The following is a 144,179-nucleotide window of genomic DNA, read 5'->3' as shown; positions in this document are numbered from 1 at the left end:
ATGCAACAATGATAATGGCTCTCGTTTGTGGGTCCCTTTACAACTTCAAACGCAGCCATGTTGGCATCATCGTCTGTGATACTCGTGTGTCTTGTACACGTAACATGGTTTTTTAGTCCTGTAAAATCTACGAAGAGGAATGTCTTGTGTAGCACTTGCTGTACATTCCACCAGTTATGTAATGTGTTTCAGCAAAGTGCAAATCAGGGCTGCATCGGGCCTACAAGTATACACAACATGCCAAACCTGTGATTACTAGCATTCAAGCTAGCAGTCAAGATGAAGCTTTTTTTTAAGGGCAAACAGCGCGTAAGACTTAGACGGAAAGCAAAGAAACCTTAGGACGAGCGCTCATCCTGTGTTTCCTCTGCTTTCCGGCTATGTCTTTCGCACTGTTCGCCATAAACATGTACAGCCAACTCGTCCGTTTGGCCACAGTGTAAGATACAACTGTTCTAGTGCAATCTCTGCGCAGCACTCGACAAGGCATATGTAAATCACTGTTGATGCTGCATACTTTTGTTTCTCTGCTGTGTGTTACAGTTGGGAAACTAGTATGAACAGCTGTGGCGAAAAAAATTATTGTGACCAATGAATAAACGTGGTGCAAAAACAAACTCTTTACTGGTGCCTAGCAGTCTCCACACCACACTTTTTCCTCGGGCACATTCATCAAACACATAGTGACACAAGCAACTGTTTGCCTAAATGGGCACGTCGACGTAAGCAACGGCAAAAGACGGTGTACAAGGATGCATTTCACTTGTTGGACGAGCTGTTTCGGCGTGTAATTCGACTTGAGAAGGAGAAAGTGCAGTAGCTGTGCGGCAAGCTTGCTGATGCACTGAAAGGCATACTGGCGACCACTGCTGGTGGAGGAGCAGTTGGTGTGCGCACTTCATATCTTGCCACTGGAGGCTTTCAAGCACATGTAAGAAAAAGTAATTTACAAATGCTGGAATGTGGCTACCAGTGGCCAAGGGCATCATATCACACAGGGGCTCACGCACGAACACAGGGCAATGGCACTGCCCGTAGCAAGAGTGGCTGCGACAACTCGCCACGCCAACACGGCGAGTCATTGCAGCCACAGCTGCCAGGTGGTCTGGGGCTTACTGCCGGTGGTGCTGCTGTTGCCGCTGCTGCTGCCGCTGCTGCTGTCGCCGCACCATCTGCAGGTGTGCTTGCCTCAGCGGACGGGTTGTGCCAAAGAGGCCAATGATACGGTCTCGCATGGCTCTACCACGCAGGTAGGTCATGCGGGATCCTGTCCCCGCCAAGTACCCGGCAAGCAGAGGTGGTCCATTGTTGTCAGGGTTATCAGTAGTGTTGTCTTCGTCTGCAGCCAGGTCTTCTTGAATACAGATGTTGTGCAACGCAGCACACGCTGCAATGATGACCACCGCCCGCTCCGGCTCGTAGTGGGGTGTCCGGTACCTTTGAAGGCACCGGAAGCGGCTTTTGAGAACACCAATGCAGCGTACCACAACACATCGCATTGAGGCGTGTGCTGCGTTGTACTGCCCTTCTGCAGTGTTTGCACCAGGATGCCCTGACACTGGTGTGAGCAGCCACGGCTCCAGTGGATATCCACTGTCTCCTGCACGACCAAAATTTGCAGTGAAGTGTGTTGTTGCCTATGTAATAAATGATTCATATCAAGCAGCTCAAAGCCAGTATGCTGAACCAGAATTCATAGGCATGCAGAAGATTCATGACTAAGGGGTACCTCTGTAAGCACAGTTCTAGGTTAATGATGTACTGTGATATCCTACACGACAATAACGATGTGCACACCTCTTCTGCCTTGGTGTTTTACGCTTGAAATACGATTCACTTTATAACAATGTTTCTTGTGCCTCTGCACCAGCAGTAACAGTAAGTACACAAAACTAAATACGATACATCATACTGTTGCATGTCATCCATGTTATAAACCGCCTCATTTAGGTATGAGCCACTGCTGTAGCTTAATACGTGCTGTCGAAGTGGCCCGATGATCAACAGGCTGCTTACCCAGAAGAAACTCTCCATCCTCCAGCAGCCCGTGCTCCACCTTCCGACGCAGCCGTGAGTAGCGCCAAGAAAAGGCATCGTGACAAGACCCCGGGCAGCGAGGGTCCACCGCAAGGATCTTCATGTCTGCGTCGCAGATCTGCGAGAAACACAGGCAGACAATCTTGGACGTGAACTTCCACTGTAGAGGTCGCGGCTTTCGAACCCATGCGGTCAGAAAACCAGTCTACTCACGATCATGGTGTTCATCGCGTAGTATCCTTTGCGGCTCCAGAATGCTGCCCGGTTTGCTGGGTCTCCCCGCGGCGCTTTTATGGCAATCAGCGTGCCGTCGACGCAGCCGACGACGCCGGGGATGGTGCCGCGGGGAAGGAAGGTCGCCTTCGCTGCCGCTTTTTCCTCGGGGTGCGCCGGGAAACGCACTCAGCCCTTCTGTGCGCCGACTTTGCAGATGGCCTCAGCCACACGCCGCACGCACTTGCTCACCGTCGGTTGTGCGAGGCCGACGGTCTGCTCATTGTCGACGCACACTTGAAAGCCCCCGGAGGCAAAAAACGGAGAGCGCACAGCACCTGCTGCCGCACCGACAAAGCGCTCGTCCGTACGCCTCGCAGTTCGTCTGCAAGTTCGCCGCACAACCACTCCACTTTCTCCTTATCGAGTCGAAATAACCGACGGAACAGCTCGTCCGGCAAGTCATACGCGTCCTCGTACACCGTCCTTCGTCGTTGCTGGCGCCGACGTTGCCGCCTCCGCCACCAATAAACAACAGACGACGCCGCTGCCATTTTCCCTCTAAAACTCTGTAGACCGACTCTTCGCGGTCGCAAAAAACAGTCTAAAACCGCGGGCATAATTAGGTGTTCAACGTCATGCGTTTTTTCTTGTCCGTGACGCCATTGCAGCTTCACGTGACGCAACTTTTCAAAATGGCGCCGGCGACCAATAGGAGCGGGCATTTTAGAGCGCTCTCAATTGTAGAGCGGTCGGAGCGAGTTCCGTAATCCGGGCCCAGGCAAAGCCGCCGCGGTGGCTCAGTGGTTATGGTACTCTGCTGCTGACCAGTAAGACGTCGGTTCAATTTCCGACCCGGCTGTCGCATTCCGATTGAGGCTGGGCTATTGATCCTGAGTACCTGGGGTCGAACCGAACCTCGGCGGTCGCATTTCAATGGAGGCGAAGCGCGAAGGCAACCGTGTGCTGTGCGATAACAGTGCACTTTAAAGATCACCAGGTGGTTTAAATTATTCCGGAGTCTACCACTACGACACCTCTTTCTTCCTTTCTTCTCTCAGTCCCTCCTTTATACCTTTGCTTACGGCGCCGCTCAGGTGTCTGCCGATATGTGAGACAGACATTGCGCCATTTCCTTTTCCCAAAAACCAATTAATTTATTTAAATGCTAGAGGCCCATGTTCTGCGCGGTATCAGTGCACGTTAAAGAACCGCAAATGGTAGAAAAATATACACAGCCCTCCCCCACGCAGTCCTCATAGCCTGAGTCGATTTAGGACATTAAATACCTTAAAACCAAACCAAACATGTCCAGGCGAGCATGCACCAAAGAAGTTTTAAAAAGCGAGATTCGATGAAGGCAAGTCCGCTAGCCCGAAATGCTTTTGAGCACCAAGCACACTTTACGCATGATCACTATTAGTACGCTTTTGGACCCGGCTGGGCTTCGCAGGTATACCGCAACAACCTACCCATCAGAGCCATCAGGCTAATAGGCCACGACTACCGTCCAAGGGCTCGGAAAGAGCCACCACGGGAGCATGTGCAACGATCATCGCGGGAAGTACCAAACTACAACAAAAAAGGCTAGTTTTAAAGCGAAAGCCTTCATAGGACCATGACTCGCCAGCGCGGATGCTCGCAGAAAAGTGTCACACTTTAGTTGTCAATCAAACGTGGTTGAGGTGTCCACCGAGATTTCGAAATTTGAGAGCTACTGCGTCCTTTCCTCAAAAACATTTCCTTTCCTCAAAACACATGCTTTCGCATTCCCTTACGTAAGCACAAGGTGACCTCACAGTTCAACAGTAATTAGTAAATAATTAGTAATCAATAGAATTGTTAATTAGCATAGGTTGAGGAGTTAACAACGTGATTAGGTGATCATTTATTAGTGATTAGTTGATTGGTAAACAGTACATAGGTATTTGGTTAATTGGCGTTAGACTAATTAGTTAATTTGTTAATTTGTAATGCTAGTGGTTGGTGTAGATTGCCGTAACTGGGAAATCAGTATACGATAATGCACTGTGCATGCGCAAGGCACCAACCGAAAATGCACCTGTGCTTCAGCCTACTGCGCATGCCTGTGATGTCATTGAGTGGCGCCACCATCTTTAGAGAGGAACGCTCCCCAGGCAAACTTGCTACACGCTTCCTAAACGCCGATCTGGATGGATGGATGGATGGATGGATGGATGGATGGATGGATGGATGGATGGATGGATGGATGGATGGATGGATGGATGGATGGATGGATGGATGGATGAATGAATGAATGAATGAATGAATGAATGAATGGACGGACGGACGGACGGACGGACGGACGGATGGATGGATGGATGGATGGATGGATGGATGGATGGATGGATGGACGAAATACTTTAATGTCCAACGAATAAGCTGATCTACCCACCCCCCACATGCAGGTCAGGGGGCGGGTGCTACCGCTTCAGAGGCAGGCTGGGAGGTCTTGGGTCCCAGCAGCCTCCTCAGCCAGTTGGACGAGCAGGAGCTGGAGCTCAGGGTTCGAGTTGCGCAGCAGGATCTTCCAGGTGTCTCTATTGTCTGTTTTGTGCGACCCCTCGAGAGAGTACGGGCATTCCCATATTATGTGGAGAAGTGTGCCTCTCAAGCCACAAAGAATACATTAAACGCTCCTGGCCTCGGGGAACATGAGGTTCCCCATAACCGCATGCTGAAACGCATAAGTTTGCAGTCACCACCACGCGACTGCTTCTCTGCTGTCTAATTTCGGGTCTGGCGGGGGTACCAGTCTACGCTCCGATCTATAATGCTGCGGGATCTGCCCATACTTTTGCATGCGCTCTCCGCTCCTTCGGTCATCGAGGGGCCCTGTAGGGGCTCGGCGGTAGAGATATCGAGCCAGCTCGCGGGCCGCCTCATTGCAGGGTATGGCTTCTTGCGCCAGAGTCCAAATTATCTGGGTTTTCCTGTCCAACTTTCTCTGACACAGGATTCTGGCCGATAAGGGTGAGATCCTTCTCTTGCTAAAATTTTGTATGGCAGTTTTGCTGTCCCTGATGACGAACTTCGCTTCCGTTCCAACGCAAGCTAACGCGATCGCGAATTCCTCGGTAACTTCTAAGTACCGCCCACGCAAAGTGGCAGCTGTCACGGGATTGCCCTGCCGCTGATGACCTTTGTCACCGTAAAACCGCCACCACCTACCGCCGTGTCTGCATGGGCCACCTCATGTTCCGAAATTTTGGCGAATTCAATTTATATGCCACGGCTCGTTTTTGCCTCCTGTGTTTCTTTTATTCCGGGGCAATGTTTTTTGGCAGGGAAGGAATCATCAGATTTTGTCTTACTTCCCTATCTACCTCCACCTTTTGCACGGGACCCCTATCCGGCTTTATTCCAACTTTGGTAAGAATGGATTTGCCTGTCCTCGTGTTGCTAAGTCTCTCAATTTGAGAGGTTCGCACCGACTCCGCCAATCTGCCCATGCGCTGTGTGCTCCAAGAGCCATCAGTCTGTCTGCGGATGTGCGCATGGGCAGACCCAGCGTTCTTTTTGCGCATATTCTCATTAGAGACTCAATCTTTTCTTATTCCACCGCTTTCAAATCTATATATGGCGTTGCGTAGCTCACCCGGCTGAAGATGTACGCGTGTACGAGTTTACACAAGTTTTTTTAACTTTAACCCTCGGCCCCTGCTGGCCATCCGACTTATTAGACTGAGGGTCTACATTGCGTGATTCTCCAACCTTCTGATAGTCTCGCCATTACGTCCGTGCGACTGGAGAATCAGGCGCAAGGTTCTGATTTTCTCGATTATTGGTACCTCCTTACCCGCTATATTAATTTCGGTCTTTGACTGTGGATTGCACCTTAAGTGCTTCGGATTATATATAAATAATTCTGATTTCTGCGGCGAGCACGGTAGGCCTCTTTCGGCCGCGTACTCGACTGTGATGTCGGTGGCGCATGGAGCAGGTTTTCGATGGCCGAATCACTTCCCCGGTTTACCCAAAGGGTGATATCATCCGCATATATACTAAATTTTAATCTATCGAGTTTTGCCAATTGCTCGGGGAGCTCTCTCATAGCCACGTTGAAGAGTAGGGGAGACAGCACTGGTCTCTGGGGCGTACCTTTACTCCCTAGCTCAATTGCGGGGGATTGCAGCGCTTGGAACTTCGTGCAGGCAGTTCCGCCCGTCAGGAAGTCCCTGGCGTACCGATATGTCCTGGTACCTACATTAACCTTGTTCAGCCCTTCCAGGACCGCCTCATGTTTCACGTTTTTGAAAGTCTTCGTGAGGTCCAACCCCAAAATGGCTTTCGCATCTTTATACCTTGAGTATTATGTCATGTTTCATTTGGATCATGACGTCCTGCGTACCCAAGTGAAGGTCGGAACCCGACCATCTCATGTGGCCACAGATCGCCCTGCTCAATGAAGCTCATCAGTCTGGTATTGACGACGTGCTCCATCAATTTCTCAACGTTTGAAGTTACAAAAATTGGTCGAAAATTCGGCGATTGAGGAGGCTTCCCTGGTTTCGGTATGAAAAAAAATGCTTTCCGTCTTCCACTGTTGTGGGAGCTCACCTTTTTCCCAACATTCCTGCATGTACTCCGTTAGGTACCTAATGGAGTCATCGTCTAGGTTTCCGAGCATTTTGGTCGTTACCCTATAAGGGCCAGGAGCCGACCTCGTTTTAAGTCTTACATCTCTGCCCTTACTTCCCCTTCTGTGATGGGGGTGTCCAGCGCCTCGTTAGGCGCTCCACCATAGTCAGGAAGTGGAGTTCGCTAAGTTTCCCCCACGTACGTCACAATTAACTTGTTTATGAAAGCATCATCATTCCCCTCGAATGCGTGTCTCGCTTTGGCCAGTCTTATGCCGGATCGCGTCTTCGAGTTTTTAGGGTTAAGCAAGTGCCGGAGGAAGTTCCAAGTCTTGGAGAGGTTCATACTCCCCTCCATTTCGTCACACTTGTTATCCCAATTTTGTGCGCGTAATTTTAAAGTGTAATCTTCGATTTCCTTTTATGTTTTGCAATCCTCCTTCTGAGGTTGCGGTTCCATTTCTGCTTTTTGAGACGATGCTTCATGCATTGCTTAGCTTCCCACATAAGTAGAAGACGGCTGTCCGCAATCTCCGGAGAGTTATCTCCTTCTAGCGTTTTTGTCGCCTCTCTAACGTCCGATTTGAACACCGTCACCATTCCTTGATGTTTCTGATGGGCTCTAGCTTCTGAGCCCTCCTCATATCTCTAAATTGATCCCACTCAATGACGGCCGGTGGGCGATACCTGCGCGCTTTAAGGCCTTCTTTTTATATGGAAACAATTATGTAGTGGTTGCTGTCAAAGTTTTGATCTGAATTATGCCATTCTAAACATTTTACGTGTTTTTAGAATGTCATATCTGGAGATGTATCCTTACTAACGCTATTGCCAACCCTCATTGGACTCGCGGGGTTCGTGTGCAGGGTGAGCCCTAGGTCATGCGTGTCCTCCCACAGCTGTCTGTCTTTTGGACATTTCTGCGTGTACCTCCCTTCCTGGTGATGTGCATTAAAGTCCCCCGCTATCAACAGTGGATGGTTGCTTGAAATTTTGAGAGCCTTGCGAAGTAGAGCCCCGAATCTCAACTTCCTTTGCCTGGGTGAGCTGTATAAATTTAAAAGCAACAGACTACAGTCCAGTTGTCCAATTAAAATTTCAACAAACGCGTTCTCGATCTCTCTCGACTCTAGATCGTGTTCAATAGCTACGATATTTCTTTTCACGAGCGTTGTGACCAAGGATTTCTCCCCCCTCCCACTATGAAATGCCCGATAGCCTGACAATTTTGCGGGGCCCCCAGTTTCCTGGAGAGCAATCGCCAATGGAGTGTCATCAAATAGCGGAAGGTGCTGTGGCAGAATCGGCCACTTGCGCCGGAAGCCGCGAGTTCCACTGCCAGATTTGATTTTCATTCGTGCGCCTAGCTATTTTGCAGTTGCCAGACGATCTGCTCCATACTCTTTTGCCACCCGTCTATGGCGGCCATCTCATTCCTTAACCTTTGGCATTCCTCGGCCGGTTTTTGAACAGCCCCGAGGACAGCTTGAATTGGGATGTTGATATGGTTCATAAATTCATTCATCTTGGCATCTATCTTTCCATATTTTCTATCCTTTTCTCCATAGCCTTAATAGGGTCGTTGTCTTGAATTTTGCGGTTCACCGGTGGCGGGAAGGACGCCTATATGACCATCTTATCGTTTCCCTGCGGCAGTTGACATGCCGCTGAGGAAGTCATTTTTCTGATGTGTTGTTGCGGAGGAGGGGTTGCGTGCGTCTGTGGTTTCTTTAAGTTTTAGATTTCGGACCGTTGCGATGCGACTATCCCCGGTAATTTTGTAAGCACTTGCTTTAAATTCTCAATCTCCTCGTCCCGTTTATCTGTGTGCCTACTTTCCTGGGAGACCATCCTCGCAAAACCCACACCCTTACGCTCCTCACTCCTTCCTACCTAGTCTCTATAGGTTGGCAGGATCCCTTGAGCTCGAGCGCCCCTTGGACTGGCTCCTTGCACGGGGAATCGCAGCGTCGTCTGGGTGGCGGCGAATGTCGGCCTTGATTCGTTTCTAGTTTCGGGAAAGAGACCTCGCGGAATTTGAAGTCTGCTCTTCCTCTGGGTTCGCGTTGTCGACTCTGATGTCCCCCACCAGTCGTCGCTGCTTGCTTCACCTTCTCCCACTGGCGCATCTTGACTTCGTAGGGAGTGCAGAAAAGTTCACGATACTTGGGGTCTCCTAGTGCGTGACCTTAACCACACAGCTGGAATTTTAGCTCGCATTTGTGTTCACGTGACCGGTTCTCGAGGCCGCAGCCACGGCACTTGATGTTCTCGGGATCCGGGCACACGTCTTCCCGATGCCCGAGACGGCCCAGGCGACGCTCACTTCGTATTTTTTTCGGTACAGCTTGCACCTGTGCGGCGCCGCGTGGATATAAATCCATCTTGGCACTTCTTTCTCCTGGAACATAATGAAGATCGACTTGGAGGCTTTGCCCAGCCTGCGGACGCCTAGAATCTTGGGGTTATCCTTGCGGTCTATAGGCTGTGCAAAATTTCTTCCATCGAGTATTCGAGCGGAGTATTCGAGGGTGGCTACGCAGGCGGAAGTCTCCACTTTTTCACATCAAACTTGAGGTGTTTCAAACTCACATACTTCAGCTTCCTCTCTGCACTCGTAGTGATGACGAGAATGGAGCGCTGCTTCATTTTTGGAGTTATATCCTTTTTCTCTTTGCGTGCGTTGATCCCCGCCGACATTTTGATGATGTCTGTGAGATGTGCCGTTCCATATTTCGTAAGCCTAATTAGCCGCCACTTGGTCGGAGAGCAATTTTCTCGGCGCCGTCTGGAATGCGCGTCTGCTGACGCTCGATTGATTTGGCCGCTGTTGTGCTCGCGCTTCCTTCCTGCTGTGGAATTCGGCGAAGTGGGGCATGGGTATGATTCCCTGAAGACCACCGAGGGTGGGTGAGCCGTCTGGGGGAGACGTGACTGCAGGACTGCCAGAGGGAACGACGACAATAGCGTCCCCACGTGTTCAACAGGAATGCCAGCGACGACCATAAGCGTATTCGTTCCGGTTCTCGCCACGACGAAGTGCGGTATCAGTGTGGTCCCCTTCAGTCACGCTGGATTTGAACAATTTCCCAAGTGCCGCACCTTCGACAGAGCTTCCGCGTTCCGGTCACCAGTACAAGCTCTTTCGACACCTGCTGGGAGACAGCCTGCATTTCTGTGTCATGCAGGTGCCCTCCGGGTCAACTTATGCGCGGTCCGGACGCACGTGTGCGGCCACCTGGAAGCCGCGGGGACGACAGCGTGACCGGGTCCTGTTCACTTTCCCTCGACCGAGCTGCGAAGAAACATCAGGACCGCCCTGCCGTGGGTGGTACCTTCAGTGCCATCGTGTGATTGGACATCATTCTTCGAACTGTATTCCCCAGCGAGGGATCTGGGGAATATGAAGAGTATTTAAGGAGCTGCTGGTTTGATGCCAGAGGAGAGCCCCCTTCTTGAGAGGTACCAGAGACTCCCGACTCCTAAGAATCTCTCTTTACTGAGAAGTACTCTCTGTTGCCCGTACTTGTACATAATGTAAAGAGTCCTTGTATAAAGTTTTCCAAGTTTTCTTCCTCCGCTCGTCCTCGCCTCTTCTCCGGCCCAGTCACGCTACCTGAATCCCAACAACTTGTGGCAGCGGTGGGATGCTGCTACCTGAATCCCAACACCGCCAATTTCCTACCTGCTTGCCTCTCCTGGGCTCGCTGTTTCGCAGTTTTCAGCCCGCTCTTGTCTAGCGGCACGTGTCTTCATCCTTCGCTTGCAAACCATTGTCCTGGTGCCGTGAGTTCCTCGGGAGTAATCGTGGTTCAATCCACAATATACATGATTCACAGCTTTCGCCGGTGGGGACGCCGCGGGGACGTGGGCCCAGTCGGCCGCTGTAGGCTTAGCGCCGTAGGCTTAGCTCAACTCAGCTACGTGCTGCGTCGATCACGCAAAGTGCAAAAATTGAGAAAATATAATCCCACTTTCCAGAAAAATTCCATCCTCGTGGTCCTCTGATATTCCGCCGTCGATTGTGCACAAAAGCCAAGACTGCAAGATCGAAAGACTGCCGGAAAAGGCCAAAATTAGCGGAGCCCATGTGAAGCCCATCCGCTCGCTTCGGCGTCCGACTGGCCCAGCTTGCGCATAGCAAGGCGGACTCTGCTCTCTAAATCGACATGGGCAGATCATATGGAGCATCCGCGGCGAAAGCCAATCATGGCAGAGCTCAATGCGCTGACTTCTGAAATATGCGCTGATAGGCGGCTGTGCACAATTCCTTCTATGAGCTTTACCAAATTGGATGTTAGAACTATCGGCCGAATGTTATCACTATTGAAGCCTTTCTTTGTATCTTTTAAGAGCAATATTATTTTCGCCACCTTCCAGGAGTGCGGCAACAATGCAGTGTTCAATGATGTATTGAACAGATCGAGGAGGTCCTGAGTGAAGACTTGCGCTAAGATTTTCAACATACCGACCGACAAACCATCCCAACCCGGAGCTGAGGATTGTATTAAAGAAACTGCAGTTGTTAACTCTGATTTGTCAACCACCACATAGTGTGAGCAGTGGTAGGGGGCGAATAGAGGGACTCTACGCTGCTCCTGAAAACGTGAAGCAAGCCCTCGTGCGATTCTCTCTAACTCATATTTCGCATCATGTGTAGAGAGCACCACCAAGCTGGTTAACTGCATAGCTGTGTAGTTCACATTCCGTTCCATAAAACGATACAAAGCCTTCCTATTTTTGGGGTCGAAAAATATGTGTTCAAATTTTTTTTGTAGTCATCCTTTGCCTTTGCTATAGTTCGTTTAAACGAGGCCGAGAAATATGTGTAGCTGATTCAATTTGCCGGGCTCTGATTAAGCGAAAGGCTCCTGCACGCTGCTTTCCTACGACGGACAGCTGTCTCCCACGCGTCATTCCATCATGGGGATGGTGATTTATTGCAAATAGCAGACCGCATAGTGAACTGGGAGTTCTCCGTAGCCTTCAAAACTCCGTAGCCTTCAAGAAAACAAACGCTGAGCCCTATCGGTCCTACATGAACAAGGAACAGATGTAAGGAAGGAGAGCAAAAACGATTTGTAGGCTGCAAGACTAACTAAATTTCGGGCAGAACCATCATCTCGGAAGGGGCTCACCAGTATGATGAAAGTAATTGGCAGGTAGTCACTAGATGTGCTGCCGTAAATTGTGGACCATGCTCCTATACCTACTACTCTTGCTGCCAAGGACAAATTGAGAACTGAGCGCGAGTGTCTGCGGATGAAGGCTATGTTCCGAGAACTGCAGCACCGCACATAATTTGTTGACATCCATGCCCATAACATATGCCCATGTGAATCAGTATAAGAGCCCCAGACGACGTGATGTAAGTTGAAGTCTCCTGAAATGACTACCCTGCTAGAGTTTGCAAGTAAGCTGTCTAGGTGGTCTGTTTTGCATACTCCAGTTGGAAAATATACGTTTGCGACTGTGACAGCAGCGCAGTGCGGCAAAGTGGCATCTATAGCTAGAAACTCGAAATCTGAATCCATTACTTTTTTTTAGTTAATAACGCCAGGTGACACAATTTCGACGAAATCAGGGTCGCCAACCCGCCGCCCCTACCATTTATGCGGTCCGCTAGGGAAGCACGAAACCTGTTTAATGAAAACAAGGGGGATCCAAGTGACTTTACAAGGGCGAGCTAAGTTTCTTGCAAGAGCACAATGTCTGGGTTATGAGAAGATAGAGGAATTTTGAAATCAGGAAGAGAAGATGCAATGGAGCGGAAATTTTATTGGATAACCTTTTCCCCCACCATGATGCTTATTCGAGAATAGAGCTGAGACAGCTTCTTGTAGCATATCTGACATTGAAGATCCTCTAGAAGGCCCTTTTTTGTCTTGACCTGGGGAACGGAGGGCATAGAGGGGAGAGGTAGGAGCACGACGCTTCTGTGTAGGACAAGCCCTTCCTACATCATTAGTGCAAACAGACTTGCGAGAAAGACTTACAGGGACGCTGTCGAGAGGCGGCACGTGAGACGGCACCTGGGGTGATGACGTGGCAACGAAACTTTGAGCACAGGTTTGCTTTGATGTTGATGCTGGTGGAACTACAGGCTGAGGTTGAGAAACAGCTTGATTTGCAACAATAACATACAACGCCTGCGCGAAGCTGCTGAGCATGTGCTCCACCACAACTGAGACTGCTTTTTTGATGGTTGTCACTATTGAGGCAGACAATGTGACCTCGAGGTCAGGAGTATAGCAACGCACAAGGCTGGCGTATGAATGTTCCAAATTCAGCTCCTCATGCGTCACCCAAAGTTGCGTTTATTTCTCATGCACCACCCACACCTACACGCACATCCGAATGGAGCTAGAAACCTTACTGTTGGTTCATTTGTCGGCATTGGCTAGCTAGCCATCTTTAAGAACAAACCAAGAACACTTAGGCGGACAACGGCGACGCAGGGACGCTCTGCCTTTTGCATAGCGGCACAGCTCGAAAACATCAAGCCTGTTTCGGGCCCCACCCCACCGCTGCTGGGTTTGTGGCTCGCCGCGGTTTGGCCTCGGTTCGACCTGCTGTCTCCGTTGGACGCCACGGCCACGGTCAGTGAAGGCGAGGCCAAGGTACTGCCGGTAAAGCGGGTTGCCCTCGCTAATCCGGCCACCGCGCACTTTAAGTAGTGCGCGGATTTTGGTGCGCTCGCCATCGACGTTCGTGGCTTGACTGAGGCACTGCAGGATTAAGGCGGCCTCACGCATCGAGGTTGCTGACCTCCGCATCCCGCTTTTCCGGACCGAGGATCACCTGGATTCCGCGCCTGCTGGGTAACCCCGGTCCTTCGCTGAAGCCCTCCTTGGAGGACGTCCTGGCAACACCTGCGGCGCTTCCTCTGCTCTGGTCACACCTCATTCGGCGAGCCCGGGTAAATTCGCTTTCACTACCCGGTGAGCACATCCATATCGCTTTCCTGACGCCAACTGCGATTTCGGACATGCACCACGTCACCGCGGCCTTGAAGGCCAACATTGATCCCGGTATGGCGCGCATAGGGCCCATGCGCTGGACCACAGGCGCGAGGGAATGACGGATGGTGGCCAAAAAAAACCTGAAGGTGGCCGTCGAGTTAGTAATGTATTGACATTATCGCGTGATGCCCTTAACGCGTAGCTTGTGTGTGCCATCCAGAAAAAAACCTTCTTCATCCGCTCATTAGAAGCTTATTGGTTTCTTCCCTGCGCAGTGTTTATGATGATGGTGATGGCGGAGAAGCATCGGCCGCATGTGCGCTTCGTTGTTGTTATTGGGCAGCACATGCTTGACAAGCGGTCTGGTTCACACCTCGAGGGTCGCAGCAGGTTATGTGCGGGCGGTTGATGAGTCGCGGTCGATTGGCTTGGGCTTGTGTTAGAGGAGGATCTCAGCTAGACGCTGTGCACTTTTTCGCGTCTTACGCTTAGGTCCTGCGTAACTTCCATGCGTGAAACAACCGGAGATCCGCTGAGAACGCCGCTGAGGGCTCCGCTGAGGGCTCCGCGTTCCGCAAGGCAGACGCAGCCGCATGTTGCGCGGAGAGTCTGAGGGCAGGCGTCATACGCCGGGCGTAGGGCGTGTTCGATTCTTCCCGTGCGGGTTGCGCGCCTTCACTCGCGGGCCAATTGTGTATGACCGATTCCGAATACATTGGCAGTAGTTCATTAATGATATCGCGTGATAGCCTTAGCGTGGAGCGTGTGTGTTCCCTCCACCTTTTATCTGATCTTCCTTTTTTTGCGTCGGATCGGCGGGAGTTCTTACACAGAACAACGCACTGAGAGAAGAACGCACTGACAGACCAAGCCACCTTTTTGATGGAGACCACGAACAAACAGATATCTATGTCATTACATATATAACAAGATATGCCCAACACAATACCCACCTACATGTGCACGGTGCGGGGAACTGGCTACCCTCTACCACTCCACTTATGGCTGTCTGGCTAGCCACATACAACCTAAAATTAAAAATCCGACAGCCGAGCAGTGCGAGGCGCTTCTGATCAAACCTGGAAAATGTGTTTCTGCTGGTTGAGCGGGCGACGCTGGCCGCGAGTGCCAACAGACTCCTGGTTCGTGGAAGACCGCCCAGTGGTCAGGTCACCTTCTAACCCCCTTGCTTTTCAGTTGGGTTGGGCGCTCTTTAAAGGGGCCTTTTTTTCCTTTCCGTTGTCAATTGGGTCATGTTCTTTTATTTTTTCATTGAATGTAAGAACGTTATTGCCCCCCTTTTGGGAAAGGTTGTTGGGCGACGGCGTTGGCGATTGAGGCCTCGCGGCCGGCGCAATCGACCGCTTCTGCAACCTATAGATGGGTCACCTAGGTCACGTGACCTTGTGAAGCCATCACAACCTGTACACCGAATTGTGAACAAACTGAATGGCGTTGCACGTGGTCGAGAGAAGTAGATCGGGAAGAGCAACCTGGGCCTCACAAGTCCCACCGCGGTGACAGCACCTGCCATCGCAGGACAGTGGAGCATCATTATCCACTGGACCACTGCGCGAGTTATGGTATGAGGGCTCCCATCGAGCCATGGATGTAGGGAATGACCTGTTCCACATGTATAGGGGTTAACGAATTAGCGCTATCGAATAATATTTTAAGCTGGACCTTAAGTGTCCCCTAAGTTCGTTTTTTTTCTGACCGTGGGATCCTGTACAATCGGTCTTCAACGCGGTGAGCTCTGTAGGCGATGCGACTTTCGTGTGACCAGTGTTGCGGTACAGCAAGTTCGCCGAATGTGTTTAACATATAGGCCCCCTGAAACCATATCGCCAGTGCCAGACCTGTGGCCTAGCGGCTATCGTGTTCGGTGTGGGTGCTTCGATGCAGCTTGCCCGGTGTGTCAGCAGCCCAGGTTGGACGCGCACAGGTCTGGCCGGGGCGCCTCTTGCCACTTGCTTGGCTCTCCTGCCATTTGGAGCGTGGAAGCTCGACAGGTCTCCGTAGGGCTTCCCATCGGTTAACCCTATCGGGCGTGTTAACTGGAATGGCAAGCACTGGACGGAGTATCACGCAGGTGACAATGCGCCCCGTTAATGTCTTATGAATAAAGGTCAAGGTGCTTTATTTTGCCGAAATTCCTGCATATAATTAACTTAACCTCCGTGGCATACGATTGACGCCAAGAAGTTTAGCTCTTTCCGCTTCTAGCGCCACAAAACTTCGGTGGGCTTTACGTGGCCCTTGTGGAATGTTCGATGCTATTATCGGATCGTACCCCACGCGACAACACCTACGGTCACCTGCTCACAAATAGAGAAACGGAACCGACAGAATCGTGTGCGAAGTCGGTCGCGGGACCAGGAACGTCCCGTCTAAATTCTTCTGATCACGTTCCACAGTTGGGTCTCGGAGAGGCAGCTGTGTCGAGGGGCGAGCTGCTGTCGTGGCCGCAACTTCTCAGCGCCCAGAAGCCGGAACTCTAATTCAAACATGTTCTTGCCTTTATCAAGGAATCCACATATAGAACTAAGGCATTTTTGTGCAGATTTTTTCGTATGGAGTTTTACCCGCAAAGTGTGTACTCAACTGATGAACGAAGGGTATTTCAAAGAATTCACGGCGTCCTGCAGTGTTAGTCATGTGTGGTCACTAGGTCCATGTGGACGACCTGGACCTACACCACCCGGAGTAGGTGGAGCAGCGCTCGTGCTAGGCTGCCGTCACGTCCGGGCTCGAAGGTTACCAGCATTCAGGCAGCGAAGCCGCTTCATACCGACGTAGTGCCTTCAACCTCTTGCCTAACGACGCCGTGCAAGTCGAACGCTATACCTTCCGACCAGGTGACTCAATTGAACACGGCAGCTACAACTTCTGGCCTCGTGACGCCATGGAACTCAAATGCTGCAGCCTCTAGCCTGGAGACGCCGCGCCTAATGTCCGAGGGTGCATGCTACAACTCCGCAATGATTCCCCCCTAAAGACACTGGTGGTCCTGCCTCACGAGGCCAAAGATCGGCTGGACAAGAGCTACCGGGAGGCATCGTTACAATGCCTACCGAACGTTAAGTTGCATCGTTATGTCTATCGGTCAGATTTTCTTCCTTTCTTCAGTTGGGTTTGGGAGCGTGTGTATTGCTCGTAAGCTTGTTTTCTGCTCAAAATCTGTCACCATTTTGGATCTCAGTACGTCCGTTTTCTGCGCTCTTGCGAGACCATGACTGCAGAGTAAGTTAAACGTAACTCCTAATCCCGGATCCTCCTTTCTCAGCAAACCTCCTGTGATCCTGACCAAGCAACATTTACTCAGAAAATCACGTCAATCTTCAGCCACAATGAATGCTCAGCCTTGGACTAAGCGAATGCGGACTCGACACTGATTTCATTTGTTTTTAGAGCGCAGCTCTTAGGTGCCCATTTGAGGATTTTGTGTCGTACACATCGTCGTTGACGTAGTCGGTGTAACGTGCCACCTGAAAGGTGGCGTGCGTAGGTGTGTGACAAGTGGTGCATTGGCAGGTAGTAGCAGAGCGAAACGCCACCTGCCGCGGCGAGAGCGGATGTATGCTGCGCTCGGCTGCGCTCGAAGTTCGTATTACTGACTACAGTAATCGTCATTCAATTTTTTATTCGCTGGCTAAGTAACGTCATGTCTACGTTCCACGTTTACTATTACCGCAAGCCCTTGGACAGGAGAGGTTCGGCGCCTTTTCAGCCACTGATGAAGGCCGAAAATTGAACGAAAAGAGGGGGAAGGAGATAGCTGTCAAGGGAAATCACCAGCCTCGCTTGATAGCCATATTACCGAGTGCGGCACCGTTAGTGCCGCTGACACAGCAAACTCTTTTGATTTCGCAATATGGCCATACGAGTGCATAACTTGCGCTCTGGGAGATCTTAAAAAATGTCGTTTAGTTTTGTTTCCTCCTTTGATGACAGGCGCTGCGAACGATATCGCGGTACTCAAGCCTTGACCAAACAATGCAACCAAGAACTCCATTCTCTACGCGACCACCAGGCCCAGCTTCATGACCGCTAGTTCTGTGACTCCAATCGAAAGAACTGCGCTCGCACCATAAAATGGGCGGTGCTGTGACATAGGTGTATATCTCCTGTAAGGGAAATTGACGTGACGTATACGTCATTACACATACGTCATTGCAACGCCGGTCCACTTCGTGGTGCTTTTCTACCCGCCTAATGGGCCAGCACCGCACAATGCATAATCCGACAGGAGTCACTTAAAAGGCATTAACCATAGACGCCTTTGATCTAAGTACCTTTACCATAAGCCTTTTGCCTAAAGGCCGTCTTATCAAGAAGGCCTTTATTATTACTATCTTTGACCTAAAGGCACTTTATAAAGGTCTCTGGCGTCAGAAAAAAACATCAAATTTTAGTTGGAGATTAATAGAGCTTGTATTTTATTTGGATACTACAAAAATCACTCTCTGTAACACTCAAAGTTATTCCAAGAAATAACCTATTAAATCTATTAAAAATTCCTTTAGTTCATTGAAGGCTCAGAACAAGAGACTGATCTTTAACAGGTTAACAGCTAAACAAAATATGCATGCTATTGATAAGGCATAATTCACGTTCAAATCGCCACCACAGTTTCTCAGTTCGCCCACAGTTTATTATTATCTTTGACCTAAAGGCCTTTACGTAGGTCTCTGGCGTCGGAAGAAAACATCAGATTTTTAGTTAGAGATTTATAGAGTTTGTATTTTAATTGGATACCCCGAAAATCACTTTCTGTAATGCTCAAAGTTATTCCAGAAAAAACGCCGCCAAAAATTAACATCTCGGGCATCGTTTCGTAACATGGTACAGGTCCTTTCATGCTTGTGAGCTTTCTCATATTCTAAGCCGACATCTCCAAGTTAATAGAAAAGAAAGCTTTACAGCTGCATGCATGTTTGTTTTTCGCAGACTGCAGTTAACAGCGAGTACCTGGCCGTAAAAAAAAATAAACTGCGGCAAACTTAGTCTGCACTACAACCGACTCCTGCTATCTCGGGTGACAGGGAGAGTCGAGGCGACTTCAGGTTTCGCCCCCTGCCTGCTGTACATGACTGCCCAAAGTGCTCAGCGCTCAGTGGGCAGGTAGGCAGCCTGCCACAAAATCGGCTTCAGACAGGCATACAACGGCTAAATGTGGGGAATGGTCACTATGAGTGCTAGCGCACTAAAGCAAGTGCGGCCGAATTTCAATGGACGCAAAATTCTGGAGGCCCGAGTAGTGTGCGATGTCAGTGAAGTTAATGAATGCCGGTTGTTCGAAATTTCCGGAGACCTCCACTACGACGTCCTTCATTGACCGAGTCGCTTTGGGGCGTTAAAACCCCGTACAGGATAAGCCAAACATATGCTGTGGAGTAAAATTAATGTACGCTCCTGTTTTTCGGTACGAAACAGGCGACGCTTTTCTTCTTGGAGGTCACCGGTATGATCAACATCGCAAAGTGGACCACTCTAGGCGACTAACATATGCGTGGACAGCACCGACCTGTGGGCACATTTGTCGATGGCAACATGCGGGCCAATGACTCCGAAGGAGCTGGCGTCTCTTCTTGGGTTCTTCATGCGTCAGCGCGGACGATCCAAACTGACAGCGCCACGCCGAACACAACCACAAAAACACAGCCAATCTCGTCGGACATACCTTTAATAACTACAAGCCTACAACAGCGCACAGATTAACAGCAGCACTGTTGCTGTGACGAGCAAAACTCACAGAAGGGACACAATTCCTAGTAGGGCCACACCTCAACACACAACCCGTAAAACCAAAACACGGTTAGCTACAGGGTACCACGAGGCGTGTCTGCCATACAACGCACCACCCCTAAGCTACGATTACTGCTTGACACTCGCTCAAAAAACACCCGCCGCGTTCGTCCGGTCAAACAGCAACCTCCACGGCTCCAAATAGTTGGCTGAAGGTTTCTGGTGCGGTATCCCTCCAAAAATCGTCGGTCCTGTCCACAAATCAAACCGCAACCACAGTGGCCTCATATTGTTGGCTCAAAGTTTGCGGTATGGTAACCCTCCTACTCATCATGTGAGACCCAATAACCATCATCGCGTCCATACGTGACGCCCGTTGCACTGCTGCTGTCCTTCATGATAACACTGTTCACCGCTGGCCTAACATCGCCAATACAGACACAGCATTAACGCCACATCTAAACTGCAGTAGCAAGAACATCGCCGTCAGTTACAGCCCACACATCCTGCCCGCTGCGCCCACGATCATTACCACTATTGTTTTTCTGAACCGGATTCCCCGTGGAATCCAGCTATTGTAGCTTGGGTAAAGCATCTATTAAAAATTCGTTTAGTTCATTGAAGGCTCAGAACAAGAGTCCGATCCTTAACAGGTTAACAGCTAAACCAAATATGCACGCTATTCAAAGGGTATATGTCGCGTCCAAATCGCCACCACTGTTTCTCATTTCGCCCACAGTTTCAGAGAAACCTGGAATATTTCTTGTGGCGGTACTCTTATTCCTCACACTAAAGTTGCTACTCGGCGATGCAAGAGTTCACGGACTATACGGAACGAAGAACGCCCGAAACAATTACTTCCCCTGGATGAGCAGCCTGAGCCACGGTGGCCACCTCATAAACGATGAACACACTGCTCAACACCGCCCCATAGTACTCAAAACTGCAGTTACTATAGCTGCACGAAGGCCGAACCAACTCACTAACTGCGAACTAGGCACATTACGGCAAAGAACCACGAAAAAAACAGCGGTATAAATACAGCCAGGTAGAAGTAACCACACAACTTGGAGTATTTACAACTATATATCGCGGCCGCGCCCCGGAAAAACAGTCACGCACGAACGCTGTACCTTCAGCAAAACCAGGACGGGCGTAGCCACGACTTTCATAACTTTAGGGATAACAACACTGCGCTAGCCCTAATAGTCACGCTCAGGTCACATGCCTGAGGAGAAGACAAGAAGCATACACCACAGCACCGTTGAAGACAACCGCGACAGCCACAGCCGCAAACTCACAAACAGTTCCTGCAAGTGCGATAGCGAGTGCACACATTTCAACAGCAGCAACGACTTGGGGTGCCTCAGCCCGAGACCGTGCAGCACGCTCTAACTGAGGGCACAAGGTCATCTACGCAGCGCCAACAAATCTCACGTACCTTGGGCCTGAACCCCCGAAAGACAAGGAAATCGCGGTGAGTGCATTCAATATTACCCAGGATAACTGTCGTCCCTCAGGCTCTTGAACAACGTAGTCATCGCTGAACCGGTGTCTCACAAAACGGGCGTTCTCGGCTTTGAAATCAATCACCTTTCAATCCGATGTATCGTGGCAAGTCTCAAACGTTGAGGCTTCAGCGGCGCACTGTTTTACCTCACGGCCGCAGACCTCATTTAAAGAAGCGCCTTCCGTTATTTTTCCAGACACTGTTCAAGTAATCATTTATTTTTTCATAAGCAAAGACCAATTAACTCGGCCGCGAGGTGAAAAATTAATATTGGTCCAACTTCGGCACAGAAACCACTCGACAGCGTGGTATGGGTGCGCCGGTGTATGATTGGGATCTTATTGCGGGGAATTCCTTATTATCCTGAGTAATCCTCAAAAGGACAAAACCCTCTCCCATAAGCCTCCAATTAACCTTATCCTGTGCCAGGTGCGGGTAACCTTATTCCTGCAAGCTTACTAATTTTATCCGCCCACATGATTGCCGCCCCAGGCTACGCTTGCCTTCTCTTGGAATCTCTTGCGTTAGCCCTAACGGCCATCAGTTACCTTTCCTTCTCATGGCATGCACTGCCCATGTCCGTTTTTACTCTCTTGATATCCACTAGGATAACTTTAACTCGCCTTTTTTCCCTGAACTGCTACGCTCTATTCCTGTCTCTGAGCGTTAAAAGTTTACCGTTAAAAACGAGCTATGGGACGGTAAGTTTGCAGCGTTGTTCTCAACCTAAGTCCCGCTGGCCTCTACGCTTTCGGCCCATGAGTGAATGCCAACAAAATACAGCTATTATATAATTTTTTTTCTTCAGAGATGTCGGTAAAGTGTCATTCTTAATTTGAGAGTGCCGGCCGAATGCACACTAACCCATTCTTAATCTTTTATTTCTTTTACTCTCTCCGTGCGGCTCTGCAATCTCTACCTGCCCTAGTTCCCTAAGTAGACGTATTCGCTTACCACTTCCAACGCATCGCTACATCTCGTAAAGTGATGTTGTTTGCCGGGAGCCTTCGGCATTACTTTTCGGCATGATAATTTTTAAACAGCCCTAGCTTTCTCCTCTGCCTGTTAAATATGGCTCGTTTCGCTCTAAAATGATTTCTCCCGTTGTTTTAAGCACGAATACACGCTGTCTATCGACTAGATCATGCTTTGAATTTCGTCCCCTTAGTGAGTAGAAAGGCGATTTCATCAGCTGATCTGAGATTACTAACATGTCCTCCGTTATCTTCTATCCCCAGCTCTTCCTAATTCAATTCTTTGAATAACTCTTACACACGCGCTGTAAATAAGTAGCGAAGAGATCTTGTCTCCTGGCATGACACCTTTCCTGATCGGTATTTGATCACTTTCCTTTTTAATGACTGCAATCACTGTGCAACCGCTAGGAACATTTTACACTATTTTTACAATATTTCTTGCATTTGCATATGCCTTCTGCAACGTGGTTACGCATGACTGCATCACTGCAAAGGTTTTAGCTGAGTCCAATGCCATCTTGTAATCTATGAAGGGTATATACCGGGTGTTACACTTAAGATGTTCTGCATTTTTAAAAAATACGCCTTTTGGTGTTAGAAGCGCGCTTCTTTCGATATAGCATTGTCAGTGATGTAGCGCGTTTTACTACTAATAAGACATGCTAATTAGTAGTGTAACTAATATTCAGAAGATCGCTTTCTAACTATTACTGTCGGCGGCATTTCTCTTAATTACTGCCCGGCTCCTCATTACAACACTTTTCATACCCCTCGCTTTACAATGAGCACGCAAAAGCCCAAATACGCATCCCTTAGACAAGTTCGTCGCAACGAGTACTTGCGGTTTTACGAGCAGACGCACCCCATGACAAGGACTACCTTGACTAATGTGACAACTATGACAACATAGATGTGCAGGCATGCAGCCGTCGAGGCGGAACTAATGAGGCCTGCTTCATCGCATTAAGCGTGGCATGGGACGAGATGTAAGTTGAGACAGCATCAACTTTTTTCTAATCGTGCGTGACGGTACCGGAACAGGCAGATTTACTGAAATACTTCCTGGCGTGTTTTTCATTACCAAACGTTGTAAGTAAATCCTTGTTTGCTATATATTGCAACATTAGTATTATGAGAGATTTTGCCATGAGTAAACTGCGCCGGCGAAATTTGTCATAACCAAAAACGCGCAGCTGACTCTTCTTGCTTTTGTGGAAGTTTGGCTTTCTTTATAGGCGTGTATTTTCTTTCATTTTATTTTACCTGATTTTTCTCACCAGTTCTCGGTCGTTCCCAAACACTCCTTGCCACCTCAATCCAAACGCCGTGCGCGCCGTTCAAGTCTAAAGGAGACGTGTTATATATTCACAATGGCCTCGGCCATTATCACTGCATTTATACAGGAGCCCTGATTGAGCTCCTGTGCGCTGTTTTCTTGGCTATAAATTTCCCCGAAGCCTCCAACACTCAACTACCGCTCAGCACAGGAGTTTGCATTCATGTCCGACAATGTCGCACAAAAATTTAGAATATTATAATATTAAGATACTTTTGAGTCACCCTGGGACGTTAAACCCCCATAAACCATAAACCAGTTAAGCCTCTCATAAAAAACGAGTGGAAAACGCTTTTGACGATAGCAAGATCGTTAAAAGACAAAAAAAAGATCCAGACTGCCGCCGGGTGATCTGCATATATGTTGATTGTTTTAGTTAAATCTTCCATTATATGAAAAAATTGCTCTCATAAACAATTTCTTCTTAAGAAATGCTTTTTCCAGAACTGCTGGGTGTGTGAAACCTCGACTCCAACAATTTCCAGCAAAAAATTTTGAAAAATCAAAAATTGTTTGACATTTCTAAGTGAATATTGAAGGTAGTGGTTTATTATTCTGATATGCATGTAGCAAAATCTTTCTTTTAAAGTGCTTCTATCGATTGCATCGAAGAGTAAAGACTGCCATAGTAAAGCAAGGGGGGCAGCTTTTGACGATAGCAAAAATGTGCGCGAAGTGTGGATATATTGATTGTTATACCGAAATCTTGCATTATATGAAAAATTGCTTTCATAAATAGTTTCTGTTCGAAAACGCTTTTTTCCAAAATTTCTGGCTATGTAAAACATCATGTAAACTATTTCGGGCAATCATTTTTGAAATTAGAAAATTGTTAGATATTTTTAAGGAAATATTGAAGGTAGTCGTCCATTATTCTGATTTGTAGGAAAAAAAGTTCCAGACTGCCGTTGGGGGATCTGCAGATATGTTGACTTCCACAGAAAAGCAATGAGGAAAGCTTCGGACGATAGCTAAAATGTTAATAAAAAATTTCAGACCTGCCGATTGATGATCTGCGGATATTTTATTGTTGTGGTGTAATCTTGCATTTTATGAAAAAATTAAGTTCATAGAAGGATTCCCCCTCAAAAATGCTTTTTCCCTCAGAATTGTTGGGTACGTCTGTATCGGTGCAATACATTCTTCACTGCAGGCTGTCCCATAGCCAGTTCTACTAACACCTACCCTTGCGTTGCTTAATAACTGCGGACTCTGATAACACCAGGCACATGTGCAATCAATCAGAACTGGAACATTCTTGGACATCCGCATCAAAACACGTCACAGCATCGATATGGTGTCCAGCGAGGGTCATGAGACGCGTCTTGACGAAGACAGCATTCCACCTGTTTGTCGTGACTGCGGCGACATATCCTTTCTGCTATTCCGTTGGCGGCGGCGCTCGTGTTATTCCTCATGCTAGTTATTCCATGACCACCTACATTCTCCTGAACACGAACCACTCCCAAAAGTCCCGCCACATGCCAGTGACGCTATACGGCCATAGCAACGCAGCACAAAACGGAAAACGCAGCATTCAAGGATTCCTCAAGAAATATTTCCCCGTTACCCAGAACACATGAGCAACCAAAACCTTGGAAGCCGCAATGCCACAGCTGCAACTGCAATAAACACCGAAAGAAGAAACGCAAACACCTCAACTATTGACGCCTTCGCACACACCGCAGCCACAACGGCCAAAACGCACGAATGGGCACAAGAAGAAAACCAATTCCGGCCAACAACAAGAACTCATACCCTACCACAACCTGCCAGGATGATCGATGGCGATCACGTTCTCGCCTCGACAACTGCAGCGCAATCACGATGGACACACAATCTTTGCAGCGTCAACATGCCTTTCATCATCACGACTTGCCTCTGCTACGGGGAAAGAAAATAAGGTGAGTAAATCAGAAACCCAGCCAAATCGAGCAGTCCGCTCCAGCATAAAACTCCAAGAATGTGCTACGATGCATTGTTGAGACTTCTTTTCTGAAAACGCGTCCTCGGAGGCACCTATCATAATATAAGACGAAAAAATACTATTTAAGCGTGGTAATAGGCAAAATGCGAATTGGATGCGCGCCCACTTCAGTTTCTATTTTGGTCCGAGGCTTTGTTTAGGAGGGCAATGTGATAGCAGTGTTTTCTGGATCAATTTCACATGAACAGAAGTTGATGTATGTAGTACCGGAAGTTGACGTATTTCGTATTGTAGATAGTTCCCTCTCATGTGCTCCTCTCTATCTTCATCTTCACTCTTCCTCATAATTATTTCCCCCTTGCCACCTGGTGCTTAGGTTCCAGAACTGACTTCGGCAGATACGGTGCAGCTAGTTCCTTTCGTTTTCTCTAATATCGCCACTAGGCCAACGCACCACTTACTAAGCAACACGGTAGTTTATATCCTGCCTTATCACGTTTGGTATATTGAAATAACTGTAAATAAGAGAGAAAGGATAAATATCCACCTACCCAAGTTGCGAGAATTTCAACCAAGATTATTTTTTTCATACATATTTCTCCGCCATTCCCGCTTCGGAGTTTAACCTGCTGCGGCTGCGCCAACGCCTGCTACAGCGCCAGCCGGAATCCGTTGGCGACGTGTATACCTTCTTGCGGAGCCACAGCTATCCCCCTCCGCTCACTGTGCACAGCGTTGTGTGCAGAGCGCGAGGTGTGCAGAGGAGTTGTGAGACTTCGTGCAGGACGTACGGCCCGGCACTATTTCTTTTTCTCATGCCGACAGCAGTCAGCGCGGTGGCCTCACTGCGTGACACGCGCTTCTACTTCTGCTCATTCGGGGCCCCCTCGACCCCCACAGATCCTCACAAACAACAGGTAACAGCGAACACTCGAACAGCTCCGCTACTGCACTACACTACTACACCTCTGGCATACCACAGTGGGGCACCTGTACAACCACACGCACCCAGGCTACAACGTACTAGCAAGCAACAGTGATAACACGCTCGAACCACCGCACTTCTACACTCAGAGCACGATTCCACGCCAGTCACGACAGCCACAGCCTTTTACATCACTGTTGCAGAACTGTCGCCATCATAATTCAATGTAGTCACGACAATGTAACATTACCGCACGAACATCACCCAAAACAACAGCCACATATAGTCAGCGTTCAATCCTGAGTTCACTTCCAAACGCACAAACCGTGAAGCAAATTGTAATACTTCTTTTCCAAGTGAAGGCGTAACTTTATGAACCTGCAAACCGGCATCAAGGATACACTATTCACAGTACCGTAAGCGTTTTGTTACTTCAACAAGCATTATCCAAAAGACTCTCCGTGGGGCAGCTTCCTGTAAATAACGTCTACTTAGGCCCTGCTACCCCTCCTCATGCGGGCCGATGTCTAGAAGATGACGGTGGCTCTTCTATTTCTCATACCTGTCAGTTAACATTCCAAACACAGAGCAACGCACACCACACAGCCGCATATAGAGAGACAAGTTCGTCCGCCCTTCTCCTACAATCATTACCTGAACAGCTTTCGCGATCTCTACAGGTTAGCAGTCGCACAAGTACAGCAGCGATCAAAGCTCAAAAGGTAAAAGAAGAGATCCGCCATAGCACGCACCTCAAACCAACCATAAAGCAGCCACGCGCCAGAACGATTCAAACTTTTAGACCGGCACTTGCTGCCTCTGGCCTGGTTGTGAGACAAACCACAACTATCGTGACTCAGTGTCTCGCCCTTGGAGCTTCCAGTGTGGTACCATTTCTATTCTTTATGGCTGCGCCAATAGCTGCCTTCACGTTGCGACGTCGGGGAAGTCCTAGTGTTGCTGTCTCTCATGAGTCCGATCTCAACTCACCAAACATCTATACAACAAAGTAGCATCAATGTAATTATGCAAAACAATGGACTCAGCGATACCAATTGTAGCCATTAATACTGCAGCTCCACAATTCAAACGTTCACCACAGCTAGTTCAACACTTCTTTATTGAGCATTCAGAACGCAGTGTCAACAGTCAGAGCCACGCTTCAGAAACAGATTGCTGCCTTCAACGACCAGAACAACTGTCAAGACAGTCACCGCCTACACGACATTCCAGAAGGAAGCACAACTCAACCGCCGATTGCCACCTTAACGCAGCGGTACCAGAAGCAGCAACCACAAGTTATATCCATATAGTTGCGACATCCACTCAAAGTACCTTTACGGCGCCCAGCGCACGCCGTAGTCAGGGCCCTCCAAGCCACAGCACTACGCTTACTGGGATGGAAGCGGACCATGCTCCTGGTACTCTGCGACAGACGCTGCGGTGAGTTCATGCCCAACAAATATTTAAGCGGGCTGTCAGTAACCCGAAGGTGCTGGCATGCAGCACAAAAGTCGCTTCCGGCTGTCTTACTTTGCTAAAATAAGCTGAAAGCGCACTTTCGAGTTCGAGTCGCCAAGTTTTCATCTAAATTTTGGAGACTTTACTTTCTCTAGGCTAATTATACCCGTTGTTGAAGTGAAAGTGATCAGAAATTTTTGTAATTAGGCTTAGCGAGATGGATCCTGCCGCGTTGTAATGCCAATGTTGGCGGACATCAGAAAACAGGTGTCAATTTAGCTAGGAAGCTGGTTTTCGACTTTCTGTTAAGGTTCGAGTTTCTTGTGTTCTAACGTCCTGAAAGGACTCGCAGCTTTGAGAGACGGCGCGTAGTGAAGGGCTTCGTATTGTAGACCACCTTGAGTCCTTCAACGTAGCCTTACATCAAACTGCATCAAACAGCACGCGGGTTTTCCCCATTCCTCCTCTAGAAAAATAGGGCCCCCACGGCCGGGATGGAATCCGCGACGTTAAGGTCATAAACCGAACGCTAAAGCCACTAACCCAACGCGGCTATTTAATTTCTGATATAACTTAAAATGATTATAATTATGCGCCTAGACTCACATGAACAACTGCAGTCGGCCGTTGGTAATAGCCATATTATGTTTTCTTGTTTAGAAAACGCGATTGCCCTGGACGCTCTGCCAGGACAGTTTGGAAAGCGCTGAAAGATGGGATTAGGGCGCAACCGCGTTCAGTATATCGGCATAACGACACTTGTATAACGTTGTTTCAATATGTGCTGAATTCCACATTCGTCAGCGTACCTCAGAAATATACCAGGTTTGCTAAACCGTAGCCAAGAATTTAATAGAGTAGTAGGGCCTCCACATTTCGGGGACCGACCTAATCCCGCTGATGCGCACAGACCCCAAGCGGTCATAACGGTCTTACTGTGCAGGCCTGCTCCTCAGGCACTGGCCTTGAGATTGGAAAGCAGGTTAGGACGCCTAACTTCTGAACATCCAGTTGCTACCACTCTCCATTATCGGCAATCGGAAACGTGCTGAATTAATCAGGATCCTCTAATAACTCTATAAAGATTTTCAAGTCTTTAATTTCCAATGCAACGACTTAGGTGTCAAAATGACTAAACCATGAACCTCGAGTGAAAGAGAATCAAGCGTTCATTCTTTTTACGAAACGTCATGATTATAAAAGGATACTCAGTGCACTCATGTGCGCGGTTTAAGTTTCCCGATATTTTTTCCATTCAACAGCTATATTTAGGGGCTGTGTGGAGGCCTGGACGCTGACAGAAGAACGGTTGACAAGCAACGAAGTGTCAGCACGCCAACATGGAGACATCAGCTCGGAAGCAGTGGTCAAATGGCGTAATACACAGCCCAACACACCGGCTTGGGTGCAGCCAGGCCTGAAGACCAGCTACGGCTACAACTACCGTACCACGCGAACGAGCTGCGCAATGCATCGAGTATCTGGGCTGAACTGTGGACACCGGCATCGCCCGATACGATCCGACCCAGCCACGCATCATTTCCCTCGTACGCCATCGTTTCGAGTTCCCGATCAACGCTCGAGAAAGGTGAGGAGTCTTTGCACACACCTCCTATGTTCTCCGCCGGCCCCTCACGGATGCTCGCCCTGTGTAACAATCGCCTGCCGTATGTTTTGTCCTTGATCTTTCCTTGTCGGTTCTATACTAGCCATTATGTATCAGCCTCATGTAACAAGCTTTGAGCTTATCCCTTCACCACAACTATGGCTTATGGTTTAGGGGGTTTAACGTCACAAAGCGATTCAGGCTATGAGGGACGCCGTAGTGAAGGGCCCCGGAAATTTTGACCACCTGGTGTGTTTTAGCGTGCACTGACATTGCACAGTACACGAGCCTCTAGAATTTCGCCTCCATCAAAATTAGACCGCCGCGGCCGGAATCAAACCCGCGTCTTTTGGGTCAACAGCCGAACGCCATAATCACTGAACCACCGCGGAGGATCCTTTACCACAAGTAAATGCGGTCTCTTGTATATACGGCAGTTCCACAAGGTGAACTAGATTTAAATCTAGGCGGTCATTCTGAATGCAGCCATACAAATACGTAAGACGTGCTGCGCTGTGCTGTGTTGCGCTTCTCCGCGCAGGTGGTGCAGGTAGCAATCGACCCGTTCGTCCAGCGTTCCTTTCAGACGCCGGTAATGAGCAGGGCGTTCCTTGAGTGTTACATTCGCTGTTGCCACCAACTGCATGGAGCACGAGCACGAAAGTGCACATGTCCGCGTCCATCATTTTGGCCTTTTAAGAGCGTCAGCTCTTACTCGTCACGTTTCTCGATTTTTTGGGGTCTGCTACCGCCTCCCTACGGCGTGAAATTTTCCAAGTCTGAGGAATTCAAGATGGCGGCCGCCATAGGAAATTCATATAGCAACCAAACTGGTGATTGATTGGTGACGTCAGTGATATTTCCAATTGGTGATTGATTGGTGACGTCACTTATAAATCCAACGTGTCAAATTCATATTCCCATTGGCGTACCACACTTTAATCTCATTCATATCAATTCTAGAAAACCAAACAGCTAACGCTCTTTACTTCAACGTCATCCAGACGGTGGCGGCATCTTTCGTTGTTCGTGTTTCTTTGCACAGCACCTGTCGGTGATTAACTGCATTGGATAATTGTGGGCTGGGCATTGGTACGTATACAACCTGGCGTCGGCGCTCTGGTGGGGGCGATTTCTCTGGCAGTGCTACTCGTAACTGTCACGCGCTAGGGCAGGCCGAGCGCTGTGAGTAGCGTTTGCTGGGAGCTGAAACGAAGCGCGTAGGCTTCTTTGCTACCTGCTGAAGGTTACCTTTAGAACTCCTGTTGTAACAATCTGTCCTACCGTTCGTCCGTCCGTCCCTCCGTACGTCCGTCTGTCTGTCTTAAGCCTCGATTGGCAGAAGGATAATTGGTTATCGAGTTATCCTCCTCCCCACTTTCATTGGAGTTGGTAGAGGGAGTTTAAACTGAGAGAAAGTGGGAGGCCTGAGTGGCGAAAGTGTTCGTAGTTTGTACAGCCTGCAAGTAATAGACCATGCAGCTTCTTCCTTAAAGACGCACAGCCGCAGATATAAAGAACAATCCCTTATTACTAATGATGGCAGAGCTGTAGTGAAAATATATATTAGGGATATGGCATTGCGTCTCGGGTACAGCGAACCCCTCTTGCGCCACGACTCTGTTGGAGTGAACGACGGGCCCTATAAACACGGTCCTGCAGTCAGACAGCACAGCTTCTTACAAGAGGGAAGAGAGACGACTGTCTCCAAGGCTCTGTGACACCCTCAGCTCGCTTACCACGCAATGAACGCAGCGACTCAAACAAAGCAAAAGCAAAAAAAAAGATGAGATGAGACCGTCATAAATGCAACCTTTGAACAGCGACACCTTGCGTTGGTGGAAAGTGCAGTGCACTTCACGTTACCCTGCTTCTGTGTCCGAGAACGGACCGGAGGGATCGCCGGTTGCCGCGTATAAATGGGAAGGCTAGCAAGACGCAGCACTTTTGAAGCTGCGTTCTAATTTGTTGCAGGCACGACACAAATTAGCTTCGGTGCTGCACGTTTTTTTTTATTCGACGCGTGTGCGAATTAATAAGCTCACGTTTAGAGGGAGTAAAGAGATGACAGGCATCTTGCCCGTCGTGTGGCTTGTTGAATTTCACTGACGGAAAGAAAACAAATCGAAAATGTCCAGGTCGTGCTGGACTTGAGCGTCGCGCACCATGTGCTGCCTTTCCTGATTGAAAGGCAAGCCACTTGAAGTGGGCAATAATTACGCGCTCAAGGTTTCCTGTCGCTGGCGTGGCCCCAGCGCATGGCACAAATCTGGTGTGGAAGTCTGGCGTGGAAGCAGTTGCCGAAGTATCACTTCGGATCTCTTTATTCCCTGTCGCTTTGATTTTTTCAGTGCGGATTGCATAAAAAAATGCCTCCTGTGTTTATGGACACCGCAACGGTGGAGGACGCTGTAAAACACACACGTTATCGATCGCATGTGGATTTGTTGCAATGCGTCGACGATGCACAGCTCAGCTGACCGTACCTGACGTTCATTAGGATGAGCCTGTTTGTGCGGGTGATGACGCCAACATGGCAGAGCCATGCAGGGGCGAAAGTAATAGTAGGCGTGCTGTGAATACTCTCCCACTAAGGGGATCTGATGAAAACGTTATAGAGGGTGCGCATGCACCACCAGTTGTCATAAACGCTTACACCACGATTGTATACTTCGCCTCCCTAAAGCAGTAAGCGGTAGCAACGAGGTCGGCGAGGGGTAAGTGACTGCGCTGGAGTGCTTTGAAAGTTCAGTAATTTGGCCTGCGTATATCGAAATGTTTTATCAGAATAAAAACCATGATAGAGGCTCTCCAATTTTGGGTGTTAGATGGGAAGTCCACATGCTACAAACCTCGGATACAATTAACGCAGTCCAAGCGAACATCATGTTCGTTATATGATGTATCGACTCTATTTCTACAACTGAGGTTATTTCTGGGAACACCCCTAGCGACCCGTAGTACAGCCGGGAATCTTAAAAAGCCACCAACGCTAGTCACAGCTCAAGACAGCGCCCCTAATAAACCTGGTTATCTCCATCGAGACCTGAAGTAGCCAACCCTAAAATGAGACAAAAACCTGCTACGCTGGTTGTGTATGAAGTGCGAGAGCTATAGTCATGATACTCACTTTTTAAATGACGGGCCTTGCTAAGTACGCAACGGTTCCTGCAGTAGGGGGCTGTTCTGGCCCCGACGGTTACGACAACGACTTGGCTGATGCCAGTGATGCTTGAAAAGAGTTACCTTCCACAGGCGCATACCATGCAAAAAACTGGGCCATTACCGCATCAGCTTTCTTACTTTCGTTTTAGCCACCTCATCAATGTTCCAGCCTAGAACGTCCCTAGCCATTGCTGTATTGGCTGGCTGAGTAGCTCTCTTTCCATTTCTCTAGCCCGACTTGCCCTAAATTTTTGGGGAATGAGTCACCTTCTGAGTCTTCAAAGGACTATGAACAGCCCCCTTATCTCATGCAGCCTCCTGGATAGTGCACACTGTGGCACTGGGCCTGGTGGTATTCGTGACCTGTACCATCGTGGCCTGCTGCACAACCACCCGGAATCTAGCGGCGACATGTCCGCTGGAGGAGCCGACATCATCCCCCGGTGCAGTCTGCATAGTGAACAGTCCGCTGGGTGTCCGCTTTGCGGGCCTGTGGAATTTCCCGTGCATCACTTCCAAGGCAAAACTCTTTCTTTCTCATACCGGAAGTACTCGGGGCCGCCGGTTCACTCCCGTAAATAAGCTACTCCTGTTCTTCATGCCGCTGGCGCTTTCTGCAGGTACATCACCGCAATCACTCGAGAAATACAACAAGCAGACGTGGAAAGGCTACACAACACCATCCGAGGTATCTAGCAGCCACAACCTCTTTGGGCACCTATCCAATCCCACACAAGCATTATATAAACTTCACCAACGCACATTTATTCAACGCAGTGTCAACAGATGCATCAAGTCACGCAACAGTGCCACAACTACAACCACCACTACACGTAGCAGACTGCCAGAATACGAACAGAATCTGTCAATTTAGGGAATACCGCTTCCCAATATGGCGACGTTTAGCTCTAGGTGAATGCAGAAGCGCCCATGTGCTGTGCGATGTCAGCGCGCGGTTAAAAGAACCCTTGACGGCGTGCAGTGCCCTCAACTACGGCTTCTTATAGCCCTAGTGCCGCTTCGGGACGTTAGACCCTCTGCAGTTTTAACAGGCTAGTGAACCTACATACAGGCGACAAGGACAGGCACTGCCTGAAATACCACGAGCGCTGCATCACAACGCCAGCGTGGGTCACAGTTAGTTCGGCATCGCAACAGTGGGCCGATTCGAGGAGATCAAGGACGCCAGCTGAAGACGTCGAAAATAGATACGTTGAGTCTCTCTGAGCACTCAGAAATTCCCTCAAACCTCAAAGCCAGGACTTCAGGCTAACACGTTCTCTGAATACGTTGGTGGAAGGTACCGGATTTTGAGTCCGGTTCAGCTCTGATGTCGCGGAAAACTTGCTGAAAGAATTCTCATTGTATGCCGTTTTTTGATACAATAAATCCAACGCTGCTGCTCTGCGGCGGTGCGTACTATAGTGGGATACAACTTAAAAAAACAGCACTTGTTAATACTGGGCCACGGTTCGCGACGTACTGTATTACTCTGCTAGCCAGTCAAAAAAGTACACGAAATCAGTTAAACAAGCCTGGTATGAAAATTCTAGAACTTATGACATATTTCTTGTGATTAGCTTATTGTTTAGGGAACGAGAGAAGTTTTAACAATGAACAACGTTTTTGTCGTGGAGGAATTCTGTGTTCCGGTCCTGAATGTAGGCGGAGCTCCACCGCATACTTGTATGCGACTATAGTATTCCGCACTAAGCGCCCCTCTCATTGAAGGAATCATCTAGTCAGCACAACTAGTTAGGCGCTGTTATTCTTGCAAGAATGTAATCAGCATCTAAGGTCAACTTAATACCAGTTCGTATAGAAGGGTAATGATGGGCATACAATGTTGTGAGGCCTACAATAAGTTATAAAACAAATCACGCCCTTCGGATATTGAAGGAAGTTTTCACAGCAGCTCGGCATCTCTGAGTGGTTTTGTGTGAAACTAAATAAAATGTATTGGAGCTGGCAACGAGACCATGCTTTCAGGTTTGACCCTTTCATTGTGGCAAGCATTTTCAAGAAAACGAAGTTTCCATCTACCAGGAGTTATCAGGGCTCCTGATTAGGCCCTCAGTCCGTGCCATACTCAAACCGGTACTCTTTTTGCAAGCTCCATAACGTGATTCGACAACCAATTTGCGGTCACGTTTGCTTTTATGAGCCCACTGGAATCAGTGCACAAAGAAACTGTGCACAAGAACGAGGAGGAGGATAGGACGAAGCACTGAGGCATCAACTTATATAACAGCGAGTGTTACTCCAGTTAATAACCAGAACGTATTCTTGGCAAAAAAGATAACTAGATGCGAGGTTGTAACCACGACAGCCTGAGCATAAACAACAACGCGCTCTTTACGTCGCAGGTTTTCGAAGAGAATCGAGGCGACCTCAGGTGCCATCACTCCAGCCTTGTTCACCGAGCGCGTCAGAAGTGGTTCTGTAACGCATTTCACAGGGATTATGGTGAGTCTTCTCTTGGTGCAGCCATTCTCGCTGAAGAGTAGTGAAGAAAGCAAAGTTGGCTGGTTCTTGTATTCGGTTTTGTGGCGCACAAAAAGCTGGGGTTATATTAGCTAAACACGAGTTTGGAAAGGAACCAAAATTATCCGGCTCGTTTTCAGAATGATAAGGACCCTCCCTTAGTGCAGCATTCATGTGCAACCCATGACTTTTGGGGCACGGAATATGTGAGCATTGCAAGCGGGGTTCAGAGACATTCGCGTGACCAGTGTTGGGCTATTTTCAGTGCAAATTTCTTCTCGACTGATATGGCGCCTGAAGGTCCGCAGATGTCTCAGTGCGTTATTCCTCTAAATCCACTCCCTCTATAAATTCCCCGCCCAAGCACATTCATAAGTCGCTTTGCACAGTCTTCAGGCGCCACCATTCCATATTCTTTGGACATGGCAGGCGAGCTTTTGTCTGGAAGCATTTTTAAATTGTATTGAGTTTATACTATAGGGTTGTCCCGAATACTGCGGCTTGATGCCAAGCGCGTGTGGCTAATACACAACCCCGGCGCAAAACTAAACCGCACAAAAATAATTTCGATCAGTTCCTTGTAGTAAACGTAAGGACCTCACCATTCTGAACCGTTCATATTGAATTGTAGTACCAACCGAGTTTTTCAATGACTAGAGCAGTCACGGCAACTGAGGCAAGGGGAAAAACGCTGACTACACCCACAAGTCTGAAACTCGGGGCTAAACGCTACAACCTCTGCTTCATTTACACAACTGACGCACCTACACCTTCAACTGCGATATACGCAACTTTATTTTGACAATGGAGCCGCTCCTGTGCATTCGACAAACACGAGCTCACAGGCTGGCATGCCTACTGAATAGAACAATGACCACTTGACACACTGGCGCAGTTATTAATCGTAATACGAGTGGCCTGCTGCATTCTAAAATTCCAACTGCGCTGTTATCGTACATCTCGTGCATGACCATGAACATGCATACATGTCAGCGGATGTCGATAAACATGCATGTGGTATGGCTTTTGATTTCTTGCTCAGTTTCGGCTCGCCACAATGGCAAGCGAAAAACGTCTTACAGGCTGCAGTACTTGAAATATTAACTTCGAAAAATTATTCTGCAATCCTTTTGGGTATCGTGCAGCTAATTTTGCATCATAGGTATTCAGACGGTTTTATATAGGTGTATGTCTTCGTTTTCCTAGCTTACCGGCGCACGTAGGAATTCGCAAAATTGCTAAATTTAAGGCATCTCGAACATCACGCAAATAAACCTCGCATCTCACTCAGATTTCCAGAATTAACAGGGGTGACGCTCATCTTTTTGCAGGCTTTCAAACGGTCTACACTCAGCGCCACGTGAACAACCGCGTGTGAACGTAATACTTCGACGCCATACCTGGAGCCCAAGATGGTCCACGCAGCGGAAAGAGATATCATGGAGCCATTTCTTGGAAGAGGTGTGCAACAGGCAAAAAAGTCGCCTCGGTGGGACTTTCCGTGAATTATGTCCGTTTCGGCTGACCTGATCCTCGCGTTTGCCAATGTCGACAACAAGAGCCTGCGGTACTTCACTTTTTTCTCATGATTCAGCACCGACGACTGCAAACCTCCCAGACCATCACACCAAACACATCCACAAATAGAGCGCGAAACTCGTTGTTGTCATGTGATGTCTACAGAACAACAGCGGCACGAGTTCAGCGACGAGCAAAACTAAGTGCAGAACACGTCGCCCATCATAACCAAAACTGATAAAACAAGTGCAAAGCTACGGCGAACTCGAAAATGCACAAAATCACGGCACACGCACTCCAGTACAACGCTAAGCGTGAGAATCGTACTACATACCCCAACGTACCCCAACCTGGTGCGCATTTCGACAATGTACCACATCAGTACACTCCCTACACAACACCTGCAGCCTCTCGCCTGCCCATAAGTCAAACCACAACCTTCGCGACTCCACTTCTCGCAGTGAAGGCTTGCAGTGCGGTACCTCTTCCATTCCTCATGTCGGCAACGATAGCTATCGTCGTGTCCCACTTGATGTCCGTCGCACTGCTGCTGAAGATAACATCAGCGTTCTTCCATGAATCCGGTACGCCCGATGTCATGGGGCATTGCGCTTTCGGTTTGGCAAGTTAACCTAACCAGCACGTTGAAGTGCACTTTAGTGCGGGCACGCCGTCGAGGGAGAGACGACTGACGTACCAGGGCACCACACGTGTCCTGGCTGCGCTCAGGGGGTCGGGGCTTTGGACCGTCTGGCCGGTACGGTGCGAGCATTCGGTTGGCGGAGGCGCTGGAGACGGTGCTCCGGCGCTTCCAAGAGTGCTTCGACAGGGAGCGGCGGCGGCATGCGCGGGACGGCGTTCATCGGGGCGCGCAGCTGTGGGCGGCGCGTCCTGGTGGACTGACGATTTCGCCCTCGAGCGTGCCCGACTGCGGGCGATGCGGAGGCCATTCCAGCGCTGCCGGGACTTCCTCTTCAGGAGGGAGTTAGGTGCGCGGTACTACCAGTCCCTCCGGGCTTTTCGGGAGCGCGTGGCGGGCGCGCGGGATGCGGCGGCGGGAGAGCTGGCGAGGGAGGCGCTGCGCTCTAAGGTTTTTGGCCACCCGTTTAAGCAGGCATTTGGTCGGTTGCGCGAGCCGGTCTTGCTCCCTCCTGTTCGCCGCTCGGACGACGCTCTGACGGCTTCGGTTTTGGAGTCGGCGGAGCTCCTCCTTAATACTGAGGTGGCATGCAATAGGAGGGAGGAGGACGCGCCCTCCCAAGCTGCACTGCGGGAGGAGGCGGCCGCTTTGGATCCCGGCGGGCCAGACCATCGGCCTTTCGCGCGCGGCGAGATTGCGTTGGAGGTCTCGCGTATGCATGCCGGGGCGGCGATGTGACTAGATCGTCTCACGCCTCGGGTGGTGCGTGCTTTGTGGGAGGACCACCCGCGATTCATCCAGCGCGTGTTTAACGCGGCGCTGCGGTTGGGGCATTTTCCCATGGCGTGGCGTCGCGGCCGCATGGTCTTTCTGCCGAAGCCCGGTAGGAGTCTGGAACTGAGCCCTTCCTACCGGCCTATTGTGATCAATGTCGCGGCCGCATGGTCTTTCTGCCGAAGCCCGGTAGGAGTCCGGAACTGAGCACTTCCTACCGGCCTATTGTGATCAACTGCCCGCTCGGGAAAGTTTTGGAGCGCCTCTTGTATGGCCGCATCTATCATTTTATGGCGGCCGGTGGCTTTCACCACACTGCCCAATTCGGGCGCTCTATGCCCTCGTTTCTAAATTGCGAGAGATTCGGGAGGCCGGTCGCTACTCACTGATGATTTCCATAGATTTTCAAGTCGCGTTCGACAGCCTGTAGCATCTTCTGGTTTTGGCCACGCTCGGCCGATGGTGATGCCCGCGGGATCTCTGCGCTCTGCTCAGGTCGTTTTTGCAGGACCGGGAGGCGGTGTACCGATCTAGGGCGGGAGACGCGGTGGCGCGTCCCACCTTGGGCAGTCCGCAGGGTTCTCCGCTGTCGCCGCTGTTGTGGAATATCGTCGTGAGTGGCTTGCACGCGTTGCCGATACCGGAGGGCGTCTCCATCGAGGCGTATGCGGATGACGTCGTCATCCTTGTGCCTGCGGACGGCAGTGGGGACATGCAGACATGTGCGGAGGATGCGCTCGGCAGGGTGGCGTCGTGGGCGAAGGGGGCGAGTGTAACCCTCTGTAGGGAGAAGACGGTCTGCGTGCTGTTTTCCCCTCGTCGTGCGGGGATGTGCAGCAGTCATCCCACCATCCGCCTCGATGGTAGGGGCTTGTCTTTCAGGGCCTCCGTTAGGGTGTTGGGTGTCGTCTTCGACCGCAGCCTCTCCATCCTGTCCCATGGCGACCGTCTGAAGGAGCCGGCCGAGCAGCTGTCCGCGCGGCTGTTAATGTTGCTTCGCCTTGCGGGGGGGGGGGAGGGGGAGGAGGGGGGGGGGGGGGGCGCTGGCACCGGTGCGCTTGCGGCAATTAAATCGCCAGGTCGTTCTCCCTACTCTCGCTTATGGGGCACCAGTGTGTTGGTCGGGCAGGCGGCATTCGGGGCTTCAGGCGCGCGCGCTGTCGGTGCAGCGGTCGCCGCTTATGACGTTTGCGGCGGCGTACTGTACCGCGAGCACGAGGGTGCTGCAGGTTCTGCATGCGCCGCCCCTGGCCATGGAACTGGACCGAATCTTCGCGGAGTTTGATCTGTTTTATCGGGCCATAGACGTCACCTTCGGTGCGCGGGCGTTCAGCGCTGCCGAGGTGGCGTCTCCGTACGACGATTCGCTGGTGCACCCGGCTACGGCGGTGCGGTTTGGGCACGTTCGGTTGGGCGTGGACGATGCGGTGGCATGGGCGTCGTCGCCTGCGTTTCACGTCTACACCGATGGCTCATTCCTGTCGTTCGCGGCCGGGGCGGCGTTCGTCTTATTTGGTCCCACGGGCCGTTCGATGGAGGTTGGTCGCTTCCGCGTGGAGGGTGCCACGGACTCTTATGCGGCAGAGGTGGTGGCCTTTGCGGAGGCGGTCGACTGGGCGACGAGGTTGTCGGAGGCGGGGTCTGTGTGTTTTTACACAGATTCTTTGTCCCTGGTTTCCGCTCTCGCCTCCCCGTCGACTGTCGACGGGCGCATCGGGTCTCTGAAGGAGGCGTTGCGCGAGGTGGCGACACGGCGGATTATTCGCCTTTTTCACATCCCGGGTCACCGGGGCGTGCTTGGAAACGAGTTGGAGGACGTTGTCGCATCACGTGCGTCGCGCTCCCCGCGGGTTCGACGCGTGAAGCGTGCCAGGGCGTCGATGCGCTCCGCGTTCGGGGCGGTGGTGCGCTCCCGGTGGGCCGAATGGTGGAAGGAACATGCCGACGGCACGGGGATTGCCGACTGGGTGTCGGACGTGAGGAACATTCCGGAGGCATTCCCGCCGCCCCATGCTTTGACCACCTTGTTGACGGGCCACGGTCCGTTTCCGGCCTATTTTTGTAGGTTTGATCTAGCGTCGTCTGCGACGTGTCCGTGCGGGAACCCCATGCGCGACGTAAGGCTCTATTTGTCATGTTCCCGGACGCGGGAGATCGTGGCCCGTTTGCCGCGGGGTGGTGGCGGTCAGGACGGTGCACTCTTGTGGAGGTCTTGGCTGGACAGTGCGCGGTGCCGCGCGCTTTTGGCGCGCGTCGTTGCTGCAGTGTCGTCAGTGTTGCCAGATTACAGGAGAGGTGTGTAGGCTTTTTCTTTTTTTTGCTGCGAGAATGTGTGTTTGGTCGGGGGCCTTTCTGGCCGGTTGAAATGGGTGCGTTGTGCTCGCCCCCTGACCTAGCGCATCCTGCGGCTCGTTTTATTTATTTATTGTATGCGTGTGTGTGTGTGTTTGATGGGAGCGTGGTTTAATCTTGTTTCGCCTTTTTTGTTTTTTATGTATGTTTTTGTGGTGGTTAGTTTTCTTGGGTTTTTATGTTTCTTTTTATTTTATTTTGGACAATTCGTTTGGCGGTTTGTAAAATTTTTTGTACAGTTCTTTGGGTTGGGTTTGGTTTTTCTCGGCGGGGTTGGTTTTTTTTTGGCTGTGATTGTTTTATCTTCACAGGTCTCTCGTGTCTGGCTCTGGTGTCCTGTGAAGGTTCTTGAACTTTCACACCTTTAACCTTCCTGCCTTTAATTTGTGAAGGTGGGAAGGACTCCTGGCTCCCCTGCTGTGGTTTTCTGCTTTATTCTTTTCTTTCCCGTTTTTTTTTCTTTTAGTTCGGAGCTTCTACCGGGGGCTTCTGTGTCAATAAAATGTGGTTGTTTGTAAATAAACCCAATTTGCAGGCGGGGTGGGTTCGTTTTTCCGCTGGAGTGGTTGTGGTTCTTTCTAGTTCTGGCCTCTTTTCTCTGTTCTTCTTTTATATTTTTTGTTCTTTATTTTTTTTGTTCCTTCCTCTTCTTTTTTGGGCACCTGTTCTTGATTCTGTTTTTATATTGAACTTTTTATGTGAAATAATAAACCAGCTCACGCGCAGGGTTACATTCTGTGCTCGCTGTACCCGGCGCCTTTCAGGACACCGTTTTTGCGCCACGTGCCTGCCTTGTTATTTTTTCGATTGGTTTTTTACACATGACATTAATTCCGCGCTTTGGCCCCTTTTTCTCGAGGGCCCTGTTCGTTTATTTTTACCAATTGGCTTAATCCTGTTTAAAGCTCAGCTGGTGCAGGCATATTTCCCCCACCTTTATTTTTGACCTTGTTTTTCGCCCGCCGAGGGTTTCACGGGAGAATCAGTATAAGGGATCCACAGATCGCCGGGTTTCAACAGCTGAAATCACCGACGCTGGCGCTATTCCTCATGTGAATGGCATTGACCATTCATTCAGCACAGCACACACCCTTGACAAAGATGCCACACAAATACTTCCCAGCGCTTGCAATCACTATCACAACAAAGCAAAAGCAGCACTGCAGCCACAGCCACATCAACGCCAGCGACCACAACACTACAGCGACTTTGAAAACTTCAGCAAGCATAGCCAAAGCAGATAACATCACCGAAAGCCGCAAGCGTGAAACCCATAACAGCTACTTCCGCGACTACGTCAAGAACACTACCCTACCTACCAGCGCCGACACAGTTTGCCGAAAGACGCCAACGGGTCGGAAGACTACAGAATTCAAAATGGCTGCCAGAGTTAGGAAGGGCCCGATGAGAGAGAACACAACCAATGTCAATAATATAAATGCAAGCACACCAAAGAAAATACTACGCTTCCAGGGCAAAGAGAAATGCAGAAACCAAGTCGACAAGTGCAATCGTGTCATCCCTGAGGAAATGCCCGACCGAACAGTTAGTTTTTTTTGTCCCCAAAGCCCCCAGAGCACACACTCACGAACGCAAGAAAAGTCAAGGGCAGCCGAAAGATCAATCTGGAAAGAGCATTGAAACACACGCAAAAAAATCAAAATGGAACTGAAACACAAAGCACTGTAGCGCAACCACACCACAGAAACAATTCTACGATCCCCGGACACCGAAATGTGGAGGAACCAAGAAGACAAGTGTGATGGTATCATTCCTCAAGGAAACGTTGTTCTAGCACGACGACCTCCTCACCAGCAATAATTACCCAGCTACGAATCCCACAAAGCACACGACCAGGACAAAGTACAACTATCATACCCTCAAGCGAAGGGAAAAGCTCGGTTGAGACAAGTCTCATAATCAAGAAAATGACATCAACCACTTCAAGCCACTGTACCGATCCCGACGAGCCCAAGCGCGAGCTGCGCGTTTACGAACATTAGAAGCACTGCGATTAACGACAGCGACAAGAGCAAGCACTTCATAGCTGTCCACGTCAGCGAAGATATGGCTTGTCAAGACACAGCGCCATAGAAGGGCATAAAAAATGAAATTAACCATTCAGCCAACCGAACAGTTAATTTTTTTTCACCAGCTAGAACAAAAGAGACTCTAAAAAGTTGACAGACGATTACGATAGCTGGTAATGCGAAGTTTTTCCGCAGCTGTTCCCGGCTGGCAGGTGACGTGTTACGCTGCTAGCCACCATCTGGGTTCTTCCTGCGGAGGCCACATTTCAGGTGGCGTTTCGCTCTACTATTTCGCCAATGGGTTACACCGACGTCTACGCCGACTACGCAGACAACGCGTATGACTACGGCCCGGAAGCCAGAAACGGGCCCCTGGGAGCTGCGCTCTAAAATGAAGTGGAGGCTGTCGACTTGGCGACCTTCACGTTCTCTTTCACTCACCACTATGGCCAGCTAGCTCGAGCTAAGCAGAGACGTCCGTGGGCCCTAGAATTAAATGTGGTGAGTTCAGTGCAATCTCTGCGGTTTTCACGATTGTGCGAAACAGGGTTTGAGGCCACTAGTCCAATGGTGCTAAAGGATGTGCGTATGAGTTTCCCTTTGCTTCAAGGCCACAACGCTGTGAGCTTCAACCTGTCATTGCGATGTGAGCAATGGTGAGCGAAGAAACTATAAAATTAAAGACAAGAGGAGCAGCGCTATCCGGGCGGGACCCTGAGTCCAGGTCTACGGTGGCAGAGGCCACTGCCTGAACTCTAAAGATCAGCCGGCCCTGTCTGTTCAGCGTTCTGCAAGTCCGTGTCCCCAGGATTGGGGATCAGGGCTGGAGATAGGGGGAGCACCTGGTGAATACGGGCGTGCCCAGTTACACCCCGCAGTGGCTGGAGTACCGCGGACATTAGTAGTGAGCTATGCGCAAGTGTGGATAAAAGCCAATTCAGATTTGCAGCCAGGAGGCGGCTTCTTATCACGCGAGAAGTTTTTGGGAGAGCTCTGAGCTCTTAGCTCTGCTGTGGTACGGTCACCAATCTCGTTCGGGTAGCGTGCTTTTTCCCACACTGTAGTGTAGCATAAGGTGCTGATTATTTCCCTAATTCTTGCTTCTTGTGACACACTAGAAAATGTTATGAAACTCATCTAGCTTACGCGCATGTCCAAGAGCACTGGTGTACGTATACCGCTGCGTAGTGGGCAAAAAATGTCTGCAGTTTAGGAGCCGCTTCGGCTTCTTTTAGTTTTCGCGCCTGAAAATAGCTGTCGAGCGTAGTTTTGGCTACACTGTCCTCAAACCGTCATCATCATCATCATCAAGCCTTACTACACCCACTGCAGGGCAAAGGCCTCTCCCGTGTCTGTCCAATTAACCCTATCCTCAATCCGACAACTGCCTATATCGCAGGGCGCGAGTACACTAAGGGGAAAGTGCAGATATCTGACCCGGTTTTCACAGCAGTCGGCAGCAGCCGTCGGCGTCGACTGTGGACCACAAATCTGGTTGTTTTAATTAAGTCGAGCAATGCCCGAACGTATTTTTAGCTAAAGCGACTTAAAATCAAATATTGATGACATAAAAGGAAGCAGATATAATTAGCGAGAAATGCCGGTCCTATCCGAAGCGTTTCCCAAGCAGGCAATATAGCATCAGCGGCGCTTATTGCAGAGTTATCATAATGTGTCAATTAGTAAAACTACAATTTGTGAGCAATACTGCGTAATATTTGAAATGAGGAGAGCCCACCTTGCGTTTTATGCTAAGCAAAGGAGCAGTACTGTTTGCGCACAGCTATGTAGTCAACCCTAGCGCGGGGCGGCAGTTGTCGCTATCTTCGCATTCGTGGGCCACAATTCGCACGCACAGTAAACGCTGATTGATGTACTATTATTTCGAAGCACTCATTTAGACGGCGGCGACTATTAATCGGTGCGATGAGCAGGGTATGCGTGAAAAAAGGCTGTCATGGCCTCTCTAATCTCATCCGCCCACCTACCTACTGCCGCGCCTTGCTACGCTTGCCTTCTCTTGGAATCCACTCTATTACTCTTAATGGCCAGCGGTTATCTTCCCTTCGCATTACATGCCCTGCCCAAACCCATTTCTTCCTCTTGATTTCGAATTAAACCTGCTGCACCACTAAGCATTCACCAGGGTATGCAACCGCATTCGCCAGACGTGGCGTTGTGGTTGGGCCTTTACGCTGTCGCCTGGCATTGCGAACCGGAGTGCTCGGGGAGTGGTCGCCATCCCATCTAGCTCGGCCTCGCCTCTCACGTATACTACCACCGCCGCCGCCGCCATAGCACGAGGATTGAATGGGACGCATTCTGTGTTAAAATGATAGGGTATGAATGCTCGCCAAAATGTCTTCCTGGCGCCCATGTCTCTCCTGGTCTTCCAGATGTAACGTGTTCGAACTTTCCTGGACGTCGCTGTGGGATATAGCAGTGCAACGAGCAACAACACACTGCTGCCGTACTCCAATTGGCAGCCAAGGCCAAGTTTTTTTTCTCAGCGATCAGAACAGTGGCTTTCCATAGGCTTTTATGTTTTCTATCCTAGGTTACAATTTTGCTTGTTTTGGCGCCTATGTTTATTGTGCGTTATTCAATCTAAATTAATAATATTCGTATACTTCTGCTTCGTATCCGAGAGCTCCTGGTTGGTAGGGGAGGAGCTGGGGGCCGCTGACGGCCCCGTGTGTGCAACCGGTGGGTGACTGCCTCGTTGGTGCCTACGGGTGGGCAGGGTGAGCGCTGCCGAGGAAACGTTTTTAACGCTGTAAAAAAAAGATTTCTATCGCGGATGAGGAGCCGATATGGAAGAGGATACGGAGCGAAAGTTTTTTTTACGGCAAAGAACAAGCTGGCTCAGGTTTTAGTGCTTTAGTAATAACTCTATTCATAGAAATATATGGGTGGGTCTTGGTGTAGAGGCACTCTTCACATCTTTTGATGTGGTCTGTGGCGCTTGTGGCAGGGTTGGAGCCCCTAGTCCAGGGTCCCACTGAGACTTGCCGCCAGGTAGGCTTTCTAGACCAGTCTTGCCTGGACCGCCGGATCCTCGCTGGAAAGCATCCTCTCCCACTGCTCCGCACTCAGGATTGTTTATTGCAGCCGCATTTGTTCTCTTTAACAGTACGTTATATGAATTATTTTGGCTTTGTCCTCGCACCATGGGCATTTGCTGCTATATAGCCCTGGGTGGATCTTGCTTAGCATGTTTGTATTCGGGAAAGTTCCCGTTCGTAGCTGTCGCCAATAGACCGCTTCCTGCTGGTGGAGATTTTTGTGAGGTGGGGGATATCTAATCCTGACCTTCTTACAGTAATTCAGAATTTCTGAGTACCATAAGGGCACTGGTTCTGCGTCAGGCTGCTCGAGGCTGGTTTGGTTGAAGGCCGCGACAGGCTTGAGCTGGAGGTCGGTGTTGCGGGCGAAGAGTGCACGATAGAGCACAGAAGAGAAAACAGGCTGACCGAATGTCACACTGGAGTAGTTTACGCTGTTACTCTCGGGTGTGAAAAGAAATAGATCGGCCAGACCGGTCAGTGAATCCAAGAGCGGATGGCTGAGCCCTGCAGGTCATTGAAGGGTGTGCTACCTCTAATCTCCTTTTTCACTGTAAGGTTTGCAAAGGCTGCTTTCTACATCTAAAGAGGACCAGAGTCTTATTCGGACACTGAGATGAGGAATGAAGGGAGTTAGTGGGAGCCCACCTAATCAAGAAAGAAGCAGATGCGTGTGTCATGCCACCCTCCATCAGCCTCTTTGATAGGGACACTTCTTTTTTGCGAAACGTTTCCAGTACGAGCAGGCAGTATGGACCGTTGGCTTGATGGGAGTGTTCTTCTTCTTCCTCTTAAGGCATGGCACATACCTACATGGGAGGTTGACCAAGGTGTAGTGGCCTAAACAAAGAAATTTTAATAGGAGATTACGATAAAATTTTAGCATTAAGCGTGAATATTGAAAAATATTTCAATAAAAACGACAGAAGAATATTTAAAGTAACAAAACAGACAGCATTTTGGTGAAAAAAGAAGAGCTGGAAGAATTTTAAAAGGATTAGGAAATCAACATGCCAGTTGATTATGGAGAATCCCGAAAATTGAACCTAATGAAAATCCTTTGGCGCTTGCGCCGAACAATATAGGCAGATAACTGGCAGAGATAATGGGAGCCCTAACTTGGAGAGAGGAACCTCCAGGTAAATCTTCCTATGAAGTGCGAACTATGGACAGTAGAGGAGAAAATGGTATATAGATTCAACTTCCCCGCATGCGTCACACAGGTTTGTCGGTGTCAACCCACACCTGCATCGATACAAATTCACATTGGGGGTCCTGCACCGCAACCTCGTCATTGATATCTCATACAGTCTGGTTTTACACGAACGGACGTTCCAATTATATGCTAGGCGCTGATAATCAGTGGTATTTAGTAAGATATCACGTAACCTGGCTGATATGAGTTGGAACCGCTGAAAGCTGGAAATCGCCAGGAGACTGAAATTCGGGACAAGACGTGTCACTGACCGATGAAGAGCCGACCTTGCTAAGGAATCAGTCACCTCATTTGAATGAATGCCTGCATGGCCAGGGACGCAGACAAAACGGACCACCTTCAAATTGCACGGGAGAAAAAATCGCACGAAATAGCCCAGAAAATCTTTTTGTGATGTTTCAAGGGAGATTAAAACTGACAATCAGCGAAAATAATAATGTGAGACTCATAACATGAAATTTTGTGCAGGGCAATCCAAGAGCCAAAATTCTACAAAAAATATAGGAATAGAATCAGGGATGCCAGCAGAGTAGCTCCGGGCCAAATCCTGCGAAAAGATGCCAACTGCAGCTTTTTGGCAGCTACCGGAGGCATCGGTAGAAAGCACCGTATGATAGGGGTATTCCTCTATGTGATCAGAGAAAAGGCCTTTGAAAAAGTTTGCCGGCATGTGTTTCGCATGAGATGGGAAGATGTGGTCAAAATGGAATTCCACTGCTGCCGGCGTGTCAGCAACCCAGGGAAAAGAACTGAGATCAACGCCAATCGGTGTTAAAACGTTCTGCGTTAACATAATTTGTGGCATTTGATACCGTGGTCAATGACGAGAAAAGAATGAGGCCAGCGGAGACACAATAATAGGGATACTGACATCAGTCGCCGGGTCCAATCATCTGAGGAAAGCTGGCACCGTGAGTACTTGAAAGCGGGAACTTGGATCAGGGATACGGGTTTCCAGATAAAGCAGCGCATTTGAAACTGATTTTGGGAAACCAAGGCAGCAGATGTCAGTGCACCATGCACTGCTAAGAACAGATGTTGACTGGGACCTGGGGAGCATCAAGAGGTGATGTTGAGCGGCTAGCACTAGCTGCACAAGCTGAAACACTCAGACGTTGCTGTCAGAGCGGTTGTTGGTGGTTACACAGATTGAACAGCAACAAACTGAGCCAACGCGTCAGAAAAAGTGCTTAGCATTCGCTCAACCACATTATTAAGGGCTTTTTCAACTGTGGTCACAATTGAGGCAGTCAAGTTGGACTCAATGTTCACAACAGAAGCGCGCACATGACTAGCACATGAGTCTTTTTTCCTGTTAAGAACAGCGTAAGTATCGGCTCTTGAGCACCGCTTCTCTTTGGTAATTTCCAACAAGCTACGCTCTTCAGTACGTTTTGCGCACTCGGCGTCATCAGCTAAGTGTATATGCAGCAAAGAGGCTGCTCTGGGGTGCAGTTATCAACCGAATGACTTTCTCCACATAAACGGCAGCGGGTCTCTGACTTCCATGCTTTGCCGCTGTGCCCGAACCGCCAGCAGTTGATGCATTGAAGAGGGCGGGGTTCCGGAGTGTCCACACGGTATACAATAGGCCAAATTTTTAGTTCAGCAGGGCAGGAAGAGCCAGCAAAAGTTGTAATTACCGACTCAGTAGCAACACGTGAGCCATTTTCCTCTCTACCACAGCGGTAGACTGCAAGGACCCCAACTCATGCATCCTGAAATTCGTCTAGAGTTTCTTGCGGGGACGATGCTGGGTCGACACCACGTACGATACCCTTGGCACATGCATGCTGATCGGGAATGAATGCTTTCACCGGCAGGGCGCTGAAAATTTTGCACTGAAGCAAGTCTGCAACACAAACGATGTATGAGGACTTGCACACAATGCCTCTATGGCCAAATGGACGCACTTCAGAGATCTGCAGATAATGGTCTGTCAATGCTCTTAGCTCCTGTTGATTTTGGGGTTTTCATTTTGATCTCACCCTCACCGATTGGGACGAGAGCCACGGGAATCGCATCAATGTCATTTTTTTTTGAAGGACTCAAGCGGCAGGCTTTGGGTTTGCAAGCTGGCAAACCAAGCTGCCAACCCTCCACCTGGGGAGATCCACGACATCTCAGTAAAACGCACCCTCAGGTTCACATGAACCGCGCCTTAACCTACGCCTTGGTCAAAACCCCCCCAACGTAGTACGGGCTCACCAATGATGAACAAGACGGCACCACCAGCAGAAGCAGAGAACAGCAGCAGCCAGCAAAGACACGTTAGCCTTGCGGTGACGTGTGAGTTTTGTTTCCTTTGGTGCACGGTTTTTTTGACAACGGCCTCAAAGTGCACGTGCAAAGAACGAGTGTGATTTTTTTCGGGTTTTGCTTCTCGGCTTTAAGCCGCTGGTTATTTATAGGCACCTTTTTCTGCAATACAAATTCAGTTGATAGTCTGCGCCTGCGTTGTGTGTTCTCGCTCGCCTTGCTCTAGTATTTTGCGAGGTTTTAGTATGATTGAGAAGCCGTTTGTCTTCGGCGAATAGCCCCATTTTCCGGCGCGTAGCTAGGGGAATCTTTTCTTCCCATCGTCGATTTCAATATCTGACCACCAAGGCGGCTTCTGTGCTCTTTCACGGATCCGCAATCACGCTGCAGATCCCCGACCAACTTACGACATGACAGCTTGATCACAGAAGAGGAAAGTGTAGATTATGATTATGACACATCGATCATTGCCGCAAGAACGGCTAGCCATAAGCTAACGTGAATTCTTCTGTGAAAGGAGGTGGACGTGGTTCATTGTGAAATTTATGACGTAGAAAATAAAACACGCCAGAAGCAGTGTACATTGGCTTTATGCACTGAAAAAAAAACGAAAAACAATTCGCACACAAGGTCGAGGCGCGCTTAGCGTCCACAAGGAGCACCTTGCCATGATGGAACAAAGTGAACTCGGCCTGCTTGTTGTTCCACTCTGAGCAGTCCTCTGCGGGAAACCTTTCACCAGATTTCACACTTGTTACGAGCGTTCATGACATCGTCGTCCTTGCAGTGGAACACGGAGGAGAAAGCCTGCGGAGAGAACGAGAGTGACAGCATTTCTTCCGATTACAGAAACAGGAAGATGATGAAGATATCGTGTACGCGTCAAACCTTCAAGAGAAACGATTGTCATTCACTGTGCTGATAACGAAACCTCAAAGCCATAGGAATATTTAGGTTGAATGCATGCAGAACGGTTCTGCCGCATTCACCTTCAGGCGCACGTTGCCAGCATTGAGAACGCTCCATATTAACCGTTCGCTCCATTCCAAGAGGATAATTTTCAGTGGCGACTGCATAAGCGAGGCAAATACCGAACATCGTTGGCCGCTACCCCTGTAATAAATAATTGATCAGTTCAAACAGGACATGGTCCTCCTTTTCACATCTTCGACTGTTTGAAGGAAACGTATTGCGGTATAGTGATAAATGCCACGGACGATCGAAGACGAGGTAGTAGAAGGACGGAGGGTTGTTTTTTGAGATAATAAATAATTGATCGCTTCAAATAGAGCACGGTCCTCTTTTTCACAATTTGGACTGTTTGAAGGACACGTAGTGGAAGTTCGTTTGGCTGGGCGCTATGGGGAGTTGACTTGGTACAGCTAATACGCCTGGTGAGAACCGACCTTGAATAAAAGTTTTGCGCCCGTAACAACTTGGTTGCAGCTTGCTGGGTACGCCCTTACCAACAACGGAGCATCCGCCTGAGCCTGGCCGGAGTTGCATCCCCCGTGCCCGAGATGTACCTAGCTGGAGAAGCCACCCAGGCCTGCACTCAGCAGCTCCTCGCCGCATTACCGTGAACCCCGCACTTTCGCGGCCGCAGCCGGTGATGACGTGCACAAGTGGCTCACGCATTACCAACGAGTGAGCTGCTATAACGAGCGGGGTGCAAACGACCAGCTAACGAACGTCGTTTTCTCGCTCACGGACACGGCCCATAGATGGTGCGAAAATCATGAAGACACCTCGACATCCTGTTCACGCTTTACAGAAGAACTTATTAATTGCTCTGGTGACTCCCCGAAGAAGAACAGGGCCGAGCGGTCACTGGCTCATTGGGCTCAGCTTCCCTTTGAGATTTAAGTTCTGAAAGGTGCAAAAGACACACACACACAGAAAAAAAGGGGGGATGACACAAAGAGCGCCTACTACCAACTGAGTTTATTGCGGAAACACTCTCTTTTATAAGCCAAGACATATCAACCACGAACCGGAAGCAGGAAAACACATGATAATGGTTTGAATTCACATTTCGAAACACCATCGGCAGAAAAGAAAAAGCCACAAGAACAAACAAAAAACCACAGAATCTAGAACTACACGTGGCCGTCTAAAAAACCCAGCTCCTGGCGGCAGAGTTTAATCGATGAAGTGCTAATGCACGTGGACCCAGCTTTCTGTATATGATAGGCTTCGATAATCTCTCTTTCAAATCGTTCCCTGCCTCGGCCGATAAGCGTTGCCTGTTCCAACACCGGTCCGCAATCTCTGCATTCCCTACAGTGATCCGGCACGTTGCCCCTGTCATTGTTTTTAATTGTTCTTCTGTGCTCGCTAGCTCTCTCGTTGAAACACCGGCCAGTCTGGCCGATGTAAGCAGATCCACCGCTGAGCGGTATGCGATATATGACTTCGAACTTGCAATCGGTGAACCGTATCTGATGTTTGATAGCGCATCTTCGGGGTCGTCTGTTCATCATGGAGCAAATTTTTGCAAGCTTGCATGGTGCTGAAAACAACACATTTACACCATATCGACCCCCCACCTTCTTGATGTGCGCTATCTTATGCATGTACGGTATTACCACCGTAGGCCTCTTGTCTTTCTGCTTGCTTTTGCGTATCACCGCTAGAAGTGACCTTGATTCTTTGTAGCAGAGATTCACATATCGCTGTTATCTTAAGATACGGGTAGCCAGCGCTACCCAGTCTCAGCAGCTGCATGTCGAAGCCGGCCTGCAGACAATGATCGCAGGATTTCGAGAGAGCTGCGTGTAGGCACGTGATGGCGATGCTGCGTTTGACCAGTTTAGAGTGGGCACTGCTGAACGGCATGAGGCTTTTCTTAGATCGGGGATTGTACACCCAACACACATGGTCTTTTCTAGAGAAATCATACAGAATGTCTAGGAATTGGATTTTGCCCTCTTGAGGTAGTTTCCAAGTAAAAGTAAGGCCTTGAGAACTGTCTCTAAAGACTGTCTTTAGAGACTGTTCTTAAGGCCTTACTTTTACTTGAGAACTGTCTCTAAAGACTGTCTTTAGAGACAGTTCTTAAGGCCTTACTTTTACATGAGAACTACTTCAAGAGGGCAAAATCCAGTTCCTAGACATTCTGTTTGATTTCTATAGAAAAGACCATGTGTGTTGGGTGTACAATCCCCGATCTAAGAAAAGCCTCATGTCGTTCAGCAGTGCCCACTCCAAACTGGTCAAACGCAGCATCGCCATCACGTGCCTACACGCACTCTCTCGAAATCCTGCGATCATTGTGTGCAGGCCGGCTTCGACATGCAGCTGCTGAGACTGGGTAGCGCTGGCTACCCGTATCTGATGATAACAGCGATATGTGAATCTCTGCTACAAAGAATCAAGGTCACTTCTAGCGGTGATACGCAAAGCAAGCAGAAAGACAAGAGGCCTACAGTGGTAATACCGTACATGCATAAGATAGCGCACATCAAGAAGGTGGGGGATCGATATGGTGTAAATGTGTTGTTTTCAGCACCATGCAAGCTTGCAAAAATTTGCTCCATGATGAACAGACGACCCCGAGGATGCGCTATCAAACATCAGATACGGTTCACCGATTGCAAGTCCGAAGTCATATATCGCATACCGCTCAGCGGTGGATCTGCTTACATCGGCCAGACTGGCCGGTGTTTCAACGAGAGAGCTAGCGAGCACAGAAGAACAATTAAAAACAATGACAGGGGCAACCTGCCGGATCACTGTAGGGAATGCAGAGATTACGGACCGGTGTTGGAACAGGCAACGTTTATCGGCAGAGGCAGGGAGCGATTTGAAAGAGAGATTATCGAAGCCTATCATATACAGAAAGCTGGGTCGACGTGCATTAGCACTTCATCGATTAAACTCTGCCGCCAGGAGCTGGGTTTCTTAGACGGCCACGTGTAGTTCTAGATTCTGTGGTTTTTTGTTTGTTCTTGTGGCTTTTTCTTTTCTGCCGATGGTGTTTCGAAATGTGAATTCAAACTATGATTATGTGTTTTCCTGCTTCCGGTTCGTGGTTAATGTCTTGGCTTATAAAAGAGGGTGTTTCCGCAATAAACTCAGTTGGTAGTAGGCGCTCTTTGTGTCATCCCCCCAACTAGCCCCAAAGCAAGTTCTTCCCTTTGAGACTTGCGAACAGTATATTGAGGCAATAGTTAAGCTCTACAAAGTAGCATGGCTTCGTATGTCCCAGCAGGACAGAGTAGGCCTTTTTATTATGTGTTTCAATGAAGACATCTATATGTTTCTTATACACAAGGATGGCCTGAACTCCGTCGCCGATGTCGTACGGCACTACCTAACATTTGAGAATTTGAAGACTAAGATCGCTTTCTTTCCACGATCGTGCTCGGCGGTCGTCGAACAGAATGCCCGACGCTCCATAAAGAAAGGGATTCATAAAGAGCTGACACTCGGTGAAACATGGTCCCAGGAAATACTTGATATTAGTTGGTATCCGCTCCTTTTAGTGGTGCCACCAGCGATAGCGCACGTGCGGGTTGCGCGGGTGCGCAGGCGAGCAGCGAGGGAGCAGACGGTCTGTCTGCGCGGCAGAGCCTGTCGGCGTGCGGCGTCTTTCTTAGCGCGCAGACTCGGCGTTTCTGGGTTCTTCTTGGTCTTTGGCGTGAAACTCGCGCTCTTTCTGACTACGGAAAGGTGAGAAATGTTTTGTGTAGCGATAGCTACACTAGGCTACCAGTCGAGCATTTCGCGGTACGTGGGAGAGGATAGTTGTGCGCATGCGCCGTTGCCATGGCAACCGAAGAGGAGCAAATTGCGGCGTGCGCTTCGCCGTCAAAGCCGAGTGGGACGATCACGCAGATGAGCAGTTGTGCGCATGCGCCGATACCATGGTAACCAGACAGACCCCACAGCTGCGCCGCGTTCTTCGTCGCCGCCTCTAAAGAACTCACTTTCCACTAAACGATAATGAATGTTGTTTCAAACATCCCATACAAAACTGACTTTTGAGCTTCAGTTGACGCCTTGTTGACCTCTTGTTGAATCAACTGGAAACCAACATGAGCCCAATGTATGTTTAGCCTACTCAACATCTGGTGAACAAAATTTTGGTTGGTTATACTCAACATAGTCTATATCGAAGTATTTAAGCTTATTTTCAGCTTTAATATCTTTTACAGAGCATAAATAATAAATAATTGGTTTTTTGGGGAAAGGAAATGGCGCAGTATCTGTCTCATATATCGTTGGACACCTGAACCGCGCCGTAAGGGAAGGGATAAGGGAGGGAGTGGAAGAGGAAAGGAAGAAGAAGGTGCCGTAGTGGAGGGCTCCGGAATAATTGCGACCACCTGGGGATCTTTAGCGTGCACTGACATCGCACAGCACACGGGCGCCTTAGCGTTTTTCCTCCATAAAAACGCAGCCGCCGCGGTCGGGTTCGAACCCGGGAACTCCGGATCAGTAGTCGAGCGCCCTAACCACTGAGCCACCGCGGCGGGTTTTGCAGAGCATACAAATCCTAAATTTAGGCCCATAAGTGTATTAGTTAAACTTATACACCTGAAAATGAAGGAAACATGAAAATGGACTTGCCCCATCGAATACTTCCGGAAAGGAGTCCATTTTCATGTTTCCTTCATTTTCAGGTGTATAAGTTTAACTAATACACTTATGGGCCTAAATTTTTGAATACACTTATGGGCCTAAATTTTTGCAGAGCATACATATCCTAAATTTAGGCCCATAACTGTATTAGTTATACTTATACACCTGAAAATGAAGGAAACATGAAAATGGACTCCTTTCCGGAAGTATTCGATGGGGCAAGTAGTCCTCTGCATTGCATATTTCGATAGATTAGGGGTACGATCTCACGCAAGTGACAAGTTACACGAAAATTGAATATGTTGTGGTAGTTATAAGCACTGTGAAATGTGACAATGTTCTGCGCTAACACGTTACATCATCTAAATGGTTATAATGAGCGGGTTTATGCAATAGAGAGAATATCTTGTCGCTTGCATATGAACTTCTCTGTTTTCGAAATCCTGCGGAAGCCCCCCCATTAAAGCTACCTGCTATTCAGATATTGTAATGGCAAGCCTTGAATACTTCAATTTTATTTAAGCTAAAACTGCGCGAATAGGACGAGGAAAAGAATCAAAGAAACGATTACAACATCACGCGTGCGCTGGCGTAGTGTTCGTTTCCTTGCCTCCTCTTCTTGTTCCACTCGCCCAGCCGTAACTAGGTCGAAAAAACGTTCTAGTGTAGCTTTAAATCTCTTTTCGGCTTTTCTTTTGTAGGCTATGTGAGCAGCAAATGGCCGGGCATGTCGATGATGCAAAAAAACGATGTCTTCTATGGTCGACAGGAAAACAAAGCGGATCACTCATGCTGTACTTGCACGATTTCTCTTCGCATCTTCTGCATCACAATAGCAAGTGAACAAAGCCAGAAGGCTGTTTACCATAGCCATGGCGATTTCAACAAAATTATTGTTGAACATAGCCGGCATATTAATTGTTGAGTAATTGGTTGAATTTATGTTGAACTGTGTTGAATCGTGGCAGTCTAAACGTAACTAGATGAAATCAGGACTAACTGTGACATACATCGTGAAAACAACCTTATGATATTATGCATATTAAGAACGTATGCAGCACCAGTTAATACTGCAGTAAACCGCTCAACCTCTTTTCTTGCACAATGAGAGAGAGAGAGAGAGAAAAAAAACTTTCATTTGCACCAGTCAAAAATGACGGGGGAGAAGGCTACAGCCTAAACCCCCATTCATTCCCCTAACCGTCGGACGTAATACCTTGGGACTTGGCGGTGGTCATGGCGAGACCGATGACTTTGCGTCGTTCTTCTGCTTCGGGGTTTAGCAATAACGTCTCCAAGGATTGTACATTTCTAATCGGGTCGTTATAGAAAGGGTAAGTCCAGACCATGTGGACGAGATCTGCAATTCTTTTGCAGTACGCAGATCTAGGATTAAATACTTCTGGACGTCATTTACTGTACAGTTGAGGGTTCGGAAATACCCCAGTTTTCAGTTTCCTCTACATAATTTCCTATATCCTTCTGAGCTGTTTATCTGCAGCTGGATAGGTCTTACGACCGAGCTTATAATGAGAAATTATTTCATGGAATGTTGTGAGTTCGTCACCCGATGGGAGGTGTTCCTCACGTGGCGGCGGCGCGTCAGCGGCGATAGACCAGAAAGTGTGCCCTCGGACGGTCGCGTGTGCCTTCTCATCCCCCCCCCCCCCCGGCCCTGATGAGCTTTGGACCAAATCAATGAGATTAGCTCTGATGGTACTTGCCCTTCTCTCAAAATTTTGGCGGCTGCAGCAGAGATTCTTCCCGTATCATAATTCTTATTGGCTGCCTTAAAGATAGAAAAAGGTGCCAGTGGGGCAATATGCTCTTTCAGGCCTACCTTTTTGGAGGATTTGTACGTGTGCTCATAAAAATGGTGATTAATTAGTGTTTATTTCTGTTGTTCATGAATGAATCAAGGTATTCAACTAAAGGGACATCACATGTGAAGTTGATTACTTCTACTACATATAAAATTAATAAATAGCAACAGTAATAACTGATATAACTTTGCTGATCGGCAGGCCACTACCTGCGCAGATGCGGACATCCCTGTGTAGGAGTATATAACAGTGAAGCTCAGATGGCGCTTAGGATGAAAAAGTTCTGAACTCTTGGTCAGTTCACGTCATAGCCTCGTGCGCAATGCTGTTCCATGCTCTTTATCTGATGGTTGTATAGGCGAAAGTATATGCATTTATGTATACATACACACACATGTGTTTGTGATTATGTGTGGAGCAGCACACAACTGGGGCTGTAAGCGTCACGTTAACGTAATATCAGGTCAATAAGTGTGATTGTACTCCCAAAATTGCATCGATAGCTTGTTCATCTTGTGCAATACGAATGCATTCCTAGGAATTTTTCTTTACCACAGCCGAGATTCAGAACGTTATGTTGAATCACCCCAGTAATTTTAACAAGACTTCAACATAACAGCAACGCTGAAATTTTGTTCAGCGTTCTCAACTCTAGCACAGTGGCCCCTTTTCCGTTGACATTCTACGCTGCCTCAACAATCGACCAACGCAAGCCTTCCTGGTCTCATCATGAATTCAATATAGCATGTTGAGTCTACTCAGAACTTCAACACGACCTCAAAGAGAATTTTTGTTAGGGATGTAAGAGCACACGATTACAGTACTCTAATTTTCAGGGTTGCGCAGCAAGCCATTTCTGAAAAAAGCACTCTCAAAACTAATCTAAAGTATTTTAAATATTTCGCTCGCAGTTTTACCCATCTTGATAGTGCTTTTCTTAGGAAGCACATTAAAAAAAATTCCTCAGTATTTATAGGTTTCAAATCTCCTATACCAAATTTTATTACCACCGCTTTAAACGCCTAACTCCAAATTAGGTGGAACGTAGTTACTAGAGATGCATTTTCTCCGCTCACAGCTGTCGCGGGTTTTATGCTTACGAGCGAGGAGTACCCTTCAATCATTGTTGCTTGCATTTCACATAAGTTTCCAATTCGTCCTCAAGAAAAACATACTCTGCAAAGTATTCATCTTGCCCTGCCAAATGCAAACGGGCTCTATGTTCATGCCATGTTGTCTGTATCCTTCGCGCTCTGTCGCCGCTATGCTTGCGTGTGCGCCGAAAAAGCTGCTGAAACCACCGCGGAGTGGCGCTGAGAGAACGAATTGGGCTTTCCACGGCGTGCAGTGCGGCAGCCCTGTCTGACTCGGTTAGGGACGCCTCGTTCCATTTTTTGTCACCTTCTGATGAGCACAAACAAACGGGAGCACTTGTCAAGTGTACCGAGCTTCCACTGTGACCCTTTTAATTCACTTCTTACAATAAACTGCGCTCAGAAGCCTGTGGTTTAGCGAAGCAATCAGAAAATGCGTGGTGAAACAAAGAAATTTACTGCTGATCCTCTGAGGCTACATCCAACTCCGGCTTGCATAGCAGGGGTGCCAGGCGCGCCCAAGCAGTCCTGACGAACGGTGGACAGCTGCGTGCAGGCTAAACAAGGTTTGGCATATAACTGGCGAATAGAACCTCTTAAAGGTATCTCTGCACAAATTCTGGGGCCGCAATGTGGTGAGTCATACACTTATGAGTAAAGGTGCAGTCACGAATAGGTTAGAGCATCCTACCCCTTTGTCATACAGCCACAAAAAAAAAAGATGCCGCCACCGTCTGGAAGACGTTCAAGTGACGAGCATTAGCTGTTTGGTTTACTTGAACTGATATGAATGAGATTAAAGTGAGGTACACCAAAGGAATTACGAATTTGCACACCAATTTAATGTACCAGTGATGTCACCAATCAGTCAACAATTCGATATACTCATGGCGTCACCAATCAATCACCGATCGGGTTGCTATATTGATTTATTATCGGGAAAACCATCTTCAATTCCTGGGACTAGAAAATTTCACGCCAAAGAGAGGGGGTAACAGACCCCAAGAAATCGAGAAATAGAATGAGTAAGAGCTAATCCTCTTAAAAAATAACTTCGTGCACCCCATTTTAAATTACGGAAAAACTAAATGCCATGCTCCCAGAAGATGGACGTAGAAGTATGATTATCCAGTAGCAGATCTAAACGGCATGAAGTAAAGCCATTCAAAGTTAAGCAGACACACTTAAAGGGGAAAAAATCCTCAGAGACCGAAGTTGTTGCCTTTCCAAAAGCGAGCGCGTTTGACACTTCCGACAGCGAAAGCCATTTAGAATTTGCTGTCACGATAATTAACAAGCACAGAATAATTCATTATTCAACCATTTTGAATTTACTGTGAATCATGCTACGATAATTTACAAGCACAGAAGGATTCATTATACATCTTGTGTGTCTCAAAACGAAAGATTAGGAGAGATGGCGTCAGGTAGAGTTAGCCAAAGATTGGCGTCAGGTAGAGTTAGCCAAAGATTGGCGTCAGGTAGAGTTAGCCAAAGATCATTCCTCTTCCTCTCCCATGAGCCATTGCCGCAGCTACTTTTCATATTATGTTTTAGAGAGAACGCCGGCTAGATAACATCGTATTGGATACAATTTCCAGCAGATGCAGCTTGCGGAGCCTGAGCAGCCCAGGAGTGTTCAGTATAGTGTTCTAACTTCTGTCATGTCAGATTTTGGTGCATATCTGGCTGCGCAATCGCGGCAGGCGAGAGTTTCAGTAAGAAAAAAAAACAAAATGTACGAACTACAGATGGCGAGTGGGCTTCGCATTTATTCCTTCTATGCCCCTGGCTTCCCGACTGAGGGCTCTGTAAAACATCTGTAGTAACTGTTGAGCTCAAGATCTCTCTTTTGACTCCTTTCTGTTCATCAGACGAAAATCTTGCATGAACATTGACACAGAAGCGAGAAGAAAACAGAGTCCTATTTGCTGAAGGTCAAGCTTTATAAACGCTAACAGACTGAAGCATAACCTTTGTTTGCGAAGTTGTTCTGCGAGGTTTTAAATGTCTCATAATGGAAACATGCAAAACGTCAATTCCATTACATTTTGGCAAATCTGTTTTGTGAAAAGTTTCTTCTGCAGCGGTGGTTCAATACCTGTCACTCGGCTGCTGAGCCCTAAGACACGGAAACAATCCCGTCCATGATGGCCGTGCTTTGTTTAAGGAGACGCAAAAGGCGCCGATGTGCAATTCGATGTAAGTACAGGTTAAAGACCCCCAAGTAGTGGAAATTATTTCGGAGCACTACACTACGGCGCCTCTTTCTCTCTCTCTTCTTTAAAACTTTTTAACACTTCCCTCAAGACGCGGTTGAGGTGCCCACCACGACGTTAGACAGTTACGGGGCCGTTTCGTTTAAGAAAAAACAATAACGTTCGAAGCATTATGGCCAGAATCCGTGCCAAGCACGTATAATGTGCCCTCAACAGCTTTGACCTAATTATATGTAAAATTTCACGAATTAAATATTTTTGCAATATAATACATCTTGCAACTCTACCAGCGTCTTCATACTTTCGTAGTCACCATCAACATCTTAACTGCATCCACTGCACGGGGAACATCTCTCCTATTTCCCTCCAATTAACCCTCTTTTGTGCCAGCTGGGAACAACTTGTCCCTGAAAAATTCCTAATCTTGTCTCCCCCCTGACTCTCTGGCACCCCTACTACGCTTGCATTCTCTTGGAATGAATTAGTTTACACTACGGGACGACCGTTTACCCTCGTTTTGCAGTACATGCCCTGCTCATGACTTTTCGTCTTGATTTCGACTAGTATGACGAAATAACTCGCATATATTCCCTAGCCAACTCTACTGCCCTCGTGTCTTTTTAAAGTTACACCTAATATTTTTCTTTCCATACATAAGAAAATCGCAAACGACTATTCTATGCCTCAGTTGCACTCATTCGAAACGAGTTCCTCGGAACCGGGCTTCTTACCGGGGAGTTCATGAGAGCCATGTTGAGCCGCGCCGCTGGAGACTGCGTCCGTGCGCTGACGGAGGCCGGGAACTCTTCTGACCGCGGAACGTGCTCGCAGTGCGCCACCGCGTAGTTGACGAAAAACAGCTCCAGCGCGTTCTTACCGGGAAGCTCGGGGATGTTGGGGCCGTCTCGGAGCTCGGGGTACTACGAGACACAAGTTGAAGGTGAAAGTTTAGTGGCCTCCCACAGAAGTAGGAATGTTCTGTCTGTTTACATTTCATTCTTTTTTCAACTTTTTCATCATAATCAGCCTGATTACGCTCATTGCAAGGCAAAGGCCTCTCTCATGTCTCTCCAACTGACCCTGTCCTGTGCCAGCTGCGCCCACTGTACGCCCGCAAACTTATTTTCATCCGCCCACCTGACCTTCCGCCGCCCCCTGCTGCGCTTGCCTTCTATTGTAATACACTCCGTTACCCTTAACGAACAGCGATTATCCGTCCTTCGCATTACATGCTCTGCCCAAGCCCGTTTTTTCCTCTTGTATAGGCCAACTAATGAAATATAATCTATGTTGTGAAACGATGTAAAGCTAGACAAAAGTCAAATTTTCTGAACTTAGAACTATTGCAGATATTGCGAGCCACTGCTGAAAAATTTCAGAAGATAACATGTATGAAAAGAACACGGTCTGATAAGTACATAGACCACATTGATTGGATGAGTCGCCAACTAGCCCATCAAATGCTTCTGCAAAGCAGATAACTCGGAAGTTCTTGAAAGCGTAGTGGGTGTTTCGAGTATAAAATGACTAGACTTTGTGCTTTAACTAGTTTCACATATCAAAAAAAAAACAATCGGAAATAAGCAGCCTGAAAACTTGCACGAAGGTTAACAATACCATAACGAATTTTATGACAGAGCGAAGCGTAGATAAAAGTTATCCTCAACATAATATAATAGAGTTCAAGATTCAAATGAGGGTCTGCAGTATTGTAGAAATAAATGAATAAAATATCTCAAGCACACAGAACAGTGGAGGCGATGGCGCTTTAAAAGACGGGAACGAAGGTTAAAGCCAAAGGCAGCGCGGAAAACCGTCCAGGAAAACCGGATGTCCTTTTCTTTCTGAAGAGGCATGTTGATAACATCCATTGTGCCCATCATGTAAGCGCACTTCCCTCCATTTAGATAATTATAATTTCGTCTGGCACGATGGGTCGAGTGACACGATCGACCCAGGTTGCAAAGGCGTCCAATGGACAATAGTGAAACGAAGTAGCACCAAATCTGAAGGATTTTAAACGGCCATAATGTGGGTTCCATTTCCTCCTCTTATCACGTCCGCCACCTATCTCGCTTTCCGCGCACGCGCGGAGATTACTCTCCATACCCCTTTGGACCAAACACTTCTAATTCTTCAGACTAGCTCCAACGACACTGCGAAACGCCTCCTCGGCGTTTCATCAGTCTCCACCATCTGAGCGGTATTTCGGCGGCTCATCGGGCCGACGCGTCTAATCGGAAACGGTCACCTCGTCTGAAACCGGCTTTTCATAGAAACTGGCATTTCATCGCTTTCTAACTCGATTCCTCACCACCTAACTTCGTGCGAACTCACCCCCGCTAACTCATCCCAAGGAATTTTCCGGATCGTCCGCACCACGCTCACTCACTCCAAACTTCTAGCCAGCATCTCTTCCCGGACCGGCAGCCATCATCGTGGTACAGATGATATAATCCACGAACACCGTCCTGGTTACGTTTGAGGGCCGCACCGTCCCACCAACAATCTGCTTCGTACAAATGGTGTACCGCTGCTACCCACACCGTCCCCAGGCATTGCGCTGACTTCGCTGCCTTCAGTATGGGCACAGAGAGTTCAGTGCCCTTCCACCCAAGCCCACTGCCTTACGTGCACCGCCACCATTCTAAACCCGAACGCTGCCCATCCCTGTGCGCCCTGTCGCCTGCACTGTCAAAAATACCATGTTAACTCCGCCGACACCTGCCCGATCCGAGCAGCAGGACCAGGCCCGAGCGCAGTCCTCTACAAAGGCAAGACATCATGACCCATCGCCAAGCCGTCTCTCGGGCAACAGCCCCGAAACCTCTGCAACGACTCCAAATCACTCATCTCGCAAGCATCTTCCCTTCAACATTCACGCTGGCGCCACAAAGACATGTGCAGATGTCCTGCGAGGAGGTTCACTGCCACAAACCCAATGCTCCCTGACGTCGACACAAGCGACCACTGCAGCCCCAAGCCTACTCCCAGAAACTATCTCCCCCTAGAGCCCTGTCTCCAGCCCGGATGCCACAAGCGCCCTGAGCCAAGAACCACCAGCTTCGCGACACCGGCCAGCTGGACCATTTTCCATTCTCCCAACTCCATAGCGCGCACCATCACACTCCCCCATCCTCAAACAATAACCCTAGAAACCGATACCCTAGCCCAGCTTCAACTCGACATGAAGCACCATAAGACAAGCATGCATCTCCTCGCTTCGCTCTTTGGCACCATACCACACCGCCAAGAAGCCCTGGAGCAAGAAAACCAGGCACAAACACTACAGATCACTCAACTCACAGTCCTAGTCACTACTCTTTTCAACGCCGCCAACAAGCAGGCAAAATTCATAAATTCATAGAACAAACCCAACATACTCTTACAATCCTCTCCTCCACATCTGACACCTCATTCCTCAAAAATAAAGAGCCCTGAGGCCACCTTCTTAGCCTTAACCCCTAGGACACATCAGACCATGAGAAGCCCGCCATTTCATAGCTTTCTTCTATGGAACTGCCGATGCATCCGCACGGCAAGTTCACCCCTTTCCCAGCAACTCCTCACCCTTCCCCACGCCCCTTTTGGTATCCTACTCCAGCAAACCAGGGGCGAACGCATCCTCCGCAGATACAAAGCGATTCATGCGAGTTTTATAGGTTGAATCTCACTGGTCTCCACATACATCCGAAGAAACCTCAAATTTTCATTTCTCCAAATTCCTCATATACTCACATAGCACACAGTTGCTGTCGAGCTTGTCCTGGCTCCTACATTTCCTCTCACCATTCCAGTTAACTTCTACAACCCCCTCCCCTCCAAACAATATTCCCTCCTACCCCACCTCTTCGACATCCTCCAAACCATCACTTCCCCGTTCCTTGTGGCAGGCAGCTTCAAATCACCACAAACACAGTGGGGCTACAGAACCAGACACAAAGCAGGGCGGTTACTCCACGATCACATATACTCTCGGCACTACTCCTGGCTGAATGATTTTATACGCACCACTAGACATGGTTCCTTCTCTCAGAGAGACACCACAGCTGTGCTGATCTTCGCTCTATACGTCCCACTTGTTACTTGGCACAATACTGACACACGCCTACTTAGTGACCATTCCAACCTTGTTATCCACATATCCACACAGCACTCCCTACGCAACGCGAAGGTCCGCCACACTTCGTTGCCCGACTTTCGCCGGCTCATACCTCCACCCCCGTTCAACCCCTCCGACTATTCTTCAGGAGTCGCTGATCTTAGACACCCAGGCACGAGCCATACATAAAATTTGCAATCCTACTCCCTATGACAACCCCTATCCTCCACTCCTGCGACTGTGGAACCGTAGAAAACGTCTCCAACGCTCATTAGCTACGCAACCACACAACACACAGCTCCACGACAGAATGCAGGCACTCTGCAACGACATTATCTCCACGGCAAGACACTCTACACCGAACACTGGACACAAACATGCGACAGCTTAGACGAAACTTAACATCAAAAATCACCCTGGTGCCTTATCTATTTCCCTCTTGGACCTCAACCTCATCTCGCACCCACTGTCGAACGCCTCTTCGCCTCCCATACTGATCAGGGGTTTTTCACCAACCTCTAATTACTATACTTCCCACCCCCACAATCCTCTTTCAACTCAACATATCATGGCCCAGCCCTCCCCGCATTAGACTTCCCCTACAGGCACATAGAAATTGACACAGCACTCGCACATTGTAACACACACTCTGCCCCCCGTGCAGACAAAATCACATAAAAAACTCTAAGAAACCTCCCCCTAAGCCCACACATTTCTTCTTACTGTCATCAACGACGCCTGGGCCTCTGGCACCCTGCCAGTGGATTGGACATCCTCCCTCGTCTCATTCATACTAAAGCCCAATGAACCCTCCACCATCAACAACCTCCGTCCCATTTCCCTCACCTCCTGCGTGGGCAAGCTCATGGAGCACATGGTGCTTGCCTACCTCCCTTCCAATCTTCAGGCCACCGACTACCTCTCCCCACCCTCACTGGATTTCGCCGAGCACTATCCATCCAAGACTTTTCCTTCTTCAACACACCTTTAACACAAATGTTCCATATCTGCGTATGTCAAAGCCTTAGTAACAGTTGATATTGTAACGGGGGCTCAGGTTAATGCTGAGGCGTGCTGGGGGTGTAGCTCAGATGGCAGAGCAGCTACCTCTTCTTCTTCCTTTCCTCAGTCAACATAGGATGATGCCCTTCTTCTTCTTCACAATATACACAAGTCTTTCGACTATATATTAGACGACCACAACCTGACCATTCTAGCTGACACAAAGTACGGACACAACATTTGTACAATTACATAAGAGCTTTTCTCTCCCCACGCTCCGCCCGCATCAGCTATCTCGACAAACTCTCACCCCATCCCACTCACTTGTACTCCGCAAGGTACCGTCCTCTCCCCCATTCTCTTAAACATAGGCATGGTCCCACTCGCCCGGGCCCTAGCCGATATTCCTGACCTTCATTTCCTCTTCTATGCAGACAGTCTCAACTTGTGGGTCACCACTGGCTCACCGGGAGAGGTCCAAACAGCACTCCAACAGGCACTTAGCACCATTTCCACACACATCTCCCAAGAGGACCTACAAACCGCCGCGGAGGAGTGTGAATTTCTATTCATAACACACAGTAAATATCAAAGCACGATAAAACCTTCCATCTCCATCACCCTGGCCAGACAGCACATTCTCCAAGTCGACTCTTCTCGCGTCCTGGGTGTGCCACTGACCTCCAACACTTTCACCTCTGCCATCAATCAGTTCATACGCACACGCCACTCAATCACACATTTACTCCACCACGTAGTCTAAAAATATGCCGGCCTCACCGAGACACACGCCAGCCGCCTTGCTCAAGTGCTGGCCCTTAGTTAATTTCTATACTGCATTCCTTACTGCCACCTTAGACGCACACAAGACAAACTAATACGGGGCCTCAATGCACAACACAAAGCAACACTAGGACTCCCCCGTCAGACTCCACAGTTATCCTGTACAGAACAGGCCTTTTACACCCCCTTCAAGCCCTCCTTAACCTACACAGGGAGTGACAAATAATCCACCTGTCCAGCTCACCATCTTGGCGCTAGGTGCTATCCCAGACTCCCTGCACACTCACCTCTTTACCAGACCCACCGCAGTCATCGATCTACCACCCTAACCTCCGCCTCGCACCAATTCCATGCAACATGTTCGTACACCCACACGCAGGCCGCCGCCAAGCATACGCATACAACTTCAAGCCACCTTTGTACACTACAGCGGTGGCCTACACAGGCGCCTGCCTCACAGAAACGGCGGGCTACACAGTGCGCCTTCTTCCTCCACCCTTTGCTCTTTACAACCACTACTGGTTCATACACTTCCCCACCCTCCACTCACGCCCTATAAATACACGGGATCGTCGATGCCATCGCACACTTCGCCACCTTACCGCCCGCATCTGCATGCGTAGTCTATACAGACTTGCAGGCAGCTCTGCTTGCCTGTCACGAGAGAGCCCTCCCCTTCCCTACCCATTGGCCTTACATGCCGCCCTCACAGCATTGAGCCTACGACCAGTGAACCTTCGGTGCATCCCTGGTCACATGGCATTCCCGGCAATAAGCTGGCTCACCAGCTTCCCTGCGATACTATACACGGGGCGCCGGGATCTCATGAATGAGCCCACCGACAGTGCACGCAGTCAGAGCTTACAAAATCAGTCTACGAATACTACACGCAGCAAAAATTGTACTTAGCTGATTTACCACCGCCAAACCCAACCTTATCGATCCGTGAAGCTCGCATTTTTCGCCGAATACAATTTAATCTCCTTCATACACTAACCAACTTTTTTGTATAGGCACACTTCCATACCTCAGTGCTCAAACTGTCCACAAACATATGTAGATAAAGAACACTGCCTTACAGTGCGCCACTTGGCATTCCAGTCCCCCGCCTATCCTTTCCCCTCACCCCCACCGTGGTCCATCTGGCCCGCCTTCCGGGACCTGAACCTGCGACGCGCCCTCGTCATCTTGGGCCAGCACCTGTTATACGCCTTACGTAAAGGCTCTTTTAATAAACGTGCTACACCACCTCGCCATTGCTATTGACACCAATATGCTATTGCTACAAATATAGGTTAAAGAAATCTTGTAGTCATCATGCTAACGCCTTTCTTTTTTCTGGGCAGGTGCATTGTCGAAAATTGCGTCTTTAAGTGGAGCGGTACGTATGTTGTCCGCAGAGATGGCACAAATGAAACCATCTCGTGTTCAAAGCTAACGTTGCGTATTTTAGGACATTTAGAGAACGGCAGTCAGTCTTTTCCACAAAGCAATTCTGGTCTATTCCTCCACAAACATATAGTATACGGCGCGATTTCAGAAACCAAGGTCACCGCACTAGCCAAGAGAGCTCCACGAAACAAGGTGCTGGTGGAAGAACTAACAATATTGACATGAAGCTTCATTTACCCAATACAAAAGCGGGACTAGGCAAAAGATTATGACGAAATACCTAAATCTTGTTGGATGAAATTTGCGTTGTGTTTGTGATGCACATCAAAATGTTTCCTATCGCTCGAACGCATTACCTTTTCAAGGTAGCTCCTGTATAGAGCGAACAGGGGCTCCACAACTGCCGACTCGAAAAAGAGTTGCTCAGGCACGCTCGTCCACCGCTGCCGGTCACCCGTCAGGTTGGCGTACTGGGCCTGGAAGCAGCGGGTCGCGTTTTCCCTGCGCTTTGCCAGTGTCCGAATGCCTCCGATCTCTGGCAGACGGGCCGAAACGTTGTCGACCCCTGGCAGCCGCCGGCTGCTTGCCACCACGCTCAGGAGGCCGCCCACGACGTCGGAGCCGAGCACGGGCAATACCAGGGGATCCAGGCCCACCAGCAAGGAAGACAGGAAGGACACCAGGCTGGGGGAGATGAGCAACGTGTTGCGCGCCTCGAAGTAGTCGACACGGGGTTCGACGTGCATCGGTGGCCACCGAGTCTCGAGGTTCTCTTCCGTGCGATTCAGGTTTCCCCAGTAGAGGTTGTTGGTCTCTGTCTGCTGGAGGACGTACTCCTGAAGAAGGGTCGGCTTGGCCCCAGTTGTGGAAGTAAAGGTTGCCACATTTCCTGAGTGATTGGTCTGCGTTTGTAAGCAACACAGGTCACGAAACAAAATTTTTACGCGTTTCTTTGTTATATTTTTGTGCGTGATGAGCCGCCCCTTTTATTCTTACTGTGATGTGCAGTATCATAGATCCATTCCCCTTCTCCCTTTTCAAAAGCTACTGTAATCAATGCTCGCCCAAATTATGTGTTCTCCATAATGAGAAACGCTTGTATTTTTAAGTTGTGCCACCAAGCGCTAAGAAATCACCTCCTTAGCCATACACAACCAAACGAAAACGAAAGAGCCGAAGTGTCTGCAACATAATCCTCACCCTGACTTCGCACTCTGCAGAAGGAAGGCATCGCTCCCTGACCTCTAATATTGTACTGCACCATCTGCGCCAATCTATCCTCTCAAACTCTCTAATATCAGCAGCTGTTCTGACCTTATTCAGTGGCCTGCATATACCTTCTGTGCTAGTCCATGCCGTATCCTTAAAGGACGATCGATATCTCTTATCCGCATTACTCGTCCCGCCTAAACTCATTTCCTTTCCTACTTATGAAATGAACACGCGCTTTCAAATGCATTGCAAATAGCTGGTAAATGTGAGCATTAAGCAGCTCATCTGCACTTCAGTTTGTACAACAGCACAAATCTGGCTCTTGAGAAGACAACGTTATTCCAATGCATACGGCCGATACTGCTTAGCTTCGCACGGTTTATAGTAGAGTGACCGTCATTGCTCGAAGTGTTCGTTTTTAAACCAGAGATTCAGAAGGCTGTTTATTCAGATCAAAAAGGTTCACCATCGCGCCTGATGTTACCCAGCCTGTTTTTCAGAGGGGAGACATTATCAGAAGATGGATAAAAGCGACACAAAAATAAAAAACTGCTCGAAATTTTTGCTAGCTGTACTGAAGTGTGCAGAAAGCAAAATATTCAAATTTAAAACCAATATTATTGGTTTTTCGAAAGAGACTAAGAACACGGGAAAAAAAGACGGAATGCATATGAAAAGCACTGCACTGCTCTTAACGGCCACGCATAAGATCACGTGTGATTTGCAGTGGGGTTGTTTTTGAGTAACTGTTCCAATTTTAGCATCTTTGTTTGCGTAGCACAAAAGTCGGAAAAATACTATCTATTTGCCACATAGATGCAGTGCGTGGCATCCATGAATGTGGATGAAACTTCACTGAAGAATTAAGCTGTGCCCGACTGTAGTCGCTGCTGCATGAGCTCTAGGGAGTCTTTTTAATAAATATGACATTTAGCGACTGCAGCTGATACAATAGGAGCAAAATATGCTTATCACCAACTGAAAATGAGATGTACATATAAATGATGAGTTATTAAAGAATGCACAAGGAAGTACGTTCTCTCATCGTCGCTTTTAAAAAACTTTGAACGTACGCAGTAATTTTGTATTGGTGGAGCTCTAATGTTTGCCCACATAGTGTGCGCTTACATCCAAGAGCTAAGAATGTAATTGTCATTGCCCCGCTGTATATATACAGGGTGTTTCACATAAGACTATACACAATTTTTAAAGATATGCTTTTTGAGTTAGAAACGCGCTTTTTTCGGCATAGCATTGTCAGCGCTGTAGTACATCAGAATATAGCTAAGATGTGCTAACTAGCAGGATGGTTAACTAATATTCAAAGGATAATTTTTCAACTACTACCCTTAGACTCCAGAATTATTGAGAGGCGTGCTGCCCACCGTACGTAATATCAATATCAGTTCGTAGAATTTCGAAGACACTGTTACCCTCGGCGCTGTAGCCCAACAAATTCTGGCTACATCGCGTCAAATGACACGCGCTTCCGACAAGCTTGCAAGCAAAACAATTTCTCCAGCGCACGTAACTTGTCAAAGTAGCCAAAACTTGGGCTACAGCACCAAAGGTAACCGCGTTTTCGAAATTGTAAAAACTGAAATGGATATTAATTATGATAGGCTACAAGCCTCTCAATAAATAAAGAGTCTAACAGTGATAGTTAAAAAGTTAACTTTTCAATATTAGTTAAAAATTCTGTTATTCAGTGTGTGTTAGCTTTATTCTGATCTACGCCACTCACCATGTCATGCCGAAAAAACGCCCTGCTAACTCAAAAAGCCTATTTTTAAAAATTCTGCAAAGTATTAGATGAAACACCCAGTATAAACTTTGTGAGAATACCTTCTGCTGATTGCACAATGCGCATAAGGATCTGTAACTGGCCCTGCAGTTGTGAGATCAGCTTAAGAAAGCGGCGCTTTTTAATTTGCCGGCAAATAAATACATATTTCAACTGTCAATTTCTGAAGTCGCACCGTGCGCACAAGGCTTGAGAATTTTCTCGAAGCTGCACGGCCATTTTTCCCACTACAGCTGCCTTCTCAGCAAAGATATCCTGCAGAAAGACATTGGCGCACGGCAGGACAGTGAGCGTGATTGATTGAAAATTGATTTTCGGGCTCGAGTACCAAGCATGAGGTTCTTCCTTGATAACGGACATGGCGCGCCTACACAATCATCAGAGGAAACAGTTTACTTTGAGTGGTCGCTTCCGAACATAGTGAAGTCCTTGAAGAAAGGCCAAGTAGGCTGAGCGTTGTTTCGTCCAAAGCGGCGCTGCAGCTCTGCTGCCATCTTTGATCCTTCATACACCAGTAAGAGTGCGGCATCTGCACCCGCCGTTTCTAGCATCGCTCCTTGAGAGATAACCGCTGCTACCCTACCCTGGGCAACAGCAGATTGACGTGGCGTTGGTAGGCGAGTAACATGTCGAAAAAAAAAATGGAGTTTCCACCAGCGGCGAAAGCTGGGCAGGGAAATAATGTACCTACGATTCCTTGAAAGACCTCAGCCCGACGTCGGTTTTTGCGCGCTCTGTCAATTAAAAAACGGTACATTTATTTATATTTCCTCACGCGTCTAACACAGGTGAACTGCGTGGCAAATGACAATGAGAAAGAAAATGCCTGAGGGCTTCATTAAAGTTAGCCTGCCAAGACACTTCTAGAACACAAAGTGTCAGTATGTAAGTGTGAACTGAGTCCGAGCATGTCAGTGCGCATGTAATCGCTGTGTACCTCGTAATCGAAAACTCCGTTCCTAATCCAATGGCCCATAGAAATGGTGCGCGGATGTCTTTTGGCCGTAAGTGCCAAGGGCGGCGAAGGCGTTGGGCTGTTGGGCATGATAAAAATGCGGTCATGCGAATCAGGTTCACTTTTTGTTCAGTGAGGAGACCAGGTAGGAAGGTGCGGTGCGGTTACTGATGTCGCTGCTGGCTCAACCAGGTAAGCTGCGAAAAATGTAGGTTATTTTTGAACTACTTGGTGTACCCTTATGCCATTTTTTTTCGCAAACGAGGGCACATTTGTGATAAACCTCTCGCTATCTACTTTGTTGGCTCTTTGCACCGGGATTCTTTTACTTTTCCGGAGCCTTTCGGGTTAAATTCTGTTTTCTCTTCTTCCTGTTTTACTGATGCACGATTTACTGAAACATTTGAGGCGTGATTCAGGTGCAGCTATAACAGCGAAGCTAAGAGCGACAGTCCCACGTTTTCACGGCTCTGCCTCACCGTAGTCCAGTCCCGTAGCCGTGCGTTTAAGGACCCCCCGCTGACGTCGTTCAGCGCAGAGGCGTAGTAGCGCGACAGGCGCTCCGAGGTGTCCTCCGGTTCCCCGAGGAACACCACGCGGAGGGTGTCGAGCCTCTGCAGCGCCGTCCACAGCTCGGAGGCCGTCATCCACGCGGTGCCGTTGCGCAGCAGGGCGGACAGCTGGTCCCGAGCGCCGTCGACCAAAACCCGCATTTCACCTTCATACCTGCCATGGGAAAGAAGAGAAACAAAGTTGTTCGCCCGACGGAGTCTTGAAACGCTCAAAGTGAGGAAGGTCCACACTTTATTGCTGCCCATTTGGCCTTTTACTGAAGTCTTACTGCCCGTGCATGCCTAATGCCAAAAGCAACATGAAAAGTCGTAGATAGATGTTTGTCTTCTAGCCACAATCGCCGAGTTGAAAGATTTAGAACAAAATTCTAGAAGAAATCATCTTTATTCGCTGTCAAAGTCAGAAAAATAAATTAGTGTTCTACGTTTTGAACAACATGCCAAACGTAACTATACGCGAAACGCTGGAGTACACCAGATAAAATTATGAGCGCTAATCCTCACGAACAGTAACACTGCCTACAATGAAATAATATAGAAACAATAAAGCTACAAAGAAATGATAAATAGGAGAAGGTGAATGCGCTTTTGGTAACAGGGCTTCCTTGCAGTCGGCATTAACAAGGTTCCGCAGTACACATTATAAGACGCCTTAGGTATTGGCACAAGTATGAACAAGGCCCGAAAAATTCAAGCAATCGGTTGCGGTGCATCCTAAATTTCTGGCGCTTTTTGACATTGGATCTATGAAGTATTTCAGGGTGGGGCGAAGAAGTCCTAATGATAAAGCGCGTTGGAAAAATAAGGAATCCTAATTCTTGGTCGGCGACGAAAACCAGACACACCTGCACTGCCGCCCCAAATTCTTCCTTTATCTGCGCGTTAACGGCCACTGAGTAAAAATTCTTACTTGCGGAATTAGCAACATTAGAAATAAAGCAAGCAAAATTGCGCGCCTGTCTAGAATGGGTCTCATCAAGGTAAAGCTTATAAGGCATTGCAGAATTTTGGAAGTGAAAGCCGTTGCAAAGTAAGGCGACCTTCGCGGCTTCACATCTGCATGTGTCGGAAGCTTTGCGATCGAAAACGGCTGCCTGCCTGCCGAAATCGCGCATTAGAAAACGAACGCTGCACCTCATGCTTCTAATAATGCTCATTCAACTGGAGAAATAGATTTGCACTGGACGCAGTGGTGTTTAGGTGGAGGGTTCTTCAAAATTTCTGATGTAATGTTCCAATATATTTAGGTGTTCGCATATATAACAGAAGCCAAGAGTCAGCGAAACCAAGGAGCATGGTGGATATCTTTTTTTTAATTTTCTGTGTTTCTCAATGGGGAATTATTAAAAGCCGAAGAAAAAATAACCACAAGCCGCCAATGGGATCCGGTGGGTGTTCGCAGAAATAACCAGCACCGCTCAGTGGTGCAACACGAATAAAACAGCGTGCGCACGACGTGTACTCAAATTCTTGTTTGCAATTCCCGATTCTACCACGCAGCTGAATTGTCGCATAGGAGCAGGAGGTGCGCTGGATTTCACCGACTGCATTGATTAGCAGTGCATCCACTCTTACCGAGAACACGGCTCAGCGTGGCCGCACTCCGGCCGCGCATCAAAGCGAAGCGCCGCAGCGCACTCCCGTCGGATGCCAAAGCGATGGCTACTGATTCGCAGTTCCCGGGTTCGAACCCGACCGCGGCGGCTGCGTTTTTATGGAAGCAAAACGCTAAGGTGCCCGTGCGCTGTGCGATTTCAGTGCACGTTAAAGACCCCCGGTGGTCGAAATTATTCCGGAGCCCTCCACTACGGCACTTCTTCCTTTCTTCTTTCATTCCCTCCCTTATCCCTTCCCTTAAAGCGCGGTTCAGGTGTCCGCCGATATGCGAGACAGATACTGCGCCATTTGCTTTCCCCAAAAAAACAATTATTATGGAGACCGCCGCTCTTGTTTTGCCGTAAAGTACACTTTAAATAAGAATCAACCCAAATGGGAGTTTATATGGTTGGCGCAACCCTTTATACTCCATATGCGGAAACATTTACTCCATCAATATGGAGTAAAAATGTTCTAAATCACCTATTTTGCTCCCTGCACTGAATAATGAAGTATAAATGAGGGTTCTCCTCCCTATAAATCCCATTTTTAAATGGAGCTTCTTGGTCTCAATGAGCCCCAAGTCCCGAAAGGAGTAAAAAACACCACTTTGCGCCATCCGCCCCGCCACATAGCATCTCGTCTGCTTGTGGTCAGTCGTCTGATAATGGCGGTGAGTGACGACCCCCTGGTTACCGTCGTCGCTGGACCTATGCTCACTTGTGCTCCTTCACGGGCGCCTGCCGCGGTACTAGATATCGTCTTGTCGCCGTTTTCCGCTGCAGTAAGCCGCATAATTCTTGTGAAGCCTACAGTGTTCTAACCATGCCTGACCTTCCTTTGTTAGTGTCGCCACCCCGTTAGAGCCCCTTCTTAGGCCTAACTCTGAGTTTTTTTTTTCAGTGTTGATCTCTCGGTGCGTTGCATAACATGGAACTCTGATAGAATATAGTTTCGACGCTGATGTCTTGATTGAAATGATGAGGCTACATTTTTCCTCAGTCATAATGAAATTGCCAAGCCTTAAAGTGAATATGAAGGCAAACACTGCCATACCAAACTAACTTCAGGGGTGCTTTCATTTTCAACTTATTTTGCTCTTGTATTTAGTCAAATATAGTGTGATGCATGACCATGAAAACTACTCCGCGACTCCTTTTCACTTTTGAACTATTGATTGTAATGCTATATTCCCTTATCTATGAATATATCCAACCAAACAAGCTAGTACTGCAAAAGCAGACGACTCCTGCCGCCTTCGCCTACGGGGTCACTGGGCTTGCAGACGGCGAAAAGAACGCGTGACGCACGGGGGACATTAAGGCAGCGCAGTTTCCCAAGTTGGATTTCCGGCTGCCCCCGCAGCTACTGCCTGTTTCCGCCGCTGGCACTGTTGTAAGAATCAGCCTGAATGACTCCATTTTTGGGCTTCACTTCTGCGGCTAGTAAAAACTCCCTTGTACTCCTAAGTACCTCCCTTTTATAAAGGAGTAAATCGAATATTTTATTCATAAGGAGTGAATAAAACCTCTTTCGGGTGTGCGCTAAAGTACGAGCCATTAACTCCCATTTGGGTGCATTTTTGTTAATAGTGTACACTTCAGTGAACACCAACAACTAAGGGCCCGAAGCGGAGTTGCTGGAAAGCGCACTTTACTCACTATGGCATACTGCGGCCATTGTAGTGCCCAGTGCTAAGGCTTCTAACGAGCCGAAAAGCTGCTGTCTGTGGCATTTTGTATCGTCCCAGGTATGTCTTAAAGATGCCTAGTGTACAAACTGCATAGATCGGTAATAAATTCAATTCAATTCTTTATTTCCCACGTACACATGGAGAGGCTCGAGGGAAAAAAAGCCAGCAAGATGTGGCTTGACGTGCCCCTCGGCTCCTACACACAGGGCAGCAGGCAACATGAAGAGCAAAATATGCAATCAAGATAGGGGATGAAACATCAATAATAACATACAAAAGAGCAGAAAGAAAATATCACAAACCAAGCACGTCTGAAGTTACTTCAAGAACGCCATTTCATGAAAAAAATTCGAAAGAAGCAGCAAAATGTGCATGTTACAATCTAAAATGTAGCACATACACTCTGTATATCTTTTCGGCATACTCGGGACACGTCAAAATTTTCAGCATAGAACTTGTTTAAAAGACGGGGTAACGTGTTTGTTAGGCTACGTGTACCATGCTTGTGCGGCATGTTCGAACGTGCCACAATTCGCTATGTCTGTGTGGGTTACGTTTGTACTTTTAGCAAAAGGTGCGCCATGTCGCTCATGTGATTTAAATTTTGTTTTATTTCCCTTTTGTATCTTTCAGCCAGCCTAACATGGTACATTTCAAATATTTTTACAGCACTGATCGATAATCATGATTCAGTATTACTCAACATGACTGCCATGGCTAAACACCACTATCAGGATAAAACATGACTATCATGATGGAGTATAACATCACTTCCAATGAATAAACAGGAATTTCATGACTCACCATGATACGCCATCACTTGTGGTGACTAAACATGACTCGTTACCATTAACATGACTATCGTAACTCACTACGATTTCCCAGGGCTCCAACGACTTAGCATGACTTGCCACGACAAAACATGACTATCATGAATCATCCTGATTTGCCATGGCGTACCATCACTTGCCATAAACACAAATGACTTAGTATGACTAGCATGACTTACCTGACTAACCATGACTATCATGGTTCAGCATGATTTGCCAGGATTGCCACGACTTAGCATGGCTTGCCTTAGCTAAAGATGACTCATGACTTACCAACTATCATGGCTCAGCATGATTAGCCAGGATTGCGACGCCTTAGCGTCACTGAAGTTAGACAGGCAGACGCAGACAGGAAGGCGCCTGTTTCTGGCAGAGCAGAACGGTGGGCCTAAATTTAACATGCAGAAAATCAATGTTCAACAGCCTAGCAAGAGAACAGCAGTTCACAATTGGCAGCGAGGTGCTGGAAGTGCTAAAGAAATACGTCTACATAGGGCAGGTATTGAGAGCTGATCCAGATCATGAGAGGGAAATAACTAGTAGCATAATAATCGCGTGGAGCGCATATGGCAGGTTCTCTCCGATCACGAGTGGCAGTTTAGCAATATCCGACAAGAGAAAAGTACGCAACATCTGTATCTTACCGGTACTCACCTATGGGATAGAAACGAACGTGCAGGCTAACAAAACGGGTATAGCTAAAGTTAAAGACAACGCAGCGAGCCATAGAAAGAAAAATGATAGGTGTAGCGTTAATAGACCGGAAGCGGTCAGAGTGGGTGAGGAAACAAACGCGGGTTAATGACATCCTGGTCGAAATCAAGAGTAAGAAATGGGCTTGGGCAGAGCATGTAATGCGAAGGCAAGATAACTGCTGGTCCTAAATGGTAAGGGAGTGGAATTCAGGAGAAGACAAGCGTAGCAGTGGGCGGCAGAAGGTTAGGTGGGCAGATGAGGTTAGGAGGTTTGCAGGTATACGGTGGAAGCAGCTGGCAAAGAACAAGGTTAATTGGAGGGACATAGGAGAGGCATTTGCCTTGCAGTGGGAGTAGTGAAGCTGATGATGATAATGACGACATGTAGAGTCCAGATAAAATCATGCAAATTAAGGCTTCACTTCCAGAAAAAAAGTTATTTTATGTGCTGAGAAACTAGCTTTAGTTTATGAATTTAACTGACACTGTAACGACGAATAAACAGGCTGTTTACACGCTGCAGGCAAACAAGATTACGGGCGGTTTAGCTTGGGGCTAATCACGAGTTATCGTGCGCTGGCACGGTTATGCCTTTCTTTGCATGGTTTAATTTTGACTTTCTATATAGGTAACGACAAGATTGTTCCATATACTACCCCCCATCCTCTGCACAGCTTAATCTCTTTTCAGTCATGTTGAGTCTGGCAAGTCGTGTTTAGTCAATGCAAGCCATGGTGAATCATGCTATGTGATCAAAGTCATGTTTAATCATGTTTATTCATGTTTAGTCATGACAAGCCATGCTAAGAGCACAGTCCTGACAAATCACGCTTATTCATGATAGTCATGTTTAGTCATGGTAATCATACTGACTCATGTTTAGTGATTGCAGATCATGGCAGATCATAATGAGTCATTATATCTCTGTTCAGTCACGGCATGTCATGTTATGCTCCATCATGATAGTCATGTTTAATCCTGATAATAGTTTATAGCCATGGCAGTCATGTTGAGTCAGTGAATCATGATTATCGATCCATGAGGTTTGTACACTCGGCCCCTTTAGGCCAGACCTGGGACCTTAGAAACTGCCACTGACAGCAGCTTTTCGGCTCGGTAGAAGGCTTAGTGCCGGGCACTAAAATGGTCGCATATGCCACAGTGAGTGAAGTGCACTTTCCAGAAACTCCGTTTCGGGCCCTCAGTCATTGGCGTTTACTGAAGTATGCTTCACGGCAAAACAAAAGCAGCGTGCTCCAGCGCTGTAGCAACCGACGCGAAGCCCCTGCCTATGGTTCCCAGTGCGCTTGCACCGCTTCGCTTCGATGCGCGGCCGCGCCGGACGCACAGGCGCTCCGCAGAGCGCGGCCACACTTAGCTGTGTTCACACCAAGAGTAGATGACCCTGTATATTTTTCACATATGAGCACAAAAAAATGACACCACAGCTGCGAATCGAAAGTGGGTCCTCGTGCTGAGCTGTACAGCATCGTTAAAGACAAATTCACCACCTCGAGTGCTGATATTTACTACAGTTAGCGGAGTATTTTTGTGAAATATTTGCGTGCATGTCCGTGTATATTTTGAGGTGTATGTTAATGGTGTACGTTTTCTTAAACGTTATCAGTATTAAGCTGCGCTTGCAATACAGTATGCTTTGAGTGCATGGAGTCTTCTTGCAGGGCTGACATTATTTTACATGTAACTATAGTCTAATTTGAACGAAGTTATATCCTGCTTCTGAGCGAAGGATAGAATTTATGTTAAGGACCTGACCGCACGGTATGTAAAGATTAATGTTGATGCCACGACACCATTCTGTGCTTTGGAAACGAGCACGACTGCACACAATCGCCGCAGTGCCCCCACTCAATCACTGAGGAACAATATTCTCTGGTTTGTGTTTATGATATAATGCTCCAGCGGTAGAAGAAGTGACAACGCAAAGCTCGATACCCCGCTGCTGTGGGTCAGTGGTTATGGTGTTCGGCTGCTGAGCCGCAATACGCGAGATCGATCCCGCCCTCGGTGGTCGCATTTTAATAGAGGCCAAATGCACTGTACTATGACAGTGCATCTTAAAGAACCCCAGCTGGTCGAAACTCTTGGGAGCCCCACACTACGGCGTCCCTCCATAGCCTGCGTTGTTTTGGGACGTTAATCCTCACAAGCCAGCAAGCCTAAACCTCGATGCTACAGGTGCAAGTATCCTGGTATGAAAAAGGGCCGTAAACAAAGTTTTCATGATAATGCAGTCAATTCGAAGCCCTCCAACGTCTCGCCTCCTTCGCTAGGCGTGCTCCCTGTTGCTGTACTGGTTCAAAGACGAGAATTTTAAGTGGCGTCTAGAATTTAGATTTCCTTCAAAAGCTTGGCCTTTGTAATTATTCGCTCTCGGAGAAATGGCGTGAGCAACCGACTTGTAGCTGCTTCCGTCGGTGGGGTCCCGGCTGACCGCCTGACGGGCGAGGGAGAGCGCTCCGAAGCGGTAGGTCCTCGCCAGCAGGTGGAAGCATGCCTGCAGCTCTTCGGGCACCTGCGTTTTGGACGGCGTTCAGTTGGGCCTGAGCCGACTCGGCTGTTGCGGTCGCTTCTTACACCGAGGAAAAAGCGGCCTTGGAGCTGGTATATGTCAACCAATGCTCAGGCATTCTGTGAGGCGTAAGCAAAGCTGCACGTTAGAGCCTATAGACCAACACCGACCTGTGACGTCAGCAAGGTGCGGTGGCGCTGCTGCCTCCGGCTGTGCTGACGGTGGGTGGAAAGTAGGCCTCGTACCCATTTTCACCAACATTTTCAAAGGAGTTTTCTGATTTCAGATTGCGCCCCTGCTCTCACCCTTTGGTGAAAACCATGAACATTCTATAGCAGACTGCGAACGTATGAAACTTCATTTCAAAGGCGGAGTATTTTTAAAACACTGCGAAAGTTCTGCGAGTCGCCCGCAACCGGGGGGTATACGAAGCGGGTGCCCGGCCCATGGACACACATGTGAACAAAACTTACATTTCCTTGTTTCCCACGGCACTCAGGGGGGCCTCTGTTTGTTAATACATCAATGGGACGAAATGGGCTACGTCATTATGAAGCCCAAGGCATTCTGTACGCTGGGTTTTTCTCCGAATCATGCAAGCTTCTTGTGCGGTGCGAAATGCTGCCGCACGCTACATTCACGCGCAAATGATGCCGTTCAAACTATGTACATGTTTACACTGAAGGCAGTCTTCAGACAGCACAATAAACATAACAGAACCGCACACAGTAGCCGAAGACAACACCGTCATTACGCACATGGGAAGCGCTCGCGTGCGCCGGAGCAGCAGGAGGCCATCGGTGTCGTCTGCGCCGTCGTTTGCTGCAGTGCGCGGCTACACTTTTTCCAAGGCGTTACAGAACTGCTCTTTGTGCAGTGCTGTCTCGGATGTCTAGTGTGAGCGGCTATATTGTAAACAAACAAATTTGGCGGATGCGTTTACATGTGAGACTAGATGAAAAGCCTGCGCGGATTGGACAAACATCAAGCCGATAGAGCGCCTTTTGGGGTAATTTCGGCTTCACAACAAGCATGTGTTGTGACGTTTTACAAAGCTTCGAAATGGCGAAGTGTACTTTGGCACACTCTTCATCAAAGCACTCGCCAACTGTTTAAGAACGGCTGCCTCCGGGGGTTCTGTGCGAAACCAGAAAAATATTTTCGTAAGTTTTGCTTACACGTGTTTGTATGGGTCGCTGTCACAGACCAGCGGGACGTGGCACACTGGGCCCGAGCAGAGGGGGGAGCTCACATAGAGCAGTAACATGGTCGCAGCACGGCTGTTAGCGGGGGATTCGTCAAGTTCTTTCTCCGAGCTCGGCCATTGGCAAACCAAAACCACAGCGGAGTTCTAAGGAGGCGTGGCGATTTCAAGGACGATGGTGCATATGCGCCGGTTGCCGAAACTCGAGCGTGTTGGCCTGGCCGACTCGGCGACGCCTGTCAGGGAACATATAATTCTTGTGCGCTTTCTCCTGCCCTCCCGTGGGGCGCGGATCTCCGGCGCGCTCCCGGGAAGCTTCGCGGGTTACGGAGTCCTTTCTGCCCGTCGTCCCGGTGTGGAGAAACAAAGAGAAAGCGTCCCGATTATGGGAGGAAAACTATGTGCCGGCCACCAGCCCCGTTCTGGTTGCAAGGAGCTGAGGACAGTCGGGGGAAGACATGATCACATGCAGGGGAAGCTGGATACATTCAATTGGGGTAAGACAGGCAGCAAAAGAGGTTGGGTGGTGTGTTAGCGGCATTGAGGGCCGAATTACCGCGCCGAGGCACGCGTTCCATCGCACAAGGCCCGCCGCCTTCGAGCCATCGCCGCATCGACAGCCACCCGAACCGGAGTAGTCACCTTGGCCCCTGTATGTGAACTGCCCGCAGGACTTTTCCTTTTTTGTTGTCTATGTAACGTTGTATTCTGTACATCTAATGCATTGTACGCCTCTGTTGTACTTGACGTAGTTGGGCGGATTAACTTCTGTATTGTGTGTCTCCTGATTGTCCCGTTTGGTGTTTTCTCTTGTTCTTTCTGCCAATCCCTCTGTTAGTTTTTGCTTTGTACTGTTGTTCTTTGCCTCCAAGTAAATTGTTTGTTTTAGGAACATAACCCATTGAATTCCTTCTCGATCACCGACGCACAGACACACGTGCACCACGCATGGGCTGACCGGCCTTTACAAATAAATTTCTCCAACACTCGCCTTTAGGCCACAGGGAAGCGTAAAGCGACCCCTGTGCTTCGACGGCTTGCGCCAGGCAGCCGGTCGACGAGCGGTAGTTGTGACAATAATTGGCGTCCGCGACAGGACAACGTGTCAGGGCTGAGGCTCCGAAGGGTCAACGAGGGGGTCAGAAGAGGTTCATGCTAGTGGCTAAATTTCCACTGTTTTCTGAGCACGATGGCAGAGGTCGAGTTTGACAGACTGGTAGAGCAGGGAAGAAGCTTTGGCTTTGAAGGTAAGGAACTGTTCTCGTGGAGTGAACAGGAGCGGGCTAAACGCCGCGAAGAGAAAAATGCAGAGCGCATTTGGTACAAGGAAGAATCGAGAACGCGAAAGTCCTAGGAGACATGGGGAGCTAGAGAAGCAAAGGGAAGATTAAAAATAAGAATGGCTTTGCTTGAATGGAAAAAGAGGTGTTTTTGAGGCGGGAACCCGCAAGTACCCCGAAACGGACTCCAGGTCCGGGTCCGAAGAGAGGGGAGCGGTCCATGGAAACAAAGTGAACCCGCACAAAGTTATGCCTGTTTTCAATGAACAGCTCGATGACCGCGATGCATATTTGAGCCGTTGTGAGCGCGTAGCACAAAACCAAGGGCGGCCACGGGACCGATGGTCCACTTTTCTGAGTCTGTGTTTGAGCAGCGAAGCGCTGAGCATTTTTCTTCGAATGTCCGCGCCTGATTGTACGAGCTACGACAAGTTAAAGCAAGCTCTAATGCTGCGATTTCGGTTCATGGAGGAAGGATTCAGAGGGAAGTTAAAGGGGGCATCGCCCATGAATGGGGAAACGTGCTCCCAGTTTGTGACTCGACTCAGAAACTTTTCCGAGCGGTGGGTAGAGCTTTCCAGCACCAAGAAGGAATATAAGGCTTTGTTTGAGCTGATGGTTAAATACCGGTTCCGTTTTCATGGACCAGTTGAGTTTTCAAGGACCAGTTCCGGCCGCTTCGGAGGCTGTATATTTTATTCTAGCGATCGGAAAAAAATAACTCGCCAGAAAGGGAGAAATGAAATGAAATTGGTTCTGAGGAAATAAATGGCACTGTAACTGTCTCACTTGTCTCGGCAGACACCAGAACCACGTCGTAAGTGAAGGGATACAGGAGGGAGCGAAAGAAGAACGGAAGAAAGAGGTGCTGCAGTGGAGGAATGCGGAATAATTTCGACCACCTGGGGATCATTAACGTGCACTGACATCGCACAGCACACGGTCGCCTTTGCGTCTCGCCTCCATCGAAACGCTGCCGCCGCGGTCGGGTTCGAACCCGGTTCCCTGGATGAGTAGCCGAGCGCCCTAACCACTCAGCGACCACGGCGTTTCGGAGCTCTTACGCGTTCATGCACTGTAAATTTCGTCCCTGCGGACAGTGAGCTGGGTGCGGATAATCAAGCAATTTTTTGTTATTTTCAACGATACAGTCAAGAAATTATGGCATTTAAAATGGCCTTACAGTTTCCTCTCTCTCCTAAAGCGAAAGGAGTACGATGGTTGTGTGTCACTTACCTGGGGCACGTGTTCCCCGTGGCTGAGAGGGAGCAGCTCTTGTGCGGGTCCGCCATGCGGCAGAGCGGGCGACACGAACGCCGCGAGGGAGAAACCCACGTAGTTCAGCAGCGTCGCCTCGCCGTGGTTGCGCAGTAACACCGAGAGCTTTTTAAGCTGTTCAGTTCTGTCGACCTGCGAAGCGGACCACACTGTACTGAGCTACCACTCACGCCTAATGACCTAATCTCTGTCATCCGGATCGCTTAGAAGGGTCTCCATGGGCTACCGTTTAAAGGCGTCGCTGTTCATGCTGCGCGGATGGAGCGACCAGATTTATCTCGATTGATCTTATACAGGCAGAACTGATTCTATGTTGTTCCGGAATGTTCTAGTAACTTTGCACGCCCCATCTCGAGAGTTCGCTATCAGCTTTAAATTGGGCACGGCCGGAAGTGGCGAGCATTTTGTTCGACGACCGCCGAGCACACTTGTTGTTTTGCGCCGCCGCTGATCGAGTCATCAAGTCCATTGTGGGCGCAGGTTAGACAAGTAAACAGTTTCTTTCGGAAACACTCGCTTTCTTCCTCACTGCCTGGACTGCCGTCACCACTGCGTTGCAATACTATGCCGCAAAAGCTGAAAAACCCGGCATTAAAAGTGCTTGCCGTTTAGCAGGTAGTGTTCCTTACACAACCGACCCCGGCGGTGGCGTTACGTCCCCAGGACCCAAGCTGATAGCGAACTTTCGATATAGGGTCTGCAAAGTTATCATAAAATTCTGGAGCAACATAGAATCACCTCCGCCTGTCTAGTATCAATCGAGATAAATCTGGCCACCTCTTGCATCACACACAAAGCGATAAAGCCGCGTGCTGGCAGCGTTGAAGAATGAACAAGTATTACTGGTGTTGGCGGACACACGAAAACCGGTGAATCGTCTTAGGTAGTAAACTGGTTAACTAATTTTTAATAATGAACTCTTTAACTAGCAGAGTTAGGCGCCTAGTTGCAATTAGAGATTAGTAGCTGGTAGATAGTAATAGCTGTGTCAGTTTCTAGAATTTCGAAAACGCGATTACACTTGGCGCTGTGGCTCAACAAAATTTGGCTTTTTCGACTAGTTACGTGCACTGGAGGGGTTGCTGATAGCCTGCATGCTCTCGAACGCGCATGTATTTTCTCACGACGCACCCAAGTTTTGTTCAGCGACAGCGGCGAGGGTAATCGCGGTCTCTAAATTCTGAAAACTGGCATGGCTATTACTAACGACCCGCTACAAATCCCTAATTGCAACAAGTTGCCTATCTGCGATAGCCAAAAAGTAAACTATCAGAAATTAGTTGAACAGCTTACACTTAAGACAATTCCACGCTATTCCGGTGTCCACCAACACTGGCAATACCATGCCGCAAAGGCCATATTTTTATCCCAAAAAGATTATTTTTGAAACGTTTTGAGTCTTTCCTGAAACACTTGGTACAAAACGCACTCTAAGGAAGTATATGCGTTTTTCAACTACTTGAGGCATATAGACTGCAAAGTGCAAGGCGCTCAATATGGCATCGGTCGGTAAGGGTTCGAAAAAAGATACCACCGAAGTATGGAAACTGAGCTGATAGATAGTAAAAAACACAAGATAATCATATCACTGATGACTCCAGGAGTTACTTTAGGAACCGTTCAAGGAGAATAGTTGCAAGGAAAGAGAAAAAGTAATGACCTTAACCACTAACCAAGTAACCCGTGAAAGTATGACAAATGATAGCGGTATTTTATAGGATGAGGGGGTCACATTAACATTTTTTTTTCTTATGGGGACTGCGAAATTTTGGATAGCTTCTATGTCATACGTTTAAGCTTCATAAAACCATAATTTACTTTCTGTTTAGGTTTACATTATGGAAGACAGCAGTCACCCAAAACCAAGGATCATATGTCTGTTTGTAATTTTTTATTATGTGGTTTGTTATCAATGGAAGCTTAATAAAAGCGGAAGGAAAATAACCACATGCCGCTGACGGGATCCGAACCCACGACCTCCGAATATCACGTCCGGTGCTCTACCAACGGAGCTACCGTGACAGCTGTCCAATCCTTTGCTTTCGGGTATATTTATGTGTAGCGTAACCGAACCTTGAGAGTATTCACCAACGCCACCATCCTTCATAGCGGCGGACGTAGGTGTCCTGTATTACCGCGAGTGCCACGTATGAACTGATGAGGGTGGAAGTTGTGCGAGAACCGTATTATGCTACCTACGGCATCAAGACTGCCGGATACGAGGCCCTCGTTGAACTATTCAGCATACAAGGGAATGGAAAGAGTAATGGAAAGATGTCATAGGGGGCAGCATAAGAAGTTTCTCCCACAGCTTCCGCCCTCATGAATCAACCACATTCCTACGTAGCACTAGCAGTAATACAGGACGCACTACGTCCGCCGCTATACATAGGAGAGGTGGCGCTGATGAGCATACAAGTTTCGGTTACGCTACTTATATATACCACCAAAAACAGAGCTTTGGACAGCCGTCACCGTAGCTCAATTGGTAGAGCACCAGACGTGGAATTGCGAGATCGTGGGTTCGGATTGCACCGGCGGCATGTGGTTGTCTTTTCTTCGACTTCTATCAATCTCCCATTGATGAAAACCCAAAAATTCAAAAAATACATCCCCTATGCCCCTTGGATTCGGTGACTGCTGGCTTCCGTCATGTATGTAATAACGAGCACCCCTTTCCATTCCCTTGTATCCTGTTTAGTTCAATTCCCACTGCGTCGCACACAATGGTGCACACAGCGCGCAAACAGAGAACTTGGCGAAGATGCGGGGCATCTGCTACTAATCCGTAGCCCAGTGTTTCTTCTGCTGGATGCAGAAATTGATTCGAAGATTGCCATCTCCTGAAAAATGTATTCTTTAATGCCGGCGCCATTTCTCGCACAGAGCCAGCATCATGTTTGAAAAATACATTGATACGGAATCTGTCACACAAGTCAAATGTGTGTTACTGCTATTGAATTGCGTAAAACATGTATTGAAACTACTGAAACAAAGGAACGCCTCGAATATCACAGTGTTGTAAAAGAACATGTCCAACAATCTTGGGCAAAAATTTTGAACACTGAAATTTTGTAAGGCACTTTTACGGAGACACTGAAGGTAATGATCCGTTGTTCCGATGCGTAGCAAAATCTTTTTAAGTTTTTCAATCCTTCGCATCGAGTAGTTAATACTGCCTCAGGAAAGCAATTGGGAATGTTTTTTGACAATAGCAAAAATGTTGATAGTCGCATGAAACTAGTCGCATAATCACTAGTCGCAGAATAACACTAGTCGCATAATCAATATCATCCATTCACAGTACATATCTGAAGGTACATGCAAGTGTGCGAGAGAGCCCGATCCAGTGGACCCCGTACCTCCGGAAACGCGCGGAAACCGTTGAAGCGTAGTGCGTCGGCTTTACATTCCATCCGCCAACTTTAAACGTGAGCGCCCTTGAGCACCCATCCGTTATTTGTGGCTAAAAATAAATAAATAACCTAGCCCTTGCAACCGTGGGAGACCTCTACGCCGCCTGCTGCACAGTGCAAAAGCGCCTTTCAAGGGATCACAATCCATTGGCCCCAAAGCCTCGGCCAGCCTCCGATGGGCGCGACGTGCCGACCTTGTCCTCGCCCCTCGCGACTCCCCGAACGGTGGTTAATATACTTAATTAGCAACGGCTGCTCACTGAGGAATGGGGAAACGACCCGCCGGCGCCTAACCTAACCGTGCTCCCTCAAAAGCATCGCACGCTCTGTGGGGCTGAGGTCGCTGAAATGCAGGCCTGAGTTTTTTTGCGAGAACTTCGTCGTCAGGTTCGGGAACGGGATCCATCGTAACGCTGGCAAGACACCGGTGCAAACGTAAACGAAGCGACGGTAGCGAACCCCGAGAGATGCCTTCAACGTGCGGCGGTGGTAGCTTTCATTTCGGCTGCTGCTAGATCGCACCGATAGCCGCCAGAAATCACGGAGCCTGCGTTTACGTCCACTCTGTCCTATGACGTCATAAGAGTGCGCTGTGACGCCATAAGAGTGTCAGGAGTTTGAATCGGAGCCGCGGGAAAAACTTTTTCAATTTCGTATCCAAATTACGTTGAAATAAATGCATCTTTCGCTCGCGCACAAGCGGCTACAAGGCCATAAAATGCCGAACTATCAGATTTTGCTAACAAAAAAAATTGATAGGGTTCTCCTCACTGTTCCTTTAAACGCATTCCCCAACACGAGACGGCGAGTAAAATTTTCAGTTACAATATATTCGTGAAAAACAACGGTAGTCTCTAGACAGTAGGTGCAAAACAATTTCTGTGTAGGACAAGCGATATCACATCCCTGTGTGCGTGCTCAGGCTGAGTTTGTAATATAAAGAAGTGTTATCACTACACTTCTCCTTCTGTCCTTCTACGGCGTAGCGCTATCACATTTCAGATACCTGAACGAGAACGAGTGGTTCCTTCGAGGCATTCTTCTCTACAGCGACGTCTCCCAGCAGTAGTTGAGCGTACGTGTCCCACGACCACATAGCGGCGTTGTAGTGCTTGGCAAGTTTCCGAACGCTCATCAGAGAGACGAGGCCGCCGCTTGAGCTTTTCCGAGATGATGCGACCTCTGGCCAGTGTCCTCGGCGCGATGCTCGGTTCTCCATTTCAACGATGGTAGCGAGCTCCTGGTCAACAGCCAGAACCTAGAACAGCGGCGTATGTTCAGAGTTGGCTCATCTATGCTTCTAAAGGTGGCGCAGTGCCATCAGCATGAGGTGTAGCGCCGCTGCCAAAGTACTGCTAGGATTGTTGCCCTGTAGCTTTAACCAAGCTGACCACAATAAAAATCGCGAAAACATGGAATCAAGATGTGATGCATTTCATTTTTTCTAGTGTGTTAAAGTATCGTGATGAATTTTAGTTCATACAATCTGCTGTTATACCAAGGAAAGCGGATAGCACTTTAAAAACGTGCACTTCTCAGATATGTCATAGTAGACGAGACAGTATGTCTTATTTTTGAAGCGGGAACTAAAACTAGTATTACAATAATATAGGAACGGAGAGAGCCACTCAAAACAGTTTCTCATATGCCGCTACTGTATAGACTTGTGTAGAACCCTTAGGCTACTTTAACTATCTTTTCTATATTGCTTATGACATTGCCCTCCTAGTCTCTTAACACATACATCTGTCTAGTTTCCTATTTACCGCTTTTCGGCTACCTCCGTTCTTTACAGCACGCTCGATTCTCTCCATATTAAACTACCTTATATCGGCTACCCTTCCGCTTATTTATTAACTTCGATAGACGTTAATGATAGAGACAGGCGCGCACAGCAACGCGTCATCCGGCCAGTAACGAAAGAGGAAGTAAAGAAAGCCTTAGGAGCAATGCAAAGGGGAAACCAGCAGATGGTGAAGATCAGGTGACAGCAAATCTGTTGAAGAAGGGAAGGAAGATTGTGATAGAAAAACTAGTCACCCTGTATATATACGCAATGCCTTCTGACCTCAACCGTACCAGAAGCTTGGAAGAACGCGAATATTATCTTAATTCTTAAGAAAAGACACGCCAAGGATATGAAAAATTACAGACCGATCAGCTTACTGTCCGTTGCCAAAAAGTTATTTATTAAAGTAATCGCTAATAGAGTAAGGACAACGTTAGACTTTAATCAACCAAATGATCAGGCAAGATTTCTAAAGATATTCCACAATAGATCATATTCACACTATCAATCAGGTGATAGAGAAATGCGCAGAATATAACCAACCCCTATATATATATATATATATATATATATATATATATATATATATATATATATATATATATATATATATATATATATATATATATATATATATATATATATATATATATATATATATATATATATATATATATATATATATATATACATATATATATATGTATATATATATATATATATATATATATATATATATATATATATAGCCTTCATTGATTACGAGAAAGCATTTGACTCGCTGGAAAGCTCAGCAATCATACAGGCATTGCGGAATCAGGGTGCAGAAGAGCCTTATGTCAAAATACTGAAAGATACATATAGGATCTGCACAGCAAGCATAGCCCTCCATAAAGTCAGCAGTAAAATTCCTATAGCAAGGGCGTCAGGCAAGGAGACACGATCTCACAAGTGCTATTCACCGCATTTTTACATGAGGTATTCCGAGGCCTGATTTGGGAACAGTTGCGGATAAGGCTTAATGGAGAATACCAAAATAATTTGCGATTCGCCGATTGCATTGCCTTGCTGAGTCACTCAGGAGATGAACTGCAAATCATAATCAATGATTTAGACAGACAAAACAGAACAGTGGGTCCAAAAATTGTGACGCAGAAAACAAAAGTAATGTTGAACACTTTAACAAGGGAACAGCAGTTCACAATTGGCAGCAAGGTGCTGGAGTGCTAAAAGAATTCGTCTACTTAGGGCAAGTAGTGACAGCTGATCCGGTTCATGAGAGGGAAATAACTAGATGACAAGAATGGGGTGGAGCGCACAAGGCAGGTTCTCTCAGATTATGAATAGCAGTTTACCAACATCCCTCAAGAAAAAAGTGTATAACAGCTGTATCTTACCAGTACTCCCCTACGGGGCAGAAACGTGGAGGCTAACGAAAAGGGTTCAGCTTAAGTTAAAGACAACGCCGTGAGCCACGGAAAGAAAAATGATAGGTGTAACGTTAAGAGGCCGAAAGCAGGCAGAGTGGGTGAGGGAACAAACGCGTTTTAATGACATCCTAGTCAAAATCAAGTGGAAGAAATGGGCTTGGGCAGAGCATGTAATGCGAAGGCAAGATAACCGCTTGTCCTTAAGGGTAACAGAGTGGATTCCAAGAGAAAGTAAGCGTAGCAGGGGGCGGCAGAAGGTTAAGTGGGCGGATGAGCTTAGGAAGTTTGCAGGCATAGGGTGGGCACAGCTTACAATGGACAGGGCTATTTTGAGAGACATGGGAGACCTTGGCCCTGCAGTGGGTGTATTCAGGCTGATGATGATGATGGTGGTGAGGCGACGTCGCCTTCCAGAGCAATCGCCTCCTGGCGGGCAAATTCCTCTCCTGTGAATAACTTCATGTAGGACGAGTTCGCAGTTTCTTGAGGCCTGTGGTTTACGCCGGACTTCAAGCGTGTAGAAAACCTCCATATAATTTCATTCGGTCGTTGCGTTCATAATGAGCTGCGTCGTGTCATCACGAGTGCTCTCTTACTTCAAAGACATCTAGTGTAGGAGCTTCTTCAACATTTTGGTTTGAACATATTAGCTTCTAAACATATCTATGCGGCTTATTTCACCTTATTCCTTTCGCGTCAGCCTATTTTATGGGCAGTGCACTACATATGGCTGTCCTCTGTGCAACGGCGGTCACATGAAATTGAGTCGCTGTTAATATGAAGCACTATGGCGGGTACTGTGAACAACACTGTCAACAGCGAAGCACTAGCAACGATACTCGAACCATCAAAAAAGCATTTCGCTATGATGCACACCGATCTAGGCTGAGCACTTCATGACTGCCTCTCCCGCATTTTTCTTTGTAGCCGGAACAGCGTGTTTGCTTTTAATACATTCGATGACTCCCACGTCGCCGAAAAATGAATATATTCCAGTTTCTGAAGTGTGTCTACACACTTCTACGCAGTGCTTTCGCTCCCGTTGCGGAGGGCGAGTTGGGCGATCAACGCCCCGTTGCTCGAAAAAGAGGCCACACGGCTGCGCCATCCCGCTTGAACGCGCACACACAGCTCATTGTAGAGTTGCTGTGGGACATACGATTTTGCTTTAATATAATGAGTCAGTTCGTCTTATTCTGTTGGTCGAAAAACTTTTCGTTCGAGTGCACAGTTTTAAACTGGCTTCACTGTACAGCTACGCTTAGGGTGGGGGGTCAGTGCTTGTGTGCTTGTTTTCTGTTCTAGTCTTTACGTCCTATTTTAAGGCACCTTTATACCCAAGACCATTAGAAAATATTATACTGCTAGCGTCTTTTTCCCGTGTAATAACCCGTGCAGTTTTTTTTTTGTTATTCATAATGAGGCATAATGAGAAAGGGAGAGAAAGTTAGAAGGAGGAGTGCAAACACGCCTCGATTAAAAAGTGGCAAAAGTGCGCGATAAACCGATTATCATGAGTTCGCTCGCGATAGTCGCCTTCAACGTCCCATCGCAGGCCGACTTTCCTTAGGAAGCGTCGCCTCACGGAGGCTGTGGCCGGGCAAGTCCACAGCAAGTGCTTTTTGTCACACAGTTCAGGCGCAGTACTACAGCGGCGACACTTGTCATTAGAAAATACTATACTGCTAGCGTCTTTTTCCCGTGTAATATCCCGTGCTGTTTTTTTTTTTGTTATTCATAATGAGGCATAATGAGAAAGGGAGAGAAAGTTAGAAGGAGGAGTGCAAACACGCCTCGATTAAAAAGTGGCAAAAGTGCGCGATAAAGCGATTATCGTGAGTTCGCTCGCGATAGTCGCCTTCAACGTCCCATCGCAGGCCGACTTTCCTTAGGAAGCGTCGCCTCACGGAGGCTGTGGCCGGGCAAGTCCACAGCAAGTGCTTTTTGTCACACAGTTCAGGCGCAGTACTACAGCGGCGACACTTGTCATTAGAAAATACTATACTGCTAGCGTCTTTTTCCCGTGTAATATCTCGTGCAGTTTTTTTTGTTATTCATAATGAGGCATAATGAGAAAGCGAGAGAAAGTTAGAAGAGGGAGTGTAAACACGCCTCGCTTAAAAAGTGGAAAAAGTGCGCGATAAAGCGATTATCGTGAGTTCGTTCGCGATAGTCGCCTTCAACTTCCCATTGCAGGCCGACTTTCCTTAGGAAGCGTCGCCTAACGGAGGCTGTAGCCGGGCAAGTCCACAGCAAGTGCTTTTTGTCACACAGTTCAGGCGCAGTACTACAGCGGCGACACTTGTCATTAGAAAATACTATACTGCTAGCGTCTTTTTCCCGTGTAATATCCCGTGCTGTTTTTTTTTGTTATTCATAATGAGGCATAATGAGAAAGCTAGACAAAGTTAGAAGAGGGAGTGTAAACACGCCTCGCTTAAAAAGTGGCAAAAGTGCGCGATAAAGCGATTATCGTGAGTTCGCTCGCGATAGTCGCCTTCAACTTCCCATTGCAGGCCGACTTTCCTTATGAAGCGTCGTCTCACTGAGGCTGTAGCCGGGCAAGTCCACAGCAAGTGCTTTTTGTCACACAGTTCAGGCGCAGTACCACAGCGGCGACATTTGTCAGTTACTTCTAAGCGTTTGTCACGCCACCGATGACGCACAGAGGGAGTCAGAGCCGCTCCTGCCCGAATCCGGAGCACAGGTACCTCCTCGTCCTGAGTGAGACGACGGGGGAGAGGGGACGAACACGGAAGAATTACAGCGCGTGTTCGCTGACGCAAAGCTTGTTTCTTGGAAACATGGGACAGGAACGGATCTGGGTCAAGAGGGGAAGGTTTCGGTATATCTGATATGTTAATGTGTGTCATTGCATCCAGATGAATATTATGCGGATCGTGAGCATCCATGGCCGCGAATCCAGTGTATATATACGGACAGGACAGGGGTATTTTTTTAGAGTTGGTGAATGGATTGTGTACTTTGTAATGTGCGCCAGACAGTCTTAAGCTGCTTAAGGCTGTCTGGCGCCCTTTACAAAGTACACAATCTATTCACCAACTCTGCAAAAAATACTCCTTTTTGCTTAAGGGCGGCAAGGGAGTCAGTGTAAATATTAAGAATATCGAAAGTGGGTACGAGTAGAAGGGAAGCAATTGCATTGTCTATCGCTTGAAGCTCCAAGGCAAGGGGTGTGCAAGTATTCGTGCTATATGTAGCGCGGGAGTTAAGATGAGGATGGGAGGGACTGTAAACTGCGGTAACTCCCTGCAGGGCTGTTTGTAATGCCTCGATGTATATTATGCTCCCTGGAGGTAGACGCGTGGTGGATATCGGCGGCGAAGCAGAGGAGCGATTGCCAGTGAGCTGACAGTATGACCATGGAGGAAGAGTCTGTAAACGATGAAGCTGAAGCGACATCTTGCGTGCTCTCTTTGCCTCACGCTGGTCGATGATTCCACTTAATGTATTAAGTTGAGCGTACTCTTGCGGAATGGGTATGGGTGTAATACGAGGGAGGAAAGTTATGCAGCTCATAGCCTCCGCATTGATTGCTTCAAGGCAGTCCCACTGTGCAGTTCTCGTGGCACTTAATACCATTCGGCACGTTTTCTTACTAGTGTAAATTGGCGACATCACATGGGATGAGTGAAGCTTTTGCCGCCATACTGTCCGCGTTATAAAAGAATGGCTTTGGTGTTGTGAAAACTCACATGATGTAATATCTTAATATTCAATAAGCGTCTTATTAGTTGAATATTTTTTTCCTCACAGGGGTAACAATTTTCATCATGAAAAAGGGTGTAGACCACAATGGGCAGGCTGCCAGGAATAATTCTAACTCGAAACTTTATTCGGTCACTGATTTGACTCTCTATCAAGGTATTCTAAAACCGGCTATTAACTTTCTTTAGAATTAGTAGTAACTTTCTTTTCACTCAAGTATTATCTTTTGAATCCTCTCAACAACTTTTAATACAAAGTTGGTAGAAAGTTACTTCTTTGTATATGCTGCTGTCATTAGAAAGTTGCTAGAAAATAGCTTTTACATTCTATAGCACTGCTATGTTGAGTAGCAGCAATTGGACGTATTCGGCCATCCGAGGTCTTAGAGCCGATTCTCGTATTTTATCCCAACGCGTGTACACATCTTTTAAAATTACTCCAACTTGTACAAATATTATTATTAGTAGTAAATCAATACCATTTTTCGTAAAGTGGCTTTCTTATAGCACTAAACGAGATTGTTGCTGTGCTTGTTTGCGAATTTAGATGGTCAGTGCCCGGTATAAATAAGATATGAACAATACTCAATTCTTTGAAAGAAGAAACAAAACTTAGTCACCAGTCGGACAATAACGGTATTGCACTATTTCTTGACCACCTTAATTGCTTGCCTCTGAAAGAATTACGTCAGAGAGCATGGGCCGTGCCGTTACTCATAGAGGTTAGAAATCATAAGCTAAGATAATCAAACAATGATCACACTATGATCCGGATGTGGGTCTTTAATATCTTTTGCACGTTGCAGTGGTTAATGTGGCGTTGACTGGATAGGATAAATAGCAAGAGGTGCGTGAAATTCTACGGTGGCCATCTGTTCCTACAGGATAATGGTTCTGAGTACCTACCCGCGTTAGCACCGATATAGGTGCCAAAAGTAAACGCTTTTGCACGAGTTAAGGCACAGTTCTCTGGTTTTGTGATCGCTTTGCTCGTTACTGGCTTAAAGGTCAAGCTATTCCTTGGCCGGATGCCGTGTTATTCTCTAACGGTGGCTGTAGTTCATTTAAGGAGCAAACTACGACTTTCAATGCGTAATACTTTGAATGCGATGCATTTTCAATGGTAAATAGAAGGAGGAGGAAAAAAACAGTAAATTCTCAGCCAAAAATAATTACAAAAGCCTACCTGGTGAGCTTCGTCAGTCAGTTCAGGAGCAGGCTTTTTGAGAAGCGCAAAGCCAGTCGTGATCTTCTGCAGCAGCAGCTCCTTGTCTTCCTTTCCCAGGGCACCTCGGAGGCGCAGGGAATGCGTCGACTCAGGCGGATCAAGGAAGAGCACAATGCCCTTAGCCTGCCTACGGCGACGAGCTGTTGTCAGGGAAGGCCGGAAGAAGGCTGCCAGGGACAGCTCACGGTCCAGCATCCCCACAACACGGGTCAGGTGCGGGAGGCTTGACGGTGACGAGCCGTTTGTGGTCACGCTGTACGGGTAGCTCTGGGTGAAAAAGGATTAGAATGGATTGTAAATCTCTAATTTTCCAGCAGAGGAAGGGAAAGCTTTAGCCTCCCCACCAAGACGACAGCGAGGAGTACATGGGCCCTAGTGGCTGCTTCGAACAGTCGGACGGTATTTAATTGAATCTCTGGATCTCAGCTGAGGAGTAAGTGAGGAGTCTCTAAAGCGAGGAGTCTTTAAAGTCTAAAGACTTTATGCTTCTTCCATCAGAGGGAGACTGAGTGCATTCCCAGAGGATGTGACTGACATCAGCTCTGACATTACATAGTTTCCACTGACTACAGTACTGACTCAGGTAGTAGAGGCTGCAAAAAGTTTTGTCTTTCTTGATGTGGAAGGGGCTCGATTAAAACTGAAAAAATATATATACACCTGACGAGTTTTTAATTCACTTTTACTCCACATACAACGGTTACAATCATATTTCACATTGTCAGGTTAGAGTAAATGAACATATAACTAATATAAGAAAAGGTTTATGAGAGTTTAACGTCCCAAAGAGACTCAGGCTATGAGGGGCGCCGTAGTGAAGGTTCTTTAACCTGCAATGACATCGCACAATATGACAGTTTTCTCACTGCATCACGGCTACCAGTAGGTGCGGCACAGCTGGGTCTGACGAGGTTGCTGAAGATAATGGCGTCACGATTTCTGATATCGGCATGAAAACTCCTGCGATATTTTGAAGCGTAGTACGTTGCAACGAACAATTTGTAAACATAAAATACTTTCGGATCTCAATCTTGGCAAACTGAAGCCAACGTCGTCCGGAAACTGCGATACACATGAGGAAAAACGAGGCCGAACCCAAAGCCGAACATGATGGCGAACTTTTCCGGCCGAATGATATTTAGCAGTGAGAAACTATAGCCCCGAGAGGGACACGAGCCACCGCTGGTGCAAATAAAGTAGCTTCATTACCTGATGTCTTAGACCGCTCGCCCATTGCCGCTAAGAGGTTGCCTCTTGAGCTACTGCTTTAGACGTCGTGTTCGTCATCTTTCATCCGTTAGTGCAGCGCTTCGAAGTGCCAACGCCATCGACGCACTGTAAAGCTGGAAGAGAGGCGGATAATTGCAGCGGTCTTCAGGGTTCAAAAGCAGCCAGGGAAGCCATCCGCGCTGCCGGATCCTTGAATACAAGCGGATGAAGGGGGAGGCCAGTCAAGCAGCTAAAGAATCTGGCCACTTCTCTGTCGTCCTAGAGCGGATTACGCCTGCCCTGCAACGCATTCTACGCTTCCACCTACTCCTGACGACGAGATCTACCACAGATGTATGGTGTTGTTCCAGTAGAATTCAAAAACTTTTGTTATATACTGGCACTGAGGCGGTCTTTCTCCTCATTATAAAAAATGTTTCCCTTCTTTTTGCAATTCATATGCAAGCGTGGTTCCGAGACATTATAGTTGCGTACAACCTGCAAAAACTGAAGGTGGTAACACCGGGCTACATTCCGCGACGTCTTCTATTACTCCGCTAGCCAATAACAACAGTAAATGAAATCAGCTTCTTAACGTCTGACCTTATTAAACAAGACAGGTATCAAAATTCTAGAGCTTATAATTTTTATTGTGATCAGGTTCTTGCTCAAGTAACAGGGAAGGTTTTAACAGACTACTTTTTATCGTGGAGGAATTCTGCGCGGCGGTCTTAAATACAGGCGGAGCTTAACTGCAGACTTCACTTGTGTCCGACAATAAAGAATATCGAGGTGAATTACTACTGCTAAGACTTAGTGAGCACCTTTCCTTCTCGAGCGGCAGCGCTTGCAGAATTCGGGGGTTGCTGGGTTGGTGGACAATTCTATCTGCGCTCCGTCGGGCTTCACTCAACTGATCTTTCCACCTTCGTAATAACGACGCAGTATAAGCAATACCAGCTCTTGGCGGGAAATTTCAATTTATGCGTTAGGCCGTCGTCGTGCAGTTTCCTGCTTCGCCGTAACAAAATTCTCTGATTGGCCGATCCATTGACGACGTCATCCGGCTCATGTGACCCACGTGACCAATCAGAGGACACCGAAAATTTGAACTTCGCCACGAAAATTTTTTTATTGGTCGAGATAGGTAACATGACCTCGTGACGTCATCACAATCTTCTCACCGTAGAAGGCGGCAACCTACCCACAGGATTGTGACAAAACTGCCCACCGTTGTCAAATTCAATTCAGATGCCACCTGCTCACCCTGGCGCTGCATATTAGCCTTACGGGATCTCGGGGAGAGCATTATGGGTCTCACAAGCCCCACTGATGGCTCTGTTAGAGACAGCCACCTGCCGGGGCAGTGGCGCATCGCTTAACCGCTGCACCACTAGTGGTATGACGACACCCCTTGATCTATGATTGAGACTGAGAAGGTCGTGACGTCATCAACACTGCGTGACCACCAGTGGACTATTCAAAGTTCTAGAGACCCGTGTACTGTGCGATGTCAGTGCACGCGGTGGCCAGAATTTCCGGAGCCCTTCACTACGGCGTCCCTCATAGCCTGAGTCGTTTTGGGACGTTAACCCCCCCTACACCAAACCATTAATAGAGCACCGCCAAAGTAAAAGTGTGAGGACCCCCTCCCCTCGTCGTTTATGCATGGGCCGAGTGCCCACTAATTTAATGTTTAGTAGGACGACTCATGAAAATGAGAGAAATGGGCTACAGTGGATGAGTAAGTGGGATTAGTATAGTGTTATGTGATAATCAAATGGAAGGTACCCGAGCGTTCTAGAAGGTGATGACTAATGCATGCCTTATAGGAAATGTGGAACCGGTTCGAACCAGAATTTCGGCGGGAAAATGAGAACAACACTAGACACTCATTGCACATTAGAGAACATTAGACTGAATGCTGCTGGGTTTATTCATTGCGTATGTGGTTAAAAAAGCCCCAAAATTCTTGCTCCGTTAAAAAAGCGAGTCAAGCTACTGTTCTTTGAAAAACTATGGAACTCAGTATGGCTGCTGAGACGCATCAATAATTCGTGCAACAATAACTAACGGCTTCATACACTTCTGTGTCAGGATGTAGGCAGCCAGCAAAATGCGCATGATGCCTCAAAACCCACTCCCCTTCTTTCATACATGGGCCCAAAGCCTACTAATTTATTGTTTAGAGGTAATGAGGCTAATGGTCCTGTGATTTTCATAATGGACGCCAAGCTTTTCACGTTACAATTATTTCTAATGAACGCATCATTTCTTCAAAGTTTTGAAGTGATTTTGATATAGTGTGGCGAATTTTCATGCATTTATCCCTCCAGACAACTTGTTTGAGATTTGAAAAGGAGACTAAGAGGCATATTGACCCTAGTTTGTCTAAAATAACAAGCTATAAACTGCTCCAGGTCTACATAGCGACCAAGATGGTCATGAACCTGAAAAACCGTGGTTGTTCTCACCTCAAGACCGTAGTGGCGGAAGAGGTCCAGCAGGTCTGACCAAGGGCCGCGACTTTGCTCCTTGGACACGCAGCGCAGGAAGAAGTTTGCGGCCCGGGAGAGGAAGCTGGTGTTTCGGTTGTTGCCTTCGTTGACAGTGTCTGCTTGACGGAACTCGTGGAACATATTCTCCAGTCGGTACCTGCGGGGCGTCGAAACAAGTATGTACTGCTCCAAATTTCAGCACCAAACAGAGCGATCTGAAATGGCGCGTTCTAAATCAACCTGGCATCAAGAACGCATCTTAAGGTGATACCGAACCAAAATTTTGTATCTAAGGTTTTGTTTTTTTTATACGAAGGAAACTTGAACTGCTAAAGGTTGTGCCTAATAAGGTTTTCCTAAAACAAAGCTCTAAATACATTTTTTGTTCGTCCCGCCGCTCCTGGCAGCCATCTATGGAAGCTTCCAAAGTGTCATCACAACACCCGCGCTCCTCCCGCGCGATTCAAATCGGTACACATCGATTGCAGACGTGGTGGAGCTATCTGTGTAGAAGTCATGTCTAACTCTCACTTCTCCCATTGTAGGCGTTAAAATATGTAGCTTTCGTAGCGGCGAAACAAAACGAAAAAGTGCTGCTCGACCAAGAGCGTCACGAAAGCATCGTTGCTCGAGGCACACTTTCCCCTACGTTTCTGAAAGATGAGCAGCTTGAAAACTACGGAATTGTACTGCGCGGAAAATAAGGCTGACCTGGCTTTGACTGGCGAATTTTTTCGTAACCCCTTCTGTACATTTATTATGCGACTAGTGCAGCTGTGTGCGGAAAGCACGGCACAGTTATCGAAAGACAACACCTGATGCTTCCTGCACACCGGTAAAAATGTATCTCCCACCCTACTAGTCTCCTCGCAGCCCTAAACCCTCCAATAGGCCTTCACATAAAACTCATCAGTCCACCACCACCTTCCATAAAGCTCATCAGAAGCACATGGCGAAAACAAATTCAAATTCGCAATTGAAAGGCGATCAGTGTCAAAGCAAAATGTACAACTAATACTGATAACGTAGCTTTGGAGCATCACGTCTTCTTATCAGCACTGCATTTTTAACTTGTCACAAAAAAACATTAAGCATTGCGACTAGCTGCGCGCTTGAGAATCAGAGGAGAGGAGGACGGAGAGGAAACTAGAATAAAAATGGGGTGAAGCGCATATGGCGGGTTCTCTGAGATCATGAGTGGCAGTTTGCCAATATCCCTCAATAGGTATGTATACAACAGCTGCATCTTACCGGTACTCACCTACGGGGCAGAAACATGGGGGCTAACGAAAAGGGCGCAGCTTTAGTTAAGGACAAAGCAGCGAGCCACGTAAAGAAAAACGATAGATATAACGTAAAGAGACCGGAAGTAGGCAGAGTAGGTGAGAGAATAAACGCGGGTTAATGACATCCGAGTCGAAATCAAGACGAAGAATTGGGCTTGGGCAGGGCGTGTAATGCGAAGGCAATATAACTACTGGTTCCTAGGGGTAACGGAGCTGATTACAAGAGAAGGCAAGCGTAGCAGGGGGCGGCAGAAAGTTAGGTGTTCGGATGGGATTAAGAAGTTCACGGTGATACGAAGGCCGCGGCTGGCAGAGGAAAGGGTTAATTAGAGAGTCTTAGGAGACACATTTTCCCTGCAGTAGAAATAGTCAGGATGATGATGATGATGATTATGATGATGAAATACGTTCTTTTCTACGGCGCTTTTCTATTGTCTGCGCTTAGGTTCATGCAGAACCGGAACAACATGAAATTTTGCTCGTCGACATTAGTGTTTTGTACTCCTGCACTGTAAGTCTGCTAAGCTGAAAGACTTATATTTAGTCAGGCTCATTCTTAGCGTAAAAGCACAATGCTTCGCTTACTGCAATGTTCAGTTCAAAACAGCGTTGAAATATGTGTCTTCACGTTCGCTTAGTTCTGTGCTGCGCATAGTTCACAGCAGTGCAGTGCAGTTAACGATTACTGGTGCGCTGGCGTTTTCGAACTGCCATGAAGCTGGCATGAGATGGTAAATGGTAGGGCAATATTCACATCACGTCACGCACCACTACGCGAAGGAGGGTCGAAGAAACCTCGGACGGAACCGTCATACTCTTCCTTTCTGTCTCAGTTCCGCACGCGAACCGTGCCCTTAAATATTTTAACCTTTTTCTTCATTGTATGGTCACCACCAGATAAAAGTTCAAGGTTTTGCTAGCCACGACTGGCTGACTGGTGTTTTCCACTGCTCTCGCTTGTTTGCAGTCTTTTCGCGCCAACTTTTCGAAGGCAATACGCCTTACTTGCTTTTATTCTTTTGCATGCAAGTTGCTTTACTGTCAGGGTCGTATTTATTCGTAATGCGAGGAATTTGGTGGCAGCGCAACCAGGCTTCATCAGATGTTGGAAGGAAGGCTGCCCGCAGTCAGCTGCCTGTCTGACAACGGCGTTAGGGCATCACTCTCTTCGCCACGCGTTTCAAGAGGCGATTTGGCACGCGCTCAGTTTGTCATAAATGAAACGAGCCGCTAAAAAACACCCTTAGTGATGTTTATAAATACCGTTGTAATCACGTATACTGAGAGTTCACTCTCAAATTTGTGCTGCATCTTTTTTTTGTTTCAGTATCTCTTTAGGCGTTATTCACGGGGAGAAGCCGGCGGCGGAGGAACGTACTACAGGGGACAAAAGTTTGCGGGACGCGAATTTTAGGAAAAACGTTTATTCTACCTCCACTTAGCTACCCAGTCGCCTGATATTGCGTAGAAAGGAATGAGCACTAAGGTCTTTCATACCTTCGTACAATATCAGCCGACTGGGTAGCGAGGTGAAGGTAGAATAAACTTTTTCCCTAGAACTCGTGTCCCGCAAACTTTTGCCCCTGACAGTGGATGTTGTGACCTGCCAATGTACTCGTTTCCCTGCATCGACACTTGTACAGGCGGCTAACAGCAGAGAGCGACCTCTCTCTTACGAACTGAATTGCTAGCTAAAACATTTAGACCATTTCGATGCAACCAGTGGGATCCCAAAGGGCACAGCTAGCAGAATTGCTAGACACACGTAGCGAGTCACCAGCCCGTCCATCACTCCACGCCTCCCCATGCCGGAATGTTTTTTTTTCAGCGACACTGTGAAGTCTTCCCGCTAATCTGGGGAGGGCGAAGCCACAGCTTTGCAGCTGAAAGTCACGAAGTTTTGCCACCTGACGCGTGCTCAATTCTGCGAAAGGCAGTATTTCTACGCTGCACAAATACTCAGATTTCTTGCAGAAATTGATGTGCTGTACAAAATTTAGGAGGACAATACAATGAGAGACGGCCATAAAGATCTGCAGCATAACCGAATTCTTATACAATTTGTCGTACAGTATACCTAGCACATAAAGTTTCGGTCATTTTATATTTGGAAAGCCGTGGCGCAGCGATCTTTTTTTCCGGCTTCATCCTTAGTAAGCATGCCAGAATTTTGTATAGTGAATAGAAATTCGTCGTTCATCTAGTCCCGCTACCCTAAAACCCTCATTAGATGAAATCAATCTAGAACGAGCAATCGGAGGTAGAGGCAAAGTGCCCTTGCTATATGCAGATTAAGACAGATATGTTTCAAATTCTCCCCGTAGGATATCCAAAGAGCGCAGCCTGTTTGTAATGCTTCCGTCTGAAGAAGCAGCTGTGTTGTCCATTCAGTGCAGTCCACGTAAGCATATAACAGTAAATAAGCTTACGACAGCGCCCTTTGTTTAAATAAAGAGATTTAACATATAGGAAGGGATTTAACGTACCCCTTACTACAGGGAACTACCGTAGCTGAGTGATTAACTCTTTTTCTCAGACGTGTGGAAGTGCTTACGAAGTCAGAAATTGACGGTCCCACGAGTTTAAAGGGACAGTGAGGAGAACTGTATCAATTTTTTTTTGTCAGCAAAATCTGATTGCACAGTATTTCATGGCTTTGTTGCCGCTTGTCCGGGAGCGAAAGATGCATTTATTTCAAAGAAATTTGGATTCTAAGTTGAAAATGTTTTCCCTTCGCTACGATTCAAACTCGGCGCCCACTTATGGTGTCACGGCGTCTTCTTATGACGTCATACGACGGAGTGACGTAAAACGTGACGTAAACACAGACTCCGTGATTTCTGGCGGCTAGCGGTGCGGCCTACCAGCGTCCGAAACGAAAGCTACCACCGCCGTACATTGAAGGCATCTTTCGGGGTTCGCTACCGTCGCTTCGTTTACGTTTGCACCGACGTCTTCCCAGCGTTACGATGAATCCCGAATCCGACAACGAAGTTCTCGCAAAAACTCTGGCCTGCGTTTCACCGACCTCAGCCGCACAGAGCGTGCAATGCTTTTGAGGGAGCACGGTTAGGTGAGGCGCGGGCGGGTCGTTTCCCCCTTCCTGAGTGAGCAGCCGTTGCTAATTAAATATCTTAACCCCAGTGTGGGGAGTCACGAGGGCCGAGGGCAAGGTCGGCGCGTCGCGCGCTTCGGAGGCTTTCCAAAGCTTTCGGGCCAATGGATTGTGATCCCTTGAAAGGCGCTGTTGCACGGTGCAGCAGGCGGCGTCGAGGTCTCCCATGGTTGCAAGGGTCAGTTTTTTTTTTTGAACAAATGAACGGATGGGTGCTCAAGGGCACTCGCATTTAAAGTTGGCGGCTTGAAAGTAAAGCCGACGCACGACGCTTCAACGGGTTCCGCGCCTTTCCGGAGGTATGGGGTCCACTGGATCGGGCTCTCGCGCTCACTTTCATGTACCTTCAGACGTGTACTGTAAATGAATTAATTAGCCCGGAGCTCGAATACAACAACTCCGTTAACTGCCGAAGCTACTCAAGGGAGCCGCAAACACGAGTTAGAGGAGAGCAGAGTCACGGTCTCTGGGGGTTTCAAAATCTCCTTTTCTTAACTGCAATGTATCTTGTCTCCCGTCCCTAATAAACGATGTCCGTTAAGTAGTTCGAAATTGAATGGCCCAGCCGGGATCGTTTCGCCCGGCGAGCGTACGAAGACACAAGTGCTCTTTATACTGCTAACTGCCTTGTACGATCACTGACCACCGTGCCATCATAGCTTTTCATCAATCATAGCGGTCATCTGACCAGCCTTAGCAGGCTTCTTCAAATGTTAACTAGCACTTGAAGCGGCACTTGGAGTTCCTCCGCGGCTCGGCGCTTGTAAATCGAGGCGCGTCAAAAACAAAACCACGGGGCACACAAAGCTCATAGACGCGAAGCGCTATAACCAACCGAAACTCTCCAGGCCTCCTGTGGCGCCGCCAAACATCGGCTTTGTTTGCTTCCAACATTCAGGTTGTCTTTTGCTTGTCTCCCTTGTGTGATAAAAGTGCACTATCGGTTTCAACACAAAAGTTACTTCAATATTGAACCGCGCAACCTTCTTGTGTCAACCTCAGAGATTCGTGGTACTATAGAGGAAGGAAAATTCCTTCAAGGTGGCGTCTCTTGTCCTATGACGTCATCACGCTTGTACTTGCGAGATTTGCCTGTGGCGACGATACCTGTATTTTGGCTCTTGCTATTTTTTACCTTACGATCGCTTTGTTTTCAGTAAGAGTTGCGTTTTTGTGATCAGGAGCTGGTATTCTGTTGATACAAGCCAACTTCAATTTCTCCTCAGTGCACCTTTAAGATATGCTCTCTAAGGTGTCATTAAAGGTTGCCATTTCCGCCCGCAAGACCACCCTTCCTAGATCGCCAAATTCATTGCGTATAATGGCACAAAATTAGGGTAATGTTGTTTTCATTCATTCGGCCAATCATTCATTCATTCATTCAATGAGGTTTTCCTTCATTCAGGCATTCGGCGGCAGCAGCGACGGACCGTATTCTTGCTGCGCCCTGGCAAGTGCATCTTTTTTGCGGTGCAGGATGGTGCACTGTCTCTCCCTTTGCTTAGATTCGACCCTGTTGATTTGCCGCTTTCGCTACAATATATGCTGTCACTCCTTTCGCTTGCAATTGTTTCTGCTCAACGCGAGTAGTCATGTTAGATGCATCAATTTGTTTGTCATGTAAGCAGACGTTTTCTGACGGCAGTCCGTTCGCCACCTGCACTACATGTGACTTCAGCTACCACTTTGGTGCCTGCTCTGGGGGCTACGAGAAGCCTGGAAAGAGTAAAGGCACCAAAGATCCCTGGAAGAGCCCGACCTGTTTAACGGCGAGATCGAGAGGCACTAAATCATCTGCAAAGCAAACTGGCGAGCAAAAATGTGAACACATGGTCGAGCTGATTGCTACCAGTAAAAATTTAATTCTACTCTTGGAAATGAAAGCTCAAGTGGATTGCTTACCTAGCTTATGGGAGGCCATCATGAATACCCTTGAGCCTTTGTCCAAATGGTGTCTGCTAAATACGATGACATCCTTGCTAACCAAAGTAGACAAGATACAGAAATTAAAAACATGAAGAGGCGCCTGGACCATTTGGAATCATGTGACCAGAACTCAGAGGTAGCAGCACTGAAACAGCAGTTGAATGACCTTGAACAATACGAAAGGAGGCAAAACTTGCGAGAAACACGATGTTGAACAGAAAGGTGAGGAAAATCTTATTACTGCGGTCAATCAGCTAGCTGCGATCATGGTTTTAGCCCTCTTTGTGACACTGACGTGGAAAGCATTCATCAACTTTCCTACGAGGGCTGATAAGCATCCGCCCATTCTCATTCGCTTCACTAAGCGGAAAACCAAAGAGCAACGCATGCTAAAGGCAAAAAAATCAGAGAAAATCACAGCGACGTTTGCTTCTATGATAACTTGACAGCTGTCAATAAGCGACTGCTTTGGCTCAAGCGCACAAAAGCAAAGATTCTTGGCTACCAGTTTACCTGGCCGAAAAACGGAAGAGTGTTCAGGCGAAAGAAGCCTGATGATCGCGCTATCGTCCTAACGGATGAAAGGGACTTTGATACAATTCAGCAGGTTGTTTGCAAGCTAATCCTTTGCCCTAGCATTACAATGCACATTGACAAGGGATCCTTTAACATGCAACTGATAGAATTTCTGCAGCCTAATGTGAGTTTCTTGTCAGTTTTACACTTAAATGCCCGAAGCCTCCGCAACAAGCTTGATGAACTATCCCTTTATCTGGATGAACTTTTCATTCAGTTCAACGCTCGGGCCTTTACTGAGACGTTTACGCGTGAATCGGAGGTGCCACATATTGAAAATTACAGCAGTTTATCTCTGTTTCGAAGCGGGAAACGTGGAGGTGGCGTGTCATTGTTAATGAAGAGTACCATTACACACCGCAAAGTTCCAGAATAGTCTCTCATTAAAATTGATTTCGAGGTGCTAACTGTAAGCTGCCGTGGTGTACTTGTCATTGTTGCTTATCGTCCAACATCTGGCAATTTTTACCAGTTCACTGCTTTCGTCGATGAAATCTTTGATTACGTCTCGCTGAACAACCTGAATGCCGTGCTCATACGTGACATAAAAATTAATTTATTTTCGAACCACACAACCATGATTGACTTTTTAGCAGGACTACATGGCCATAATTTCGAGAATCTAATTGAATCCCCTACAAGCCTAACAGATAGTTCTGGCAGTTTGATGGGCGCTTGTTTCACGAATGACAAAAGTAGACACAATTTTTCTGGCGTTTTAACACTTGGGTTAAGTGACCACATGCCCTGTTTGTACTTTACTCCGCCAAAACAATAAGCGGCCTTACTTTGAATATCGACAGATCACGTACAAGAGAACTGATGATGAAAGTCTAGCCTACTTTCGCTATCTTGCAATCAATACAAATTGTGATGAAATAATGAAAGAGGCAGCCACGAATAAATCATTTGATGTATTTATGGAAGTTATAAACAAGCTCTGTATGCAAGCGTGTTCCGAATGTTCTTTCCGGAAAAGCAAAAGATGTAGAAAACCATGTATTAGTAGTACCTTGAATAAGAAAATAAAAAAAGTTGGATTTTTGCGGTATTTGTAAATACAAAAGATTCTGAGCTATTCCGTGAATTTAAGAAAATTAGCAATAAACTTGGTGCTGTTATCAAAAGGCGCCTGAGCAGTACTACATAAACATGTTTGCTGAGTATAACAGCTGAAAAGATGCGTGGCATTTATTAAATAATATATTTGGGCGTAAGAGAAACAACGTCATACGTCAACTTCACATTGAGAATAAAGCATATAGTGGCATAGATTTAGCAAATAAATTTAATAACTACTTTGTCGCTTCTTGTAGACCTTCCCATATAGGATAAAATCACAGGGCCCGACAACCTACATAGGCAGCACATCCGCTGACTCCACTTTTATCTCATTGTAGCGAGAGCGAGCTAAATAACATCATTACCTCTCTTCGTGATGTAAGTGCCCCTGGCGTAGGCAATGTATCAACAAGACGAATTAAATAGACAGTTGACGTTATTGCTAAACCGTTAGCTCATACATGTAACTGCATGCTTACTACAGGCTGCTTCCCCGCAAAATGAAAATTGCCCGAGTTGCCACTGTGCATAAAGGAGGTGATGTAAATGAACTGACCAACTTCAGACCGATTTCCATCTTGACAGTATTCTCCAAAGTGGCTGGAAACATAATGAGGAGACGTTTGTATGATTACCTTAGTAGAAATGAAATAGTAATTGTAGTTGTAAAACAACAATACAGTTTCCAGAAAAACCGAACTGTGTCTGCACTATTCGAAATAAAAGAGCTAATTATTGAGAACTATGGAAATAAGCTTATAACCCTAGGCATATTTTTAGATCTGCGTAGAGCCTCTGACTCTGTCAATCAGAATATATTACTTAGGAAACTAAATTGCTACGGGATAAGAGGAACTGCACTAGAACTTTTCAAAAGCTACCTAAGCGACGGGTGTCAGTTCACTAAAGTCAACAATGCAAGTTCGCGCATAAGTCTTGTCACCACTGGTGTCTCCCAAGGGTCTATTCTGGGACGAGTTCTGTTCCTGCTTTAGATAAATGACGTAGTCAACTTACCTCGTACCAAGAACATCATAATTTATGCTGACCACACTTATGTATTCTTTGCTGGGCCGAACTTGCTGGTCATACAAGAAACGGCGAACGCTTGGTTACAAGAACTGTCTTTCTGGCTAAAATCAAGTGAACTAACATTAAAAGTGGCTAAAACAAAGTACATACTATTTAGAGCAAAAAACATTAAATTACATACCAACTTCTTCGTCACATTTGAAGGTAGTCGTCTTACTCAAGAAACATAATAAATTTCTTAGGCGTCATGCCTGAAGAGCACCTTCTTTGGACAACTTAGATGGAATACATTCACCCAAAGAGAGTCCGATCTGTAGGCGTACTAAACAAATTTAAAAACCAGTTACCATAGAAAGTAAAATTGCAAATTTATTATTCCCTTTTTCATTCGTAGACGTACTATGGTTTACTTGCATGGGGTACAATGACCACCACAAACGTGAAAAAATTTTCACCTTGCAGAGGCGAGCCGTTCATGCCATAGCAAACCTACCCTTCTCTAAGTGCACATCCGTCATCCGACCTTTTTTTCAGGTATAGCTTGTTAGCCATAGGGCAAAGTTATAAGAATAAACTGCCAATATGTATTAAAAATCTCGTTACAGTAAATAAAACGATTTTGAGCAACATTATCTCATATCAAGCTCAGCTTATAATTTCTGGTGACACAATTACCATGTATATAAGCCCCGCACAAATTATGGTTTTCAGAAGCTAAACTATCAGATACCAATTTTATTGAATACTTAACGCAGGATTCTAGATTTAGCCCTTAAAAACCACACACGAAACACTTTTAAAAACGAAGTTCATGCAATGCTGGCTTCCTAGGTGAACTACACAAATTCCACCCTTGCGTTTTCTAGTACATTTTCAATACTTTCTTTCCGTCCTGCAAGTGTATTTCACTTTTATGTTGCCTCCTAGGCTTTGTTTTGATTCTGGATGGCTTGAGCGCAAAATTTATAAAACTGTTGCGGTTCGCCGCTGATTGTCATTGCCCAGGACTACAGGCACTTGTCAGGTGTTTGCAACACCTTTAGCCTGTGCGTCCTCGGTTTTTGTATTTCATGAACCGAAATAAACAAGTTTATTATTATTATTATATTATTATTATTATTATTATTATTATTATTATTATTATTATTATTATTATTATTCTTATTATTATTATTATTATTATTATTATTATTATTATTATTATTATTATTATTATTATTATTATTATTATTATTATTATTATTATTATTATTATTATTATTATTATTATTATTATTATTATTATTATTATTATTCGTGCCGTCTGGCTGTCGCTCAACAGAAAAATTACTGCCTCGCCCCTCTGCTCGTCATAGTAGTCTCTGCTGGCTGCTTGCTGCAAGCCACATGCACACACTGGCAGTTGTGACGGCGGCTGTTGCGGGAATTCGGTAACTGCCACCACTTTTCGTCCGGTGAACGCGCCCATCGTTTCATTTCTTCGAGAGTTCCCCAGCACGCCGGCTGGCTATCCCCAGTTAACATTGGTGCTCGTCGTCCTGTGCCTGCTGGCTGCCGCTCAACGGAAAGGTGCCAACCTCGCCCCCCCCCCCCCCCCCTACTCGTCATAGCATTCTCTACTGGTCGCTTGCTGCGAGGCGTGAACACATACTGGCGGCGTCAACGACGGTTGCGGCGGATATTCGAACCTCCTGCTATTCTTCCGGTGAGCGACGCTGGTTGAGTTTGTAGTAGCAAGACTTCCTTTGATGAACACTTTCCCGGACTGTTCTTAGTTTTCTTGCCATGTGCCTGCGTTAGTTGCAAATTTTTTGTTCTTTTTTTAGAGCTTCTAGTGTTTTGCTCTCCTCAATGGCTAATCATGATAAATGCATTGCTTGTCAAAAGCCTCTTCCTGCTGATGGAAAATTCATGTCTTGAGCGGACTGCCAATTTTCATATCATCTCGTACAGTACTGCTCAGATATAGCCGCTAATACGTTTACTACACTGGGTCAATCCAAGAAACAAGTTTGGGTTTGCAAAACATGCCGAACTAACAAAAGGAGACTCAATAATGGTTCTGAGTCTACTGATGAAAACTGTGTCAGAGTCCTCTTTGTTGGATGAGCTTAGAGAAATCAGGAAAAGTCTGAAAACGCTGCCGGCTCTTCATAAGAAAGTTGATTCTCTCCTACTGATTCAGGAAGAATTAACGGCGGTCTCTAAATCAGTTCGGGAGCTCGAAGGATCTGTGTCGTTTCTAGCCGAGAATTACGGTCTCATTTTGAAACAGCAGCAAGACAGTGAATTACTTCAACTGTCTTAAGGTGCTGAACTGGAAGCTTTGAAAGGAACTGTGTCGACTCAGGCAGCTTTGATACAAAAACTAGACCAATATCAAAATGAAATCGAACAATACAGCAGAAGGATGAATCTTGAGATTCATGGTTTGCTGAGAACAACAGTGAAAACTTAGCAGAAACACTCATGCAAGTGGCACCTGAACTAGAACTGCCTTCAAAGCCAAAATTGACAATACACCAGTGGTCCTTGGAGCAGACTGGAAGCAAAAATGATTTGACGCTCGTTGTAAGCTCAGACAGCTGCGTGAAGATGAATCCTTTCCAAAGATTTTTTTAAATGATAACTTGACTAAAGCTAACCGGGACCTCTTATGGAAAGCCAGGACCAAGGTAAAGGCGGAGGGTTATCAGTTTTGTTTAGTGAAGGGAGGAAAATATACGTGAAAAAGAACGGAACAGCGTCTCTTGTTCGAATCGGTAAACAAGCCGACCTGGAAAACATTGTTTAACCACTATGCCGTTTTCGTTCTGCGAACTACCAGATTTTACTTCATTTAAAACAGAATTTGTGTACAACTTGGATCACTATTTCACGATTGTGAGCGTAAACATTAGAAGTTTTCGCAAATATTGGGAAGAGTTTAAGTTTGTAGCTGAATCTGCAACTGGCTATGTTGACGCGTTTTTAGTAACTGAAATCAATGTTTCTCAGGCGTGCATTGATACATTTACTTCGCAGGGTTTTTCTGCCCATTCTATTAAACAAAACGGACGTCGTGGCGGCGGTATTGCTGTTTTTGTGAATGCCAACTGTGCTGTTTCTCCCGTAGATGCATCTTTTGAGCATGCTGAGTCCCTAATGCTCAAAATCTGTAGAGTCATTTTCTGTGCATCTGTTCTCTCTTTATCGACCGCCCTCCTTTAGTCTTTGATTTCTTATTGAGCTTGAAGAAACTTTGCTGCGTTGGAGTGCCGTGGATCAATTCTCTTTGACTGGTGACGTTAATATTAACATCTTATGCCCTACGGAAGTATCCGTTTGTGATTACCTATTGAGGTTGTCTGCTTTTGGTCTAGAATGCACAATTGGAGCTCCTACTCAAGTGGAACTAGTTAATAACCAACTAGTGCAGTCGTGGCAAGATCACATAGCGGTCAGAGCTCCTGATTGCTCATTTCGGTCGTGTATGATTTCACAAAGGTTGGCCAACCCCTATTTCGTAGCATGCCGTCTTGCTTTACGAAACGCGTCTGGAACCCTTAATACGGTAACTGCTTCTGTTCAACGCAAATCCCTTATCTCGATTGTCAAACAGTCCAAGCTTGATAATCTTATCGCTTCATTTGATTGGGCATCGTTAACTAAGGAAATTTCAACGGGCAAGGTCTAAGAAAAGTTTTGTATGCAGCTGAAAAACTTTGAATTACAGTGCACTCGGTTGGTAACTAAAACAGTCAGAAAGAGTCACTGCTGGATGAGGACGGACATTCTTAATGCAATTTCGTGTCGAGATAGTTTGTGGAAACTGTACAAAAGAAGTCCAAAAAACCTAGCTCTGTGTTTAGAATACAAGTCAGCAAGAAACAGGGTTGTCGCCCTTTTACACGGCGCCAAGCGCCGTTACTTCTTTTGTAAATTTCAGCAATTTTCAAATAATGTGAACAAAACTTGGTCTTAGGCAAATTATCTAAGAGATATTGACACCGCCAATTCATCGTCGTCGTTCTCCTAGAACCACGAGAGCGCGGAATGCGCGCGCGAGCTGGCCTTAAAAAAAGAAGCCGAAGTGTCTGGCTGCGAATGCTCCGCTTTTGGGGACTGCTACTGACGACCGCTGCAGTCACCTACTCCAACCGAGCTGTACCACCCGTGACATCTGGTGGAGGGCGCTGGGTAACGCATTCCATGCCTCGGACTCCCCCAGCAAGCAGGGATTCAAGTGCTCCAGGGTCATCTGCCATCGAGGTGACGCCTGTACACCACGGCAGCCGCCGGCTCCAAGGCCTTCAACCCGAGTTTGGGCTTCTAGAGTCTCGCTCAACCCAAGCGGTTCGTTCAGCGCCATCGTCGACGACCGTCCAGCCCGAAATAGGCATGCAGACGACGATTAGTTCACCTTCTGTTGTGCTGCAGCAGCCTCGGGAGCCACCGATCTTCCAAGGTTCTCCAGGCGAAGACCCGGAAGACTGGCTGGAGAAATTTGAACGCGTGGCCCGGTATTACAGATGGGCGGAAGACTCCAAGCTTTAACACGTGTTCTTTTCGCTGGAGGGCCAGCTCGTACGTGGTTCGAGAACCGGGAGTCGTCCATAACGACGTGGAACGTATTTAAAGACCAGTTCCTGAAGGATTTCACCACGGTGATTCGAAGAGAACGGGCCGATCTGCTCCTTCAGTCCCGAACCCAGCTACCAAATGAAAACATACTGGTATACTTCGAAGAGATGGCAAAGTTATTTCGTCGAGCTGACCCGGACATGACAGAGCAGAAGAAACTCCGGTACCTTATGCGAGGTGTCAAGGAGCAAATCTTTGCCGGACTGGTTCGCAATCCACCGAGCACGGTCGCAGAGTTTCTGTCGGAGGCAACCACCATGGAAAAGACACTCGATATGCGGTTGCGGCAATACGAGCGTCAACCTTTGGCCATGATTGCGGCAACCACGGACATCAGTAACACCCACATGCTTCGCGAAACCGTACGAGCTATCGTTCGCGAGGAGCTCCAGAAGCTGTTCCCGGCTACGCCGCCTGCGCCAACGGTTACTGCTCTATCCGAGGTTATTCGGGAAGAGGTGCAACAGGCGCTTACAACACCAGCTCCCTTTCAGCCGTCCACAGCCCCACCACAAATGACATACGCCGCTGTTGCTCGTCGCGCACAACCGCCGCCGACTCGTCTTCAGGAAACCCCGGCCTCTTTTCGGCCGCCACCACCTGCTCGTCCTGCTCCATCGTATCCCCGTAAAAGTGACATCTGGCGCACTCCCAACTACCGTCCTCTCTGCTATCACTGCGGTGAGCCGGGCCACCTGTACCGCAACTGCAGGTATCGTCAGATGGGCCTGCCGGGGTTCCCTGCAGATGCACCACGTCCGCAGCCTGGGCAGCGACCCAGAGAAATCAACGATTATCTGGCCGAATCTGCCGGTGGGACCCGCAGGTCGCCATCCCCACGTCGTCGGTCTTACGGTGACTTTCCTCGGGGAAGGTCGCCAAGCCCCCGCCAGGAAAACTAAAAGCAGCAACCTTTGAGGGGGAGGTTGCTCACCGACGAAATGTAACAGACCCTCCTACGCCGCAACTAGGTGGCCACCCGATGCCACGACCGAATGCCGTCCAACACCGTGAAACGCCGACTCAACGGGAATGCCACCTGACGTATCGAAATGAACCCGCGCCGCACCGCAGCCGTGACCGAACACCGCGCCGTACCGCTCACACGCCGTCTACGACAGCAAACCTGAGCATTTCCCTCGACGGAACAGACGTCACTGCACTCGTCGACACAGGGGCGGATTACTCTATCCTCAGTGGAAATTTCGCCGCCACTTTGAAAAAGGTCACCACTCCGTGGATGGGCCCACAGATTCGTACAGCCGGGGGTCACTTAGTTACACCGACCGGGACTTGCACATCAAGAGTAGAAGTTCAAGGCGCAACCTACCTGGCAACGTTCGTTATACTCGAACATTGTTCACGTGACGTCATTCTCGGGATGGATTTCTTGACCGAGAATGGAGCGGTCATCGACCTCCAGTCAAAGGCCGTGTGTTTCTCCACAGAGAACGCAATACACAGAGATCCAGACCATCCGACCGCACTTTGCATCCTGGATGACCACGTCACCATCCCACCTCGTTCGAGTATTATGGTTTCTGTCGGCGCCAAGACTGTGCGGAATTTCGAAGGCGTCGCGGAAGGCAACCAGATCTTGCTTTTTGCCAGGAGCCTTGCTGTCGCCAGAGGAGTCGTTAATCTCGTCGACGGAGAAACAGAAGTACTGATAACCAATTTCGGTGGTGCACACCAACATCTGAACGTGGGAACCGTTGTGGCTCACGTTGATGCCATCGCCCATGTCAGCAGCACACCCAGTATTTCCACAATGTCGTTGTCGCAAGAGCAGAGCCCAGTCACTGGTTTGACGTTCGACGTCAATCCAGCACTCTCCCCGACGCAGCAACAACAAGTTAAAGATCTTCTGCGCTACGGCGACATCTTCTCGGTATCATCGCGTGTTGGACGAACTCACCTAGCGAAGCATCGCATTATTACGGACGATAACGTGCACCCTCTCCGACAGTCCCCCTACCGAGTGTCTCCCGCTGAACGCGACGCTATTGGCCGCCAAGTCAAGGAAATGCTCCGCGACGACGTAATTCGTCCTTCCCGGAGTCCCTGGGCAGCGCCAGTCGTCCTTGTGAAGAAGAAAGACGGAACATTGCGGTTCTGTGTAGACTACCGTCGCTTAAACAAAATCACCAAAAAGGATGTCTATCCTCTCCCCCGGATCGACGACACTCTGGATCGCCTTTGTAGCGCTAAATACTTTTCTTCGATGGACCTCAAGTCAGGTTACTGGCAAATTGAGGTCGATGAGCGGGACCGTGAAAAAACAGCTTTTATTACTCCAGATGGCCTGTATGAATTTACGGCCATGCCCTTTGGACTGTGCTCTGCACCTGCAACTTTCCAACGCCTCATGGATACCGTCCTTGCCGATTTAAAATGGCAGACGTGTCTCGTCTATCTTGACGATGTTGTCGTCTTCGCCCCGACTTTCCAGGAGCATCTTCACCGCCTCGAATTGGTCCTACAAGCAATAAGGTCTTCTGGACTCACGCTCAAAAATGAGAAATGCCACTTTGCGTATACAGAGCTGAAGTTCTTAGGGCACGTTGTGAATCAAGCCGGTGTTCAGCCTGATCCTGAAAAAACAACAGCTATTGCACATTTTCCGCCGCCGCAAGACCTGAAAGCTGTCCGCCGTTTTCTTGGATTGTGCGCGTATTACCGTCGCTTCGTGAAAGATTTTGCTCGCATTGCCGAGCCGCTGATGCGCCTAACAAGGTCGGACACACCTTTCACATGGGAAGCAGCGCAAGAAAATGCATTCCGCAGCCTTCAAAGTTTCCTGCAGGCGCCTCCCGTTCTGGCTCACTTCGACGTAAACGCCGACACGGAGCTCCATACTGATGCCAGCAACATCGGCTTAGGTGCTGTCCTGGTCCAGATCCAAGCAGGTCAAGAACGGGTCATCGCTTACGCAAGTCGATGTTTGTCACCAGCCGAATCAAACTATTCCGCTACCGAGAAAGAATGCCTTGCCATTGTATGGGCCACTTCGAAATTCCGACCGTACCTTTACGGCAAAAATTTTAAGGTGGTGACCGATCATCATGCCTTATGCTGGCTCGCAAGCCTTAAAGACCCGTCCGCTCGCCTCGTCCGATGGAGTCTGCGGCTCCAGGAATACGACATGACTGTCGTGTACAAATCCGGGCGCAAGCACTCTGACGCCGATTGTCTGTCCCGCGCCCCAGTAGATCCTTCTACCGACGCCTGTAATGATGACGACATCTTACTGACTGCTCTCAGCGCCTCCTGCCTCGCTGACCAACAATGCGCCGACCTCGAACTTCGAGACGTAATGGAATTTCTCAACGGCAGCAACACGACCGCCCCACGCGCTTTCAGGCGCGTGTTGCCATCTTTATGCATCCGCAATGGTCTTCTGGTCAAGAAAAAGTTCGCTCCAAACAATACGCAATACCTAATCGTCGTACCGCCTAGCCTGCGCAATGAAATCCTCCAAGCCTCCCATGACGAACCCACTTCTGGACATTTGGGCATAGCCCGTACGCTAGCCCGAATCCAAGAGAATTACTACTGGCCTCGTCTCCGTGCTGATGTCACTCACTACGTCAGAACGTGCCGAGCCTGTCAGCGTCGCAAGGTACCGTCAACCAAACAAGCTGGGTTCTTGATGCCCATTAGACCACCCACAAGGCCCTTCCAACGAATAGGAATGGACATGCTGGGTCCGTTCCCACGTTCGAACTCTGGCAACAAATGGATAATTGTCGCGACGGACTACCTTACCCGCTATGCAGAAACGTCAGCTCTACCCAGCGGCACCGCTTTAGAAGTCGCTAAGTTCTTCGTGCATCAGATCGTACTCCGCCATGGGGCACCTGAAGTGCTGATTACTGACAGAGGCCCTGTGTTCATGGCTGAGCTGCTGCAGGAGATCTTGGTTTACAGTCATACCGACCACCGCCGAACAACGTCGTACCACCCTCAAACGAACGGGTTGACTGAAAGACTGAACCGAACCCTTTCTGACATGATTTCCATGTACGTCGATATTGAACACAAAACGTGGGACGAAGTGCTTCCTTATGTCACCTTCGCCTACAATACGGCCATGCAAGAAACAACGCAGATGTCTCCATTCCAACTCGTCTACGGCCGTGCAGTGACGACGATGCTCGACGCAATGTTACCACATCTGGACGACTCTAGCCTTCACACTGATACTTACACGTTCCTGGAACGCGCCGAAGCTGCTCGCCAACTGGCCAAAGTTCGAATTCAGGACCAACAACTTCGAGATGCAGATCGCTACAATCGGCGCCGTCACGACGTCCATTATGCGCCTGGCGACCGTGTGTGGGTGTGGTTCCCCATTCGGCGACGAGGACTGAGCGAAAAACTCCTCCATCGCTACTTCGGACCATACCGCGTGGTCAGGTCATTGGGCGACCTCAACTACGAGGTCATTCCCGATGGATTTCAGAAGTCCCGACGGTCCCCGTGCCCTGAATTGGTTCACGTGGTCCGCCTGAAGCCTTATCACGATCGGTAGCCTCGCCCACTAACCCCGTTCAGTTCTTCCGACCTCTCCACTCACTCCCAGCATCGGGACGATGCTTCTTTTTGCCGGGGAGTAATTACACCGCCAATTCATCGTCGTCGTTCTCCTAGAACCACGAGAGCGCGGAATGCGCGCGCGAGCTGGCCTTAAAAAAAGAAGCCGAAGTGTCTGGCTGCGAATGCTCCGCTTTTGGGGACTGCTACTGACGACCGCTGCAGTCACCTACTCCAACCGAGCTGTACCACCCGTGACAATATGAATCCTAATAAATGTTCTGTTTTCGGTTCTTTTAGTCAGCCGCCACCAGCAGTAGCTGATGCGTTCAACAGACACTTTGTAAAAGCGTCGCAAAGTGCTGTTACTCCAACTACTAGCTCTAGTTCGTTAATGCAGTCCATGCCTGCGTCCACTATTTCTCCTAGGATCTTGAGATGTGATCTGGAAGGGATTCTTTTCAGTTTCCGCCCTAACAAGCCTACTGGATATGAAGGGATACTATTACACATCCTTCGCAGAAATTTTAATGTTCTGGCAGATATTTTCCTTTTTAGTTTTTTTGGATGGCGACGAAATTCATGAACGCTTGAAAACTACAGTTGTTTTTCCCCTACACAAATCAGGGCATAAAGATAAGATTGAAAACTACCGGCCAATTTCTGTCCTACCTGTAATTGCCCAAGTCTTGAAAAAAAATTTTTGGTACTGTCTTCTTTTCTTAACAAATTTTCGATCCTGAATGATCGCCAGTTTGGCTTTGTCTCTGGGCGCGGTGCTGTTGCCCTCCTTGAGGAATTTTCGAATGAACTGTTTTCAGCGTTTGATCAGAATCCTTTCACGTGTGCTTTCTCCTTAGATGTAGCGGAAGCATTTGATTCCCTTAACTATCAACTCTTGTTAGGCAAGCTGTATTTGTCAGGATTTCGTGAGCCATTTTACCACATTCTCGAAGACTACCTCAGCAGTCGTTATCAAGTGGTCGCAACCGGTGATATGGGCGTTTCCAGTTGTATATTGCCGCTGAACACGGGTGTACCTCAAGGGGTAAATTTTATCTCCATTATTGTTTAATATTTTTATGAATGACTTCCCTTTGGCTATTTTCAATTGTTCAGTGTTCCAATATGCTGATGGCACAGCGTTACTGGCAAAGCATATATCCTACCAATTGGCCTCTGATTTTTTGCAAAATGACATTTACAATGCAATACGCTGGTTGGCTGACAATGTAATTGCTGTCAACGCCAAAAAAAAAACACAGCTAGTCGTTTTTCGTTCTCCACTAAAGGCAACTGTTATTAACATTCCTTTATACTTACATATTTCAAACCGTGTTTCTTGAAAAAGTTCACCTATTGAATATGTAGAATCTGTTAAGTATCTAGGAGTGTCTTTCGACAGGAGCTTAGCCTGGAATTACCATTTATATAATGTTGGTTGTAAATTCAGGTCAGTGGCATGGCTGGTGCTTAATATCAAACGTTTTGTGCCTTTATTTGTAGAAAAAAAAACGATTGTACATGCTTTGGCGTACAGTGTGTTAAGATATGGTGGTATTACCATCTTTGCCTTTTGCTCGGATCGTTGAGTATGCAGGATCGACAGCATTTTAAAGAATATTCTTAAAAACGTTGCGTACAGCACACCCATTTTGTCAGCTGAAAATATCTTCCAGGAACTAGGGCTCCCAAACTTCAAATCTTTATTCATTAATACTGTTGTCCTTAAGCACTGTTGTACAGTGAATGGAGCGGCCAGGCGTTCCGCTTATGTTCCGGCTACTCTCAACAAACGGCCAGATGAAATCTGCATGGCTAGCTCTAGAGGCTAGCTGCGAGATATATTGAAGAATGAATGGAAAAGTTAGTTTTAGGATTAGTGCTATCTGCTTCGCGTTGTTTGATTTTGCGCCTGTATGCTCTTTTCTGTATTGTTTTGCATAGACTTACTAATTTTTAGTGTGCTCTGTTTCATGTCTATTGTTATTCTTTCTTTGTCTAATACGCATGAGTCATGCTTTTCAGTCACTGTATTTTTTTTAGGCACGGTCCTGCTTGCCATTGACCGGCCTGCCTCTCCTGTATTGCTACAGACGGTGACAAAATAAATTATTATTATTATTATTATTATTATTATTATTATTATTATTATTATTATTATTATTATTATTATTATTATTATTATTATTATTATTATTATTATTATTATTATTGTGGTGTATTTTGATCTTTGTATTCCTGATGTAGTTGTCTGTGTATTTTTGATTATTTCTTTTGTTTTCCCACTCATCTGCGTTAGTTTTTGTGTACTCACCCGCCCCTCTTATGTAATGCCCCACCAGGGGTCTTTACGGGGCAAATAAATTACGATGATGATGATGATGATGATGATGATGATGTAAAATGCGCATCTGTGCGACAATTCACAAAAGATTTACGTAACAACGGTCAGAGAAAGAATCATGACTTAATATGCAATCCAAAAAATGGAATGCTGCTGTTCTGACTAAAGAAATCGTCACAGACTGCAGTGCGCTCCTAGTAACTGCAAAGTAAAATAGTGAGGAAGGCCCGAAACTATACCACTCACATGAGCTGTCCAGCTGCGTAGACTCTGTACGGCATGGCCGCGAGGGTGTCCTGGTGGAACCATCGGCTGGGACACGCGTAGCTGTAGAAGTCCATGCAGGGGTCGACCGTCTCATCCAGCTTCCCTCCGAGGTACTCGCCCTGCCAGCGGCACACCGTCGAGCGGCAGCCCTCGACCTGGCGGATGTACTCGGGCTCACCGGAGTCCGCATCCAGCTGCCGGTCGCCTGCTGCCGACGGCGCGGGACGCGGGGCTCCCTTTTGCGCCGAGCTACGTCCAGCTCTGGAGCGGCGAAGTGCTTTGGCCTGGTTCCCCTGCCTGTTTATAGAGACGCAACAGTGAACGCCTATACCTCATAATTCGAGGATATTTCTAAATTGAATCAGAAGCTCAAATGTGGATGTTTTGTAAGGGAGGGGAAGCAGCAGTAATGTCGTCACTATCGATGGACACCCTAACCGTGCCATGAGAGAAGAGATGAAATAGAGAATGAAAGAAAGGAAAAGAGGCGCCATAGCGAAAGGCACCGAATTTTTCGCAACAACATTGCACAGAACACAGCCGCCTGCTGCAAATTTTGCCTGCATCAAAATGCGGCCGAACATGTTTGTAGTCGTCAGAGTTAGTTATAAATGAGCGGAGCTGCTAAGGTGCTAAGATTTGTTCGCAGTAGTTGATTCCTCGATGCCAGTGCTGCTTTCAAAAATGCAGACACCACGACACGTACGCCGATGGACGTTGTTGATCAACGCACGTTATTGTCTACATGTTAGTGTGGACGCAATGAGCTGATTCTTAAAACGAGTTCCTTAAGGGTCGTCTTTCGTGCAACGTAAGTTGACTGACATTAGCCACCTGCACAAAAAGCGCTGAACTTTTTTTGTCCTGCAACCAGACACCTAAGAAACTACAAAGCGTAAGCAGCATGTACAGCTAGCTGTCCCAGCGACACACGTATAGCCAGTCTTCATATCTCACATCATCGGCTGCCTCTTCCTGTCGCCTCTCAACTGTCCTTCCACTGAAGGGAGTGCCGCAGAACTGCCTGGAGCGACTGCGGACCTTCCGCTGCCTTGTGCACTTCCCGATCCCTGCGAGGGGGCGCTGGAGCCGCGGCTGCCGGAAGTGGCCATCATGGAAGAGACGACCAGGATGCCAGCGATCGCGGCCACCGTCCAGAGGTAAGAGCGGGATCCGACGGCGGCCGACACGTGTTCAGAGAAGGTGGCCGGCTTACGGGCCGCCTCCTCTGCAGGGCCACGCGCTTCCTCAGACACCGCGTGCGACATCCTGCAGTGGGCCCGAGAATTTATTGGGCAGAATAAGCACGCTGGACAGATTTCGCTCGGACGAAGTATTTTTTTATTTACATGAACAGTACAGTAGAGGTTGGTGCTGCATAACGGCTCCGGCTACCCCTTTTCTCTAATTCATAGCAACCACTTAGTCTGACGACGTGCGGTTTAACATAACATAACATAAAACAAACACAAAAAGTACACGAAATAGAAAAGAAAGTACAAGCGTCCGTAAAAGTAACAATAATGAGTGAAAAAAAACGTCTTCAATGTTAAGAGAACAGTACACAATAAAATATACACAAGAGATATGAACAAACAAGGACAGAAGAACAAGTAGTAAGCTGATTTATAGTGCACACAGCAAAAGTAAATAACAACACTATTATAGCACTCACTCACAAAAACAGAAAAAAATAATTTTGTAGCAAATAGCAAAATCAAATATAACAAAGATCTTGAAACTCGCACACAGAGAGGCAGGAGCTCCAGCATTGACTGCAACTCTACAAAGCTAGTACTTTCCAAGAATACCGCTCTCCTCAAGGAATGCTATCAATGCCTCAAGTGCTCGCTTTTGCAGGTCACATGTCGGCCACGGGCCTAAGAGCTTTCTCATACTTAAAGGTCTCTTGTGAAGAGCGCTCAAGTATCTCTTCAGTCGCGACCTGAGGTTGTCGTGCACTCGGCAATACAATAATAGGTGAGCCACATCCTCATTTTCTTAGCCGCACGCACACCTTGCGCTGTCTGCGCGGGCAATTCTATGAACTAAGTGCTTCGTGTAAGCCGTTCCTAAACGCAAGCGGTGAAGGAGCATTTATAAACTTCTGCTGATAGATAATGGAATATTAAACCGCATCAACGGATCAATGAAATGCAGATCAGAACCTTTATGGTTTGGCTCAAACTACATCTTTTCGTTCATTTCATTGCGCATGGTCTTCAAGAAACGGCGCAATGCACCTCTCGATAACGGAAGGCCAGAAGTGAGGGCATTGTAGTATGCTTGCCTAGCCGCTGCATCCGCCTCAGTGTTTCTAGGGATAAAGCAATGTCCGGGTATTCACTAGAAAACTATAATATGCTGCTTTTTGGTAGCCTTGGAAAATTCTTTGAGAACTTCGTATACCTGTCTAGCTTTCCACGGTACGGAACCAGAGCTGTCAAGTGATTTCATTGCGGATTGGGAATCACTAAAGATTACCAACCTACGCGGGTCTCGCACCGAGGAGATTAACTGGAGAGCCAAATAAATAGCGAAAATCTCAGCAGTCGTTGACTCTGTCGCGTGAGCCAGTTTACATGCCCGTCGCTCATTCAGGTGCGGAATCACAAATGCGGACGCTGATGAATTCTGAAGACTGGAACCATGAGTATGCACATGAATGTAAGTGGGATACCGCTTGTGCATCTGGTAAAGTGCTAACTGCTGAGCAGAGAATATTATCATGTCACGTCGTCTTCTGATTAACTATTCAACATACAACTGTATTTTAGGCGTAACTAAAAGCCATGGGGAATTTTCTGTCTCTTTTCCAAAATTCATTAGTTGGAAGAAACTGGCGGTGGTGTTTAAACACTTCGTGTATATGACTTCCATCCACTTCATGAGGCGCGAAAGCTAATGGGTGCCTCTCATGCTGGGTTATCAGGCGAAAAATGTGCCTGCAGGTCTCTGTTGTTCGTAACACTTCAAACGGAGGCTGCCATGCCTCAGAAATTACCAGAGCGCTGGAAGTTGATTGAGCAACTCCCCAAACGCATACGGAGACCCCTAGCTAACAGTCTTTGCAGGCGCTCCTCGGAGGTTCGCGACAGACCGTGAAGAGTCAGTGAGGAGTACGCAGTTTTGCGATAAATGAGTGCGTTGTTAACTGTAAGCAGCGATGACGAAGAACAGCCCCAAGACGTACCTGCAAGCCTGCGTAGCACGTTCACAAAAGAGTCCACCTGGTCTTCGATAGATTTTATATTATGAGCCCAAGAGAGTTCTCTGTCAAAAACTACACCCAGAAAATGGTGCTATTTAATAGACGCTAAACATTGACCATTGAGGCAAAAAAATAAATCCTTCTTCAGATCCTTGCGAGTAAAAGGTAGAACGGCTGTTTTTGCATGAGAGAGCATCATCCCTCTCTCTGTTAAAAAGCAGTCAATGGTATTAAGGCTTCCTTGCAAGGTAGACTGGGTGAGGCCTGCAGTTTTGCCAGCAACCCAAATGCAGACATCGTCGGCGTATAACGAACAGTGTAAGCCAGAAGAAAGCTTGCATGGCCAATCCGCCATCACGGAGTTAAAAAGGTCTTAGCACACTGCCTTGCGGCACTCCTTGCATTAGGCTATGTTCTGCGGTTTTTCCTTCACTTGACTGCATGAATATTTTCCTGCCATCTAAAAAGTTGGAAATCCAACGTAGCAGTCTTCCCCTCACACCGAGGTATAACAAACTTGAGAGCACATGAATATGACTTACAGTATCGAATGCAGGCTTGATATTCAAGAATACTGGGGCGGTGATATTGTCTTTGCTACGCTCATGCTCTACACATGTTACTAGGTCTATAATTGCATCCATAGTGCATTCATGTCTAAGAAATCCAGTCATGAACTCAGAAAAAACTCATATTTCATTACACCAACACTGAAGCCTGGCGTCTATAATATTCTCTATAACTTTGCATAAGCAGCTCGTCAGGCTCACTGGGCGAAAGGAGTCGAGAAGCAAAGGGGATTCATAAGGCTTTAAAACGGGAATGACACGCGCAATCTTCCATGACTGGGGAACCAATTCAGTGACCAACACATTGTTAAATATCCCCAAAAGTACTGCTGAGCCCTAGGGCTCAATATTTTGAAGCATTCCATAAAAAATGGCATCAGGCCCAGCAGTATTCTTTGAACGGCACAACGCAAGAGCACGTTTAAGCTAGCCGATTGTGAGTACAGAATTTATATAGGCACGTTGCGTATTGAAGCAAGCACTAACTTTTTCCTGCGCGCATGTAGCTAAGTTTTTTCATTCTTCGGAGTCGAAGCAAACGCCAGAACAAGTAATAAGTCGATAAAACTCATCAGCCAAGTCTGTTTCTACAATTTCCCGTGCCAATGCAAGAGCTCTGAAAGGGTTATTCTGAGAAACGATCCTGCTTAAGGAGCGGACCATCATCCTTGTCCTAGATACCGAAGTGTGAGGGGTCAATGTACAGCAGGAGTCATACCATTTTTTTCCTTTTTAATTGTTGCAGACGTTTACGCATTGACGAATGAATCCTTTGGGCCTCCCGATACGATTCTAAGGACCCGGATCGACGGTAAGCCCTTTCCGCTTTTCTTCGTAGTGCCCTCAGTGGCTCATACTTTCCATCAATACTTGTGAGCCCGTCAGGTATGGGTACTTCCTTGGTACAACTACCCAGGCTATCTTGCAAAAGCGAACTGAAATCAATACTGATGTTCTTAGGAACTTTTTGAGTCATGTTGTGACGAAAAGCTTCCCAATTTGTAAGTTTGGATTTACGTTGGACACCCTGACATCGTAAGCTAGGATGATTTACCAGTACCGGATAGTGATCACTTCCACGTGTCTCAATGCATGTGGTCCACCCCACGTCAGACACCAGATCTTGAGTGCATAGAGTCAGATCTAAACAGCTCGAATAACGAAAACCGCGAAGAAAGGTCAGAGAACCGTCGCTCAGAATACAAAAGTTACATTTCTCTGCAGCGCACTCAAGGACCCTTCCGCGGGTGTCACAGTGGTCACTGCCCCAAGCAGCATTATGAGCGTTAAAATCACCTCAAATCAATAAACGAGAGCCCGTTATTTTAAAGACATTCAATAAAACATTAACAGAGACGCGAGAATATGCTTGCAAGAAATTACTAATAACCGTAACGCAGACCTTATCGAAAGACACTTTGCAAGCCATGAACTCCGAAAAGTCAGAATCGCTGGACTGGATCAGGTAGGAGGGTAGGTCCTTCCCCACACACAACACCGCTCTACTCAAACCAGATGGACCTGATGATTTGTATTACACATAGTTCGAGAGGCGCAAATCGTCACCCACACCGGCTTCCTGTATGCACAACAAAGGAAAATTGTTTCGCTCAAGAAGTCCGTGAAAGTCAGCACTTTTTGCTCTTAAACTGTTTCCATTCCACTGAAAAACGCCGCATTTTGATAGCGGTTAGTGATAAAAAGTTCGCCCAATAGAGGACTTAGGAAGCTGAGCCAGTAGAGGTTCCACCAACAGCAAAGCCTTCACCTCCAGGAGGATGTATGCTTGCGGAATGGCTGTCAGAATAGGTCGAACTGCAGTGAACAGCACAGGTAGAATGAGCTGCACCACTGAGATTGAAGAGTTGACTCCGGCAACTGAGGCTGGTTGAGGTACCACTTGTGATGGCCGAGCAGAAGACCGCTGAAATCAGGCAGTTGAGGGACCCGGAATAGGACCACCACCTTGCACTTGACTGTCAGAACGCTCCCGAATAGTCCTCTTCAACGGGGAAGCGGTCAGCACAGCTGAAGAACTGGAGGTAGAATTCCGCACATTATGGCTTGAATTTTGTCTAGCAGACTTCTTCAGCACGGATGCATACGATAAAAATTTCGAAGCTTGGTGTTCGTCATGCTGCACTGGATTCACCACGTCCAGATTTGGAGGAGGAGAGTTTTTGCGAGGCGACCTGCCATGAAGTATTTCGTGATGCCACAGGTTTGAAGCAGCTATGTTTTGGGGACAACCCGAGAAAGAAGCGGCATGATTACAACCACAGTTCGCGCACTTTGGTTGCAGAAGCGATTTGCACTGGGTGTGTTCACGGCTATCCGAATCGCCAAATGGCCTAATCTCCATGTGGCCGAATCGCTGACAGTTGAAGCAGCGACGTGCTGGTTTAAGGTACTCTTGCACAGGATGACTAGTGAAGCCCAAAAACACCCTCTCTGGCAGTGGCAGTCTTCCATGATTGGGAGAATTATTAAGTATAGAGGACGGGATTCCCTTGCTCCATCCTGTTGACGCCGATACATAGTCTGTCGGCGTGCAGAGAACACTTCGGCATCCCCAAGAAATTCTAAAGTTGCTCATCGCTGTACTGGAGAGGAACGTGGCGGATTTTACAAACGTTTCTTGTGTAGTACTCCGGAATGGAAGGATTGACACCTAATTCAGCCACATCGGATAGCAACAGCAGACGCTTAGCTGATGCTACGAAATTAAAACATACAGAGAAGCTACCATCTGTATTTACACTGAATGACTTAATTTTCTCCTTTGTGGCAGAAACAATTTATGACGAAACTCTGGGTTCCCTTGCCAAAAGCTTCGGCCCTCTTGAGTAGGACGGAACACTACAGGAATCCCTTCCGGTCAATTTTTCTTGTAGGAGGCCAGCGTAAACGGGGCTTCATCACACTCTATATCCTCCGGCTCGCTCTGCACATCCTCTAAGGTGCTCTCGCTATAATTGTAAATTTCCCGGGGGCGAGGTTTTTTGTTCTCCACTTCCTCTTCTTCATCCTCTGCTGGAGGATGCGTTGTCATAGCTCCCGCTCCGTCAATCACCTGTAATGGTGGCTTGAGGATGTTATTCACCCCATGATGACCAGCCGGCACTTGACTACACTCAGGAATCGAATTCATTATGTCCAGGATAGCTCTCGAAACATGAGGCTGGGGAGACTGGGAGGTTAGGGGTTGGTCCTCAACCACCGCAGTGGCTGCGGAAGCGCGATATCAAAGACAGCGCACTCCATACCTCGCACTCCATGTACCGGAATTCAACTGGAACTCATGCTGGCCACATGAAGACGAGTGGGCTCATGAAACGGCGGTTAGGCACAAAATGTAAACAAAAACTTGACGGAGCGCACCAGAACAGCGACCGAACCAAACGAACCAAACCGAACGAAGCATTTAAATCGGCCTTGGAAGCTCCTTGCTGATGCACTAATCGCCTTAAAGAAAGAGCGTTAAAACGATATTCTTCTTAAGTAAGGAAATGCGAAGCAGAAAAAAAAAGTTACATGGGAACTTTCTTTAGTCATTTCCCAAATATGCTAACGTTTATTCCATTTCTCGGTGACAAGTGTGTCCGTAAGCATCGCCCTTCTGATCAAGGCTGCGTCCGGTTGCTGTCGCTAATCGCATCCGGGCTTCAACCACGATACTGAGCAACTGCACGGGCAAGTACGGAATAACACTTTATCTGACACCGTTAATTAGGCAACAGAGAAGCAACAGAAAATAGAGTGCAAAGTTATACACGCAGTCCTCCCCTTCAACTGGCCTAATGCCGTAATTCTCCTTTTCAGAAGGTGTTTCAGGAATACTTTTAAAAATCTACACAAGCAGAAAATAGTCAGAAAAATGGGAGGAAGGACGGGAGACGGGACAAACAATAGCGCTTAATTACATCTGAATATTTCATTCCATACGTTGCCATAGATACGCGAACACTTACATTAACAAGAAAATAGAGATTTGAGCGCCGTTTTTCTAAAGTAAAGCTATCGGGACAGTTCAATAGGGGGAGCGCTGGCACATTAGATTGCTGTTTTGTTTTGTGATTCGCGAGTGCTTTAAAAAGCTCTCGCTTGTAGAGATCGCTATACGTGCGGAACCCCTTCCAATTCTAGACCTCTGAAGCACATTTCCAGGATAAGACATGCACGGCGAGGGCCTTATATATATGTATATATATATATATATATATATATATATATATTGCCGCGAATATTTGCAGTGTGTTCGTTTTTCAAATCTGCCGCCACATCACTTTCTCGCTTTGTTTGCTACGCAAGACGCGACTAGATTTATCTCGATTGATCGCAGCCACGCAGAGCTGATTCTACGTTGTTCCGGAATGTTCTAGTAACTTTGCGCTCTTTATCTCGAAAGTTCGCTATCAGCTTTAAATTGAGCACGGCCGACAGAGGCCGGCATTCTGTTCGACGACCGCCGAGCACGCTTGTCGCTTCGCCGCCGCCGAGTGATTCAGTCCATTTTGGGTGCAAGTCAGCCCAATAAACAGTTCTTTTAGAAGACCCTTTCGTCCGCCTTCATCGCTGGTTCGACTGCCGTCACCACTACGTGACATCTGGTGGAGGTGCGGGGTAGCCTTCCATGTTCCGGACGCCCCCTTCAAGTCGTGAAGCCAGCCCTGAGCGCTTCGCACCCGAGGACGAGCCAGCCGACGTCTCCAGGGAGAGAAGCCTGAGTTCGGGAAACTGCCGGACCACACAAGACAGCGAAAAGACGCGGCTACGAGCACCGCAACCTCGCCGAAGATGTCGACACCGATCATACTGCAGCAGCCGCGGGTGCCGCCAACTTTCAATGGATCCCTAGGCGAAGACCCTGATGAATGGTTGGATCAATTTGAGCGCGTGGCGTCATTCAACAAGTGGGATGATGCGGCAAAAATTGGACATGTTCTTCGCATTGGATGGCTCCGCACGCACCTGGTACGAAAACTACGAGTCGTCCCTTACGACATGGGAGCTATTCAAGATAGAACTATTGAAGGTATTCACCAGTGTCGTGAGGAAAGAAAGAGCCGAACGACTCCTCGAGTCCAGGATCCAGCTTCCGAATGAGCCCGTCCGCGGTTACGTCGAAGAGGTGAAGCGCCTATTTCGCCGCGACGACCCCGGGTAGACCGAGGAAAAGAAAGTTCAGTTTTTAATGCGCGGCGTAAAAGAACAACTCTTTGCAAGCCTCGTCCGCCAGCCGCCAAAAACAGTCGAGGAATTCATGCAAGAAGCCTGCACGATTGAGAAGGCCCTCGACGTCCGAGCTCGGCAGTACAATCGTCCCTCCTCTGCCTGTGCAATCCGTTCGGACACGCCGGCCACCACCAGCGACAGCTTGCGGGAAGTTATCCGCGAAATCGTCCGAGAGGAGCTACGCAGATCAGTGCCATCCTCCCCACAGCCACAAGCAGCGACTCTGATGGACGTGGTACGGGAAGAAGTGCAACAGGCACTTGGCACCCCGACGGCCACAGAACCCCAGGCCATGACCTACGCCGCGGCAGTAAGGACTGCCCAGCCCCAACGACAACCCCCACGTCCTCCCCGAGATGAGCCACTTGTTCCACAACGCCGCCTCCCAGCCCCCGCCCACCCAGCCTATGAGCGACGCTCAAGCCACAGGAAATGCGACGCCTGGAGGACTTCCGACAACCGGCCGTTGTGCTTCCATTGCGGTGAGGCCGGCCATATTCTTCGTCACTGCCCGTACCGACGTATCGGTCTTCGAGGATTTGCCATTAACGCCCCACGACCACGCTTCGGACAACGTCCGCAGGAAATCGACGAGTACCTGCGGCGAGAAGAGTACACCCCGAACCGCTTTTTGCGCTCACCATCGCCGTCAACCTCGCGCTTTGCGTCGCCACGCCGCAGCTACGCAGCCGCTGTACGAGGAAGGTCTCCCAGCCCCCGTAGGGGAAACTGAAGGCAGCAACCTCTGGAGGTGAGGTTGCTCAAGAGCGAAACGCCGAAGATCCTCCACCGACCACGCCCTATGAAGACGCTGCACCCGCGACGCCGCATGAAGAACAGACACTCGCTGCACCGACGCCGCACACAATGAGAACCCCGACCACGACGCAGGCTGCCTTGAAAACGACGCCGCCACCCAGAAGAGCTTCGACCACACGCCCCAACCGCGACTCGCATACGCGACGAAGCCGTGACCCGACGCCAAGAGCGACGTGCAATGCAAGAGCCAGGACCTCTGACTTAGAAGTGACTATCGACGGCCGGAAAGTTACCGCTCTAGTCGACACAGGAGCCGATTACTCGGTGATCAATGAAACATTCGCTGAGCAGCCGAGAAAAGTCACAACGGCTTGGGACGGCCCACAAATTCGTACCGCAGGGGGGCACCTCATTACGCCATCAGGACGATGCACAGCGCGAGTGACTGTCAAAGGATATACCTACCCTGCGACCTTTGTTGTGCTACCGCAATGCTCCCGCGAAGTGATCTTGGGTATGGATTTCCTTAATGAGCATCAGGCGATCATCGACCTGCGATCCAAGCTGATCACGCTTTCGACGGACGAAGCCATCGCTTCGATGAAAACTCGGGAAAATCACGTTGCCCTGAGTGTCCTGGAGGAAGAAGTGAGCGTCCCACCCCGATCAAGCGTTGTCCTGACCGTAGGCGCCACGAAAGCCATTAACGCTGAAGCCATCATCGAGGGCAACATGCTGTTGCTCCTAGACCGAGGAATCAGCATCGCAAGAGGCATCGCACATATGCGCAATGGCCAGGCCGAAGTACTACTGACTAACTTCAGCGAAGAATACCGGCACATTAACAGAGCAACGACGATTGCTTTCTTCGACGAAATATCTTACGTACGAGACTCCTTCGCCCTCTCCGACCAATCCGCAGAAGATTCGCCTGACCAAGAGAACTCGCCCACTTTCGACATCAACACAGCCCTGCACCGGAACAGACAAGATCAGATCCGCAATCTGCTTCAAAGCTACAGTGAGTGTTTTTCGACATCGCCGAAGGTGCGACAGACGCCAATTGCCAAGCATCGAATTATAACGGATCAACACGTCCGACCTCTCCGTCAAAGCCCCTACCGTGTGTCACCGCGAGAACGACAAGCCATCCGGGACCAAGTCGAAGAAATGCTTCGCGACGACGTCATCCAGCCTTCAAACAGCCCATGGGCGGCACCGGTTGTTCTAGTGAGAAAGACGGCTCACTTCGATTCTGCGTGGATAACCGCCGCTTGAACAACATAACAAAGAAGGACGTCTACCCCCTCCCCCCCCCCCATCGACGACACACTGGACCGCCTTTGCAACGCCAAATATTTCTCATCGATGGACCTCAAGAGCGGCTACTGGCAAATTGAGGTCGACGAAAGAGATCGCTAGAAGACAGCATTCATCACTCCGGATGGGCTGTTTGAGTTCAAGGTGATGCCATTTGGTCTCTGTTCCGCACCAGCGACGTTTCAGCGAGTAATGGATACAGTGCTGGCAGGCCTGAAGTGGCAAATTTGTCTGGTATATTTATATGACGTCGTTGTCTTCGCCTCGAACTTTGAAGAGCACCTCAAAAGACTTCGAAGAGTACTAGACGCAATCAAGTCGTCTGGCCTAACCTTGAAAGCAGAGAAATGACCCTTTGCTTACGAATAGCTTCTGTTTCTAGGCCACATCGTTAGCAAGGAAGGAGTACGCCCAGACCCGCAGAAAACAGCTGCTATTGAACAGTTTCTACCGCCGGCCGATAAGAAAGCAGTGCGTAGATTTCTCGGACTGTGCGCATACTACCGACGATTTGTGAAAAACTTTTCGCGCATCGCCGAGCCCCTGACCCAACTGACGAAGGCAGACGTTCCGTTTAAATGGGAAGCGCCGCAAGCAGAAGCCTTCAAGGAACTTCAGCGTCGATTACAGTCCCCACCGATCCTTGCGCATTTTGATGAAAACGCCGATACTGAAGTTCATGCCGACCCAAGTAGCGTGGGACTAGGCGCCGTCCTCGTTCAAAAAAGAGACAAGCTGGAGAAAGTCATCGCATACGCTAGCCGTTCCCTTTCCAAGGCCGAGGCTAACTATTCGACAACTGAGGAGTGCCTTGCCATCATATGGACTACGTCCAAATTCCGCCACTACCTCTACGGACGGCCGTTCAAGGTGGTCGGCGACCACCACGCGCTCTGCTGGCTTGCCAATTTCAAGGACCCCTCTGGCCGACTCGCTCGATGGAGCCTGCGTCTCCAGGAGTTTGACGTCACCGTCGTTTACAAGTCCGGACACAAGCACTCTGACGCCGATTACCTCTCACGAGCCCCTGTAGATGCACCGCCGTCGGACGACGATGAGGACGCCTTCCTGGGACCCATCAGCCCCAGCTCTTTTGCTCAGCAGCAACGCTCGGACCCCGACCTAAATGTCCTCATCGAGTACCTGGAAGGCAAGGTTTCTTCACCCCCCGCTTCATTCAAGCGAGGACTGTCTTCCTTCTGTGTGCAGAATGAGGTCCTTGTGAAGAAGAACTTTACAGCGAACAAAACAGCCTACCTCCTTGTTGTACCTACTTGTCTCCGCGAAGAAGTTCTACAGGCTTCACACGACGAGCCGACAGCTGGACTACTCGGGTTTACTCGCACCCTCCGCCGCATTCAAGACAAGTATTACTGGCCCCGACTGTCTGCCGATGTCGCACACTATGTGAAAACCTGCCGAGATTGTCAGCGACGAAAGACTCCTCCCACACGACCAGCAGGATTTCTTATCCCCATTGAACCTCCCTCAAGGCCCTTTCAGCAGATTGGCATGGACTTGCTTGGCCCTTTTCCAACGTCAACATCTGGAAATAAGTGGATCATCATAGCGACCGACTACCTGACCCGCTACGCCGAGGCGAAAGCCCTACCGAACGGAACAGCAGCAGAAGTCAACAAATTTTTCGTGGAGTGCATTCTTCTTCGACACGGCGCCCCCGATGTGCTCATCACGGGCAGAGGAACAGCATTCACGGCGGAACTAACTCAAGCCATCCTGCGCTACAGCCAAACCAGCCACCGGAGGACAACTGCATACCATCCGCAGACCAACAGACTGACCGAGCGCCTGAACAAAACCATCGCCGATATGCTCGCTACGTATGTCGATGCCGAACACAAAACCTGGGATGTCATCCTGCCTTACGTCATCTTTGCCTACAACACCGCAGTGCAGGAGACCACCCAGATGACGCCTTTTAGGCTCGTCCATGGCAGGGAGGCCACGACCACGCTAGACGCCATGCTGGCCAACGTTAGAGAAGAAGAGATCGTCGACGTTGCCGCCTACCTTCAACGCGTAGAAGAAGCTCGAAGGCTTGCCCGATTACGGTTCAAAGATAAGCAGCGGTCCGATGCCAGACGCTACAACCTACGAAGACGCAATGTGGAATACAAGCCAGGAGACCAAGTCTGGGTGTGCACGCCCATTCGCCACCGTGGATTGAGTGAAAAGCTTTTGCGCCGCTATTTCGGCCCCTACAAGGTTCTTCGTCGGCTGGGTGAACTGGATTATGAAGTTATCCCTGACGCAATGACTGCATCCCAGCGACGCCGCGTACGACCAGAAGTTGTCCATGTAGTCCGTCTGAAGCCGTATTATGCGCGCTAAAGGCCGCTGCATTTCCATGCTCTATTTTCGCAAGATCCGTTTTTTTTCCTTACTAGTCGCATTATTTGTTTTAACGCATCGGGTCGATGCTTCTTTGAGAGGGGAGTAATGCCGCGAATATTTGCAGTGTGTTCGTTTTGGCAGCAGCGGCGGCAGCAGCCAAGTCGACCAACTGTGAACGTTGTTCTACTGCATTTTTGCAGGGTCGACAGATGTGTACATCGATGTTCGTGTGATCAGCTACCGCACCTTGATTCAAGAGAGGAAAGAGGGCAAATCTTGACGATACCGGCCGACGCCCTGCCTGCAGCTGCGCAACATCTCTCGGAGCATCGTGACGTCAACGTGCCCAAGCATGTCGCTGTCAAGCGTATAAGAAGGACGGAACCACCCTCGGCTGAGCTTTTTGGCAGCAGCGGCGGCAGCAGCCAAGTCGACCAACTGTGAACGTTGTTCTACTGCATTTTTGCAGGTTGGTCGAAAATTCCTCTGTATTATTCTTACCTTTCTTCGTTACCCTTGCTGCTGCTACTGCTACTGCTGCTGCCGCTGCTGATCTGTCGCTGTAATTTGATCTGTTTCTCTCGTAGTTCGCGGCTAAATACGCGTGTGTGAAATTGTGCTTGTATGCTGCCATGCCTGCGGAGGTGTGTTCGGCCTGTAATGACGATTGCCCAGATGACGAGGGCTTTCCATGTGTGGTTTGCACTTATATGTATCACTTCGGAAAGTGCTCAGGAGTTGCTGAATCAACGTTCAGGTCAAAGGGTGAAGCATGGCGTAAGGCGTGGCGCTGTCCAACATGTCGGCATGCAGGCGCAAGGGGCAGCCAAAGTGGCAGGTCGAACACGGAGCAGGAAACTGATTATGCCAGCTTGTTCATGAGCATAAATGACAAACTGGAACAGCTTATGACATTGAAGTGCACGGTGGAGAACATTGTGCAGTCGGTGCAAACAATGTCAGATCAGTATGACACAATTCTTCAGCACATTACCCGCCAAGATAAGGACATAGCCGAATTAAGGAAACGGGTTGACGCTATAGAAAGCAGGGAACCCTTGCTTGACTCTGAACAGATAATGAAGGATATTAATGACCTTGAGTGGCAGAGCAGAAAATTAAACCTCGAATTCCATGGAATTTCAGAAAGTGAAAATGAAGACCTGTTGTCGAAGGTTAACGCTGTTACGAGCAAGGTGAGCCTGCCCGCGCTGACTGTGAGCGATGTGGCCGCTGTGCATCGATTGCCAGCAGCTAAAGATAAGGTCCCAGCGATTCTTGTCCGGTTTTCAAGACAATCACACAAAGATCTGTTCTTGAGCAAGAGGGCAGAACTGAACCAAATGAAAACAAACTGCTTTGTGCTCGAGAACTTGACAAAAAGGAACAAGGAGTTGCTTAGGGACGCAAAAAACTGGGCAAAAAACAACTTCAAGTACGTTTGGCACAGAAATGGGAAAATTTTTGTCAGACAGCGAGACGGGGCGAATGCAATTCATGTTGCGTGTACAGCAGATTTGGATAAAGCTGCTTAGCTTTATTACGTGTTCCTTTTTCGTTAGTCTTTTTCAGTTTCAGTTTTGTCAGTGACAGCGTCAAGGTGCAATTCCTTCATTGCACATGGCGTTGGACACTTCTGATTGTGTAATGCCAAGTGAATTTCTGAATGTTTGCGGATCTCAGAACCCGCAATCATTTAGTGTATTTCATTTAAATGCTCGTTCAGCGGTGGCTAAGACAGCCGATCTCGAGTTGCTTTTTACGCAGTTAGGCTTTGATTTTGATACGGTCATGCTGACCGAAACTTGGTATACTGAACATAACAATGTATTCAAGCTTCCTTTGTATGACTCACACTTTATCAATCGGACGAACAGTCGCGGTGGTGGCGTACTATTGATGGTAAAAAAACATTTTCAATCTGAAGTGTTGCATGAATTTTCTTTTGTCCACCCTGATTATGAAGTCCTGTCTCTTGTTATCGAAAGGAAGGTTGTGGCAGTTATCTATCGCCCCCCAAGCGGAAACTTAAAATCCTTTTTTTCCTTTCTCGACTTTTTCTTATCTTTTATAAGCGAAAACAAATACGATGTCATTTTAGGTGGTGATTTCAATATCAACTTCCTTGTAGACAACCCCACGAAAATTGAATTTGAAAATCTATTAAATTCCTTCACTGTTCAGAACGTGATTTCCAATCCTACACGTGTTACACTGCAGTCTGAATCACTAATTGACCTATTTATAACCAATACGCACATGCCTGTCCTGAACGCAGGTGTAATAAATACAGATATCAGTGACCACCGCGCCACTTTTATGTGCATTCCGAAAAGTAAATTTCCTAATAGAAAAGTGACAACTAAATTATTTAGAGATATTTCGACAAAAAAACTGAACACTTTCAAAGAGGAAGTTAATAGTCATGATTGGAGTGACGTTCTCAATGAAACAGCTGCTGAAAGGGCTTACGCTTTGTTTTTAACGACCTTTTTACGTATATACAACAAGTGTTTTCCTTATAAACATGCAGAGAAACGTAAGAACATTAGGAAGCCATGGATTACACCTGAATTGCTGAAGAAAATTCGTAAAAAAGGACAAGCTTTACAAAAAGTTTGAAAAAACACGAGACCCTGACATATTTAAAGCGTTTAAAGTGTTTCGAAATAAACTGACAACGGAAATACGGAGAGCGCGCGATCAATATTTTTGTGACAAGTTTTCCTCTATGAATAAGTCAGATGAATTATGGAGGAAACTGAATGCACTTCTGGGCAGGTCTTCAGGTTCAAGCCCAATAACAACAATTCAGAATGGGGGTAAGGAATTGACCGGCATTGACTTAGCTAATGCATTTAACAGCCACTTTACAGATATAACTAGTAATTTCGTCGATTCAAATACTCTTAATACTCGAAACGAGAAATCTATGTTCTTAACGCCAATATCAGAGTCAGAGGTGATATCGGTTTTCATGGGCTTAAATAACAGTAAAAGTGCTGACGCAGACGACATTGTAATAAAACCAGTAAAGTATGTGATAGAAGACATAGCAAGGTGCTTAACTCAAATATATAACCTTTGTTTATCTCAAGGACTATTTCCGAAGCAAATGCAGCTTGCCAAAGTGAGTGTACTGCACAAGAAAGGAAGTAAGAATGAATTTACAAACTTTAGACCCGTGTCAATACTTCCAGTTTTTTCTAAAGGATTTGAAAAAATGATTCTCTCTAGAATAACAAATTTTAGTGAACAATGCAATATTCTTCACGACGCGCAATACGGCTTCAGAAAACACAGATCAACAGAAATGGCACTGCTGGAGCAAAAGGAATTTGTTCTAGAATCTCTCGAAAACAAAGAAGTAGCCCTTGGGGTATACGTCGATTTCACAAAAGCTTTTGATTACTTAAATCACTCTATCCTACTGAAAAAACTTGAAATGTACGGCTTCCGTGGAACTGTGCTATCGCTTTTGACATCCTACCTAAATGATCGAAACCAGTACGTATATTTAATTGGCTACTCGTCCCATGTATTGCCCACTTCTGCAGGTGTGCCTCAGGGGAGTATTCTTGGCCCATTTCTTTTTAATTTGTACCTAAATGACATCATAAGCATCGATCCCACGATAAAATTTGTCATTTACGCGGATGATGTGACACTGTTGTTCACTGCAGCTAGCGCAGATGAGGTCATCACTAGAGCGAACAAAAGTCTTGAGAAATTAGACATATGGGCCAAACTGAACAAATTAAAAATAAACGTTAGTAAAACGAAGGCTGTCCTATACCGTGCGAAACAGAGACATAGACAGAGACATTAAGTTGAACAACTCAAAGATAGAGATAGTAAACACATTCAAAATACTTGGAATATATTTCACCGAAAATATGACGTGGGACAATCACGTGAGCCACGTTATCTCAAAACTATCTTGCATCGTGGGAGTAACGTACGCAAACAGATATACTCTACCTCCAAAGGTTAAACATTTATTCTACAATGCACTATTCCACTCACACATAAACTATTGCCAACTAGTCTGGGGGAATACAACCAAAGGAAATTTGCAAAAAATTCTGACATTGCAGAAAAAAATGTTAAGAAACATTGAAAACGTCCCCAGAAGTCACACTTCCCACCTTTTGTTCTCGAAATATTGCATAATGAAAATAGACAGCCTATACTCGCACGGCTTGTGTTCGCGTTATAGGATTGAAATAAAAAACAACACTCATTGTCTATTACGGTTGGCATCTCTTTGTAAAAGGACACTAGCTTATGAATATAGAAGCACACAGCCTTGGTTAGTAAAAACGTGCAGGACAGATTATGGACGACAAATGATAAACAGATTGCTACCACACTTGTTAAATATCTGTTACAGAAACGGTATCACTCCCGAGTTAACTTCAAAAAGAGAACTGAAATTACTGTTCATAGAAAACAATTCCTTCATATGATGGGGTATTTCTAGCATTTTGCATATGTACGCTGTACCTTTCCTTGAGCAACGCTTTTCTGTTCATGCGCATTGTTTTCTTCGTCGCTTTCCTTTACTTATGTAACGTTCTTGTTTTTTCGGGCTTTTTCCGGCATGTACTTTCGCTTATCACCGGTGTATCATACAGTTCAAATTAGAATTGTTTTGTTTATTTTCCTTGTACAAGCCGATCTGACTTTGTAAACAAAGCATTTCTGTATTTTGATTTGTGTTGTTATTATGCCGCTCTGCCATTATTTTATTTTATTTTATTATTTTTTTTGTCCTCTCTTTTGTTTCTTGAATTTTTTGTAATCTGGGGAGCTGGGGACTAGTCAAGCTGAATTTTCAGCTTTTTTTCCCCGCACTCCATCACTTCATGAGTGAAATAAAGAATTTATTTATTTATTTATTTGTTTATTTATTTATTTATTTATTTATCACTTTATCGCTTTGTTTGCTACGCAAGACGCGACTAGATTTATCTCGATTGATCGCAGCCAGGCAGAGCTGATTCTACGTTGTTCCGGAATGTTCTAGTAACTTTGCGCTCTTTATCTCGAAAGTTCGCTATCAGCTTTAAATTGAGCACGGCCGACAGCGGCCGGCATTCTGTTCGACGTCCGCCGAGCACGCTTGTCGCTTCGCCGCCGCCGAGTGATTCAGTCCATTTTGGGTGCAAGTCAGCCCAACAAACAGTTCTTTTAGAAGACCCTTTCGTCCGTCTTCATCGCTGCTTCGACTAGGCAGCAAAAGAGAATTCTCGGACAGTTTCCGCCCTCGCCGTTAGATGACGTTCCACGTCACACTCGCGGTATTACAGGACGTGCTACGTCCACCGCTATGAACGAGGATGGCGCTAGTGAACACTCTCAAGGTTCGCTTACACGCAAACCATAAATACCCACAAAAGCAGCAGATTGGACAGCCGTCGCCGTAGCTCAGTTGGTAGAGCACGGACGCGATATTCGGAGGTCGTAGGTACGGATCCCACCAGCGGCATGGTTGTTTTTTCTGCTGCTCTATAAGTATTTTCTTTAAGCGACAGATTAATTGAAATGTTAGTCTGCCATTGATTCGCACTACAAATTAAATGAATAGAAACATTCTCCTATGCACATTGGTCTCGGTGACTGTTGGCTTCCTTCATGCATTTTTCAAACGAGCCCTATATATATATATATATATATATATATATACATATATATATATATATATATATATATATATATATATATATATATATATATATATATATATATATATATATATATATATATATATATATATATATATATATATATATATATATATATATATATATATATATATATATATATATATATATATATATATATATGTATATATATATGTATATATATAAAGGCAAGGCTGCACCGCCATTGCTTGGCAGAAAGTGATAGAGCACTCAGTACGTGTGGGTACTGACATCAACGTAGCCGCCTGCTTGGGCCAAGCAGTGGCCTGCAGTATTCTGAAATAAATAAATAAAAAAAGAGTCACGCAGATCTTTGGTAAGAAGGAAAACTGAATGGTGGTGTCTTGAGGGTACTTTAATCTTGCGTTCTTCGCGCAGTTCGTTTGGAGGCCATACGCCGAAACTCATAACGAGGGAACTTAACCCGCCTTGCTTCTACAATAGACACGACAAGTCGAATGCTTCTTCTCGCATTTGTATCATGTTAGTGCTTTCTCGTTCGCCTTTCTAACTCCTTTCTAACAAGTTTTCTTCTGAGAATATAAACGCATCTTGCACCTTACAACGGTCATCTTCATCCTGTGGCTTACAGCATGCATATAAGGCCTCACTAGAGTCATTGCAAAACTTTTTGAAGAAGTTTTTGACCAGGCTGGGCGACACATGTAGCTAAAAAGCTAGTGGTCTAAGAGGCTGAGGACGATGTCTCAATATTCAGCGCGCGTTGTCTCTGTGCTGGAACCTCGAAACTTTCAAGGGTGCACACTGGCACAACCGGCTGATGGCATTCCTAATGGCACTAATGGCTAAATAAGCATGGCATGTGGTGCAGGATACGTCCACAGGCTTTTCTGGATTTGGGGACCGTACGGGTACCAAAGGCGGTCTTCGCTCAATAACAGATGTCGAGAAGTTGGAGTTTACCCCTGCAGCTGCACCGTTGGTGAAGACGGCGTTACTGAGCGTAGCAGAAGACCAAACCGAAAGCTTATAAAAATGTTTTGAGAAGCCGTCGTGCGGAGCACTGAAGGTCATAAAATAGTTCCCAAGGAATTAAGCACGTGCTCAGCTTTTCTTCTATGTACGTCCTCGTTGTTTCCAGTCAGCGCGTGCGCACAAAGGGTCACTGAAGAAGGGCCCGTGACAGGAACCACACAGTACACATCTCGCTATAGGCATACAGCGCATCCTCTAAATCCCCAAAAGGAGAACGCAAATTGAAGGAGATGGAATAAGTAAAATTAAGCGAGAAAAAAATTACTTTCCACAGCACAAACTAGCACTTAAGGAAAAAAATCCTGCGCATCTTTGTGAAAATCTTTTAAGTACACTCTAAACAAAAGGTGTAAAAAGGGAGTAAAATTGTCCTTTAGCACACATCCTTTTATAAAAGGGCGTGCGCTAGAGGACAGTTTACTTCCTTTTAGCACCCATGTAGGTGTATTTGTGTTTAGAGTGTAGCCTTCCGGCCAGGTGCTTTGTACATCGAACGCTATTCAGATTGGGGCATCCGTTGCACTATCCAGGCTTTGAAGCCGAGAAGAAGACGATGCTTAAATGGTAAACTGGGAAGCGAGGGCATCATGCACATGAATTCGTGCCTTGCAACTGCACAGGCGCATTTTGGTGGGCTAATCACGCCTTTAAGCAAGGCATACGACGTGTGTGGGCGCGAAAACGAAGACCTCAAGACAAAACAATGCCCTTCTAATTAATACATGCTTCTTCTGTGCGCAAATACAGCTCAAATACACATTTCTCTTGGACCAAACAGAAGCATATTGCAAAGAGGGTTTGGCTACGCACTGCAGTTTTTCTCACACACTGTGACCATCGTAAACTTCCACACAGCCTATATCTGGTTTCTAGCTTCCTATGCACGTTCATTTAGTAGTAAGACACTCCATCGAGCGCTCAGCTCCGGAAAATGGGAATACACATCACGCCTCACTTGAGAATCCGGGTGTGAGCTCTCACCTTTTCGAATTGGGAACTGCTGGCCGCACTGCTCAGGCACCAGTGCACCGATCACCCAGATATTTATCTTCTTCTTCCACAGAAAGGACCACGCGCTATGCGCCGCACCGGCACCTTCGAATGCCTCTTTTACGGGTCGGGCGATCTGCGCTTTTACCCAAAACTCGTGGTGAAGACCGACTTTCTGTGGCTGGCGATTCGTAGCTGCTTCTTGTGAGAATCAGCACACTGAAATACACTCTCATGCGCGTCGTGCTTATGTATAAGCTTGTTGGTATTGCATGCACTAAGTCGCAGAATATCATGCAGAGCATAGTCCCTGAGAATTTATTCTAACGACACCTCAAGAAAAGCTGTTGCACAGAAATACACGAAAAGAAAAAAAATGACCCAAACTAAAATCGTGGTCACAAAACAAGCTTCCAATATAAAAAAATAGAACTACAGGTAGCAAAGAGAAAATATAAAACTGTGGAATACAAAGAGGAACAACGCCTAACTAACAACGCACAGGAGGTTAGGATCGAGAGGTGTACAGAAAACGCAACACGATTTCAAAAGTCAACCCAACATAGAATGTGTTTTTTCTCTCTTCTCTCAAGCAGCCAACAGTAATGCCCGCATCCAGCAGTTGCATTATGCACTCCATGAGTATTAACCACCCCGGTGCTCAATGGTTATGGTGCTCAGCTGCTAAGCCGAAAGATGCACGTCATGAAATGTGTCGTGTTTGGCGTGCGTAGAGCGCAGAAGGGCGCACGCTCGCGTCAACATATCGTATTCGATGCAAAAAGCCATTTTTAGGCTCGGGTAACTTTTTAGTCTGCTCACTTTTTGCACAATGCTCTGGCACAAAATAGGGGCTGTGTGTCACGTTGGAAACGTTCGAAATAAAAACGCCATACGATTTTATTCTGCGCGGCTGCATGATAGATTTGCAGATTACTTAGCCCTCGCGCTGACCTCGCACTATTTGGTGCGGTGCGCCGGTGAAACAAAGGCAAGAAGCATTCTGCACAACTACTCAATCCTCTCTAAAGGCGATAATATTCCAAAGCGTATAATGCGAAACGGCGACATATCGTACTGCTGCAATATTTGTCTTTAGTGCTTTAAAAGTTCTCAAGGCACTTGCGTTCGGTTGTCTGCCGAAATATCACCGCGCAAGCAGGTGGACGCAGCGGCGAGTTTATTGAGCGAAGATTTGCCGCAGAATTGTTGGGTCAAGCGCATAGGGCTCTCAAATGTTCTTGTTTTGGCTAAAGAGGCTGAGATGTGCGGGTGCGACGCTTTTCGTGCTTTTAGTATGCGCAGAAGGCTGACTGAAAGTTTTCTTTTTTTTAAGTTAAAAGTTTGAAGATGAGCGCTGATTTAATGCACCTGTGCCTCGTTCTAAAAATTTGTTTTTGCTCGTGCTAGTTCACACACCACGCATTCGCATTTAAAGGAAGTGCATTTTGGTTGTGCACAAAATATGTATGGTTGGCGTTTGAGATAATGCTAGCTCTTTGCGGACGCAGGGATTCAAAATACTTTGTATCCGCCATGGGAGCGCGATGCTTTGTCGCTAAGACCGCGCCGACTAAGACGAAATGCAAAAACACCCGTGTGCTGTGCGATGTCAGCGCACACCATTCAGAACTATGGTGCCACATAAAGGTACACTAAACGGAAATATCAAACAGAACGGATGGATTATTGCTCGGGATCACTACCGACGGTTTTTTTTTTTTTACGCGGAAAACCGGCTGCGTTGCTAAGAAAACCACAAATGAAAGTTCCGAATCCCGCCCACATTTAAAGCGCCTGCTGCCGCCGCGGTGGCTCAGTGGCTACGGTCCTCGTATTCGATCCCGTCCGCGGCTGTCGTATTTGCACGGAAGAGAAGGGCGACTAATCTCATATCAAGAAGTAACTCAGCACTACAGGCAGCACCGCAGGCAACTTCCCGCGCCCAGTGTGAAGTTTAATAATCAGCAAGCGGTGGCGTGGAGACAATCCAAACAGGCGTCTACCCGCACCCAATATTAATTAAGTATATTATCCCGGAAATTGAGGATGACAAATGTAAGAAATGTAGAGTGAGAGGTACCCTCGACCGTATTATTTGGGAGTGCACACAATCCCCAGGCAGTGGGAATAAAATAGATAGTAGAGGCGCCTGGGAGACCTCGCTGTGTAGCCCGGACCCTGAGCACCAGCTCCTCGCCGTCCGATTGGCTGAAGAGGCCCGGGATTCAAGAAATCCAGGCCAGCATCTGACGCGGGGAACCTGTCCACCCCATTCCCTCCTGGCCCTCATCTCTCGAATGAGAGGGAGAGGCCGAGGGTAGGATGAGGTCGTCTTCTTCTGTTGGAGAATTCAGTATTTCACTCATTCACTCGACGGTGGTTAAATGATAGAGGTCCGTGTACTGTGCGACGTCAGCGCACATTAAAGGACAACTGCGCAGACTTCAGAAATCGACAAGCTTAAAGGCGTCGAATGTGTGAAACTTCTTCCTGGCCCTACGGGGCTGGGATCTGGGGGCTCCCGCACATGTGGCGGGGCTCCTTGTCATCTGGGGTATCTGTTGCTAAACTGTCGTCATCGCTACAGATGACGCGGTTGTTGCGATGCGCGTCCTTTTGTTCAATCTTTCCTCTCACGTCTCTTTTAACTCTCCTATACTGTCTGCGCGCGGCAGCGATTGTGGCCCAGCTTCAGCCAGTGGGCAGGCCCATGCACATTCCTTTTCACTCTTTCTGCAGTCGCAACAACAGTCCTTTTGGGCTAGCAGTAGGAATGGTGACGTAAGAGGCGATTAAAATCGCAATTCTCTTCAAGCTTCTCCGAAGCGCACAGCGCCAAGTGTGGGGCGCATAATGACGTCATATCGAAGGTACCGGTATATTTTCAAAGCATTAACGCTTGCTTAGAAGAAAAAAAACCATCCCCACCGAAGTCAAAGCCCACCAAGCGTTGTTTGGCAGCATCCAACAAAGGCAGGTCATGGTACCAACGTGTGGTTGACGGTAGCGGTAATTTGAAATCTTACCTTCTGTGACATCACACCGAGCTTCCCCGCACTCCTACGGTACTTTCAGGAGAGGCCTAAAATTCAGTCGTCGATAAGGTCACTGTTTTATATGCTAGCTCAATAACACCTGACATGCTTTACCTACAGCCTCTATAAATATGAATCCTAGAATATCTCGGAATTCTCAAAAAGTGGTGCAGTTGCCCTTTAACGAAAAATTGGGGGGTAGTGAGGACAGGAAATGGCTCAGTATCTGTCCCACATCTCGGCGGACACCTGAACCACGCCGTAAGAAGCTCGATATGGTGCTTGGCTGACAGTTCATCTGTGGTGCCTTGGTGGTGCCTGCGTGCTCATCTCTGGTGAGGCCGTTCTACGTGGGGGATTTGGCCAGGTGTAAGGTCAAGTCTTTAAGCGCGTTTAATGTGCATTTGAGGGCGCGTTGGCTCAGGTATGTCGCTGAACTCCCCAGGCGGAGGGTCGGCAACCTGGTTTGCTAGCTTGCCCAGTCGAAGCTTGTCGCTGGATGTTTTTCGGAAAAATGAAATTGACGTCATCCCTGTGGCTCTCGTACCGAATGGCGAGGAAAAGTTCTTCCGCAGGAGCTAAGGTCCCTCGCTACCCACTACCTCCAGATCTCTGAGGTGCGACCGTTCGGCCGTAGAGGCATTGTTTGCAAGTCTTCTGACATTGACTGTGTCACAAACCTGCTCCAGTACAAAATTTTTGAGTCATTAGCGGTAAAAGCATTCATCCCTGAACAGCTCGCATGCTCAAAAGCTGTTGTTCGTGTTCTCGACCCAGCAACTTCTTCTCAGTAAATACTAGAGGAGTTTCAGGATGCATGTGTGGGGTTATTTTTGTCTACCGGTGCAGTAGAGAATTAAATGGGTAACTACTTTTGCTGGCTCCTCTTGTCGTTCTGAACTGAAGGTCTGGCCAATAGTGTATCGTGTGGATCCTCTGCAACCCCGTCAACTTCATTGTACCAACTGTTGGTGGTTCGGTCACAGTGGTAAAGCGTGCAAATCGGCGACCCGCTGTCGTGTTTGTGGAGAAGGGCATTCGGATGACAGCTGCGTTTCTGATCAGCCCCAGTGCTTCCTCTACAAATGCATCCACTCAGCTGATGATGTCAACTGTTCGAAACGAGCTTACGAGCAAATCCTGCTAGATATATTTCAAGCGAAGCGATGCTCGAGAGAAGTGCATATGCACTCCTGGATCGGAAGAATAATACATATCCCAGCCGTGTGCGAAGCTCTGTTGCAGATACAGATTCGTTTTACTACTTCGGTAGTGCCCTCAAGCAGAACAGGCTTTTTCTGTGGTGGTCGAGCGAATGCTGTGCAGTTTCGCCGAGGCTTTATCTCAACTTGTTGCAGGCCAATGTCTGCCTTCTCAATCATCTGTTTCGGCGGCGACGACCGCATCGCTCCCAAATTGTGCTGCTAGTAAGAGTGACTCCATGTCGCCTCCTGACACATCCCAAGTCCCG

The 144,179-nt window shown here is 47.6% G+C and overlaps 1 protein-coding gene across 1 annotated transcript; it reads right to left on the bottom strand.

Annotated features, from left to right (window-relative positions):
- Positions 1-49,397: 49,397 nt before the first annotated feature.
- LOC144106513 (uncharacterized) lies at positions 49,398-139,727 on the bottom strand. The gene is made up of 12 exons (XM_077639356.1): positions 139,662-139,727; positions 119,485-119,796; positions 118,507-118,824; positions 97,734-97,914; positions 94,009-94,317; positions 86,882-87,133; positions 82,418-82,591; positions 78,585-78,700; positions 71,237-71,504; positions 67,164-67,709; positions 60,260-60,448; positions 49,398-49,613 (listed from the first exon to the last, which is right to left on the bottom strand). Exons 2-12 carry the CDS (start codon positions 119,793-119,795, stop codon positions 49,542-49,544), a joined length of 2,736 nt encoding a protein of 911 aa, XP_077495482.1. The 5' UTR covers position 119,796; positions 139,662-139,727; the 3' UTR covers positions 49,398-49,541.
- Positions 139,728-144,179: the final 4,452 nt, after the last annotated feature.

This window comes from Amblyomma americanum, chromosome 10 (assembly GCF_052857255.1).
Source record: "Amblyomma americanum isolate KBUSLIRL-KWMA chromosome 10, ASM5285725v1, whole genome shotgun sequence".
In the NCBI taxonomy this organism is placed as follows: domain Eukaryota; kingdom Metazoa; phylum Arthropoda; class Arachnida; order Ixodida; family Ixodidae; genus Amblyomma; species Amblyomma americanum.
Note: the sequence above shows the minus strand (reverse complement) of the source record. Positions and strands in the feature narration are given on the sequence as shown.

Bases quoted from the DNA above. Each gene is read 5' to 3' on its own strand.
- LOC144106513 (XM_077639356.1), bottom strand. From the start codon at position 119,795: ATGTCGCACGCGGTGTCTGAGGAAGCGCGTGGCCCTGCAGAGGAGGCG. The intron at 118,825-119,484 runs GTGAGATATGAA...CTCTATAAACAG, and splicing joins AGGAAGAGGCAGCCGATGAT to GCAGGGGAACCAGGCCAAAG. The intron at 82,592-86,881 runs GTATCTGAAATG...TCCGCTTCGCAG, and splicing joins AACCACTCGTTCTCGTTCAG to GTCGACAGAACTGAACAGCT.